Raw genomic sequence first — 144,179 nt, forward strand, 5'->3', positions numbered from 1 at the left:
CATTCCCACAATACAGTTTAAAAACTAAATCCTCCTGTTAATTATCAGGGAGTGCAGGCTCTCCAAGGTTGAATACCTATTTCGGTTTAAAGGTCGACACTTTAAGTGCTCTAAAATCCTCATACTTGCTCAAATTGCCTTGAAATTTGGTGTGCCTCATGGGGATCCAAGGCAAGGTTAGAGTCATAAGCTTAGGGTCATGTTTGCCTGTGCTTTTCAAGATATGTCTGAAAAAATAGCTTTTCCTAAGTGATAAAATTCTGATAAACTGTTTTTCTATTCTTGCATATCCTTAGTGGATCATACCACAGCTTTCCACAATGCTCCAAATGTTCTTAACATTCAACATTTGGCACCCTGAATAGGTAAGTGTCTAAATTCCTGATCCTAAGAGACTATGGAACATATTACGATTCTGAAATCAAGAATGGCTTCCACCTTACTGACCAACTTTAGAATGAGCTGGGTGGTACAAGACGATGTATAATATTAACTTACTCTATACCTAGTAGCAGTTTGCATTTGATCCTCAAAAGGAATTCTGAAAACCAACTGAGTAGATATTATTAGTAATGCAAAAACCTTTGTCAAAAAGACATATTTTATTATTTGGGGTAAACACAGTTAAAATATTTTTAAAAAAGAAAGCAAGTTACACATATGAATTCTTGCTTTGGAGGACAGGGGAACTAATGAACAGTGAGGACACCAAGGAAGGAAGAGCATTTTAGGGGCAGTAGGGAGCCAGACAGGAAGGTCACAAGGCTCTGCCAAGAACTTGAGGCAGCCAAGGAAGAAGGGGGTGAGCAACTCCCATGCTCTTTCTCCCCTCTTATATGTGTTTCAGGAGTTTCAGAGGCCCCTCCACATTTGCATCAGGTCCTCGGGAAACCCTGTTCCTCCGGGAAGAAAGAATGGGTGTCCAAAAGCATGTCCTGTCCACATGCAAGGAACAGAATTTTAAATCTGTGAAACCCAGGACATTCAAAATAAGATACCTACCACCTCTCTGTAGGGGTGGGATGATGGAATGGGCCAGCCCTCACAGATTTACGGTTATTGCTAGAGTATCAATAAGTGAACATTTTTTACTCCAGAGTACACATGCATGTCCAAGATGACTTGGACGAAGGCACAGGGAACAAGGCCACAGAGGTGGGCTAATAAGAAGTCATCAAGATACAACAAAAGGAATCTTATGACCTTATTTCTAAAGGGATATTGGCTTAATGAGACAGGAAAAAGGGCCTGGAAATGATGACTAGGGAGGCTCTATGTTTTCAGGAAAATTACAAAAGACAGACTCATTCACTAGTTTTATACTATGTATTTAAAATTCTTGTAGCCATCCCGTAATAAAAAAAAGCCCAAATGTTGGGCAATGTGTCATATTTGTGATTTCTCTGTTAGTAAGCAGGAATTTCTGATTACATAAAGCATCTGCTTGCTGATGGTGTTGTGAGGAAAATATGGCATGAGTTGATGACCATACGCTTAGTTATTTCCCTGCAACAATTTGTTGAGGGGGCTGTCTCAGCTCAGGGCATGTGGTGTCAGCCTTATCAGGAGAAAGTAAAGTTGAGCTTTAATGCTGTTTAAGCTCAAAAAGTCTTAAATTCATGCATGTCCCTACATATATAAAGATGCATGCTTCATTTGTACTCCACACAATCTGATCCATTTGTTTTTACTGAGAGCTTTGATATTGACAGTTTGAAAGACATATACAGTCCAGTACCACTGGCCCCTTTTCCACTTTAACATGCCTATAAATTTTTGGGGGGGTAATGCTACCAAAAAAACAAATGCAGGCTTGTACAATCTTATATATGTGGATGGGATGTCTATGTATGTGCTACTGTTGTGTATTAATCAGTAAAGTGTTCTGAATAGTAATTCTCTCAATAGTAAATGTGGTTTTAAACATCCCCACACTGCTATTGTAGTCAGGCTGAATTACCTTAGAAGTTCCAGCTGAAAAAGAATACTTGAAGAGAAAATACCCTAATAGGAAATTCCAAGAGGAAACTTGGCTAGCCCCAAAAATAGGTCATTTGAAGTTGTGCTTGTATGAAATTTAGTCTAAGAAACCCCTGACAGTGATATCACTTATTTTAAGTATGACTTTTTCTGTCATTGTTTTAGAGAACAGATTTTTGAAAATCAGTATATAACCTTTTGGATTTGATCTAATTAGATTTTTAATATTTCATTCATATATTTCCCCTGATGTATCACATAAAAATCATGCAAAATACAAGCTTATCAAGCCATAAATTAATTCCTTTTAAGTTTTGTCTTCTTTAAGTTCAGTGACTTAACTCTAACCTTTCATCACTATCATCCACATAAGGCCAAATGATTTCAGAAAGCCAAAAGGTATCATGTGAATCTTACAAAAACTGCTCCACGAAGGAAGGATAAAACTGCATCAACAAGAGGTAGGAAGAGCCTTTTGTAAGGCTGCAATACAAGAAACTTTTTGTTAAATCTCCCGTAAGAATGCCACAGCAGAGCTGCTTGCCCATCTCTTGCCGAAACTTATACACCTCCTGGCACTATATCTGACAGGGTCAGATTCACAAAGGTGCTGGATTAGAGTTTCCTGGGGGTGCTCAGCCAGGACATGAAACATTTTCAGTCAAGATCTAAGCCTTGAGAAGTAAAAGAGGAAATGCAGTTATAGCATATCAAAGTCACCTAAAAAAACCCCAAGCTATTACGTCCCTTCAGAATGCGCCCAGTGTACTCTGAAACATGTGTTGTCCCCTTCCGATCACATTACAAGGAAGTTAGTTGCTGCTTTTTTAGAGTCCTCATTGTAGTTTGACATACATATGCCTGCTACACCATTCAGGCATTTAAGTCCGCAGGTATGTACAGTTCATTATATAGAAAAAGAATGCTTATAGAAGCCATGGAAACAGCACTGCAGAAGCCTGTCTTGCAAACATGAGCACATATCATGCCCCTGTAACAGCAGACAGCTAAAACTGCAGATGTCCAGAGCATATTGCCGAGTGCATGCTGGAGGTCAGAACTGATGCTCCAAGGTTGGTGCAGAGGGAACGAGAAGGGGAAGCAGGTGGCATAAAGACTGTCAATACAAACCCAAGTAAGTGACAGACAGAAGTGTACCTGACACTCCTGGGTGAGCAGCATGCTGCCCATTATGAAGAAAGTCTTAGCTTCTCATAATTATACACACTTAATAAAGAGTTGAATTTACAATGTGAATCAATAGCTGTATTTTCTCCAAGCCCAAACAGATCATGCTAGAATCAGATTGAGCAAGATGGCCCAACAACTGGGGAAAAACTGGAACATTAGGTGTCATCAGAAAAGATCACCAGAGCCATGAAAACTGACAGCCATTGCTCTACCCCAGAATGGGGAGACATAGAGGACTGGTACAGAATTAGGACAGAATCAGGTCAGGAAAATCATCCTACTGCTCCTATTGCTGCCAAAAAAAATGGAGAAGAGAATCTTGCTACTTTTGAAAGGAACAACTGCCTTTTGCATCAGTTTAAGACACCTGGCCTAAGCACTCCAGGAGGCTAGATTTGAAAAGCAAATTAGTTCAAGATATACCAATGTCCAGCCACATTCCTGAGAAGTGTAATGGTTAGTGATTTTACAGATAGTAAAGAGATTTTCCCATAAGAAATAATGTAATAGAAGAGGCATGGATTCAGGCACTTAAAAAATACACACCATTTAAATGCACAGGGTCAGTATGGTGAAACAGAAGATCTTTCCAATTATCCTAGCAACACTGCTCATAAAAGCAAGATCTAAATCGTGGGAAGGCAGAAGAGGCACGCTACTGTGTAGCCACATGGGTGATACTCTATGCATTTCTATCAGCATTGCTGTAATACATAAATATTACTTCAATATGAAGAACACTGGAGACTATTTTATCTCTTATTTTAACATAAAGGAGGTCTCATCAGGCACCACTTCAGTGCAACTGGGTGGCTCCGGGCAGTCTCTGTCAGAAGGGCGAAGGAAGGAAGAATAATGATAATGGGATAATCAATGGTCAACCCCTAACATGACAGCTAGAGAAGTCATGGATACCGACACATTACTGTATAGACACAACAGCTCAAAGCCAAAAGTCTTTGCAAACCACAGAAATCTTTTGCTCTAGGTAACTACCTACAGGTGAAGTTAGTCCCAGTTTTCTCTTTAGAGGTCTTGTGGCTCCATTCTGAGATTTTTAAGGGCCACCCCTCTGAAAGCAATCCTGGGAAACAAGCATATATAAGAGGTTTTTTGCCTTGCTAGAAAGAACATAAGGACCATATGGTTAGAAAGGGACAGGCTTCAGTTTCTTTGTCAGCATGAGGACTGCGTGCACTACAGTACAGAATAAAGCTTCTGAAAACTGTGGGAGAAAATGGTTCGCATAAGCTATTAACTCTAACTTTCTACATGTGCTGGGCAAGTATCCTGTGAAATAGCAGAATCCTCTCTATGGTTACAGGGACTATAAAGCAACCCTCAGCAACTGTTTAGATAGGAACCCATTTTAATTCCTGAAAGCCTGGAATCACTTTATTTAGTCAGCAGTGGGGCAAAAGATGATTTAGAAATAGCTTCCTGGTGTGTCTGGAAATACATCTGTATTTCATCATATAATGGAACAAACATGGCATAGTTCAAATGCAGGAATCTGTTATATAGATGATGTGTTCATTGTAGGTACAAATTAGGAAGCTACTTTGGGAAGATCAGCCTATTCTGAAGGTCACTGTCAGGTCAGATTTATTCCAAAGCAGCTTCTTTTTACAGAACCTGGAACTAACACACTCCTCAGCTTTTGTTCAGCTGAGTTTTTATTTGTATGTTGCTTTTTAATTTCTGAGAAGCCCCAAACTTAGGCATACTCATTGCTGTCTTTACAACATTTAAAATCTTCATGCTGCAGTGTCATACCTGGTGAGAGCTGACACTTGCCACTGCTGTCACTCCGTTTCTGCTGCTGATGTGAGGCTCCTAAGCCTAAGCTGCATGCACTGAGCCCCGTTTCCCCTGCAGCTCTACTCCAGGAACAGGCGACTACACTTTGCATTTCTGAGCAGAGGAGAAGCAGCATAGCTGTCCCCTATCCTTCTCACCCCAGCTGGATCTCACATGGCAATAAAGCAGCATTACAACTGTACAGAAGAACTAATGCTCAGCATGAGAAGGATCTGAAAAGTTTTTCTGTGAAGAAGTGAAAGAGAAAGGAGTGTGCAGTGGTCTAGAAAGGAAGAACTGAGGGGTAAGGTGGGGCTTTTCCAAGAGGGGAGTGCAATGGGAATGGAAAAGCAAGGGAAAAAGCAAAGGGATTAATAGGAAGAACAGGGTGAAAATGCTAGCAGAAAGACAGACAAGGAAGGAAAGGTCTCGCAGCTATACATTTATGTATATACATGCACATCTATTTCATTCTTTGATACTGATTTCCTGTGGGACCTTAGAAGAGGCATGACTTTTTCATGTGCGCGTGTAAAGTGAGATAGAGACACTTCTACCCCACAAGAAAGTGGCAGCAGTTTCAGCTACTTGGAAGGAAATACTGCTGCTTATATAGGCTATATCTATACCAGAACAACTACTAATGTTTTTGTGTTAAAAGCGCGTAGTGAAAGTAATCAATGCAAAAGCTTAAATAGTTTATTGTGGCAAGCCAGGCTGAAGAAAAATACACAAAATCCTCTTTTCTTCTCTGAGCAGTTAGCCAAAAACCTCAAGAGTCTTAAGAGTTTATTCTAGTTAGAAGGCAGAACTGGCAATGGAGCTGTGTATCCCCTCCAAGCAATTCTGTTCATCTGTAAAGAGCAAACAAAACTCCATTTCCCTGAAGACAGCAGGACTCAACAAAAAAGCACTTTTTTTGCTCAAATTCCAAGACCCCTTTCTCAGTCAGTGCCTAAGCCTGTAGCTTTCCTCCCTGGGATTCTACTGTGACCCAAACACTTGGCCTTGTTTTTCTTCTCTCCTGGACTCAGAAATGCAGATGCACGCATTCGGTTAATTCAACTTGTTAATGTGGTAGATGTATCAGTCCCTGGAAATAATCTTAGTGCTATTTGTCCTCACTTCTGTTTACTTCTGACAGACTGAGATATGGTGTGTCAGATTTGGATCAAAACTAAAAAAATTTTGCCCCTTCTGAAGCCTAGATGGTAGGACAATTCCTAAACTGTAGCTGTTTGTTCATGGTATTAGCCTCTCTCTCAAAAATGAGCAAATTATGTAATAAAGTTATATCACATCCAGGATCTTTTTTATTCTTTCATTGTTGTCCTCTGATACTTGAAGCATCTCGTAAAGGCCTAGGTTTCTTGGGGTATTGTGAGTCAATAAAAATTTCAGCTCTTATTCTAAAAGACTGTAAACCTTGCCATTAAAAAGACAAGTTGGAAAACATGAAATCATAGAAATCCAGGAGATAAATAAAAAAACCTGTCAAACATTTACTTAATCACTTCAAGTCAACACTAAAACTTTGCAGAAGTGGATATATATTTTTGAACACTTGAGACTGACAATTCTGCCAATTTAAAAACTGAATTTTCAAGTTACGTAGAATTTACATGACAGATGAGGACTTACAGCTACTTCCCAGCAAAAGGAAATCCATGGATGTAGAAGCAGTGTCCATGACTGTCAGAAAGCTTCAATAATTTTTAACTCTACCTAGTTGAAATGGAAATTTCACCACTTTACCCTAAGTCCATAATATAGGTAATAAGTCTTACAACTTGGTCCTTATAGAAGATCTTAGACTAGAAAGTATAGTCAGATACTTGACTATAGCAAGAAGCTGCAGATACCTTCAGCCTACACTTCTGTCAGGATTAGAATTTGAAAATTCTAACTTTCAAACCTGCAATTGTGGGTGACTACCTATCATGTGAAATACTGAAAAATACTAGAGGGTAAATTGTTTTCAGAAATTAACTTTTCTTTAAAGCAAAAAAAACCCAGAACCCAAACCAACACCACCAAAACCCAAACAAAAATCCCCACAAACATAACCTTTAAAATAGAAGAGGATGCTCTAAGTACTTGCAGGAATTTGGAAATTCTGTAGATTTCTGAATAGGAAAATATTTAAATTTTTATGAGCTCACAAATATCCTGTTAACTTTTTAGGTCAGAGTTAAATGGTTTAAAAAAGGCTCTTATATCTTATCACTAAGTGAAAGATTCTGCCAAGTACTTTCAGTGAAATCAAACCAATGGATCACTCTACAGATGCGTGACTCTCTGCATGTTCAGGGTTTACAACACTATGTAGGGATGGACAGCAGAAAACTGACCTGCAATCTGCTAAAGCCAGCTGGAAAATATAGAAATTTGGATGCAATCTTTAGCTGCCATTAGACACAATAGATCTACCATCACCACAGCAGTTTCCAAGAATGAAAATTCTGCAATCTTGCAGAGCCTCAAAGAAAAACTGAATCAGACTGAAAATATACCTATCCCAGGGAAGATAATCCTGTTGAAAAAACCATGTCCAAGACTCAGATGAGGTTCCTTCTGAATTCATCTGAAGAGCCAAACGCTATAAGGAGAAAAGATATAGACCGTATTTTGTGATGTTTCTGTATAATGACAAAGGTCTTGTTGACAGAATTGCTTGGAAGAATCTCCCGGAAGACCGGGATAAATGTCAAATCAGCAAAAAGTAATTTTGGGAGCCATATTTCTAGGACATGACTGGAGAATAGAGCAGAGACTGGTAAGTACAAAGCAGTCCGTTGAGTCTGGCAATGCAATCTATTAGGAAAACATGACAGAGCATAAGGAGCAAATGTTCCCCATAATGTGCTATAATGCTGAAGACTGCCAAATATACTTTAAGCAACATGGCTTCCAAGAAGACTTCTAAAGTTCTATTTATTATGGGTTTTGCATAAAAGCTTACAAAAACTTCTCAAACAATCACCTTTATATCTGAAGAATTCTAAACATTTGCAGAAAAAAAAAGTATGAAACACACCGACTGGCTTATCACCTTGGCTCAAATAGGTTTGCAAAGACTTTGGTCCAAATATCAGCATGATAGAAATCATATTTTTGGGAAAGGTATCCTATTGACTCTATTGATGAGTCACCGCATAACTAATTTAATCTTTTCTTCCTGTGCTGACCTCCAAACAACACTACACTGAAGTCCAGCTGACCTATTTAAAAATATCATCTTTGAATCAGATTTCCATTTTCACACAATGAGAGAATGACATGGCAAACAGGAAAAAAGTGAGAAAGCAGAAGTGAAAGAAGGAAGAACCAAGTATTCTGTTCTAAGCCTTGTTTCCACAGAACACAATGAGGAGTTTTCCATTGACTTCATTGAGCTAGGACTTCAAGTAAGTGGGGAGAAGGAAGAGAAAATAGAACAGTACTTAGGCTTGTAATATAACTTGTGGTTACACAATGTAAAAAGATTAAAAGGAAACGAGTTAAGTAATTTATCTAGTAGATATAAGACTTTTCAGATCTTTGAAAACCTTCTGCAAGTAGAAGTTGTGCACACGACAGTTACTTTCCCTTTATTTAATAAACTAAGTTTTCATATGACTAGACCAAACAGGACTTTTTAATGTTATACAAACCTTGGCTAAATTCAAATTATTCTAGAAATTCTGTTTTATATGTTACAATTTACTCAGTGGATTTGTTCAGAATTATAGAAAAATGACAAATCATTAATAATGTTATTCCTTAAATGACAATTTTAACAAGGGGTAAAAACCAGAGAGGAAAGCAAAATACTTGAAAGAATTTTCACTTGATTTAAAAAAAAAAATCATTTAAATCAAACTGTATCTAACTGAAAGCTATTTTTGTAGTGGGTTGGAATATTACATCTCTGTCACAAGAGATACACTTCTGTGAATTAAAATCTAAAAATATAAAATACAAATCTATTTTAAACACATTCTTTGTAATCTGGAAGTCATCTGGTATGTCACTACCTTCCTGGGCTACCGACAGCACTGTAGTCTACTTCAAAAACACTAAGCAAATGCACTTTAATACAGGCTTGCTAGTTTGCTGATTTCCTTGGAAGTCAATGGTTTAATTTAAAAAAACCCAACCAAACAAAACACAACCACAACAAAAAACCAAAACCCCACACAGATACAAACATTTTGTGAAAAAATCCGAATTCCTATGAATGCTTGTTATACATCTTGGACAGGCATCTGCAAAACAGATGCAAGTTTTATGAAAATCTAAATACTGACACAGGTGAGTTTGTTTGTTTCCCTTTGGTACCTCACTTCTGCCAAATATCCATTAATTATGTCATCAGACTAATTGTCTGTTGTACCTCACTGAAGCAGAGACCTGAGATTTGTTTGGATTCCATTTAAACCCTAGGAGCAACTTCAATACTGTGATCACACCAGTAAAAGCATGTGCTTGTACTCTACTTTCAACTGCTTCCCCTTTCAAAGCAGTAAAAGTTCTTTAACAGGTTTTGTTTCCCCTCCCTTTTATGATAGTCCATAGTCTCAAGCTCGGTGCAGACAAAAGACTTGCACTTGTAAGTTAGTAGTTTGATGCATAAACTACAAAGCTTTTGCTTTCTTTGCAAAACTGCAAAATCCTCAAATGGCCTCATATGTGAGCATCATGTCACTTGGGACAGTCCATCACATACTGGCTCATAGCACATAAGATACGAGAAAGCAAAAAACTTGAAAGCTTGTTGCATGCTTTAACAGTAACTAGTAAAACAGAAGAATAATGCACTAATTCTTGGACTTTTCAACACTTTGTCTACATTTCTTTTTCATCTGCTTGTGTTTCTTACTCATTCAAATGTCAGCATGAAAATCACACTTATAAACACAGCTCTCTACGCATTTATGGTTTTTACTTTTACATTTTGAACAAGCTTTTTGATATTTTCATTTTACAACCAATTAATGAAAAACCACTCTGAGCTATAAAGAGGAAATAATGTCAGGTTCTGACAGATGTTTTGCATGCGTGCTGCATTTATTGCCATGTTTTCACTGTAAAGCTGGAAAGAGAAGTTCCAAATAATATTTTGTTTAGCCACTGCACCTTAAAAATACATCTTGGGGAACCCTCAAGAAAATCAATGAAAAATCATTCCAGACATTGAAAACAAAGTTCCTTGAAGTTACAGAAGTCTCCCACATTCCTGCCCAAAAGAATAAAAAGTTAGGTTCTTTCCTTATTCTCTTTTACTTCTCTTTTTACAATCTCTTTAAACCTGGAACGTAAAATATCTATTACCCTTTTTCCACTTACTACACTTGGACGTCCTTTGCCTTCTGTTCTCTGGATTTCACTGCACGAATCAGAAGCTGAATGACTATCACTAGAACTGTTCTGCAGAGCCTGAGCCTCTGTCTTTATCACAGTGATTATTGTTTGCAATAGTTTCATAAAACTGTTTTGTCCCCAACTACAGAGTTCAATAGGGAGATTGTTTTTATGCTTTCTCTATTTAGAAATGACCTCTTTGTCTAATCCATAAACCTCCTTCTCCCCTTAAATATTTTTTTAAAAAAAGCTATATTATGCCAGCAGTTTTTCTTTTTCCATCAGGAAAAAAAAATCTCTCCTTGCTATAACAACAAAAATTTAAAAATCAAGTTACCCTTGAACTTTACTGAACAGCCTTGTACAAAACATCCCAAACTAGCTGATGAAAAGAACAGAAATCTTTTAACAATTAGACACTTGCTTCAGTTCTGCCTTTTCTAACTGAAAATTATGACGACTTTTTCATCAGCCTGCCTCACACAGTTGCATTACAGCAACATTCAGCATCAGCAACACAGTGTCATCTAGGGCAGTGTGGCTCTGAGAAGGATAGAGCTCAACTGAAGAAGTTAATTCCTCTGAGGGCTGCAGCATAGTCCCTAGTGAAGCTCATCAGGAATCACAAGCACAGCTGCATTAAGGCTCTCTGCACTAAGCAGCAGGTTGCTCATGACAGCAACTGCTCACTAAAGGAAATGAGCCAAAACACAGGAGCAGGAGGGTTTCCACAGGGCAAGGTAACTTTCTGCCATGGACTGACACCAAGCTTTTGCTCAGTGTTACTAAGACCCTCTGGAGAGGCCGTTCTCAAAACAGATCAAAGGTGATCCGGGCAGTTACCAAGCACACACTCTTATTTAATCAGGAGGCCTGCGTGAGAACACTGATGAAATTAAAGCCTTGCATTAGACAAATACAAAAGCATCACAGTATCAAGGAGTCAAGAAATAGAGAGTAGTGCCCAGAGAGTGTGTTTGGAATTATCTTACTCTTCCTTTTGCCAAAAAATAAGCCTGTAATAGTACAGAAGAACTGGGGACAAGAAATATCTCCCAAGAACTAGAAATGAACCTCACTCCCTTGTGCATTTAGCTATTAAAAAAGAGATTTAAAAGTCACAGTGAAACTCCACTACATTGTCAAGGAATAAAGCACATGAGAGCTAGAGAATGACAAGATCACCGATAGCTTGAGGGAAACTGAGAACTTAAACAGAAAGAAAGTATTGCAAAAATCAAGCAATTCCAATTCATCTAATTGTAGGGAACAAGTACCTTCTGCAGGGCAGTAAAACAGACTGAACTGATTTCTATTTGGATTACAAAATTATGTTAAACTACTGAGCACAATTGCCACGAAACCAGAAACAATGCATATATCCGATAAACAATATACTATGCCTAAAATGTTCAGGTCACTGGATGATGGCATCGATTTTTAAGTTAGGAGCAACTATACAGAGGTGTGGAACAGAGTTTCCTTTTAGTGAAACAGGAGTGGCAACCAGGGTTACAAATATCCAGTGGGTACACCTTTGCCTGACAGTGCATACAGTTGAAAGGTCTAGAAATTTCAGAGATGTGAAGGCTGCGACAGCCCCGTGATCATCTGTTCAAATAATCACAAGCTATAAAACTTCACCCTGTAATTTCTACACCCAACCTAGTTATTGGGGCCAAATCTGTGGCCTATCATAGCTTGGTAGGACAGAAGAGCTGATAGAGATTTACTCTGAAAGAAAGATTACTTTTATAGCCTATAAGCAAGAAAATCATCCCACAAGACACCTGCAAATCTTTCCTCTCTCCCATACTTGGTATTTCACGGTCAGTACGCAAGGCAAACCAAAACCGTTTCTAGACATTTTAAAGTAACCCCAGTTTTGGAAAGCTGAGGTACGGATTTGCTTCCTCTCCCCCAATCCTGTGACTTGACCATTAACTTCATCTCATAACTGTTGGCTGGGAGCTTTTGGCTTTGCATCATCAAGCCTCTTTAAAATAATCTGGCTGTTTTCCATGGAGAAAAATCATCTGTTTATCAATATGCATTGTGTGTAGCCATATGTCTGAACATCTACACTTGGTGACTGGCCATCTTTCCCTCCTGGAAGAGGAAGGAGGGCCTGGGGCCAGGTATGCATTATATGGTTGATGCAATGGACTGTTCCCCACACAGTATGCTTTAAAATCTGTGGTTTCAGAGTTTGTGAAGAAGGCTTAGCAGCACTGCAGAGGTTTTGAGGCCTGGATCTGTGTTGCATTAAAGCTGATAGCGAGGATTCCCTGGAGGCCATCACCTTTTGGTTGTGGTGCTCCTTATACATATGTCCTTACTCTACTGCACAGCACACATGGCCTTTCTATAATGTTAGTACACAGTAGGCTCATCTTCTGTATGGGTAACATTTACCTTGGCTGCATTATTGCTTTTTCACATGCCTTGTGAACAAATTTACAGAGCGCTTCTTTATAGATTTTCTGCCACCTATTAGAATAGGGAATGTAACTCCATTTTCTTTATGCATATTGTCTCTCTCATTTAGATTCAGGTGCCCTTCACTCCTTAAGAGTGGGGTCAGCTCTTTAACAGAGAAAAAGTGCAAGATCGTATTTCTCAATCTGAACGGGATACTATCTATATGGTGATACTGCTGCTGGTTTACACATGGCTCTTGTAGTGTTTATAATGGTTTCATAAGAATGTAAATACAATTCAATATAGCTTTATAAAGCTATGTTGCATACATAGCTAAAGCTACTACTTCCTCCTTACAATGTTTCATGCCCACCTCTTCCAGAAATTTAGCCACATGCTTACCAAAACCTCTCACCAAAATTCCTAGCATGTCAGCTAGTTTCCAGCACCCTTTCCCCAAGCATTAGCTCCATCAGGTGCTGAACTGAGCCACATTGACAGAAAGGATACATTGGAGATTTACTGACTTACTGTGTGTATACACTGGCAGTAGTGTAATAGGGGAGAATGGAAGGTGGGGCTTTTTCCCTGCTCCAGCCCCACAGAGACAGGAAGAGAACTATGTGTATGTGGGTTTCTTTTCCCAGGTAAGAAGTGATAGGACGAGAGGAAATGGCCTCAAGTTGCACCAGGGGAGGTTTAGATTGGATATTAGGAAAAATTTCTTCACTGAAAGGGTTATCAAGTACTGGAACAAGCTGCCCAGGGAAGTGGTGGAGTCACCATCCCTGGAGGTATTTAAAAGACATGCAGACATGGCACTTAGAGACATGGTTAGTGGTGGACTTGGCAGTGTCAGGTTTATGGTTGGACTTGATGATCTTAAGGGTCTTTTCCAACCTAAATGATTCTATTCTATGTGAACAAGAGGATGGACTGGGATAGATTATTAGAGCTTAATGATCCCTTGATTAATTTGTTGTTCACATTTAGTCAGAGGAGGCAGCAGAACAAAGAGCGCCATAAGCAAAGGGAAGGATGTCTCTGGAGATTGTCTAGGGTTTGGTGTTTATGTAAACAAAGTTAGTACATGTTTTCAATGGTTATGCTAAACAGCTGTTTCATTATTTATGTAAAAAGTAGTAGCATATGAAGACTAGGATTCTTGGAAGGAAATATTTTTTCTTTTCCTGAAGACATGCCTCTGGATTCCTGCAAGTGATATTTATATCCTTAAGGGATTTCATCAAATGCCCTCCCATGACAATCTACTTTCCATAAAGCCTCGATCTGATGAACCACTCAACTACAGTAGGTCACTGTAGTGATATAATGACAATGTCAGGGACAGACACTTATACAAGGCAGTAAGGCAGTTTTATCTTATACAAGCAGAAAAATTGTAGTCATCTCAGCTGAATTTCTAGTTATTTCAGTCATAGTGCTTTATTTTGGAGTTGCTTTTATCCTCTTGGTGCAATTTTCCAAGTGGAGCTTGACACAGTTTGCAAACAGTACACTCAGCATGACAAAGTCTGTGTACCATTGGTAGTGCTGCTGGAAAGTTCCCTGCGTAACTACAGAATTCAAAGATGGTCTAAACAACAACTGCTTCCCAAACCTGCCTGCCCCAAATTTCAGTAGCAATCTCTTTCCTACCCAAGCCACTCCACCCACAGGCCACTTCAGAACATAGGCTGCAAGGTGGACAACACAAAGCCTTGAACATCTGCTCTCTATCTCATGCCCCTGTCAAAGGGAGATTCTTGTAATCTACATACTAGTGACGATGCCATGTGAGTCTCTTGTGATTTATGCATAATGCAGTAAAAACTACAATAAGCTCTCCTTTGCTCCCTTTCTGCCAACTTTTTCTCCATTCTTGTCTAATCTTTGGGAACGTTTCTGTCACTTGGACTCTAACTGAGCAGAATCCTCTCTTTTGAGTACTCAATTGCTCAAGTCCCCTTGGACCTCTGTAGCCTCATGCATGCAACAACTCTGCTCTGTTTCAGCACTGCAGAAGGTATGAGAGACCTCAAAGAATTGTCCAGAGCTTCCGGAATTGTGGCCAGAGAGCACAAGAATCACCAGTGCACAACTCCTTACTGCAAAATGAAACTGACCCTGCAAACATGTGATAGTGTCTAAGGAAACATTCAGCTCAGCTGTCTACTACTCAGCAATTCCATGACAAGGTGGCTTCAGAGTTAATAACTACTTTGCCTTTCTATGTGAGCAAAATTTATAAGTAAAAAAAAGTCTGTCAGATGAACAGACCCTCAACACTTACTGCCTCTGGCATAAAATTCTGTAACCCATTCATTAGCCACCTCCAGGTCATTGTTTCTCCAACAAATTTATAACTTCTAATATCTTGAGCCCATCTTCCCCAATGATGCTGAAACACAGACATTATAGAAGTAGGTTAAATGGTATTTTTAGAGGCTATAGGTATCTCAATATAAACAGCTATGGACCACTACTGAAATGTAAATGATACTCACATTAATTAAATCATAAAATACTTCAAACTGATGTATACAAGATGCATAATAATATATGCACTGCTAGGTTACCATGTATAGACTTGAATGAGTACTTGTGTGTATTTTTCTTAAAGGTAGCCAGTAAAAGCCTGTTGGTTTTGGTCAGATGAAATGCTGAATGTGTTCCACTGAGACAGATTTGTTAGGGAACAGGAAACTTTAGCCCGTGCATTCTTACTGTTCACATTGTACACACAGACGAGCCTGAGTCATGAATCCAGACATTGTCTATAAGGTGCTGTACAAACAAAGCAACAGAAAGATGGCTTCTGCTATCACAAAACATTTTTACCTTGTGATCATAAGCTACATTTCAGTGAGTAGCCACTTCCACCTCTCTTTCTACCATGTTTGCTATGGGAAAGATCCAGTCCTAACAAAGGCCTGTGGATGCCACTGCAATATACATCTGTTGTTAGTGCAGAGGAAAGCAATCAGAAAAAATGTGAATTGTAATAAAACTGCCAGACATTCAATAACAAACTACTACATCTTTCAAGTGACAGTGAAGCTCTGGCCCTAAGCAATTTGATTTAACTTCCAAGATTGATATAACTTCAGAATTGGTCCTGCTTTGTGTACTGGTGTTGGACCAGATGACCTCAAGAGGTCCTTTTTGGCCTAAACTCTATGATTTTGTGAAATTATAGTTACCAAAGTAAAATATAAGTAGTCTTGAACTTTGATGCAATATTAATTTACATCTTCAAACTGTCACCTGTACATACAGTACAATTAATTCCATGAACAACCTAAAAGCCTTCATTAGATGCAATGCATCACAAGAATTTATGTATCATCTAAGGAATCAAATCCCTAATAAGGAAATTAATACAGTGGATTACACCATAATGCACAAAAAGAAATCAGGTATTTTGTACAAAAGCTTTCTACAGCTGAAGTCCTTTTATCACCACATGCAACTTGCAGACTCTCCTGTCTAAAGATGGTGGTTTAATAGTGATGCTTGAGACCTGGACCTGTTCTTGCTTCACCTTTTCTTCTAAACTATGGATGCATCTCTACTAGTGTTTCAGTTCAGATCAGGGTTATACTTTCAAAGCAAAGCTCCTGATTGTCTCCCCTTGTCGTGCCTTTGTTTGTGTTACAGAACAGTTGTGGAGTATGAGAACTGACTCCTTTTGGAGTCAATGAAGCTATGTGAACATGAATTTTGGAGTGAATGTGAATATATCTATAAAAGTATTTCCTGGTGAGTTCTAGGATACTGATGCTATTAGGCTGAGTTGCCTTTTTCAACTCTGCACATCAAGCATTACTAAAAACTAACCCTGTGATATACCTAAAGGGTGAGTAAATATGATCCATATATTACTGATTATAGGAAGAGAAGCTGAATGTAATGGCCTACCCAGTTAACAACACAGCAGTGGCAGAGCAACTGATAGAAAGCCAGCAGCATCCTGGCTTCCTGCTCCCCTCCCTTCTTAGGCATCGAGATGGAATTGAAATGTCAGTAAATGAGAACTATTGCAAGCTACTGCTCAGTGGGCCAAAAGTCCTTTTAATGCCCCAGCACGGAGGAACAGTTTATGGCTTTCATACAACCTTTGACGCCCTATTTGCAACTTTGAGAGATGACTGCTGTAATTTGTCCTAATGCCCATCCCCTGGCTTGCTCACGAATTCACAGTTTCACTGCTGTGTCTATATAATACCTTAAATATTGGCAGTATAGTCTCCATTCAGCAGTTAAAGCAAGTATGGAGTGTACTGTAGTAAAACAAACAGCTGTACCCTACACAGAATAGTTCAAACCTCCAAATGAAATACCGAAATGAATCTCTACAGTGCATCTAGCTTTATTGCACAGAGAGATGAGTCCATGAAGACTATATACACAGAAGCATTATTTTTTGATGGAAGTATAGTACTTAGCTTTTAGAAAAGCAGTGCTGACTGGTTTTCCTGTGCTCCACTTGTAAGTACCATGTACCCAGCTGTCCCTTTTACACAGCTTTATGTATCATTCTATGTATTATTTATACTTGGAAAAGGCAGAGCCACACAGGAGTCAGAACTTGTTTACATATCAGTTATGTAGTTAAGCTATTGATGCTATTGTGTCAAAGATTTTTGTTTATTCAGCAGTCTTATCATCCAGACAACAAAAATAAATTAAAAAATAAAAAATGAAGCTTCAATTAAGACACAGTTGTGGTATTTCCCCCAAAATATATGATAGTTCTATGTTGATTTAGTGGCCTGTTACTTTTAAAGTGACTGCTTTTAAAACAGTTGCACATAGTTCCCTTTATTATTACAAAAGCACTGTCAAGTGTAGAAGTATGAAATTAGTGTACTTACATTAAAGAAAATTAAGGCAGAACGCCCATCATCTTAACTTTATGTTCCTTTAATAGACACTCATTCTTCACCTTTTTCCTTTCAAATGTAAGAAAGCTTGAAAGACTTAAACCAGGTTTAGTTTAATAAGAGAAAATAAGAAGCCTGCCACACAGAAAATGACTAAATTATGCTTAGTTTAGGGGTTCCACTTTTCTCTTTTGCCTCAGGCTTTTGGGACATTAAGGCCATGTTATAAATCCTGGTCAGTGCTTTTTTCTAAAGAGTAGAAATGAGAGTTTATTAGCATCACAGTGGTTGCCTCAATAATGACAAAACAGTTGCTCATTACTGCTCATTAGATTCATATTAGATTCATTTGCAATAGCAATACATCTTCTATTCATACTCGATTGCAAAACAACAGATATGATTTGACACCTGCTGTAGTACAGAATTCATTAGAAAGTAATAATACAAATAGGAATTCAATGGATGGACTTAGTCTTCTGTCTCTGATGGGTCTAAAATTTGTCACTTAATGTAGAATTTATATAGGATAAATACCACAGCAGGCAATCAGCTTCTTCAATCGTACGTGCTCCAATAAAATATCACACACAGAAGCAGATATGCAAAGAGCAGACAGACATACAAACAAGCAAGTTAACAGTACCATATGCAGTATATTATGTACGCAGTAATATACATGAACTGTTTCTGTTGATACCCCTAATATATAAATGTAGTTAATAATTTGTAAAATCACAGAAAAACGCAAAAAGTTACATTTTCATCAAAGTACTAAGTCAAGAAGTAAACAGGTCTGATTTTCCCTTGATAACTTCTGGGACAAACCGAGCTCAGGATATTACTGATATACTACTTAAATGCCGTTGTCTTAATTTACTCAGAGAGTGCATAACCATTATCGTACCGCTATACTTTAGAAGCGCCGAACTAATAATGCTGCTTAAATGGGCTGAAATCTCTCCTTTTTCTAGAAAATCCCATGGGAAAAAACAAAATTATCTCAGAACTCAGCAGTTCTTGCCTTTTTTCCTTTGCAAGGGACAAAAGTATACCCAAGTGTTGTGGTTTAACTCCAGCCAGCGACTAAGCACCACACAGCCGCTCGCTCACTCCTCCCCCGGTGGGATGGGGGAGAGAATTGGAAGAGTAAAAGTGAGAAAACTCATGGGTTGAGATAAAGACAGTTTAATAGGTGAAGAAAAAGCTGCACACGCAAGCGAAGCAAGCCAAGGAATTCATTCACTACCTCCCATCGGCAGGCAGGTGTTCAGCCATCTCTAGGAAAGGAGGGCTCCATCACACGTAACAGTTACTTGGGAAGACAAACGCCATCACTCTGAACGTCCCCCCCTTCCTTCTTCTTCCCCCAGCTGTATATGCTGAGCATGACATCATTAGTATGTCATATCCCTTTGGTCAGCTGGGGTCAGCTGTAGCTCCTCCCAACTTCTTGAGCACCCCCAGCCTACTCACTGGCAGGGCAGTACATGGAGCAGAAAAGGCCTTGACTCTGTAAGCACTGCTCAGCAATAACTAAAACATCCCTGTATTATCAACACTGTTTTCAGCACAAATCCAAAACATAGCCCCATACTAGCCACTATGAAGAAAATGAACTCTATCCCAGCCAAAACTAGCACACCAAGTAATAGGTCTTCACATCATGAAGCAGAGAAAGAGAAGGATAGGTTGATTCCAAAAATCTAGCCTTGCATATCCTAAAATAATTCACATTATATTACCTTTGGCCTCACTATTACCTTTCATGGTATTTCTGATGTTATTTCTCAAGGTACAAAACAAAGATTCCCTTTCTGTCCTCTGCCCAGCTCCTAATTCATGTATCAAGTTAATTAATTCCCTACCACTTACTGTTTATGCAAAGGGTTTCCTGTGTGTTCCTACCCCTCAATACACCTAACATCTGAAAAACTATATAATTTTGCTTACTGTACCTCTGGAAAGAAATTTCTTCACAACTTCTTTTCAAATCCATTTCTTACAGGAACCACTTTCCAGCAGAAGAGGTCCTCTTCCAACTCAATTCACAGTCATAATCTAGCTCTGCTTTCCACAGCAGAACTGAGTATGATCATTGCCCTCTGCATGCATCATTTGAGATAACATTCATGATTTAACACTTAAGTAATATACAGGACAGTAAAGATGAATTCTCAATGAAAGACTACCAAATATGTATTCTGAATTTCATAATAAAAGTACTTGATCTGATACAATCTAGCATCAGGCCTGACTTTTCTTCAGACTTCTTAAGTCACATTACCAGCCCATGGTCAGTCTGTGACTCTCCTCTTTTTCCTCCAAACCAGCAGTCTCAAAAAGCATAGCCTCAAATCTCATATTATGAAATTCTGTTCTGTTTCTCTTACACCAGTACTCCAGTGCCTCACAACTTTATATTCATCAGCAAATTGTACACGGACATTTCTTTTTTGTTACTCATGAAATTAGTAATACTGAATTAAACAGGTCCTGAGGTAGATCCTTAGGAAACTAGTAACCTCTTTGTCATTCACTATTTCCCCTTTCAGTTTATTACTCCTTGCCCATTTCTCCACTATTTCACACTTTTTGCACTTATTCACATTCTCCAGCTTAATTAATAATTTCCCATGTGATTCTGCATTAAATGCCTTGAAGTCCAAATGAATTCATTCTATCACATTTCTCTTGTCTCACAAATCAGTTATCTTAGCAAAGACAGATACAAAGTTAGTTTGGCATGATGCAAAGCAATACTGCATTTTATTCCATTTCCCATTTATCATCATGGACTGTTATTACTCTTTCTTTCAAAATTAGTTCTCAAGCTGCAAACTGTTGAAGTCAGGCTACCAGATCTTTAGTTGCTCAAATCACTTTCCTTTCTTAATTGTAAGTATTTTCTGTATGGCAATATGTCATACTAGACACATGTTTTTTCCTTGCTGTCTGTAAACTATAGAATGGAAGTTATCATCTTCCCTCTTGACTTATGTCACCTGACAAAACACTCAAAACATGTATTAAACAGAAAGACCGCTCATAAAACAGCATTTAAGAGGCATACAAGTATTCCTCCTCTATCTAAGTGGGCACTGCTTTCTCAGGACCTCTAGAAACTATACAGTATTATTTAAAGGTTATTTCAATGCATTATCTCTTATCTCCACTCTTTATAGAGCAGGCTTTATAAAAAAGTCATATACAATTACTCTATGAGGGATATTTAAAAACAACAGATCTGCCTTGGTTCAGCCAACCATTAGAACAGCAGTTCTAAGCCTGGATTTTCAAGAGTCACTATAAATGCAAAAAAGAAGGGAAAAAAAGTCACAGAAGCAGGGCAAAGCCTCACTTGAATAAGCTAACTGCTTTTAAAAAAATCAGCTGTTAAGAAAATTACTAGCATGATTATTGGAGAAATCCGAGCCCCAAATACTGAATCCAAAACAGTCAAATTATCCCATCAGTCTCCTTTCACAGCTATGACTCTGCTCATGGAATTGACTGCCTGGCAATGGGTAGTGGAGCACTATCAGGTAAGGACAGCACCTTGCTTTCCTGGGCATGCTGGAAAAGCAACACATTGCTATTTTATTAGATGTATTATACAATCTATTTGCCACTTCACCACTGTTTTTAATTAAAAAAACCCCCCACAAATCCCCAAAACAAAAACCCAAAGCACAACAACAAATTGAAAGCAGTCTGAACAGTCATTAAAATCAACAGCTTCCTGATGTCTCCTGGGAAAGAAGGCATCGGCACCCTGCCTCTCTCATTCTGGATGGGATCTGAGAAATAACAATGCAAATATATTAATATTGCATGGTCAGGGCTATTTTCTATTAATATGCCGTTAATATAACAACCTTTGCACTACATTTAAAGATCATGAAGATCAATATTTATTCTGAGGTCAGGAAAAAAAATCAATCTTGCAGTAAAATGAGTCATATTTAATATATCCTATCATCATAATTAAGTTTATACATAAAAGGTAGCATTGACATGTGAATAATGAATGCTATGACAGATGAGTTTCCCTTCTCAAATAACTTGATGGGGATAATCTCAGAAATAGAAAGACTTAAATGACTATATGCACCTTCTCCCTGAGTGCTTTGCCAAATTCCTCTTTGTTTCTCCAAACCTTTTCACATACACTACTATATAGGAAAAAAAAGTCACTGCTTCCTGTAGACCAAGAACACTGGTGTGCTACTGCTCATATTCCCATAATTTCTTCATTTCCATTTCTAGATATCCTTTGAGAAGTCCTAGTATCTAAGTAATAACCACCATGGAAGCTTAGCAACCTTTCTCCTGCTTTTTGGACCAGCGTATCTTTACTTTTATGCCTAGGATAAAATGTACAAGAATACCAGTGGAGGCAAACTACTTATTTTCTTTGCAAGACTGTATTAACTTTAACTTCATGCAAATTTTGTGTGTTCCATATGTGTTTGGTTTTGGAGGGGAGAAGCCTGAATAAAAAAAAGCTTGAAACAATGACAGGAAGAAGAACATACATTCAAGCTGCCTATATGGGAAACAAGTTCTAATGCATCACATGTCCCATGATAAGGTAGGGCTAATGTTTACCATCAGATAATAGCCATGGCAATAATACATACACAGTAACTCTCACCTGAGAATCTCAGTGCCTTAAAACAAGCCACCCAGACTGCTACAGATGGATAAAATGAAACCGATATGAAATTATTTGTATGAGGTCAGTCAGTAGCAGAGCCAGAATTAGGATACCTGGAATTACTCCCATAAGGAAAATTGTTCCTGATCCCCTTCTCTGCTCTAATCACTAGAGATTCTGCTCTCCCTGCAAATACAATCCATTCCCACAACAACAATGAACTTACATTATCTCTTTGCACATTTCCAAAAGTAAATAAACATAGATAAGAAAACACTTTTTCTTCAGTGCTCATAAATAATTGATTTCTAAAGGCCTGAGCAATAAAACCTCCGAAATGCAAGAGATACGGAACACACTCAAGGTCTGACCGTCTTTTCAGTTATAGTGATAGGAACTGAGAGTAACATCTCATCCCAGCAGCCATTAAAATGATGCGAGACCAGGAACAGACTTGGCAAGAAGAGTCCTGACCCTGACTGGACAGAGAGATTCTGTAGCTCATTCAAAAACCAGGCATCACTTCTTCCCTGTTTCAAGGCTTTCAGTTCAGGAAGTAGAACTGGTTACACGTTTCCACGGTGCTGGTAGCAAGGTGAGTGTTAGAGGGAGACTGGGTAGGCAAGTTCCAGAGGCTAAAGCAGCCCCTCTAGAAGTGTGGGAGTCATTCATTCAGGCTACTTGGCATTAAAGCAAATGTCACTTATTGCCATTATCATCTCTTGTACTTTAATAGAGCTTTTCAAATAATTTGTTTGCAGTATTATATTTAAGATGAAAGTTCCAAGATCTTCATTTTTTTGTATTTTCTTTAAAGAGAGGACTAATTTCTTGCCTGCCTTTTAAAAGTCTCAGCTGTTTTCTTCTGCTCTGTTTAACACGTAAAAGCCTTTAATACTTTGAACTTATTGTGAGATGCAAAATACAAGAACTGTCTACATGGAAAACCTTAATCAGTCAGGAAGTTGGTAAATTATGTCTTCATGCCATCCATATTGAGTGTCCATTACTCCTGGACATAGCACATTAACTGACTCATTAGCTATTTCAAACCATATGGACTTAGGTTTGGGTGGGTTGCTCTAATAATATCCTGAGGTGAGCTTCCTAATTATTGTAATTATGTGATCTCAATCATGGGGCCAGTCACACAAAATAGAGTCAAGAGTCTTTAAAATGGGTGTCAATGCACCTAGACAATGACTGAGTTGAGCAACATGCCCCCTGGATGTTGGAGATCCCTTGATACTGCAAAAAGTAATTACTTTAAAAGTTCTAAGAAACTGGCAGCGAGAACAGTAACAACTGAATAAGCACAGCAAGCGCATGGGACTCTGCACAGATGCATGAACACGAATAGATTTCTCAGTAGAAACTGGGAAGCAGTCTGAAAATTGATGCCTTGTTGTCAATGGTCTTAATACAGAGATGTTACATCTCTAGTGTAAATTTAGCCATGATATTTTAAGCAACAAGGAGATCTGGAGCAGAGGGGGGGAATTAAATGTGGAAGTGCTAAAGTGTCAGTGTTAAATACCACAAAAGTGTCACAATGCAACAGTGAGAGAAGCTACAAGTTGCTCGCCTACTGTAGCAAGTTTAAGGGGCTTTGCGTACGTGATACTGCAAAACTTCATATAATTGACTAAAATCTTTTATACTCAAGCTTAGGTTTGAGCAAGGAGGAGGAAAAAAGGACTGAAATAAAGATTTGGTCCGTTTTCCATTTAATGTACAGTGCTTTAAAGCAAAGACAGAAACAAATACAGCCTCAGGACAGAGATAAAAATAGTTTGCTGTATCATTAAACACTTCAAGAAAGCACTCCCTGAGAATCTCACCACACTTTTTAAATGCAACCCATGATAACACAGCACAGCTTTTTGTCACCTTCTAGAACTTATTCTGGAAAGAGGATTAGGAGTAGGATGTTGCCTCTGAACCACAGATCAAGATAAAACTTCTAAAGTTTATACCTTACAGGCTTGCTTCTAACTTTCAAAGCACCTCTTGGGCGCCTACAAATCCAAAAGGCCAGATATTAAATAACACCAGACACCTAGATACATATCTAGATAGCAGAACCATACATTCAAAACTCACTTGGGTACATAACTTCAATCCACTATGTAAAATGATCTACACTCACCTCCTCACCCCAAAACTAGATCACTGTATTTACCTTGCAGAAGAACCAGCCCAGGATACTAGCGATAATCACAGAATAACCTAAAAAATATAGCACCACCATTTTCTTCTTCAGTAATACAACAGTGACCATACCTGTACCAACTCTGCAGAGAAGCTCAGATTTCCTCACGTATTGTGTATCAGGAAGCATGTACCAAGCAAAACAAATGAATAAAACCCTGAAAATATCAGGAGCACTAAAACAAACATACAGATTCTCTTCCACCACTTCTAATATATAATTCTGAGTAATGAGAAAATGCCCACCTGAGCTGCACGAGGGATAGATTCTTCATGAGAAAGGCCTGTGGCCCTCAGCTGTTTGTAGCAACGTGCCATCAGGAAGTAAAATAACAGTAATTTGGTAGCATTTTCAGTTGTATGCTAGCAGGATTTGTATATTTTTACTCTTATTAGCATACACACCTTTCTCCTATAAGGATTCTTAAATTTGGCAGTAATGGTGGCTATATCACCTTGAAGGGAAATTGCTTCCATCATAATTAGGCTTTTTAAAAAAAAACAAACCTAAACAACAAACAAAAACCCACCCTCGTATCTATAATTATTTTGGCCATTCATCCCCCTTATATCACACCCCCAAACTGCTAATTTGAAGCAACTGTGAAGAGGCAATGGAGGCTTTAACCTGACTAAATGAAGCTCATGTTTCTTGGGAGGGTTGCTAATTGGCTGATGATAAGCAGGAAAAAAACCCCACCCTGTCTCCTGTTCAGCCCAACAGGAGAAGAGGTTTCCTTAGTCCCACCCACTAAACACAGGGATGTGCTATTTATAGGGCAAAAGGGCCTAGTATCAAGTTCTAATCTGATTAGAGCTTTTCTCAGGTAAAGTCTTTGATCTATGTTGATTTTTAAAAAGATGCATATGTTATTTTTTTGTTTTGTACTGTCTAGAAGAGAATTGTATGTAAAATTTGTTAGTGATATTTCCATACTTTTTTTGTGGGCCTGCTAGTTATGGGTATTTATTAATAAAGATCTAGATTTAAGTGACAAACAAACTCATTCTTCAGGAGTAGCCTGGTATGTGCAGGAAACTTCTCTTTGTAGTAAATCTTTTCTTTGTCTGAGTAATATTAGTCTCTATTATGTTCCTATACATTTGTTTTGAGGGTTTTTAACTCTTCTAATGAATGATAAAAGCTTTAAAGTCTTTAACCTTATATGTGTTCTTTCTCAAAAAAAACCCCAACCAAACAAGCCCACAACTATTTTTTGTGACTTGTAGGATATATATCTTAAACCTTTTTTATATATAAACCTTTTTTATACTATCTGATAATGCTAAACTGTACAAGCTGTGAAAGAGCTCCATGATATTAAAGATGGCTAAGACTTCAGATACTCTTCCATTTGGATGGAGTTGAAGCTGTAAACTTGCATTTTTTTTTTTCTTTTAACAGCACAAGGAAACTTTCATTTAAAAACTGAAGACCTTAAACCTCAGCTACCTACGTAGGTATCTGTATTGTATGAGGCAAACAGACATTATATAGCTTGACTTAAGTTTTTGAAAACAGTAACAGTTTGCATATGCTACTTTATTAATTAACAATGAAAGAGACCTTTGCGTATCTATTTCTACTCTTAGTTTTGCTATTAACTTATAATGACTATTTTTAAAACAGCCTTTTCTGATGACTTAGTTATTCCTCAGAACTGCATGAACTTGTGTTTTTTTTGTGATCTTACCCTTGCTCATGAGTAAAAAGCACTAAATAAGCTCAAAATAACTTACACTTCTGAACTGTAAAGTTTTACATTGAGCCCCAACCTTTCATTAAATCAATGTATTCCACTAACTTCCTGATGTTAGAGTATTCTCAATGGTTTTGTGGGAACAAAAGGAAAATCAACTCCAATTCTTGTGTAGTTAAAAATAAAAATAGGAATGTCTAATCAGTTTTTTGTTTAGGATCCTGTATCTTTCTATTCATTCATACTTAATCTGTTTTTTCTCCACACAATTTCTACAAATTTTGAGTCTTTTAATTTATGGGGGTTTCTCCTGGTTCTACAAAAAAAAAAAAGCCTTAAACTATATAACAGTGTAGGTGTCTGCTAGCAATCTAATGCTATCACTGGTATTTGCTAAATGTCTAGAAGACAGATGCAAACCTCACTTGATTTGTTTTACTTTCTTATCCTGATGTTGTACTTTTTTGGGCAGGGAAAGATAGCTCAGAAGCAGTAAGCCCTCTAATACATGCTTTTGTTTCAGTTTAATCATGTGCATACCTCTTTGCAACAGTTGAGCAAAAAAGCTTTCTCCTTAAACAGAGGCTGGTTCTCTGATTCCCAGGCAACTATTTGAAGACAATTTTCTTCTGAAAAGATCCTTTACCCATGGCAGAGTTGTGGCTCTCATACCAAGTGACAGATACCCTGAGAGCATTGCCCCAATGGTCTCTGTGAATAAAGGTGCTAGCTCTCTCCAGTGAGTAGTAACTGTTTCTTTGATGCAGCACTGGGCATCTGTGGTTTGGGGTTTTTTTGAAAAAACAAACAAAACAACCCCAACACCATGCTCCTACAGTCTGTTTTGACAGCTGTTGCAAAGGGGAGAAACCCTATGAAATGCTTTATGGCAACCTTGAATTTGCTTGCTTTATGGCTGATCTTCCTACTGGCAATTGTTTAGCTGGTCCTTCCAGTAATAGTAAAATCACAAAGCCTGCAAGACTGATGAAGCAGAGTTATGTTAAGGCCTACTCTACTGATGGCAATACGTACTTTGCAGTCATAATCTGTGTTACTACTTTTAAGTTCACTTGCAAATTATGTGGTTGCTGAAGATGTTCTGGATTTTGATTATTCTTGAATTTTTTTTTGGTAAAAGGACTTGTAGTCATTGCTTGGAAGACATGGTGCTCCCCAGTGAGCTCTACCTGGGTGTAGTGTGCTGGCTGGGTGTGTAGACCCTATTAATAAAGCAAAGCTTGCACAAGATAGTGGCTTGTGATGAGAGGTATGCCCTGTGAGCTTGGTGAGTAAAAAAAAAAAAACCTCATTGTGTCCTTTATTACCAACTCACAAGCTGATGGTAGTGATGAGGCTGATCCACCCCTGGGTCAGCTGCATCTGTCCTCTGTACCTGCCTGGAGCAATGGCTGACCGGCCTGTGAGGTGGCCATTGCCCCTTTCTGCTGTGCTGTAGGGCTGCTGATGGCTCCCAACACTCCAGGCAGCATAAGCCTCTGTCATCTCACCTGGGCTGAACGCAGGAGGTGCTGCATGCTGGTTTTGGGTAAGTTATCTGTGTTTCTATGTGTGGAGGTGATCCTTGACCTATGCCAGGAAGATCCTGAGGTAAAAATGAAGCGGCCTGACTGACATGGCGCCATGACAGCTCTGTGACTTCATTACAACTCCTGAAGCCCTTGCTGCACCCAGAAAACCCTGTGAGCTAAGACTTTTTTTACCTCAGGAAGGGAACAGTCTGATCAACTACTTCTACATGCACCAAAGCACTTTAAGGGGGGAAAAAAATAAATTTTGCTCACTTGCGAAGTGCAGCTTAAAAAGAGGAAGAGCCGAAGTGAATGGGGCTCAGGCGGGATCAGGTGCGCCATCTAACTTCTCCGGTTCCCCCTGAAGCGAAGTGCCGGCGCCTCAGGAGGGAGCGCTGTCAGAGCGGCCGGCGGGCTGAGGCGAAGCGGGAAACCGCGCGCGCCTGAGGGAGGCGCGCGACAGGCCGGGCCCCGCCTCGCTGAGGGAAGCAGGCCGGCTGAGGGGAGTCCCGCCCCGCCGGCGGCGAGGCAGGGCGGGCGGAGTCCGCGTCCCGGCCGGGGCTCGTACGGCACTTCCCCCTTCCCCACCCCGGTGTTTCCCGCGGGAAGCCGGCGGCCCTCCTCCTCCTGCGGCTGCTGCGGGCGGGCCCTCGCCGCCTAAGCCCGGCCTGTGGGAAGTTCCCGGCAGGGAAGTTTGTTGCCGGCGCCGGGGGGAGGCCGCGGGGGCCCTGCGGAGGTGGGTGTGGGGGGAGCGGGCGGTGGGGCCGAGCGCGGGCCGCTTACTACCCTGTCCCGTCGGCCGTTGGAGGGGAGGCCGCTGTGGGTGAGCTGCCCCGGCCTGCCGCTCAACTGAAAGGCCCGTTGGCCCTGGGGCGGGGGAGAGCCTCCCGGCGCCTGGCCGCCGCCCTGAGGGGGATCGCCGGGGGAGGCCGCGGAGAGCTGGGCTCCTGCCCGGTGCCTGTTGGGCAAAGGACATCGAGGGATATTGTTTCTTCTGACAAAAGTCAACTTTTTCTTTCATTTTTTTCCCCTCTCAAGGTGCGATGCCGCCTAAGGATCGCGGCAGAGGCAAGCTGCCTGTTCCTCTCCCAAGAGACATGATCCTGAAAGACACTGAAGGAAAAGTCTGGAGGCTGGGCAGTCAGATCGGCCAGGGAGGATTTGGCTTGATCTATTTAGGTAAAATACTGGTGGTGATTAGGAGGATGACTTGTAACTTTCTTTGTAACTTCCTGACATAAGACAGAATGGATTTAAAAAGTTACTGTTGTTTACGTGCTGGTGGTCATCTGTGTTGAAGTGTGGTTTTCTGAGGTTTGCAGTGCCCTGTTCGGTGTCCTTGTTGTTCAGAAGTGTTGCTGATGATGCAGCGTGTTCTTCGTGGGCTGTCCGGCCCAGTTTGCTGGCTCCTACTGTACTTTCCTATGGAGCTTGAGTGGGGTAGGCAAGGTGCTGCTGCTGTCAAAGACTACCGAAGAGCACTGCCAGGCAATGCTCTTCAAAGTAATGGCGATGCTTTCGTTAGCTGCTGCTTTGGACTTATGCCAGTCTTATGCTCTGGTGCGCTCTTTGGGTTTCCGGTTATTGGAAATGTTATCTTCTGGCCAAGACTAAATCAGTTTTCATCCAAGAAACATAACAGTAACAATAGTTAGCTGGGTGTCGCCTCTGAATTAAAACCTTTCACCAGAGGTGGAAATGCTGTTCTTTATTTGCTCTAGCCTAGATATGTTTCTGTGTTTTCTTCAGAAGAAGCCTCTGTGTTTCATTCAGTCTGTGTTTTAGAAGGAATGAATGGTTCTGAAAGGCAGTTTGTAAAGCATTCTGGGTCACTGGAGAGGATATAATGTACGTTACTATTGCTGGTCTCTATGAAAGAGCAAATCCTGTTTTCAAGGCAATATTACGAGTTTGGTTTGGTGGGTTTTTTGCATGGCAAACATACAGGCAAACTAGTCCACAGTGACTGTTAGGGGCTCAATTGAGCTTGTATTAAGACAGCGGTAAACAATTATCTAGAAGCAGTTTAGTGCATTGTCCTTGGAGCCAAACATGATCTTTTTAAGAGGTATGTTAACTCTCTGTTTGGAGTATTAAAGTTTAAAACCTGATAAGCAAGCCACTCCTATGCATAAATTGACTTCCTTTTATGCATAAATCAGCTATACCTTCTTTTTATAGGTTTTTCCTTTTTGTGTGTTTCTGCCATGGAAAATACAGTTTTGATTGTTTTCCACTCTTGGTTTTTTTCAGTTGATCTCTTAATGATGTTTCCTTCATATTGAGTGATTTGTCAGAAAATAATCTGTTAATACACTGTTATGCAGCATGAGCTTTCCACTTAGTGTGATTTCCAGATTTTTATAATGAGACAAGTTTTCATTAGAACAGGCATCATATGTCATGCGCCTTCTCAATTCTTTTGTCTTTAGTAACTCCTTTCAAATATGCAGAGCTGTACTAGATTCAGTGTGGTTTCATGGAGGTGAGGGAGTTGTCCATCAGTGTCAAATTGTAGCATCAAGCACCTACTGTAGAGAGAAAAAGTGTGCATTTTCTGTAGAAGGGTTAGCATGTTTGCTCTTTTCGTATTTGCAGACATAAATGTAGCACTTGTGTGCCACTGATCTCTTGGTGACAGATTTACTGTGATCTTTGTTACATCTGTCTGGCTATCTCATGGTGCTTGTCTGCTTTCAGCTGTTCAGGAACGTTTTATATTGCACTGAAGTGTTCTTCCTCTCCCTCTTTTTTCCCTCCTCATGTCCATTATGGTTAATCACAAAGAACTGAATGGCAACTGAAGACTCGTATTTTATTTCCTGGTGTGATAGTCCCATATGTGGTCAGATGTTGCTTCTCAAAAGTGGTTGCCCAGTTGTACTGTTCTTCCAGCTATTAATGTGTGGCTGTAAACTACAGGAGGGTGGACAGTTTTACTTGTGCATCAGGATTTAAGTTGCATCTAGACTTCAGGTTTGAGTGGAGAAACTTTTGGGGGGGGGGAAAAGCCATAAGCTGGCGCTTTGTTCCACTGAATGCCTGCGTAAATGAAGCAAAAAGATTTCAGTAACAACCTAAATGCCACTGCTTCTGCTTTTCCTCAAAGTAAACACAGTCACTGAAAAACCTGGAGAAAACTACGGCTGTGTGTATGTTTGCGAGTAGTTTGGTGTAACAGAAGTGAATGAGTAAATAGCAACAGTTGGTGGGTATGGCCCTACATCTACCCTTTATTTAAGCTGAGGGTTTTTTTTACTTTGTATTAATGTAATATATGTATTCACAGTACTTATTTGTATTATATGTAATATATGTATTCAAAGTACTTCGAATTCATACAGTTCACACATACCTAACTGCTCTGCAGACTGAACCAGTGAGGATGATAGGGGTTTCAACTAACTGCAGTTACAGAGGAGTCAAAGGCTAGTGCACTTTTAGAATATTTACATTCTTTTTACTTTTGAAACATCAGTTGGTTGCATTGGAGAGATGCTGTGCGTAGAGCACATATGAGATATTATCATAAGAAAGTAGACCTTATCATGAGCTAAGAAGTGAAGTTAAGGTGTCTCTGGATATTGCCATTCAAGGATACAGGAAAGGAAGACAGAATCTTGCAGAAGGCTCCCACGAAGAGGAGGGACTGAGGCAACTGGGGATGCAGTGCAGAAAGCAAGGTTGTAGTGGGTGTAGTTTTCCATGTGTAAGACAAAAAATGTTGTGTTCCTGAATCACTCGGAATATAGCTCTGTCATTTGCTGTTGCAGTCAAATCACACTGGACCTTGTGGTATAGCATGTGGGATTCAGTCAGTTTCATGCAGATTTGATTAGTTTTCTGCCTGATCACGGAGACTACTGAGGTTGTTTCATGTATTGTGGTGTTTGTTGCTGTTTGGCTCCTGCTGAACCAAGGTGCAAAGCAGTCAGTGGATTAGTTGAGAATGAGAATACAATCTGAAACCCTTGGTATTACTATTCTGTGGTTTTTTTTGTGACAGCATGGCTGAAGAAATACAGCTGCCACTTATTATAATGGTATTTGTGTTCGTTTAATCTCTTCTTTTGGAAGGGGTAGTGAATGTTACGTGTAGCACTGAACTGAAGGCTTAGTTCCCCTTGTAGCTCATCCTACAATTAAAAGAGGAAATGGGCAAGATTTATCCCCAAGTATTGACACTGACTGAAGCTTTCTTGTTTAGTCCACCTCTTTTATCTCTGATATATGTTTATATTATGTAAAGTATACTATTCAGTAGCTTTTTTTGGGCTTGATCCTACAAAAGAGTTCAGCTGTCTTTGAGAGTCAAGGGGAGTGAAGTAGATGACGAACCTTTGAGAGCAAGATATGGATGCTTGGTGCTGAGAGGCACCTTCTTTCTCTGTGCTGTTCAGACTACTTTTTAGTGCATATACAGCAAGATGTAAGAGGACCACTAAACTTTCAGTGAGAAGCTAACCCAGAAAGAGCTGTAGAGAGGTGGGCAAGACAGGAGAGTGGAGACAGATTCGACTGCCTGCCAGATATGAACAGCACAGCCCTTTTATAAAAGTAAAGGTTAACTTTGCTGGCTATATCTTTTAATAAGTATTTTTACAGTAGCGGTGTAAAGATTTTGATGTGCATTGTTATAGCTTAATTTCCCATTAAGGGTACTCCATACTCCATTAATCTATAATAATGTTCTTGAGAAATTTTACAGTATCTCTGCAAAATATATTTACAAGGGATGCATTCTGTGGAAGGTTCTGTTCACTAAATCAAAGCTGCTGAAAGCCGTTTACTGACCCTGAGCCCTAGGATGCAATAGTCTCTTCAGGTGCAGAGCTTCTAAACTTCTAATTATGTACATGAAAGCTACCACTATCTGCAAGTTCTGTCCTGCCTCACAAACGTTTTCCTTGGTTTTGTAATTATTCTTTCTCTTTCCTGTGTGTGCCATCTTGTCTGTTTCTTTGTTGACTTGTTCCTTCCCTTGGATTCCCTTTGCATTTTTATCTTGACCAGAGCAAATCCAGCAGCAGAAGGCTTACAAATACTCATTCCTCCCGATGCTTCTGAAGAGGGGAGCTTCCTCTGCTCCCGGAAGCAATAGAAGCCATCTAGAGATGTTTTGTTTTACCAACAGCAACATGGATCATAAGCTGGAATTAACTCTACTGTTGTATGTTAAAAGTTTTATTTTTGTTACTGGTGCTGATTTGCTGTCAGGCACCTCAGACAGAACTGTTATCCCTTTGATAAGGGGGAACAGAATAGAGAGCAACCGGGGAAGAATGTGACATATTGGTGGTCTCACGGCTAGTTTGTAGCCCTGTAGAGAACAGTGGCAGTACATTGGAAAATTCAGCAAGGGTTGAGGAGGGTGCTACTGAGAGCCTTACATTCTCTCATTTATCTTCCTGATCACAGTCAGTAATTAACACCAGTCTTCATATAAATCATTCTCTAGTTCTGCTGCAAGCACTCTATTAATGCACGATTTGGACTGAAAATTTAAATGCAGAAAGGTCACACAATGTTTTGTTAAGATTCCACTATCACAGTGAAATCTGCTGTACGCAGCACTATCTACTTGCAGGCTTCTTTCTCATGGAAAGTGATGGTTCTGCAAAGTATTTTTTATATAGATATATATACACACGTTTGTTAGATAGTGTCTTTTACAATAGAACTTATTACATTCTAAATGTGTTTAAATTGTATTATGTGTGTATATTGTAATGGGACTTTGTAAGTGATAGGTGAAAACTAAGTTTTGAAGCCATTTTTCATAGCTGGCTTTGCAGCAGGTGTTTATGTGTTGCTGTTTGACTGCTGGTTTTGTGTGTGTTGTTGCAATATGGGAAGCTCAGGAAAGTACACATTGATAAAGCTATAATTGGTGATAGTTCTGCCCTGTCTGGAGATCTGTCACCAGTATAGCCAGCATGCTATCCTTTTCTTTTTTCTTTTTTTTTCCTCTCATTTTCCAAGAAGAGGCAAAGAATATCTGCTTGAGCAATAAACGGTCATTAAATACGTGAATATCGTCTTTTAATACCAGCAGGCCACGAGCTCTGCTGCTGGTTGAGGTAGGCAAGCGGTGTGGTTGTGGCCTTTTCTGCTTTTAAGCTTGGACCATAGTACACTCTGCTGTTGATGTTCTGGGAATGAGGCTGAGGTGTGAAAGAAAGATTGTTGCTATTTCAGAAAGAGTAATTTTCATGGATAATTTGTATAGCTGTGAGCAGGGGTATACATGTGTCAGGGAAGAAAGAGAAGCATTGATGGAAGCACATTCCGTCATTGTCATACTGTTCATTCCTTGGTTTGCATTAGGAAGTCGGCTTTAGCAATTGGTTCTAGAGAAACGACGTACTTCAACAGTTGCTTAAATTAACTTCACTGAAAATATTTACTGTAGTGCAGCAAATGCATTAAAAATGCAGTAAAAATGATACCGAAAGATATACGTTCAGCATGATTTTTATAAACTCAATGGAAAGAAGACTATTAATAGCAAAACCCTGTAATTAATAGCACTAGCGGTAACTGGTTAGGGATGGATTTTTCTTAACCTTCAAATGTTAAAATGCATTTCAGCAAAGGTCTCATTGTACCTGCAGGTGTGAACCTTAGTGTGAAAATAAATTTGCTGGCAGACGAACACCACTTCAGGAAAGAGTCTTTTTATCTAGTCACTAATATTAAACTGTATAAATATAGATACAGCAAGCAGATTACCTAATTTTTCACCCTGTCTGTAGGCAAACTAAATGACAAATTTAGCTTGATTTTGCTACTGGGTGGTTACTTAGGGCTGACCACACGGTACAGGATCAGCCTGCACCATCTGTTAAGGAGGAAATATTCCTTACCTCAACTAGTTCTTGCTGTTTACTGCTTCCTCTTGAATCTTCCCTCTTTCTTCTTTTTTTGGTCCTCTGTAGGTTAGAAGTCTTAACTTTGAAAGCATAACTCATTTTTACACAGTAGTCTAAAGCCTGTTACAAAGTCTGCAGAGGTCATTACTATTACACTTTAGTGTTCTGCCACATAATGTGGTGTGTTTGTTTTGGTGGTTTTTTTTTTTTTCCTATGTGTATGGACCTGTGATTTGGGAGCTGTTGTCATGCTTAGTCCGCCTTGTGAGAGTTCTGGTCAGGGACTGAGACCCTGACATGCCAAGTAAAACTAGAAAGTCAAGAAAGCAGATTTGATTCCGTGCTGCCCTCCCCCCCTCCCCCCCCCCCCCCAGCAGGGGATGTATTTTTGAGCAGTGTTATATGGTAACAGGAAGAGCTTTGGATGAAAGATAGGGCACCTGTTGCCTTTTGGAGGGCACTCCTTTCAGCCGTCTTTGGCACCTGTACCCTACTGAAACTGGCATAGTATCTTCTGAGTGGGCATCATGTCAGACTAGCAGATGGGCTGGAGCAGAATCTTGCCAGAAAACAGTTTGTGCATCAAGTTTTAAATATTAGAGGCCTGGACTCCCATCTGAGAGTGCTGTAAGAGCAGACCATGCATAGCTTTTCTGCCTGGGGTTAAAGGATGTGTCATACCTATTCCAGCTTAGAGTAATTAACTTTGAAAGTCAAACAGTGGCTTCCATTGCTGTGGAATACAAAACTTTGGCTCTAGTGAATCAAGATTAAGGTTTCATAGAAAGATGAGTAAGAAATGTAGTGAAATTTCCTACCAGTACTGAATGTTCTTAACTTGGAGGCATTTGCAGTTACCTGCAAAACAGTTTAGCAGTTGAGCACGATTTTCTACCAAAACCAGTTTAGTTAGGTCTTGTGGAAGATGGTTTCACAAGCATGGTACAGAGGGCTATGTATATGTAAGTTGTATAATAAAACTCTCCATTCATAAAGCTACCTAGAAGAAGAATCTAGGAAAAAACCTATTCATAAACACTACTCAGAAAAGAGTCTGTCCAGGAAATGATGGTAATTTAAAGTAAAAAGACCTGCAGAGAAGCAGGTCTTCCTTAGGCTGCATTAAAAATGGACTGTAAACACCCTTCAAGCACTGAATGTTTCAGTTCTTGGGAAATATTGCATATTGCAGGGGCGGGAAAGCAATGTGCTTTGTTCGCCTTTAAATATTTGCCTTAGTACCCTCCGTATGTAGGAAATATTTGAAGTTGTGTGTTAACTAGCAGATGCTACTTTTTATTTATTTGTGTACATTTTGTTTTTAGTAACTATATTCCTGCAACTTGGATCGTTTTTTATTGTTAGATGCTCTAAGCAACACTCCCCCCCATTTGTTAGCCATTGAATTTAACAGCTCTTGGCTTGACTTAAATGGGGTCAGAATTTTTCCAGGTTTTTTATAGGTAGCCTGTAACTTTGAAGTGTGGTATTTCTGAGGTTAGTTTTTATTTCTGCAAAAAACTAAGCTGACAGTATCACTCTTCAGGGTTAGTTAACCAATGAAACAAAGCAAAAATAAAATACTAGCAACCTAAGAACTTCTGAAAATAATTTTATTCATGTTTCCCAAACAAATATATCCTCAAAATATCCAGCAGTGGCAAAGACACCAGCTGTGGACGGGAGCAGGGATGTTTTTCCAAACTGCCAAATCAATGTTGTTTTCTTTTCCACTGTGTAAACTTTGTCAACAAAACTGGTTCTGTGAGAGCCATTGAAAATATTTCACTATATTCCAAATGTGAGTGCCACAAATTAACTGCTAAAACTACAACAAGCACGTTTGAACTGGCAAATAGAATTGGCACGTTTCTTTGTCAGACTGCATGCAGTTGTGCTGTGTGGTTGTAGGAAGTCGCAGTTCATCCAGAAACACCCTTTTGTTACTGTGTCTTATTAACATTTAGAAAGCTACGTTAATTAAGGTTGTGGCGCTCAGCAACAAAACGGATGAAATTCACGGTTAAAATGGATGTTAAGACCATAACTGCTGTGCCTGGGTGAAACTAGGGAATTCTGGACATGGGTTAATTTGAGGTAAGTTATTTACTGTGTTGTGTAGGTACAACAGTTGGAAATTATGGCAAAGAATGTGAATCTTACTGCACTTTTATTTGAGTGCATTTTAAATTCGTATGCTTTTCACTAGCATGGTAGCTGTGACTGTGGGATGAAGGGGAGGAAGGGAAAATAGAGCTGTGCCCTTTCCCTTTTGCAAGTGTTTTGTGAGACTTGTCTTGGCATGAGAGAGACAGCCACAGCCCCCTACACAGCTTCATCTTGTGCCAGTGTTCCCAGTTAACTATTATGCAGACAGTGGTTTTGATTGTGTGCATACGTCAACACCCCTCCCCCCAAACGTAAGGAGATTGTGTGTCTCTAGTTGATAAAAGCAACATAAACTGGGAACTCTCACACTTGTTATGCCATTTTAAGATATCCTTTGCAAACATAATCTTGCCATATAGTGCTTCTGGTACTCTATGTGTGTACTTATGCCATCAGAGACCTCCTGCCTATCAGCATTGCTCTCCTGCAGGGTCTCTGCTTACTGTCCTGCAGTCTAGCATTTAACTGATTGTAATATTATAAATAGCCATGTGCTACCACACAGAACGAGGCTAGCACATGGCTAATTACGAGTATACAGTAATTAACTATGAGCTAAACTCGCAGGAGAGTATGTGATGGTGGTCTATGAGGTATGTAATCAGACTGTTTGTTAAACCTTGGGAGCCTTTCCAGTCTGTTAAGTAACTATACATAGTAATGAGACAATTTTTTAAAAACCATTTATGTTTATTTATGGACAAAAAATAGTCTGTCTTATTTCTGAGTTGCGGCTGAAGTATTGTTGCCTGATATATGAATGGTTAATTAAAATGATGTAACAGAAGGTACACATGCAACTTCTGCTTATCTGTATGTATGAGATTGTCTAAGCATTATCTGTGTAAGAAGTTTAGAGTGTTATTCATTGTGAATGTTATGCCTTGTTTCATGTATGTGCAGTAAAAACAATAATACCACTTCTCCTTTTGTAGATTTGAATGTCATGTTACTCATTTTGTGGAACATCTGTTCCTGTATCTTGTTGAGCTTCGTCTGACTCTTCTCCCTTTTCACATTGTAACTATTGCCAGTTAGTTTTGGTTTTATTTTTCTTCAGGATGTTCTTTCAGTGTGACTCTGAAAAGCATCCACACCGGCACAGTGTAAGAACCATGGGGGTTAGGCCCTTTTGCTGGGCTACCTCCCTTTAATTGCTCTTCTTCATTACCCTGACAGCTGTTACTATCTGTTCCAGATTACCATGAATGAGGCCTCTCTTTATAAAATGTCAAAATGCCTACAGGGAAGTTAGATCAGGCTCTTTCAAATATATTTAAATTTGATACTTCTCTATACCTATCAAACCTCTGTTAAGTAACTTGGTATTAAAATACATTTTCTTATACACAGGTTCTTTTCTGATCTGTGTCAGTAAGGGAGCACATCTAATTCTGTTTGGGTAATATGATGTTGTTGAATACAATGACAACACATGGGATGTGTTCCTTTAAACTAATGTCTGCAGCTATTAACACATAGTCTACACGTGGCAGAGAAGGATAAAGACTTAAGCACCTTTACTTTAATTCCCAGTTCAGTACAATAATACGGTAAGAACAAAGTTTACCAAAATTTCCTTCCTGGTTCTATGATAGTTTTAAATTGTATTCTGAATGTGACTGCTACTCGTTTGAGTCTGTGGATAGTTCACACCTTCCAGAGCTACTGTTTTAGGATATGTTCATTTTATCTTGATGTGTTACTAGCACAGAAGCATTCACATGGGGAAGTGTCAAGCAGGAGGCAGTGGGGACCCTGCGGGTGTTTGGGGTGTATATGCTGCCACATTCAATGCAGATGCTGAATAGAATTGAAGGGAGATGGCAGCTGAAGGAGTCTGTTCATTGTAAAAATATTTTTATGCCCTGACCATCAAAAATTGTAAGCTTGGATGGTTTGATTAGATCCAAGTTTACTTGATTTTTATTACGCGGATCAAAGTAGTCTATTTCTGTGTGTGCTGATAGTTGAAGTGTTTCACACCTGGACTGTTGTTGGTATTTGATCATTATAAGAAGTTTGAAAGGGACACTTATTTCCTAGGAACTGTATTCTTTTTAGTTTTTTTTCAGTGATGATTCTAAAAGATGATTTAGTCTCATTAAATTTTAATCCCAGTGTAGCTCCATGTAGCTTCAGTAGTATCAGAGAGAACTGATAGTTCTCTCAGGGTCAGAAGAAAATAGGATTGCATTGTCTGTGCAGAGAGGTTCTGTCTCCTGGGCTGTAATTGGCACATGTGGTCAATTATTGTTTTGAAATCTCTACTTGCACTAAGAGACACAATCCCTCATCTCCCCTTTAGGCAGGTGGTGGCTGTGCTATGCCTAACTTAGGCCAGTGTCTAAATAATGTCAGAATAGAAATCAAGGTTCTAGGGCCAAATTAATTTGTAACAGAGGAAAGCAGACAATCCTGTCTAGAGGAATAATGTAGGTCATAACTTTTAAGTGGTGTCTTTGTCACGACAGTGGATTGACAGCAACCAAATACAGAGGTTATCCAATTGACTGGAATGACTTACACATAGTCTGTTATAATGGAATATCTCATTGTGGTGCAAACGTGCAATGGGGACATCCTGCTTACTCCTTAATTAGCATCGAGGGAGAGAGTTCTGAAAATGTTGGCTAAAATTGCTTCTGTACTTGTTGATTAAAACTTCTGTGTGTGTGTTGTTTTCGTTTTGTTTTTCTTTGAACTCGGCAAAACTCTGACCTTTAAAAGCAGGAATTCAGACAAAATGTTGGGTATCTTTGTCATGTATTTTTTTTGGTCACCTTATGCAATGTTAGCTTGGTCTTTGGCAGTTATATTTTGTTGCATATAGCTTGATCCTCATCTCCTTTCTCATTTTGCAGCTTCTCCTCAAACTCATGTTCCTGTAGAAGATGATGCAGTGCATGTAATTAAAGTGGTAATGTGTAGATCTCACTTCTAAATTGTTAACTTGTATGCAGTTCTTAATTATCTATCCTTATTTTCAGCATTGGGTCTGTATTGCATGCTTGTGGCTTTTGGTTTTTTTCCCTATTTTTTTATATCTTGATATATATGTTCCCTGCTTGGGGATATGTTTGGCATTTCCATGACACACAGTATTTCCTTGACTTGATTCTTTGCTTTCCTTGATTACTGCCCTCAACAGTTTAGGAAGGAAAATCAGACTATGAACTTAAACACACCTGATCTACAATATTTCTGAAAATAGTGTCTTAAATAACTCCTGAAAGAATCTGTGTTATGAAAATGTGTTGCCAAACAACTTTTCTTTTTAGCTACTTATGAAAATGACATTTCAGATGTCATGGTATATGGGAGGTGGGGAAAAAAAGGGGTTTCATCCTCTTTGAATTTCTCATACACTTTTCTTTAGAAACTGTTGTCTTTCTAATGCATTTTGTGATACTAAGTTTGTTTATTTCTCAATAGGAATATCTTGAAAATGGCCCCTTATTTTCTGAACTGAAATTTTACCAGAGGGCTGCAAAACAAGAGCATAGTAAGTAATATCTCAGTTCTGATTGAGATAGATTTAAGGACAAGTTTGGGTTTAACTACATCTAATAAGAACTGTTGCTTTAGAGCTTGATAGCCAACTCATTTCACATACACTGAACTAATCCTAGTTGGTGCTATAATAATTTTAGATTGCAATAGGTTTCTTTTCTTGGATGTCATCCTTGTCCTTTCTGATCAGAAGGGAGAACAGAAGCGTGCCGAATTTATTATGTGCACGCTTCAGAGTGCACAACAATGAATGGACTCTAGAAAGAGGCCAGCCTTAGAACAGAGGTACTACATGGACTAATTGGGGGACCGTATTTCTGCTAGTAACTATTTCCATGTGCAGACCTAAGAGTGTGTGTAATCATCACAGGATTTGGTAGTAATCAAGGCACTTGATTCTGCAGACACTTAAGCATGGATGTGATTTATTCATGGGAACTGTCCTAAAGACTTTAGATGACTTAGATTACTGGTAGACATAAGCACTTTTGATAGCTTGAAGCATTCTGTATTGAATAAAGTAGAGCTTCTAAAGGAATTATTTCTTCAGCTATTGATAATTGCTTATCTGCCTTCTAAGGGAACAAAGTACCACATTGCTAGAACAAAAAACTGCTTCTTGTTTTGCAGAATGTAGAGATCTTCAGAGTAAAGTTATGGTCTGAATTGTTTGCTAGACAAACTGCCAAATACGTCTTATTTGTTTCATTGTTTCATTCAAAGCCTTGGCTTGATAGCTAAAACAAAACCAAAAAAAACCCCCACACTAAACCTGAAATTCTTGAGCTACCTTTAACCCAATGTTATCTTTTTATTATTATTACAGTAAGAAAATGGATGAATCTCAAAAACATAAGATGTTTAGGAATTCCAGTGTTTTGGGGATCAGGCTTGGCTGAGTACAAGGGAAAAAGGTAATAAGATGAATTGTAATTAAGCCTCAGATTGACTGAAGATCCATTTTCAACAAAGTGGAGATAAGTCCTTTCAATCTGACACAAACTTGCAGTCTTGTCTTAAAGGATTCCTCCCTTTTTATGTATTTCCTGGTAGCTATAGATTCATGGTCATGGAGCGACTAGGGGAAGACCTTCAAAGAATCTTTGAAGATTGTGGAAGCAGATTTAAGAAGGAGACTGTTCTGCAACTTGGGGCACGAACGGTATGTACAGAGAGAGAGGAAATTGCTATGTCTCAAACTTGCTGAGTTCAACTAGAAAATTATCTTTCTAACATAGTTCCTTTAGGTAGCTCTTGAGTTTAGAATTAAGCACGTGTAAATGCTATGTATTTTCTTATTTTTAATCTTTTTTTAAAATAAAATGAGTATTAAGTAGAAAATCAAGACCCTCCTGCAGACTGGAAGTTGGTGGGCTCAAACCAAACATTTTTCTAATAGGTTAAAACATAGACCATACACTTCAAAATATGTGTCTAGACTGAGATGTGTAAGCCTATTCTCATATGCTTTAACATGTATTGATTCCCCCCACCCCCCAATGTCTGAAGGGTATTGTATTACATATCCATGTTTGTCAAAGTTCACAATTGCATGCCTGAATGCAAAATTTTCAGTGTGTTTGCTGAACATACTGATTGTACAGGCCAGGATTAGGCTAGTCTGCAAATACCCGTTTTGTTTTCAAATATGTGTAGACTGGCACATACTAATGGAAGATTGTATATGTGCTCCTTTGTTACTATCATTTGTGTTATGAAAGACTGCTATTACTGAACAGAGGTGCACAGCAAATGGAGTAGAAGAGGAACTCTGAGTATAAAGGAAAAGTTTTCGCAGAGAGTGTCTTAGCACTGGAACGTGCTTCCTAGAGGCTGTGAAATGTCCATCCTTGGGGACTTTTAAAACTTGACTATTCAATCTCTTGTACAACCTGATCTAACTTTCATTAGTCCTGCTTGAAGGAGGAGGTTTAGACTGGACACCTCCAAAGTTTCCTTTTGACCTAAATAATAATTTAAAAAGAAAAGTGAAGGGCTTTCGTAGTCGCATAATTGACAAACTTGTAATGCTCTTTGTACTCTCCAAAAGCCAGGATTAGATTGTCCTTTTTATGAGTTGCCAAGTGCAAATGTGTTTTTTAATAACAATTAGCACTATCGTACCTCAGTAAGGAGCTGAAGAAGGATGATGATGCAGAGGGATGGTGACATGAAATGCAGGTCATATAATAACTGGCAAGATCAAATATATTATAAACCTTTAGGGCTGATTGAATATGTTCTTTTTAAGAGCTTGATGTTCTCAACGTTTCCTCCAGTGATTATGAAGTACTAGTTTTAGAAGCTGGTACTCTTAGGTAGTTACACAGGGATACCTCACGGCAAAGTATGGCTTGTTTATGATTTGCCATCAGCTATGTGCCTGGTGGGAACAGACCCTGTGAACAGAGTGGGTAGTCCTTGTGCTCTGACTGAAAACAAATTTGTCAGCTCAGTCTGTGTAGCCCTTGATTTCACTGTGTAAGTGAGAAATATTTGGTGGTAGGGTTAGGGGCAGAGTGGAGAAGATGATGATGTTTTCTTTTCTGTTCTAAATCCTTTCCTAGTTGGATACTTTGGAATATATACATGAAAATGAGTATGTTCATGGAGACATTAAGGCAGCAAATCTACTTTTGGGCTACACCAATCCACACGAGGTAAGCATGTTTACTTATCTACACTGTTACTCTAATGTGTTTATAAATGTTAATAGTTTTATGTATATTCTGCATTGGCGATTTATGTATTGAAAGAAGTTTATGCATGAACATTCACATCCTCTCATGACAAATCTGAGAGTGGCTCTGTGGAGCTTAAGGTCTGAGAAAGAAGCAGGACAAAACTCTGCTTTGTTCCCTTTGTGCTCTGCTGACTGGGGTACTGGTATGGATGGGTAAACTAGTTAAGATGGTAAGGTACAGGACCTAATTGCTGTTCTAGGTTATGCCAGTTTAATTATATTAGTAGAGTTTAAGGATGTGGCCCATTGTATTTTCATTCTTGGGAAGTTCTAACTTTCTAATGTTGTCATGAATTGTGTTTCCGTGCCGCTAACTCTTATGTCCTGCTTGTTGTAGTGGATATAACAGGTAAGTAGGATTAAGGTTGTTGCTCTCTAATGCTCTAAAGCCTAAAGCTAGCCTTGAAATTGAAGTGGTTTGGTGAAATGTTTTGAAACAAATCTTTTGATCCTGTCATATTCCACATGCTCTTATGATGTCTTTTTTTCTTCAGTTAATAAAATCTAAGTATGCTTTTTTGCTTGGAAAAAAATATCATTTAGGAAAAAAGGACATCTCTAACTTCATTTAAATATAATTAGCTGTAAGCAATGCTTCTCGTTTTCTTTCAATTTTTGTTTTTCTGCTGCAGTGATGAAGAAACAGATCTTGCAAAACAGCTCACTGCCATTGGAGGTTGAACTGTTGAACTATATCTGGTTTTGTACAAGTTTCAAGTTAAATGGTTGAGTCAAATTTGACTTTTGAGCTTTCTAAAACACACAGTTTGAAAACTATCATGGCTGTTTAAAACAACCATGTTTTTAGACAGTGGTAGCAGCCAGTACATAATCTCAGTTTATGGTGTTTACCAGCCTGCTGAATCCAAAGAAGGAGGCTATTTAGAGGCAAAACGATCTGCTACCCAAACCCATTAACATAACTCAAGTGACTTTTTTTGTCTTGGCTATTGTGTATTTTTATGACAGCAAGATATGCTGCTGTTTTTCACACTGAAATAATTTTGGAAGTGTCCATTTACAGTAATCATAAAATTTTAAGACATGTAGCTGACTTTGATCAGCTGCTTTTGAATTAGCCAGATTGTGGGGTGATTTTTCTAGTTTGTTTCTCATGTTGTCTGCATGAAGATCGTGCTATACTAGTATTTTGTTTTCATGAGTAGTAAATTCATTGACAGATTAAAAATAAGGTACTTGTGAGTTACTGTACAGAGGTTTTAGGTGGGAATATAACTTAAGCTGTATTTATTAAATAAAAGAAATCAATAAATATTTCAGTTGAAGTAGCTCCTAGCTCAACACGTACCAAGTGTATGTTACTGCTGAGAGGTTTTGTGTAGAATTTTGTTTCAGTAAAATTTCTTTTCCACTGAAATTATTCTATAAAACATTTTAAAAAGTTCACATTCTAATTCAGAAGAGCTAACAGGAGAGAATTTCTAATACTTGTTTGCATTTGTAAGGTATGAATTAAACTTCCATTTCTGTATGCTTAAGAAAACTTAGAGCTGTTCAGATATTATTCAGATAAACTTCCCAGTCATGGGCTCCAGAAATTCTGCAAGTGGCCACAGGTCTGCTGAAGCCATGATAATTATACCATACCAGTCTACAGCCATGTAGACAGTGATGATTATTTCTAAATGTATTTTAAGGTAATGTGTACTATATTTAGCTTACACAGTAGGGCAGACGGCTTAATAGGACTGTTTCTGGTCAAATAAAAAATTATTTTCCAGACACAGCTTGCACAATATCTTGAAACATGTGTGCTCTGTGGCTTGTGGGGCATGAAAAGAAGGAGTAATCTCACCAACACCACAACTAAAACTTTCAAATTAGCAGATCTACATATGCCACTAATTGAATATGCTTCCCCTGGAATTGTTGACTCTGATGTGCTGTCTGCCCCCATGCTTCAATAAATGTTCTTTACCTGGGTTGGGAGCAGTACTAGACAATATTCTCTCACAGATTCAGGTATTCAGAACTGTACATGCGTACTTGCACAGATGATTTTGCGTTTGTCTTGTCCTGGCTATTTGCATGTCCCATTAATTTGCATGTAATTTTGCCATGAACATTGCTTCTTCCTATTCCAAACGTGTCCAGTTCCTATGTAAGACTATGATGTTGCAACAGCCTTTTCTGCAAATCAAGCTGTCTTTATAACATGCTGGTGAGCTGAATATATTATGTATTTACCAGAACAGTATTTTGGGAAGCTCTGTGAGCATTACCAGTGACTAAATATGACAATATGGAATATCCTGTCCTGTATCCTCTAAACTGTTGTCAGAGATGCTGTATTTTAATTTGGCGATCTTGTACTAACCTTAGACGCTTCAGATAAAACCTGGGACACTGTTATGGCTACCAAATGCCTGTGAAGTATTTTGTCCAACCTTTTCTCTCTGCTAAAATGCTGGATAGCTAGATTGCCTTGGTCTTTTTTTAAGACAATGGAACTGGGATGTAAAGTGATCAACTTAATCTCATAAATAGGGAGTGAGAGCATCTAGCCAGTGGCAAACTCAAACTCAGGAATACAAGCTGAGAGACCTGTAGCTCCAGTGGGAGTTGGCATAATAAAGCTATCTGACCTAACAATTTCTGTGGTGAGTTTTTGTTAAGAATTTTATGCTAGTGGGTTCTTGCTCTTTAGGGTCTAGGATTTTAAGAGAAAATAAATTGGAAGTGTTCTTTAATTCTAGAAATCTGTTTTTAAAAGAAACCCATAACTAATCTCCTAAAAATAAAATATATATATTCAAAATGTATTTCCATATTCTGTTTTGGTGAAGAGACATAAGTCTCTGTTCAAAAAAGCATGTGTACCTTTATACTCAACTTTGCATTTTCTTTGTCATTTAGTGGCTGTTCATGTGTACTCTTATGGGCAAATCTGTCACTGACTTCCTGCAGTTCCAAAAAAGATCATTTTTCTGTGTTAGACTTTCTGCTGCTACTCTCTCCTGTAAATTAACCTGGTAAATTTACACCACAGCCAATAAATATCATAGTCCCCTTTTTGAAAGAACGTGTGAAATCCATACTGCTATCCCCTACCTTCTGTGGCAAGGCAGAGAAACAAATAAAGTAAAGGTCCTGTCACTCTGTGACCTCCAAATGATGTTTAGAAATGGTTAGAAGATCAGAATCAACTGACCTCAAAGAGCACCTTGCTGCAGATCTATTCAATAGAAGGGAGTGAGGCCATTCAGTGAGTAACAGGTCAGAAGATCAATTCTCTAGTCAATATGTTTCTGAACATGGACCCAGCACAATGACTGACAGAATAGGAGTGATGTACTGAGGGAAGTACACAGGCCATGAATCTTGGAGAGGCCTGAAAGAAAACTTGAAGTGATCAGACCTATAAATTACGGAACAAGTGAAGCACTGTCTCAGTATTGCGGCGAGTTAAAGATAATTCGGTGCATAGTACTAACTGTTTGTATGATGAAGCAGAATAAGCATTGTTGATACAGACTCTAAAAGAGAAATTCAAATTCATTAAACTAATTTAAATTGTGATACTATTAAAAAAGGACAAGCAGTCACCAGACAGGAGCTTAAAATCAGAGTTTTTAATAAATGAAATAAGGTTTGGAAGAATGCATCTTCAAAACAATTACCTTGTAGTTTTTCTTTTTTTTTTTTTTTTTTTCCCTCCCCATGGAATATATGGGCAGACATGCTGCAGTGTTGCAGACTCAAGTCTGCACCAGAAGTTGCCTATTTGGATTTTTAAGCTGTGAATTTTAATTGCATTTGGACCTCAGTTCTGATTTTGATTTTAAGCATTTCTTAGATAAGATAGTTAGAGAATGAAACTCTCGGACTCAATTATCGTAGATAGCCCTAACTGAAAAGGAAAAGAGAAGAATAAAAAAATGTTTCAAAATGTTAACTTTTAAGACCAGCTTTCAGTGGACTAGCATAGATGATAGAGCTCACGCACCGATCATATGGGAAAAACATGCATGAAAACAATTCCAACTTTAAGCCATTTTTCATTGTGAGATGAATCATTGTGATTCCTGCTCTTTAGTCCTGTATAACAGATTTGCTAGAGAGCAGATGAATTGACAAAAATGAAAATCTTTTCTGTTCTCCTTCACGTGTTTTTAGGAAGGATACAGTATGCAGAGATACCATACAGAAACAGTTGAGTTTTAACTCATGGATGCTGGCTATGCCCCTGATCTGATGTAGCTTCACAATCAGATGGCCTTAATTTTCTTTCATCAGTCCTACTGCTACATTTCGATAGAACTGTTCACACTGGTTTAATTTCTTTTTGTAGTAATGGCCCAAATATCTTGGAGTTTAATCGATTCCAGCATCGGGACTTGCCCCTGACAAGTCACAGAAGATTTCTTCCCCTCTCTCCTTTGTTTAACCTTTCCTCCTTCCTTGGCTTCTGTTTTGTGAAAGATGCTGTTTCTGTCCTAAACACTATACTTCAGACTTCGTCTCCCAAGATGGACTTCAGTCTACCTTTAGCCTTTTTGTAGTGTAGTATCCAACTGAAGTTGACAGTACTATGGCCATTAGCAACCAATCTGCCTCTTATTAGTAGGTATCTACTTAATTATTTACAGCGCATTACATAAGCCTAGTAATGGAACCACTGGAAAGAAAATGTATGAAGAAAATCACTGTATTGTTATCCTTTCAGCAATAAATCTCCTGCTATGTGTACTTCAAGATAAAGAGAATACCATGAGAATCCAAAGTGCCAGGCTTAGGACTTCCCAGATCAGTGCAGTTATATATCATAATGTATACAAGTTGTAAGAATTGTACATGTTTAGCAGATATTTAGCATTTCAGATATAAAGCACTGCGAGGGAGTCATGCACAGAAAGGACAAGAGGACTGCCGAATCTACGGCTGGTTGCTTGTGCACATAAATAATTATTTGTGCCTGTGTTGCTGTTCACTTGAATAAGATGGGCACATTCATGTTTGCATGAAATTAAGTGCGAAGACTTTAGAAATCTGGCTCCTAATCTATAACAAAATCTATTAATAACAGACCGTGCTAAGCACTGCTGAGTCTAGTGCAGACTGGGATGTGGAAAAAAGAGAATCTTGAACAAAAACAAGAATTAAAATAAGTAAGTGTGTGGGAAGGAGTGTACAATGTAACACAGCTAAACCCAGCTGTTCCAGGCTTATGTCACTGTTGCACCTTCATCATCCATGTTACCATTTCTTGTTTCAAGTGTCTTGTTTATCTTACTCTGCATATGTTTTGTTCTCTTTTTGTTCTTATTTGTTTTGTTGTTCCTAAAAAAAGCATGCAGATGAAAAATATTTATGGTGTTGAAACAAATCCTAACACTGACTTAATTTTTCTCAATATTCTTTAATACTCCTTTTCGCCCTCCCTATACCCTTAAAAAACCCACAACAATCTACGAATTCGTTAACTACCCCTGCCCACTGTGTTCTGAGGAAATTTGGAAGGGCATGCTGCGTTACATTATCAAAAAGTGACAACTAGCTATAAAGAACTATATATCTTTTTAATGATGAAAGGGTTATAATGAGAATTGATGAAATGAAATTAATGGTAATTTAAAATAATGTAGTCATTCTGATAACGGTTGTGGCAAGGTTGTAACAGTGCATTGCTGGTTTTGTACAAGCTGAAGGGGATTGATTTTTGTTGGGTGGCCAAGAGGCTTTGCCTTGAGAGGCTACCATCGGTTGCATGTTTGTGGAAAAAATCTGATGGGAAAGTTGTGGAAGTGATAAATGGCTCAGCTTAGAAGTAAGCTGAACAGTGACAGTCATGACCAACTCCTGGAGCAAACTGGTGCAATCATAGATGTTGTTGCAATTGCATGTGAGTGGCTTTAAGAAGTGATTGCTTCTTGGGTTTTGATGGTCTTGCCACCATCAGCCAAAGCAGGATAACCTAAAGCTACTTCTCACTTTTAGAGGGGTTTTTCAGTATAAATTTAAAACTGCTCTGCTGATACTACTACTGAAGGTATTTTAGGCAAATCTGTTGCTTAAAAATGGATTAAGAGTACATAGTTACTGTGATTTATCTGTAGGATAACTGCTAACTTTTTTACATAGTTCAAGTTTGACTAGCAAATATTTGTGGCTACTTTCTAGATGCCCTGTTGTTAAGATAGTTTGAAAGACCACCAAGGCTGGGCTGCCATATGGGAGTGTCTGTCACACAAGCTAGCATTCCCAGCCCAGACAGAACCAGAGAGCTGACAGAGATGCTTTTCTTGTATTGTTTCTTCTAACAGTTAAAATCTCATTTTAATATTGGGTGTAGCCTGAATTTTTAAAGGTTGAAATCTGCTTTGTATTTCATCTTATTTTGTCTGGTCAACTGTACATGTCAGAAATCTATAGTCAAGCAAAATCCAAAATGTACCGCTTAGCCTGGGAAGAATACACCTTCTAGCCTACTCTTTCCTTCCCAGCCCACAAAGGATGCAGAAGACTCGCAAAACTTGATATTAGGGTAGTTTAAATTAGTTCTCTCACGTTGACTGTGGGCTTAATTAGGACAGGTACCAGAGCATCAGGAATACGCTGGAGAACGGATGCAGGAGAAAATCAAATCAGTCAACCCAACAAAGTTTATGCTCTGTCCCAGATTTTCTAAACATGCCTACGGTCTTTAATCTTGTATCACAGTTTGTATAGTCTGTCAGGTGAAAAACATCATCGGTAATCTTAAAAGCCATCACCCTGCAGGAAGTGAGTGCTGCATCCCAGCTTACACGCTCCAAATAAGCACAGATCCTGCAGCAGAAACACTAAAACCAAGAGACCAGCCATCCCAGGATTTGAAGCTGCCTGGAGCACAAACAGGAATCAGTAGTTCAACAGAACGTGCTACAAAATAATGCGTTAAGTTTTCTTGAGGGTTTTTTGTTTGTTTGTTTTTCCTCTACCAGGAGTGACATAATTAAATTACAAGTGAGTGCCAGAAGAGTTTGTTTTAGACTTTTATAGGATAAACTATTTTTTAGCTAAAGAGGAAACAAATCTAAGGTTCGAATAAGAAAAAGTTTTTCTTGATAATATAATATGATTTAGTGGAAATGATCTCTATATGCCTTCAGATGATTTAGCTTTTGCCCTAGAGATCAGTTCTATTGCCAATATAATAGCAGTCTGTAGCATTTTTTTTTTTAAGTGAAAGTACCATACTTGGATATTTATAAAAAAAAGCAATTACCTAATGTGAGAACTGGTCAATGTAAGGGGCAAAGGCCAGGTGGGAGTGTGAAAATGACAGAGTGAGAAAATAACCTATGGGATATTGTGGGGTAGACAGACTGTGATTAAATTCCAGCTGCTTTCAACAAGTTCCTGCTTGTCAGCTGCGCTGCAGTAATTGACCACGTGCATATATTAAGTCCACCCCTGTTGGAAGGTAGAACATATTAATCTGAACTTCATAGAGTGGACTTGTGCCCTTAATCTAAATTATGTGAGTGGCAGAATTCACATGGATGCAGTACTGCATGCGCTATGCCTACAGAGAAATAGAGGCGTAGGAGCCAGATGGCATGTTCGGGTTTGTCTTGACAGGCAGCAGCAGAACAGAAAGTAAAATTCAGCTCTCCTGAGCTGTTCTGTTTTCAGCTTCAAATACCATAAAAGTGAGCAAGACTAAGTTTAAAGTCAGTTAATACTTTCACAGTTAAGTCCCAAGATTATCCAAGTGCATCTCCCAGATACGTCATTCAGAACTGTGGGGCTTCCTCCCTCTGGTTATTTAGGTAGCTATAGTGAAGCATCTTGGAAAAAAAAAAATTACCTGTGCCAGGATGGAAAGGTAAATGTGGCAGAATGCATGAGCTTGCTGCAATAGACACAGTGGGGGCCCAAATTTTTTTCTCTTACACTGATTTAGGTCCATGGATTTGCTTCAGAGTAACTTAGAGTGAAGTCTGGCGCTGTGTCTTTTTAAAATTTATTATAAATTCAGGAGTGATTTACTAAGATTGCTTTCTGGGTTGGAGGGGGCTAGTTTGTTTTGCTTTGTTTTATCTTACACTTTAAATAGTTGTTGCCAGTACGAAGTTACAGACAGTGACATTCAAAAAGATGAGACTACAGTTAGGCTAATGTCCAGCAGCCCTGTGGTCATGGTCCCTGTTAGCACTGGAGCCCTGTGTCCAGTCCAGCTGGGGGAAGCTGCTGCCTCTCGCTTCCTCTGGCTTTTAAGTTGCACTGCTGTTATGAAATTGTACAGTCTCAGCTGATGGAAAATTTGAACAGGGGTGTGTATGTGCCTGTTTAAGTAAGGGGGGAAGGGGTTCCATAAGCAACGTGAGGATACATAAAAGGCATATTGCAGTTTATGATGTCTAGATGCCCACCTGGAGAGGAGAGAGCTTAGGAACAAAATAAAAAGACTGAAATTCTGCTCAACTGGAATAAGATAAGAGTATAGTAGTGGAAGGATTTAAATGGGGAGGGCAGCTGTTATAGCCCCCAGTTGTACATATTTTATCCTGAGGCACCATTTGGTTTAATAAAATTTAGATCTAAGGCTGTCCTTAACCTATCAGTTTCTTAAGACTTAATTATAAAGGTTATACTTTCAAAGGACAAAAGCATTATTCATTTGTCTGTTCATGTCTTCCAGGTTTATCTTGCAGATTATGGACTTTCCTACAGATATTGTCCCAATGGGAACCACAAACAGTATCAGGAAAATCCTAGGAAGGGCCATAATGGGACAATAGAGTTTACCAGCGTAGATGCCCACAAGGGAGTAGGTAGGTTTCTTTTTTTTTATTTCAGAGGAGTGATTACAGAATGAGTAATCAGCCTGTGTGAGCTGATGTATACAATAGAAGTAGTCTGGGGGATTGCTCAGGGTTGATCAGACCCTTGTGTGGTGACCTCTTCTTGTACCTGGGAACGCTTCTCCAGGGCTGGTGGGGGAAGGGGGGCAGTATGATTCAAACTGAAAGGCTGCTGCACGTATGGTACTGGAAGGCGGACCAAGACGCCCTAAGAAGAGCTTGCCATTAAACTTAATTTGTTCATGTTGGGAGTACTGGTTTGTGTTTGCTATACTCTGTAGAGGCAGAGGCAGTACTTGCTAATGTTGCATTGTCAAGGAAAAATGTTTCGAGTCTGCACTGTCCTTTAGGGAGAGCTGTGTCTGAGTGTCACCATCTGTGTTATGAGAGGATATTTCAAGATGACATTCCTTCTGCAAGGAGAAAAACCTTTTTTTGAAGCCATAAAGTGTTAACTTTTTGAAATCTTTTTCCAGTAGCCTTTCATATATCTTACTTATTTAAACTCAATTTGATGGTATTGGAAACACATTTGCAGGTAAATTACATACATAGTCCTTTTATTGGATATTGATTGTACTGCCTTGCATTCCAAGGCAGACTTAATTCAACAATTCCCTAATTAGTTAAAGTCATAACCTATGTCTTGTATTCATTTACCATTAATTAAACCTTAGCTGTTTATTACACTGCAGTCCAAATCCAATAGCAGACCCATAGAGCCATGGAAAAGGGAATGGGAGGTCAATATCGAAAATATATGGTGCAAAGTCCCACTGATGGCTGCATTGTTCACAATCAATATGGTCAATGCAACACAACTTTCTTAGTTGCTATGTCAGCAAGACAAAAAGTCAATTCTAATGTTATGCTAGTGAAAAAAATGGTGATTATTGAAAAACTTTGATTCTTGCTACGAAACAGTGTTTTTTGTTAACTTTTCTTTCCCCTATTCCCCCCACCCCCAGCCCCCCAAGATCTTCTAAAACAAAAGGAATGGTTTTCTGCTGCCAGCTTTACTGGGATCATAGTGTCACAAGTGATAACTGTAGAAATTTGTGCTTGTTAATAGCTGCTGAACTGTTACCTTAAACTAATACTTTCTAACGAGTTTTAGTTGGCACAAACAACTGTATATTATTGCTTTTTCTATTAAAAGGACCATTGACCATGTAATGTAGAGGGTCTTGATAATTTGCCGGCGCTGTTAAAACCTGCAATCGTTTAACTCTGGTCATTAGGAAAAATGAAATAAGACTGTCAAGTATTTGCTGCTAAGGCAATTGCACAATTTCACCTGCTAAAAAATATTTTGTGGTGAAGAGGGCATCTGTTTCAGACTCTTCTAGCCCTCCCAAGCATACAGTGCATTTTCTGGAGATCTGACTCTGGCTGTTTTTCCTGGTAGTGAGAGCGATGTGGCTGTGTACTAGTATTTGATGTGGATGCTGTTTGAAGAACAGGTGGAAGCTGGACTATTTGGGATTTGGCAGTTGGATAGTTGTGGCAGCTAGTTTATCTAGTGGACAGGTGTCTGTTGATGGTTATGTGATTACAGGAGAGATAATTCTTTTTATTTGAAAGAGTAGGGAAATTGCAGAGACTTGAGTGGCAAAAGGTGTGCATATGCAAGTGTGAGTTAAGTTGTTGTCTTTTGCAGTCTGTGGGTTAGATTACCCCCTCAAGTAGCTAAAGCTGTGATGGAATTGGTGAAAAGTGGAGGACTCCAGAAAACAAAATACTCAGCAAGATAGCTTGAGGGAGCTTACCCCCATCTTACACTTGAAAATTTTTTGCTTGTTAATAGCTGCAAACAGAAAATCTGCAGACTTTTCTGATGCTCCTGCCGGAAAAGCCTGCAGAACATGATGTGGTGTCTGGTATGTTGCAGAGAATCCAAACTATTCACATTGAATGCCTCAGCTCTGACCTTGTAACAGCCTGAATCCATTAAGGTCAAATTACCAGAGTTTCCGATTTGCAGCAGGTCTCTCAACATCCCAGAGAAAATATGCATCTGCAGCAACTTCTGTTGGAGATTGCACAGGTCCAGATGGCAGAACACAGTGACTGGTTTCCCTCATCTCCTCTTTTGTTGTGAGGTTTAGAGTTGTGGAGATGTTTCAGGATGCTAAAAGACTTCCAACAGCTGGGGCAAAGGACTTCTTTGCTCAACAGTCTCCTGTACTCCTGACTCGTGATTGAGGCTCAGCGCAGTCTCGTGTACCAAGTGAGGTGGGGTGCTCTTCTGAAAAGTGTTTAAAGACTGCTTCACTGTTGGCAAATGAAAGCTGCATAGACAGCCTTCATTCTGGTGTTACCCAGTTTTTCAGAGTGGAGTATTTTTTTATTTCAATGCTCTTGGAATATAGTTCTAATTTTTAAATGTTATTTTATATAAATGAGATCCTTTCCAGAGGGCATTTCCTGAATGTACATAGCAACATAAATATCTCAAACTTCAAAAACCCTGAATAGTACCAGTTGCTGCATTGAGCTAAACAAATGAGAGCATTTTGACTTGCTCATAAAGTAGCTACCTGAATATATATAGTGCTTTGAGGTACATGCTGAAACTTAAAACAAAATTATGAATTTGTTGCTTTCAAAAGTGCCTCTTGGCAATGCTTGAAGCTGATAACCTCCTTACATAAAGCCAATCAAATGCAACCACTTCCCACTCATTTAAATCAACACTGGTGTTTCCCTAGTTGAATTGAGAGTTTAACCCAGCTGCATGCCCATTTATTCCCCAAGCTCTCCGTGGAGTTCATCAGGTGTAGAGGTTATGCAGTCCGCTGAGATCCAGAAAGTTTCCTACCAGCGGCCACTGCATGGTAACACTTTTGGGTGGTAGAATTAGTCCATATTCTTCTGACAGCCTCTGGTAAGGGCTGAGTCAGATGTGCTGTTTCTGTGGCAGCTGATGGTGAATCGCTGCCTTCAAACAAGTTACTTCAGTGCGTGCCGGTGTACACTGATGGTGCTGATGGCTTTGACTTTGTGCTGGAACTGGAGAGGAATTCCCCCTGAGCTGGGAGAGGCTGGGAGCAGCTGCCCTGCCTCGTGTCTCGGCTCTTCATGCTGGTTTTGTCTTTAGTTTTGCATGGCTCACCTCTGCTTTGCCCAGCGTGTGTGGGCCCCACGGGCTGGCTCTTCTGTGCCGCAGTGCCGCTTGGGGGCTTCCGGACTTGTCACGTGTTTGCAAGTATTCATCACAACCTCAGTTACATCCCCTATCTATGTCTAGAGTTCACTTTGAACCAAGTCAGGGCCCAAGCTGGGCTTTGCCACAGGATCTGACCCACACCATCAGCATTCCTGTATTTGGTGGCTGGATCTCTTTGCAGCCAGCATGTGGGTTTTTAAAATTTAAAACCTTTTTATTTTGATGCAGATTTCATATGGCCCAACTGCATTGTTAGTTTTAGCGTAGTATTTGAGTGTATTCATTGTATTCATTTTTAAAGACCATACTGTATAAACAGTATTACATTTTTGTTTGATTGATAATTAAAGAGAATTATATCTGCATCCTGTGTACATTTAAAAAATTGTTACATAGTTAGTGTTAAAAAGTAATATTTGGATCAATGCTTCCTATGGATTTTTGTAGATTTTCTACTCACTGAGGCATGCAGTCAATACCTAATTTCTCTGGAGATATACTGTGCTTAACATATTGAGTTTTTTTTAAATACTCTAGTCCTGTGCATTGAGTGTGTAAGACCAGTTTTAATTTGCTATCATTGATGAACATAAGAATATGAACTGTCTATGTTGAATTCCCTCCAGCATATATTTGTGTTTGCCATAGATTTCAAGATGACTCTCCTCTTCCTTTTAACAATGTTTCACAGTAGAGGGCCTACCGAAATCCTTGCAGAACTTATATCTACATCTGGAATAGTAAAAGCTGCTTAAGACAGTAGTGGTGACTTTTGACGAGCTTAAGGATAAGTAGAATGTCTAATGACCTTTGCCTCAATTAGGCCCACTGGTTGTCACTTTTTTTGTAGCTGGTGAATACGTTTTGTCTGAGCTGGTTTCATCAAGCGAAAGCGTGTTTGTTTATTTTTATCTCCTGTGTTGGGGAAGGCAGTTGCAGCTATGTTTGATGCCATATTTTAGCCAGTTCTTTGTGCCCCTCACATTGGGTTATTGCAACTTGTGCTCCTTGAGGTCCATGCGAATGCTTGTACACTGTGTTTGTACAGGGCAATGCAGGCATCGGGCTGATTGTAGGGAAAGCTCTGCGGTTCTTGTTCTTATTTTCCCCACTGGTCTGACAGAACTGTTGCTCTTTGATATTAAAAACATAGCTCAATGCTGGTCCATTTTTCCTTTTCTTTTACATGCAGGGGTTGACAAGAATATATGCAGGGTTCATTCTGTGAGGAAGGATGTGCAAGAATATAAACACCTATGCCTGGAAACATACTCCTTCTGAGCCCGCATGGCTTCCAGAGAACAGAGCTCTAAATGGCTCTGGATCAAGAGGTTTATTTGGCATCTGTCCATGTATAGTTAGGATTCGGAGGGAGCCTGCTGGATTTTTTTTGTCGGTCAAATGAATTATTGATTTGCTGCAGTTTGGTATGTGTTTCCCAAAGACTGTATGCAGGACAAACTGTAAATCCTAAAAATAAAAGGAAAATATAAACAGTCTGGCAAAAAAATGGGTGGAACTTTGCAGTGTGAAATAAGTAAAAAGATGTTTTAGTTTCTGAGTGTTAGATTAGAAATGTGTGCCCAGCAGAGGAGGGAGCAGGAGGTCGTTGTAAGCGAAAGAAGTCGGGCTTTAGCAAGGAGAAGATTGAATAGGTTCCTATAACCACCTCTGTAAGCTTATCCTGTCCTGCCAAGAATGTCCAGAAGCAGCAAAAATAATATGATGAGCATATTCATCATAGCACAACTGATGAGTGTGGCTGGGAATTTGCTGTTTAATTTTGGCTCTCGTTCTTTACACCAGGAATTCAAAAAGTTAGTGCATCTCACAGCTGCTTGTCAGCCCCTACTTGTCAGCCCCTTACCTTTGTGATTTTTTTTCTGCCACACAGATGTGAAAGAAGAGTAAAACTTCCTGCCCCCACACGTTCTCCTTACTGCAAGCTTGGAACCTTTTACTTCCGACCAGGTACCTGCACCTCTTGCCACCACCATTTTATCTCCCACTCAGATCTCGTGGTGAAGTTCCCTTGCATCTTCCAACCTTCCCACTACATAAACTTCCCACCAAATCAGGATCCCAGCCCTCTTCCTTTCAGCACATCCCATTCCACCAGTCCTGATGATTATTCACTCTCTGTCCATGTTTAGAGGAGAATCCTGCTGCTGGCTGCACTCTTCTATTATGGATGCAGCAGAGCAAGTGTGAAAACGAGGAGGCTCTGCAGTTAGGTCCTGCTGGTCAGTGGATATGTGTAACTGCTTGTTTGGAGGTTGCTGTGCACATGTCTGCACATTAGGCTGTTGTGGTTTTTCAGGACAGCTCTGCTATTTTGAAGAGGTTTGAGGATCACGGTTTGAGAACTGGCCTGCAGGACCTGCTGGCTCACAGTGTGCTCATGAGCTTGGCCACGGCAGGACAGCGGCAGTAGTGTTGCTGCTTTTGTGGGCCTTGAGGCGAGTTATCCAACTACTGTGCTGGGACTGCATCCCGTGACTGACAGGACAGTGCTGATGTGCGGGCTGGTGGCCAGCTTTGATGCTGCCATTGAGAGGACGTGAGCCCTCAGGACTGTGAGGCCGGTACTGTCAACACAGCACCTCTGTGACCGCCCAAGGCGAGGTCAGTGCTGGGGAGTCACGGTTGTATCCTCCCTGGGAACAACTGCGGGAACTCCTGTCAGCTCTGCAGTATGTTTCGTGCCCATCAGCCGTATGACCAGTTGAGCGGATAGCTGTAGGATCCGAGTTTAGAAGAGAGACCATAGCTGGCACAGGAAGAGTCGCTCGTTGCCATGTCCCAGACTGAGTTCTCTGGAAGAGTCGTAGTCCAGTTGTGGTGACACCATGTTTGCACTGGATTTTTCTTTCCAGCGTTCTGTGGTAGTGGTTATTTTCTGTGAGTACTTCAGCAACGTGCCAAGCTGACGGTGCAGAACTGTACATGAGGGGAGGAGAGATTGTTCCCGGCCTCTGCTGGCAGTTGCCCTGCCTGAGACTGGATAACTCTGTACAGAATGGCTTCCAAGCATTAAAACTGATCATAAATTTAACTATATTTATCTAACCTTTTCCCTGTAGCCACCCACTCTATTCAGTTAGTCACTATCCTGCTGCAGTGAACTCCTCAGACTGACTGGTACCTTGGGGAAGCAGTACTTCATTATTAGCTTTTTTTAGGTCTTTTCTTTTCTCCTACCCCTAATATAGGCACTGATTTTTGACAGGTCTTGTATTTGTCTGGTTTTTTTACCATCTCAACCTTGAGTTAAGAAGTTATATCACTTTTAGTTCATTTATTAAAACATTGTGATGATATATTTTTAACATAATTATGTTTCTCCATGGTCATGTTAACACTCCTTTCCTTTATAGGCTTTTGGATTAATGGCTATGGTATGAGTTATATTTGTTTGTGAATTAACATGAATTTATATGCTGTAACGCCAGTGAGAATTGGAGGTTCCACTGCATGTAGATGCAATATGAGCAACTAAAATGATCCTTTTTATGAAAAGCTTCCAATCTAAAGAAACTCTAATGGTGAAATTATAATGTAACAGAGCTAAGTAAAAATAATAGAAGAACATTTCATCTGTCACTCATTAGCCTCCTAGGTCTTTACAAAAGGCATGAGAAAGTTAGCTTAATAAGGGCCATAGAGGAAAACTCCCATTTTTATGTGGGTTTCAGATGAGTTCTTGGGAGCAGTGTAGTTTTGAGAGCATATTGTGGCCGGTGTGATGTCATTTATGATCTATTTTGAAATAGTAATCTGAATATAAATTAGGGCTCAGATAGCTGCCAAATCCAGTATACAGAGATACAGAATATATTTTCTTCTCAGGGTGAATTGCTTCAGTTATGTTATTCTGAGTTATCGTTGAACCCTGTGCCTGCATGTTGAGCACGTGTTTGTGGTGTATATAAAACTGGTTATGGCCTGACTCTGATTTCATTGACATGGTTGTTAATTCATTAACTTCAGTGGAGTTGTTCCTGATTTATCTTGGCAGGAGTGAGGACAGAATCAGGCCTTAAATCTTCAAATTAAAAAATTAAACTATAAAAATATTGTGAAATAAAATATCGCCAACATGTTCCCGTTAAATAGTATTGCATATGAGACTAAAATAATAATAAAAAAATTCCTGGTTAATAGAAAAGCAGAAATCAAATATCTATTAGAAGAGAAAGAAAAAAAAAACCAAAAAGTTTTTAGTCTACAAAGAGGTAAGAGAATTTGATTTAAATAAGTACTATTTTGAATGTATACTCTTGTAACAGTGACAAGTTATCAAGCAGAATTGTTTTATTTTTGCATGGCTATCACATTTAAAATGAAGCCAGATTGACTTCTCTCAGTTGATGTTTGTCAAGAATTCTTGTAATCTCCAATTGTATTAGCAGATTTATTTTTGCAAGTAAACATATAGTTGAAATTTATGTATTAGTGCTTTATTTGGGGTGAAGAATCTAATTATTCCATTGTTCATAGATAATACTAATTCATTAAAGATTAGTTAGTTGAATACTTTTTTTATAAGGATCTAAATGATTTAGAAAGTTGAGGAAGCTAGCATCTCCAATACCGCGCTGACAAAGGAGCAGAGAGAAAGAATAAGCTAGTAAAGTCAAATAATCAAACATTGACATTTTCATGTGGTTCTATGAAAAACACATGTAAATGTCTTTAGTAACACTTGCAGTGACCTGGGAGATAAAGTGATATGGGAGTTTACCATTTCTCTGTAAAACATTTCCCCTTTTATTTTTTAGTGATATAAGGCTTAGTTACATGTACTTCCCCCCCACCTGACTGCTGTGGCTTTAGGAAGGTATTGGTAAAGTCTTACTTGCACCCATCTCCCTATTTGTGATGGCTTTGCCCTAGTGTTAGTCAGGAAATGGCTGGAAGATCTGCATGTGAGTGAGAAGGTAATTAGTCATGGCCAAACTGTTAACTGTGAAGTAAACTTTACTCTCCGGGGACTGCTTCGTTCGAAAACCAGTTGTCTTAGGTTAGCTTCTGAAATCTAATTGACTTAGCATTATTTACAGATTCATGTCAATTAGTCCCTCAGTGGAAAAAAGTGGTCCATTGCAATTTTGACGATTTTTCTCAAAAGGCCACTTTCTGTAGCCCGTCTTACACAAGCAGGTGTCAGAAAAGCATTGTGTGAAAATTAGAGGATCTGCAATCAAAAATGCTGGTTTATATGGTTATAATCTGGAATTGTAATAATGGAAAAAGGAGTTGTGAACACATGTGTATGAATGGAATTGTTCCACAGTTAACAGGAGATTTATGGCTGAAGAAATCACTACAGAACAGCAAGTGGTAGAGATTGTGTTTTTATTTTAATATGAGAGCCAAGTCTTGCATTAGGACGTTGCTGAATCTAGTACAGAAAATAAACGACACCCAAGGGATAGTGTAGCATTCTGTTAGATTGAAGGGCCTTTAATAATCCCATAGTCTAATAGCAGTTAAGATAGAGAATGTACAAGAACTAATCTTCTGCTTTTACAATAATGTGTGTATGGTAACAAGAAACAGTTATGATGTGTTGGCACCGTAGCTTTTAGCAGATGACTTCTTAAATTAAAAGATAAGTTTGCTGAGTGACTTTCTGGAATTTATTTAATGAAGGCCCATAAAATATGATATCTGTTTACAGCTGGATTAACAGCACTATGCTCAACTACTAGTCTTTATGCTAGACAAAAAGTACTGAACAAATCTGAAGTCATCTTTCCTTCCTGGAAAGTGCAAATTCATTTTGGAAAAGCATAAATTTAACTTCTACATCTGTCTGTCTTTAATCACAATTAACAGTTCCTGGTTTTGCAGGTTTGATGTGGTCTTGACTTGCAAACTATAGGCCGCAAGTCAAATGCGTACAAAGAAATATTGCAGCAATCCTGCTTGTTCAGTTTTTTCAAGTTTGATTTCCTCTGAATAGCAGCAAACAGCAGTAATTCTGTTAGTATTGCACTTTCCCCCCCCCTCTTTCTCTTGGAAAAGTCAATCTACAGATTAACTTCAGTTACCTGTTTTTTTGCATAGAAGATGTTTGGGGATGGGCATAATTTTTGATTGAATTATATCTACCGTATTTGTGTTCTGTAGTTAGTGTATCTGTTCGGGGTGTGCAGAGTGAGATTAAGTTATTCCTGAAATAACTTCCTTTTTGGAAGCGGTAGTGGTAAGTTTACACAGGACTTGCTAACCAGCAAGTGTATTTTAGCCTGTGCTACGACTCTCTAAACAAACAGTTCATGGTACTTGTAAGCAGACAACTTTGGTGTGTAAATGTACACTAGATGGCAGTTTTGTCATATCTTCCAAGTTTAAATAGCTCTGTAGGAGAACAGGAAAGGCCATCAGTGTTTAGTCTGCACTCACAGGGTCCCTGCATGACCAATGTGGACCCCATGGACTTCCTGGAACATGTGTTAGCAATTTAGCAGCAGACATTTATTTCTTTGTTTTACTGCTTGGCTCTTTGAGAAAGTGTTGGTACTCAGTTATGGGCTGTCTGGATCATGTCAGAGGCCATGGGGATCAAGTCCATGTGACAGGCCAGACTGAGGAAGGATGAAGTTGGAGGAGGTGAGGAAACTGACCCTTACTTCAACAGTAACAAGTCACTGCCTGTCTGTGGACTGTGGCCAAATGCTGGGGCGTTTTAGGTCTAATACAGCTGAATAAACAAAACACTTTGCCCATTTGGCTTTTTCATATTTCATCAACACTAGTTCAATCAAAGTCTTTTCTATTTCCTAAGAAGAGGTTCTTATTCTTCATGGTTCATTGTTGTTGTTTTTTTTTCCCCCCCCTTCCCCTCCCCCCCCCCCCCCCCCCCCCCCCATTTTAGCCCCGTCCAGACGAGGTGACCTTGAAATCCTTGGCTACTGCATGCTGCAATGGTTATGTGGGAAGCTACCCTGGGAACAGAACCTGAAGGACCCTGTGGCTGTCCAGACTGCGAAAACAAAGTAAAAATAAAACAACACACGCATGTACACATGTGCACGCGCATACCACCCTAGAACCCTGCAACGTCCTCATCACTTAACAAAACAGGTCTGAAAGACAGCTTTACATGCTGTAGAATAGCACGTTACAAGAAAGCTGACACAATTTTCCTTAATTAAGAGAGATGTTAGAAGCAGTTAAAAATGTGAACTCTATGTGCACGTATACCCTCTTCCACATGTTTATGTATGTACTGCTGTAGAGAGATGATAAATTCAAATGCACAGTACACAGTCATTTTGTCTGCTGTGTATTTTTTTAATACTCTTTTTTTTTCAAAGAAAACATTTGTGAATTAGTGCAGGCCTTATTGCACATACAGAAGGTTGTTGTGTGTTTCCATTAAACTTCATGGGTGCTTTGTAGAGACTATAGTACAAACATCTCTTGGAAGTTTTTCCACATGTGCATTCAATTTATTTAACTTTCTATATGATACTATTTTTCAGATGTTTTTATGTAGGTTTCTAATGTTATATAAGCCTACTGCCATTACAAACAATTAAATACCAAAATACTAAGGAACTTGATTAAAATCTTTCCTTTTTCCCAGCATGACTCATTTAGAGCTTACTAAAGCAACAGAGTGTATTACTGTTTTCTTTCTCTGCTTTCACAGTTGGGACTTGAGAGAGTTAATTGCATGTGGTACAGTGTAGCCTGTAGAAGGCTGTACAGAACAGTAGTTACCCATAAATGTAACATCACAATTGGAGAAGGCAGCAAACTTTTAAGTAGGGCAAGTCACAACAGAGGTACACAATAGGGATAGCTGATCCACAGAAATCAATCTGCAAATTCAGTGTGGCATCGGCTCTCAACAGAGAAAAAGGTTAGCCTGCAGACTGTGGATAATACAGATTGCATCTGTAAATGTTGACATCGTATGTTATGTTTAATATTTCTCCTTTAGAAGTTCTGATCATTACACAACCCCCTGTAAGGTAACACTTATACAATTCAATGTTAAATCAATTTAATCAATCAAGCTGCTTCACTAATTCTTCCCTTGTGGTTAACCCTTGGATTGCTAGCATTTTCAGGATGCCAAGCAAATAGATGCTTCGAGGAAATGCACAGAAAATGATAGAGATTCCATTTATCAGAAATATCCTATTAGTCTAATGAATTACGTTCTTGGTATTAGGTAACTTGCCCAGGTCATCCTCTTTTATTTATCTTAGTTTTCAGTGCCTATACTGTTTGCAAAGGCCAGAAATAGACGTCTGGATATGTGTGCGTATCCAGTTGCTTGTAAGTTAATAAGTACATTAAGCAGCACAGTTGAATCACTTCTGAGCGTGCCAGTCCTTTGCTGCACAGTCTGTGTGATGGTGAGGAAGAAGGGGCTGGGCCTGGAAGGTGGGGTGCAGTTGAAAGGCCGGAGCCAGAGCAGGACCTCCAACTCTGTTGGTCACCAGTTGTCTCATCCCTTCACTACAAGTTCTTAGTTTTTCCTCCCAGTAACGCTGGGGCAGTGAGGCAACTGTGCCAAAGCTTTGGGCATTGGTAAGGGGATACTTAAGAGCTGCTGGTATATTTGAGTTTAGAAATGTTCGTGCCATGCCATAATTGGAGGAGAGGCTCCATTTGAATTGGAATTTAAGCTAGATTACAGGAAAATGTTTATGTTTAAATGTTTCATTTCCCCAAAATTGAAACCCCTGTTTCTGATACCAAACAACAGATTACTGAATTGAAGGTTATTAGCCTATGTACCCCAACTTCATGCATTTGAGAACACATCCTGTTACTTGTTGGTGGAGCTTTATGGTTCCTTTAAACAAACAAACAGAAGGGATCCTTTAACAGTATTAACAGCTAGACTGAACTAACAGATTTCACTTACTCAGGGCAAGGGGGCTTGTGTAGCTGCAGGTTCTTACAGGTGCTGGGAGGTCGTCCTGGTTCATGCCTGCACAAAGATGAGAGCTGGTGTTACTTCATCCGTTTTTAGGGTATGATTGATTCTGAGCTCCAGTGTCCTTTGTTGTTTCTGTTTCTGGATAGATAGAAAGTACATCTGTGGCCTTGCCCTTCAGTTTATGAAGTGCATGGGACTTAAGGTCGCTTAACTTCCCTCTCCCCTTTTGTCCCTGCCATGCCTGCTTGTAATTTTGACAGCCATCACCCAGCTGCCCGTGAGCTACATGGCAGAAAGAACCCGATGCTAAATGACTAGTAGGCAGACCAGAACTGCTTCTTAAATTCCGAAATACAAATATTAATCATTAAGCTGAAATCAGAACAAGCCATTTCAGCTCAACGGATTTTTCTTTTTCTTTCTAGAAAGCTTAAAATATCTGCAAAGAAAAACTTAATGTTAAAGTGCAGTCTTAGCTGTAAGCCTGGTCTTGGTGAAATCAGCAGGCTCCAAAGAGTTAAAAATACAGCTGGTAAGAGGAGATTTTGTTTTAAAAGCAGTACTGTGAATCATTAGCTATCCCGGAGGTCCACTCCCTTTGGAATTGAGACTTGCTGTCTTCCTAAATCCCAAATGAAGAATCACCTGCTCCAAAATCACATTAAATTGTTGCACTCTCATGTTGTTTCAGACTTATGGATGAGCTCCCAGATTCAGTGATGGAATGGGATTCTTCTGGAAGCAGCTGTAGTAAGTGTGCTTGCACTATGTACCGTATAGCTCTTCAGCCTGTTACAAAAAGTACTTAAACGTCTTACTCTATTTGGGGGAAGCAGAAGATAAGTAAAAGTAACACAAATTTAACAAAGTCTTCAATTTAACATCTTAAATGCAATTGCCAAGTTTTGCGCCTTAGGGCAGATGCCTTCACCAGGCCTGAGTCCATGCAGTATTATCGGGCTCTGCCCTTAGGGCAAACGATAGTGTGCAAGCAGAAGTCATCCTTGAATCAACCCCTTGAAATCGAGCCTGCATGAACCACTCTTATATATACCTATCCAACAGAAGAATTCAGCCTGCAATATCTGTATTTAGCTGATAACACAGTAGTTAGGTAATACTCATTGTTAGATTATACGTCACACTCATTAATTCAGGGTGCAGTTTAATGGAACTAATATTTCTGACTTCAGTGGAACTGGATCAGGCCCTCCATGTACAAGCAATAAGCTTGCAATGCTTGTGTTTTAAGCATTTTTAGCTCAAAGGCTTGTTTACTGCAAGGGGAGAAGCTAAATTTCTGGATGCTGTCGAATGCTGGTCACTCTGCAATAAATGATTCTTGATGCTTACTGATACAGGATACTCGGGATACTTAACGCTTTTGTTGCAGGAACTCTTTTTTCTGCTACTTTCCTGCATTATCCTGTAAACAAGTACTAAGTAGATGAAGTAGACGTTGAGGGCTAAATTTTCAACCGTGGTGTGTGGTAGTATAAAAATCTTGATCAGTCTCATCTGTGAGGTATGCTACAGAGTGACATAAGGGATCTTAGCCATATGTAATCCAAGGTGTTAGGAAGGAGTGACTATCTTAGAAACAGAAGTGGCTGTTAGTATAGAAATAGTAAGCAACTGTCTACAAAAGGTTTATTGCTTAGCATTCAGAGTTTGAAAAAGCAAATGAATGGGCGGTTTGTCTTGTCATGTTTCTTCCTTCGCTGAAATACAAAAGTAACCCAGGGAAAACACCAAACTTCCTTCAAAGGTCAGTATCTATTTGTGATTTATTCACTTATTTTCATAGCATTTCTGTATTGGAATTATTGGAATGTATCGTGTATTACATAAAATATATTCATGATGTGTATACATATTTAATAAATCTTTACTTCTGGGATTTTACCAGATGCTAATATCTGGTGTAGTATTCCAGTTTTAGGATACACTTGGGTGTTCAACTGAAAGAAAAGTTTGATCCCCGCCATGTGTTTTTCCTAATAGCATTATTTCTGCCCATTCAGTGGTTTCCCTGTTTCTAGAACCACTCGATAATGATAGCAAAATAATGCTGCTGTTAGACTGTTTTAGGATGTAATCTCAAAACCAATATTTGTCCAAGTATTAGAAGTACAAAAAAAAAGTTGCTTTTTTCCAAAGCATTGAAAGTATAATATCTGTGCAGATTAAAATAGTGTTGTTGAGAGTAGTTAAGATTTAAAGGGGTGTTATGATCGATCAAATATAAAATACTTCTATTTTACACAGAACTATCAATACTTGTCGATTAAGTATTTTGATCAATTTTTATACTTGGATAGCTGTCGGTACTATATGAATTAGCACATGTGCATAACAAGACATAGCACTTAAGGGTTAGCTTGTTTATCCAAGTCTGTCTTTTCCTTTTCTCATCTCAAAAAGACAAGATATTGTCAGTTCTGTGTTTTGAGTGTGTCTTCAGCTGAAATTGTGTCATCTTGTTTGGCAATGTAGGATTGGCATCCATTGTGGCGTTAAATTGTTTCTGAAGTTCTAGGTCTACACCAAGTGAAATTTCCATTAAAATATGCTCCACAGGTGAAATATCCAAGTTTTTGGCATGTGTTTATGGCTTAGCTTATGATGAGAAGCCAAAGTATCAAGTGCTCAAGAAAATCCTGCTGGATGGGCTAGAGTCAAGTGGAACTCGCTATGATGGCCCTCTGGAATTTTCCGCTGCAGCATGCACACGAAATCACTGTGCTGCTAAAGTGTCAAAAGTAAGTAAGACAGTTCTGGGATTATTTCTGATGTCTCCTGCTTGATTGTTGCCTTTTCTTTTGTCGAAGAGGAAATAGTTTAAGATCTCAAAATGAGACTGACACAGCAGTTCTTTTGCCTTAAATACAGCATGTTTGTTAATTCCTGTTTCCCCTGGCTTTGCTAAAAAGTGGGATGTCAACCTTAAGGAGGAAGAACTGTCATGAGTCCTTTTGACCTACAGCCTCTCACTTCAAAGCGGTAGGTCTGTGGAGAATGATTTACTTTCAGGATAATGGGGAAGTCAAGGACTTTGTTCACTAACATCTTGAAGACAAGCCTGAATGCCAGGTTTTTCCTTCGTTCCAGATTAAAAGCAAAGTTACCTTTATTAGTGAAAGCATTTAATTCATTTTCTCGCTTTCAAACTGTTCTTTGTCATTTGCCTTTATACTCCTGCAGCCACTAATGTGGAGGAGGTATTATTCTGGGATTTAACTGTGTTACTGGCATGCAGTGCGATGTGATGCACTAACACAGAATTTTAAAACTGGCAGCGATCGTGTAGTATTTTCCTTTTGTACTTTTAAGTCTGAAACGATACAGTTAAACCCATGTTTTAATAAGTGGAGACTGAGGTAATTAGCAGCCTTACTGGACTTGCTGTGAAATGTCAGTCCCATCATACCTCTGCCTGGAAACTCCCCGTATGCAAAAGCCCTGTTTCTGTCTCCGATGCGTGTGCAATAAGGCAGGGTCAGGGTACCATTCGTTTTTAGTATTTCTGGTGAACTTTGGACCATCACACGTGTACGTGAGCCAAGAATGCAGGATGCAAACTAATGTGACTGATAGGCTGCTAGATGAATGGTGATTCAAGTATCAGTGCACAGATGGTTCTGATTTGCTGAGTTTTGTAGCTGCTGCAACTGAAGACATAAAATATCCTTCTAGTCATAAATTAGCTCTTTGGAAGCAAAACCTTGGCACCAGAGCTTTACAACCTTCAATTAGTAGGGAAAGAAGTATTTGAATGACTGTGGTATTGACATCTGTAGGCCTGCATAGTAATCATTCCTAATAGAAGAGAATATCTGTTTGAGGGGGTTTTGCATGGCTAATTAACCACCAGTGAGAATATGTAATTTTTTCATGATCTCCTGATTGTCACCTTTCTCTCATGATACAATTACATTTTATTGTAGCAAGTGCCTCACAAACCAATTGTCAGCACTATTTACGTATTATGGAAGGCAGAACAAAAGTTCATGTTTAATAAAAAGGCACTGGGTTTTGATCTTGGTAATTACAGATACTTATTTTAGCAATTTTATTGACTTTCCTGGTTTTATCACTTTTTTTTTTCTTTTAACAAACCCAAAAGCTATGTCACTGACAATATTTCTCTTGCTATGATGGTGACCACTTTGTCCTCACTAATATGAGAAGCTTTTTTTGAAGTTTGTACTGTTTTCTGAACTGAATTGAAATATCAGGTAGCTGTTAACTGATCTCCGGCTGATCCTGTGGGATCTCCGGTTCACGAGAGTCTTTGATTTCTTAGAGTCAGATACTGAATAGTAAATCTATTTTCTTCTTATTGCCTGGCCTAAGACTTGACAGTATGCTGGCATAAAAGATGATCCCGACCTTCCAGGCTGTAAAAGCTGCTGTAGCACTTGCTATTTGCAAGTGCACAACCCCACTGAAGAATCCGTGAATGAGGATTGTCAGTTATCGCCACTCTTGTGCCGTAGGACTAAGCAGAATTGGTTTTGATGGCCAAGAACAAGATCAGAGAGTATGTCTGCATATTACTAAATCTTGGCACCTGTCATCACTTTTTCAGAGAAGTTTTTAATGTTGAGTGTCTTGCTTCTTGGAATAGTAAGAATGCTAGCACTGCTCCAGTGATCACCTGTTTTTTTCCTTGAGTGTGATTCTTCAGCCAGTTCTGCTGCTTACACGTGCGAGTTGCCTGTAACAGTCACTGCAAAACAGCTGCAGAAAGGAAATTTCTAGGGTTATTCAAAGGACTTCAGGAGCACTTAAATACAGGTAGAGAGAGCAGATAACTGAACTTTCTCTAAATTTATTGCTATTTTCAGAAAATCCGCTTTTTCAATCTGTGGCTGTTGGCTGTGGAGGATGTTCAAGGCCTGGTGCACTTTGGTGCTACAGTCCTGACAAAGTGTTCGATGACAGGCAGGCACTTCCCACTGCATCTCTTCACGGCACTGTCTGTAGTTATCCTAGGTCTGACTCTTTTCATCTCTGCATTCCCTTTCCACCTCTCCTTTTATTCACCAAACACTTCTCCCATTAAAGAGGCAACCTAAGAATAGTGGGAGCCACTACAAACAAGCCACTGTCTCCTCACTTCTTGCTTATGAGCAGAATCTGACTCCAGATGACCTGTCTGATTCCACCTGTACCAGTTTGGTACACAGGAAAGAGGTGATTTTGGGTTAATTCCCTTCTGAAGACCAGTAAACACCCGTAAGTACCAATAAGGGGATCCTGTAACACTAGCTCCTTGAAGATGGTGTGAAGAGGAATCGCTACAGAACATGAATTTTAAGATGCAGCTCCCTGCACAGTACGTGAATCTAATCTTGAGATGACATAAAAAGCGTAACAGTGGCTACATCCTGGTTCTTTGTTTCAGTTGCACACCAAACATAGGTGATAAAATATTAATTGCGTTAATTCTTAAATTTGTTTACCACAGTTTTTGGCACTGGATAAATATTTTCAGCTTTTTCACCTACAGTGAAAGGACTAACATTAGGGCCAAATGAAATACGGTAAGGCCACCTGACTGCTTGCTAGATTTTGTAGCTTTCACATTAAAAAATAATTACATCGATACCAATCTGTAATTTTTATTAGTGTGGACTATGGTAATTTTTAGGCATAAAATAAATATTTTCACAAGTGCTGTAAGTCCTGTTTTGAAAGTGATGTAGTCATTTAAAGTACGTATACATTGTGAAGACACCAGAGTTTGCTGTCAACAAGATCAGCAGTTCTTGCGTGGTGCAGTATGGTGCCGTGAGGCAGAGAGAACAGCCTGGGCCCCTGCATTCAGGTAACTGTCAGCGTGGCACCACGCCTCACCTATGCAACTCCATTTCTCAGGGCTATCTACAGTGTTATGTCCCCAGGTGGACTGTTTGAAACTAGCTTGAGTTGTTGTTCAGAACAGATACACCTTTACATTTCTAAACATTAATAGTTTTCACAGAGCAGACCTATGGATTATATTCTTAAAAGGTGTTCTGGATTAAACAATCTATGAAGTGCCTACTGGCACTTCCCATGATATTTAGGTTGCACAGTTCCTATCTCCTGTGTGTATTTAATTTGGAGTATAAAAAAGAAGCCCGTTATTTCTTTTTTAGCTGCTATATTCAGATGCAGCTGCTGCGTAGAGGACCATATGCAAACATTACAGTTACAGAGTTATTAGTGTGCCAGAAGTACCAAAGGCATGTGGCATACAGCCTGTGTTTTGGCTACATTTGTCTTCCAAGTTACAGAAGCCAGAAACAGACATCATTCGATACTTAGTGCTTAGAGCAGCACTGGAAAAAACTTCCATTAACTCATGCACCTATCCACCGTGTATTCCCCATTTACGTTTTAGAAGACTGTAAAAGAATATAAGCCTGAACTCTTAAATTAGATTACCCGAGTCAGAAGACTTAGTGATCATCTTACTTCAGCAAGAGTTTAGCATTCGACTCAATCCAGTGATATGAAATGCATTCAGCTCTACTTGTTAATGAAACACACAGTGACTTACTGGCATCATTCCCAATAAAGGTTATTAGCGAATGTTTTGAAATGTAGACCTGAAGTTTATTTTATAGCGTGCTTCCCAAATACAGCATAGCTCTAACTTTGTACTGTTTGAAGATGACATTTATCGATAATAAAAATGCTGAAAACAATTCTTTTGAGAAAGATAAAGGCTTACTCTCATTCTGTGTTCTCAGAACTTGAAGATGGAACGTTTTTCTTTTTGAAATACTGACTTTTTTTCACTATACAAAATTGTTCACTGTACATCAACAGGTTCGCTTACCAAAGCCTATGCCAAAACCAGTTCAGCAGAGGCAAAAAAAGATGGAAGGTGAAGAATACGTCTGTCAAAACAAAGCCTGTACTGGGGTAGCAGGCAAACAACTCCGAGATGAAGAAAAGCCAAGTAAATTAAACAGGATGCTTCACCAAACAGAGCCTCAGCAGGTGAGGATTTGGGTGTCACAGTAGTGCATGGTATCTCCTGGGAGTTTGTCTGCTCTGTTAGCTCGATGTCTACCTTTTGAGGTGGGTGAGGAAAAAAAGTGCTTGGAAAAAAGCCAGGAGCTATGTCTCAAACTCTAGAAGTTGGTATATGCCTACTGGCTTGTATTATTCCAAATGTAAAACTCAGTGTTTCTTGTAAGCCCAGGGAATAAGTGCAAAGAGAGCACTACCCTTACCTGTCTCAAACCTGACAGGTCTAGGTATCGGCGTGGTACCTGTGATAATTTTGAATGTGACTGAATTCTTTTCAGCATACAGAATTACTATCTGTACCTCAACAGGTTCACTTACTGAAGCCTTTGCCGAAACCAGTGCAACAGAAGCAAAACAAGGTGAAAGAGGAAGAATCTAACTGCCTAAGCAGGCCCCGCGCTCGGGTAACACGCCGGCAATTCCAGGCTGAAGAGAAGCCGATTAAATTATACACTGCGATTGAGGAGCCTGACCACCTGCAAAAGGTGAGGTTTTTGGTGTTACCTTAGAACAGTCATGGCACCCTGCGAAAGAAAGATCAGCTTTTCTAAAAATAAGAGTTTAAAAAAGAAACGCACACCACCATGAACAAAGCCTAAACTAAATGTATGCAAACTAGATGTTTGCCACAAACACTAGAAGTTTGTGTATAGTTGCTTGGTCATACTATTCCCAAACTAACACCCCAGTTTTTTTTATAGTTTGATAGTAAAGCACTGCACTTTGAGTACTGCACCAGTGTGTCTGCCCAACAGTTAAAAGTGTTGGGGAAACAACAATCTCCGTTTGTGAACCCTGTTGTTTTCTTGGTAGAAACTTTACTTCAGTAGCTTCCTTTTCTATGTAGTGGAAAACTTCATAGCACTCTTTAATTAAGTTGTTAAGTTCTGACTTTTTAATCTGAGGATTTTAGTAGTTAACTAACTCACCTCAAGTATTATCGGTAATTTACTGCATAAAATGGGTTGAATGAATGTATTCAGTCTTACTCTTCAACTGTACATGAAAAAATTGATGAAAAAAATTATCAAGGTTTTAGTAAAAATAATGCAGAATAAAGTACATCTTAGTAATCACACTCTGCTCCTTTTCTATGGAGTTTCAGTATATTTTAACAAAGAGATTCTACCCTGTTTTTCTTTCATATAGAAAAATAACTTGTTAAATGAGGACAGTTTCTAATAAGCACGAAAATGCAACTTTAAAGATAGCTTTATTATTAATCCAAAATTCTTTGCTTCAAGCAGTCTGCTGATCACTGCCTGGAGACTCTGGTACAAGCTAGGAGAGTGAAGCAGAAAAAGCGCAGCTGTACCTGAGAGCATCAGGCAGAAAAGTGGTGAGCAGAACAATTTTTGGAGATGTTTTGGCTGATAGCAAGGTAGACAGAAAGTCTCTCGAGTCCTGACACAACGATGACTCAAAGTAACAAATACGATTTTGTAATAGGAAGATATTCCAGTGCTACTTCCTAGTCCTCAAATGTAAAAATTAAAAGATACTAGCAAAAAAAGGTAGCAAATCTCTCCCCCAAATCTCCTCCGTCCTTTTATTTTGTGTAAAAGCTACTCTAGTCCTAAGAAAGAAGTAGACACGGAAAGAGAGCCACGTTTAGTTTTCCAACATGACACAAGAAAAAAAAGAGCTGGTGTAACTTCCCCCGTTTACTGGAACAGCAAGCACACAGTATGGATTGTAGATCTTGACACCAGAGAGTAACTTGGGGATTTGTGTTTCCCCCCCTTTTTGTGGGAGGAAGGAAAAAGGACATTTTTACAGAAAAGGGACCAATCACTGGTCTAGTATTTAGATTATATTTGTGTTTTGATTTAGTCTTTCTAAAGGAAAAGCCACTGTTCCAATATGACTAATAATGCTGCACCTATGTAAAATAGCTGTGGTACTCACTGAATACTATGCATAATAGGGGAGAGTTAAAATGGATGTCAGATAACATTTAAGATATTCAAGTGAGAAACTGGAGAAGGAAAAAAAGGCAGGATTGTATTAGTCTCATTTTGCAGACTTCCTCTCAATTCCTTTCATGTAATTTAGGAGATTGGTAAAGGAAAGCTACATAGGAAATTTGAGAGTACTGAGGTTATGAAAATTCAGGAGGATTCTTCAGGCACAAAGCGGCGAAAAAACCCAATGGTTCATGTAGGAACTAGAGTGGCGAGAGGCTGTCAAGCATTCTCCAGAGAGCAATTCCAAACACTTCGGTTAGGCAGCTGCCTGGAGTAGTTAACTGCAGGCACCTCACTCCAACTTAGGCACTTAAGCGGGATGGCCACCCTGTTGCCGCTAACAGACGGTGCAGTTAAAGATCTGAATACAGAAGTTGGAGGGAAAGTTCTCTTTCTCCCTGGTTTATCTTTTGGGGAAGGACATTCAGAAAAATGAACGAATGAGTGGGTCTGCTTAGGAAGATGCTACTGGAAAGCAGTTACAGTTTAGGTATAAATTAAACTGAGAAACAGTTCTATGCTGAAAGGGGAACAACTGAGCGAGAGGAGTAGGACAAGAAGGGTAGGACGCTTGTGAGAGACGGGACAGCTGACAAACTGGGAAAGAGAGAACGAGGAAGACAGAAGTAACATCTAGAAAATAATATGGAAACAACAAAAAGCAGAGAAGAAAAAAACCTATGAGCTGCCTTTATGTTGGACGTAATAGTACCTTTCTATCAGATGGGGCCCATATTTCATTAAAGGAAAAGAGAGAGACATGTCTCTCACTAATTTGAAAGAGGAATAAAACAGGAAGACAGGAAATTTCTATTTGAGAAATACAATTTAGGTTATGAATTTTCACCAAGAAAATCATATTGCTGGGGTTGAAATTAAGTGGGATGTATTGCTAAAAAAATAACATAATGTGAATGGGATCATGGAAAGGAAACCAAAGGTGGAAATTTTTCTAAGGGCAGTGGAAAACACAGTCAAGTCTTGGATATGGGAGAAACAGAATCGTAGTGTTTGTGGGGATTCCTTTCAGAGATGGAGATCAAAAAGGTAAGCTAAGGCTGACACTGCTTCTGGAGACCTAAAAAACCCCACCCACCCCCCTGTCCAACTAGAACAAACCCCACACTACTAGCATGTTTATGCTATCTATGATAAATCAGGAGAAGTTTAGCTTCACTATGAAATGCAGAAACATATACAAATTAAAATGGCAAATCAAACTTCAGAGTAATGTCTAGGGTTTCCAGGCTAGAACTTTATTAGCAGGAACACTGTAAAGAGTTAATATAGTAACATTTTTTGGAAACAAGTTAAAGATATAGAAGAATTTCAGCTGTTGACTACAGTAATAAATATAGAGTATGTCTCTTTAGAAGGTGTGTAATCATACCTAATGTTATACACTTAATATACAACATACTTACAGTGCAAATTCCAGAGTTAAGACTTTGTAAGAATTGTATTGCTTTCTCTAAGATAACTTAAACACCTAGATGGCATCTTTGGCATCTTTATTATTGCTATAAGTGAGATGTCAGTCACAAAACCAAACTTCTTAACATTGAATATTTATTTTCTTTTCTGGCAGAAAGACACTGCAAGAGAATTGCCACCGTTTGACCCCCAAGCAATAGTCTCAGAATCCAAAAAGAAACACGATCAACTCTTCATTACAGATCATCCAGCATCGTTGCAAGAAACTGGTTCTGACAGCACTAGTCCTTCTATATCTATTATATTTAGGCTTGCATTTTCTGATGAAACATACCACTACAGTATAGCTATACTTGTACTTCTGCCACTAATATTACTTTCCTTGTATTTTCTCTGATGTCACTGTTTCAGTGTCTTCAGTGTAACTGCAGCGGTGTTCCCATCACGCAGTTTTTTCTCAGAGTTTCTTCATTGAAGATTTCAGCGTCAGTGGCTTGAAAAAGATTTTTTTTTTTTTTTAAATAGTACTGTTATTACATATCTTTTACAGGCAAGTTCTCTTAAACTTTCCAAATCTGCACTCAATAGTTACGTATACACTAAACTATTTCTACAAGGCTGTTTTGTGTTAGAAATGTTGGGATTCTTTTTTTTTTTTTAAGCTGGACCTTTGCTACAGCAACATTAAAAAAGTATCATGTAATACAACGGGGTGTGATATTTAATTACTCTGACACTAGTAGGTTGATAACTGGTGTGTAGCTGTCTTTATACTGTTTCAGAAAACCTTTAGTTAAATACTGATGCATTAAATGCATGGGAATTTAAAGTTTTCCTCTCTTTATTCCAACATGTAACGAGAAGATAGTAGCCACCTATTCTATCTTACAACTGACTTTGTTACAGTTTTTGCCTTTATCTAAGCTACCACACACTATTTAGTTCAGTCACTCATTTTCATTAGATTTTCCTTACCTTATTACAATACGGACATTCACCAAAGATGACATTAAAACTCTGTCTGCTAGAAGGAAGACCTTGTAGCCACTGCAACACAAGTAAGTGGATTAAAATTCACGTTTGTTTCATATCAAATTTAAGAACTATCTATTACCAGGAGTTTTTCCAAACAGAGTTCATTTGATCAACATCTGACACTGTGCATGTCAAGTTGGAGTCTGTATAACCACAAAGTGAGGCAGGTTCCCTTCCACAGGGAGCTGATTTATGAGTTGTGGGTTAGAAGGCAAGAGGAAGCACAGTGACTGTTGTAGCACTCCTTGAAGGATTTTCCTTCATCTGAAATTTAAGTGGGCAACGCCGATTTTCTAGAATCTGCGAGTTAATGAGCAAAGTTTGTCCCATTAATTACTTTACCTCATACAGGCAAGCCTGGTGAAAAGGTTGTCCGCATCGAGGATCGTCACACACTTGATCTGGAGTAGTGCCGTCGAGTCGATAGGCATAGCAGATTCCACAGTCCTTAGCAAAGTCCTTAAAATACAACATGTTTTAGCTTGCAGTACAACTGAAAGGAAGAAATAGGGCTGGTAACACAGAAAAGGTGTTCATCTCTTTGTCTTTGCTTTTGCATTTTTTGTTACTTAGAATTACTAAATATTTTTGCCTTCAATATACGTGGTTACACCATTATGGCATAAGGAGTGAGATTGGTTGCCAGATGTACAAGACTTTACTAGGTTCTATTTGATCCTCTCACTGAATTACATCTAGTTTGACAAACATTTCCATAACTCTTGGGCCCCATTGTTTCTTTTTTATTAACCACAATGATTTGTCATTAAATTTGGATGTTAGACACAAGACCTCAGTCAGATATTAATTTAAAAATTTCACAAGTGAAAGTGAAGCTAGTAAGGCAGTGTTACAGCATTGTCAAAAATTAATTCCAAGTTTGTTTGAAATGCACCAGTATTTGGATGGCCTCTTGTCCCCTCTAAGCAGCTCTACCTAATTAGAACTTAAGTCATCAACATCCCTAACAGAATGTTTGGATTTTCCACATCTCATTAGCTACTCTGGAACTTCCTCTTTCCCTTTTAATAGTGAAGCCCGTTATTAATCGCCTTACTGCTATGAAGGCCACAGGAAAGTGTGCACCTCTAATCAAAGGTTAACAAGCTCTGACAATTGTTGCTTGAAGTTCAGAAGTCCTTATGACAATATATTAATCCAATTACCTCTCTTCTAAGTCTCTCATTTTTGCTGGCAGTTATAAAGTGACCATTTAAATTTTAGTTATTCGGAAATAACGACCGATGATTAACAAAAAGCAACTTACACTTTTTTCTAACACAGCACGAGATGGAAAATCAATTTCTAAGACGTCTTTCAAGTTTTGTAATAAACTGATTTCTGGATCCCTGCAGGTGGGAGAGAGGGAGAAGAAAGTCAACACTAGGAATGGCAAATACCATTGCAATTGCAAACCTGTATTATTAAGGATGCTTACCATAAGTGCATATTGTTGTTCAGCTTAATTCTCAAAGGGTTAACCACTGCAAACAATGCAGATAAATAATTACATCAGCTTCAGCATCCCCTTTGCTCCCCCACCCAATTTAACCTCTCATATTTCAGCACTGAAGGGGAAGGCATGGGTTGGGTTTTTTTAATTATTTAAGGTGCCTAAGTCAACGACTGCTCTTAGCTTTGGGAATTCATTACTCTAATATTTCAAATATCATACTGTTGAAGATCTGATTGTAGTCACCTTAAAAAAGTTGGTAAAAAGCTGTGGGACACGGAGTATCGGACTTAAATTTCCAAACACTATTAGGACATATGTAGTAAATTTTATTTATTTATTTTTTTTTTTTTAAAGAAAATTATATTAAACCTGATTGGGTAATCATCTGTAGGACACAGGGTTCCCTCTAAACTGTGCTAGGAAAGCACTGCAAAAAAGTGTCACTCCCAGAGCAAAACAGCATGCCATGGATTTAGGCTGTTAAAACCCCAGCATCTACTGTGTAAAACTCTTCTACACACGTATTCAGCTTAATTCCTGGCTCTGCTCAAGTGAAGTTTACCCCAGGAGTCTGACATAGCTTACACTAGTATCTGCTCACCAGAGATCAGGTTCTACACGAGAAACAAACGCTGTACGTCTGCTGCCTTACCGTGATCTGCTCCAAGAAAATAGCACTCCGGGAGCATGCTTGGATGCCGAGGATCTACCTCTACGTTCACTGAGACGTTGTTCCCTACAATGAGAAAGCAAATCAGTCATAGGGAAAGCTTTTCTTTGCAGTCAAGTATTTGAAAATGGAAACGTTAACCTTTTTTTAAAAGCAGTTTTAAATTGGTTAATTCAAGCTGGTTTTCTTTATGATAAATAACAAAAAAGTCGGTAGGTATCCAAATTAATTGTACAACAAATCAGTACATGTTAAATATTTAAATTTCAATGGGCTGTAATTAAAAATAGCAACCGATTAAAAAAAAACCCTGCCAGTCTTGCATGTCTTTTAGACTAGTCTTAACCTTAACACTTAGACTTATTTCTGAATAATCAAACTCAAGCTAGACGACATAATCCATTTGAGATCTTAGTGAAATTTTAAAGGTAGTAGAGACATAATTGTTATTAATTCCTCATTATCTTTTACAGTCAGAGAGAGAAGCATAAAGACAATATTAAGCTGTAAAAGTCAGTCCCCTCTACAGCATACTCCTGGACTGAGCGAACAATGGCATGTTTTTGAAATAGCAAATACTTTTCTTTTACAAGATACCCCTCATGCGGTCTGCTATTCATAAGGGGTAAGAAGCAGCTCAAAAGTGTTCTGGGTCCAGGTTAAAAACCTCACAGCGAATTCTCTTCTAAATAAAAACAGGTGAAACCCAGCATTTCTTGTAATTAAGAGGTACGTTAGGCTTCCCCTCCTTGAAGAAATTGGAATGAATGAAATCAAAGTTTAGTCATAACTGAAGATTGTGACCGACAACAAAGGGCTCAAAGCCCTGTACTGCCCTCCATTGATCTACGTGAGGCGCTTTTTGAGGCTTTTCTTTCCTTTTCATTGGTCTGTGTCAAAGTACAGCAGAACCAAGATAAAGCCACCCTGAGCGCGCACACACAAAAAGAAGAACTGGTGTCCGACCCATGTCATTTTAGCCAGCTGCTGAACTTTTTCGGTCCCTCCCTCCACCCCGCTGAAGGAGCAGCCTCAGCACCCCACTAGCTCCTTTCCTTCTTCGCTCTGCAGGCCATCAGTCTTCCCGCAGGTTTCGGGGACAACTTAGGTCTACTTTGGTCCATTGTACGTTCTCAGATTTTGACAATATGCTATTGATATTTTGGATTTGAGCTGAAAACCAGAACTCTTCTTTCAAAGATAACATTTCCCCCCATATTTCTAACCTCTGACAGCGGCAAGTTTCTCCTTTGCAATTACAAGACTCCTCATCCTATATATATTAAGACCTTAAAATGCCAGACATCAGCATATGAATTAAGGTACTTTTGCAGATGGTTAACACTGTAAGCCTCTAATTTCCTCTCTTCTCTTATTTCTTTGTCCTTCCCACCTGCCTCTTTTAACCCCCTTTTCTCCCTTTTGACTGCGCTCTAATATTCCTTTCACTCTTCCAGGACAGGATCAATCTAAAGTAACAGTCTGTTAAAAAATCTGGAATTTTTGGATGAGATAAGCTGATTTTTTACAAATACTGATTTTTCTAGAGTTATCATGCAAGTCCTCAGTTTTTGACAGTTACATGTTCATAATTTACAAATACACAATATTTTCCTGCAGAAACTTTCATTTTGTGTAACACCATAAAGTTGTAATTCATTTCCTAAACAGATTCAGTATTCTGTGGAAGGTTATTTTTTTTACTACACAAAATAAGAGTTGTGTCTTGCTGGTTTTAAGTGCTACCTTTCATTTTCCTACCTAACTCTTAACAAGCACCATCTGATTAGATAAGCAAAGCAAAACAGCACCCCGAGTTTTACTTCTCAAACCCGCTGCATGCCTTCAAATCTTTTCGTACCTATTGCAATTCTTCTTGTTGTAGCACTCCGTGTGGGATTTTCTGGCTCAAGCACCCATGTCTTCCCATCAATTTCATCCATGGCATCCCAGAATTCTTTCAGCGATTCTAATGCCGCCAGGAACTGATTATAAATGTCTATTAAGGAGTTCTAAGAAAAGAAGACATTTAAACAAATTTCATATAGTTTTCACCTACAGCCATATAGAATATTTAAAAAATAAAGTAATTTAAGAAGTGTTAAAATCTAGTATGTATCCAATTGTATCATGGTAGCATAAAACGTTGAACCTCAGGGTTTTTTGTAATTGAAAGACCACAAATAAAGAATAGCTGTATCTTGAGTACAAATAAGTACTCAAATCCTGGTAGTTCTAACATGTTGTGACACACGTACATCATACCTGGATTTGATAGTGGTTTATACTCCTTTTCAGAAAACTTTTCTGGAAACTGGTAATGACTATTAATTTGCATTGTAACTTGTAACAAACTACTGTAAAATTAAAGTAAAAATCATCATTACCTACTATTAAACTTCTAACGTTCTGGTATTTTTTCTCTACTTCAGCTGAGCAACACGGCAGTGGTACCAAATATAAATACGCAGAAATACCCACATAACTAAAGTAGCTTATTTATTTTCTAAAGACTAAGAAATATAGCCTAACAATGTCATAATTATCTCAAAATTAAGCAGTATAAACAGGTACTTAACATTAGATTTCAAGCCATGTAAGTGCGGTAAGAAAAGGAGAAACCATCTAATAACCAGAGGATTACACTCAAGGGATTTCAATATTTGAGAGTGGATTAGATGGAATCAGAAAAATCTTTCATTATACAGGACAATATACAGAACAGCAGTGCAAAAGAAGTCTTTTTAAAATTATCGGTGAGCATAAAAGAAGTAACTATTTTGACAGGGAAAGACTTCTTCAAGTAGAGAAAACACTCCGCAGTCAAGTTAACACCTTTCCAAATGCAGATGCCCAGAGGGTGCAAAACATGAATTTAGGGAACAGACAGGAGGTGAAGAATGCAGGAGGAGGGGAGAGATGTGTTCTATTCGGAGTAATGCCCCACACGGGTTTTGAGCCTGGCGTCAGACGGAATCAGTGGAGGAACCGGGAAGTGTCAGGAACAGAGGAGTAGGAGAACAAGGAGCCATCAGAACGTGGCTTCGTGGGGAGGGATGAAGCTGCGACAGGGAAAAAGCAAAGGTGTCAAGAAACTAGAGAAAGCCGGCAGTGAAGGGAGATCAAGGGTGGGGGGAAGCGTTTTGGAGACAAACTCTTCCCAGATAACTTGTTTTCTCAAATCGTTTGGTAGTGGGAAACTCAAGAGTAGAAAAAGAGGAATCATTTGGGAGCACCAAAGGGTATTTTGAAATCCTTTACACAGAACACAATCGAACAATTAAATGCATGAGTAAAAAGCAGGAAGGATAGGAGAGAACTGACAAGACTTCTTCAATTCGGATAAAGAGACGGTAAAGTGCGTTTTGAAGAACAAAAAAGATGTAACAAGGGCCAGATTTCAGATCTCTCTTGGCCTGGGAACAAGTTCTTGGGGTCAAAAAGAAAAAGCAAAGCAAATGATCAGTTCTTAAAAGAGGTGTTTTTTTATAAATAACACAAAATATACATGGAATGGTTTCCTTTAACCTTTAGTAATTATGTTCTTCCTTTCTCACCTGGACAACAAGAGGCAAATCATGTGAACATTCTCAGATGAAGAAATATGATTTTTATATGTAATAAGTTTTTATATTTTACACACACGTATTTTAGAAAGAAACGGTGTAGCTTAGAAATAAAATGCTACATTTTTTCCTGCTGTTATTAAATTATATTAAAGTAGGAAAGCACTTAAGCAGAAAAGTGTGAATACTGCCAATCTCAAAATGTAACGCTTATTATCTTTAAAAGCATTTTGTTACTTTTGTAATACCTGAAGTGACATAATAGTGTCAGTCACTTAACCACATCTTAGAGTATAATATCTTCATCTTAAGTACTATTATTTCCAGTATTTTAATAATTTTCACACAGTCCTGAAATGTGATCTTTTGTGCTCTGATGACACTTAAATTAATAGCATAATTTTCTGGTACTTGCAACAGTTGCTTTCCATTTTGATTTTTTACATTTTTCTATATCACATACAGATAAATCCTCTAATAATCATTTTTATCTTTATCTTCCGGGAATTCAAAGGGTTTCACTAGAAAAAAGAAACATCAAGGGATTATAACCCACAGATAAGTTTTAAAATCCAATTAATTTTAATACTAATTGTAATTTTTCAATGATGTTCCTTAAAAAGGTAGTTAAATCTTTTTTTTTAATGCACTGTTCATTTGATCTTATTTGCAAGCTTCATTGATGTTGCCAGCTGTCTCCTGCTATATACATAAATGCATCTATAGCTATTTAAATACATCACATGCTTGTCATGCAAACCATGAAAACGAAAACATTCCTTTTTATTTGATTAACCAACTAATTTTTGGTCATCGCCCAGCACTCTTCTAGAAAAGACTGCTATCGTGCTTTTTTTTTTGTCTACACTACACCAAGATAGTCGTTAATAATGTCAAACAGCACAAACTCTTTGTTTCTTGGTAAGGTTTGTACAAATGCATTAGAATTTATATGAAATACATCAAATATTCCTTGGAAAATAAGACATTCATAACTCAGGATATCATCACTGGCTGCCCTGACTCTAAAAAGCACTAGCAAAACCAAACTGGTTACTCCATCCTCTGTATCTGTTAGGTTTTCAGGCAAAACATCCATTATAAAAACAAAGAACGTTGCGGCACTTTAACCTTTCACAACAACTTAAAACAAAATGAAGATATTTTTAGCGTATAATATAAACCTTACATTTTATTTCTAACTACTGAGGATACCGACATCAGCTGCCCACACGAGTAGTAATGACTAGCTAGCAGAGGTAAGGAAATACTAGCGGTAGAACAGTCACAAAACCTTAGCGCAGTTTTTTTCGCAAGTGGGTATCACGGTCTTCTCTAACTTGATCACAAACAACCCTGATCCCTAGGCTGACCGGGCATTATTAAAGTCAGTGCAGAAGGCACTACTGACGGTGTGGTCCAGGCTGAAACACTGCGTGTGATTCTGACCAGACCATCTCAAGTAAACCAACCATAGCTCGGACAAAGAAGTTTCTAAGATGAGGAATGGAGAGTCCACCATGAGACAAGGTCAAAAAAGTTTTACTGGTTTAGACTAGCAAAACAGCATAAGAGGAGATGTGATGACGAACTACTATTATCTACACTATGGTAGCTGTATGAGATAGCTCGAGCTAGGGCTGGTGGAAGGACCCATCAAATGTGAATTCATACAAAATCAGCAGCTGGAGCTGGCTTCCTCTCCATTCTTTTCCTCTCCCTCCACTGAGGTCCTGAGAAAGCCTTACAGTCCCAGGACACCTCATTACTTTCAAGTGGGAGCTTGGTCAGATTTTGACAGAGATATGCTGCATGATTTAATGATCCTGTTCCCTTCAGCTCTCTGTAATGACCACCACAGCAACTGAGCAGCCCAAAAACATTATTGAGTTTATCATCAAAACACATTTTCAGATTAGATGGCCTCGTTCTGAGTCCTCATATGGAAAAATAAGAGACTGAGAAAATGTTAGTTTGGAATACTCAGCTTGAGATCCCTTCATCTGCCTTTAAGAGGACTTTTTATTAGAGCATCACCTCCCATGACCATAGTCACAGCTTTAAATACTCAACACTTCCCCAGAATTTTCAGATTTCAAGTTGTGAGTGTAGAAAACAAAGAATACAATTAGTGATGACTTGTCAAAAGGCACTGTAAGTGACTCTCAGCACAGAGACAGTTTTCTCTCTCAACAAAGCATGTATTCAGCCTCAAAGTCCTTGTTATTCAAGGCTCTATGAGGCAAAAACCTGATACATACTGATACAAGTTATACCAACACAGTCCTTTGGACTGAACAGCAAGTTAATGTTAATTTGGAGGGCCGTGATTCTGTGATCTTAACTTCTGAAAACAGGTGTTTGTAGCGACTGGGTTAAATTGGTTATTTTACAGCAAAGCAGACATGTAAACATATCAACTTTGATAATTCCCCAGCAGTTTTAGAAAACTTTGACCTAAATGTTACCTTTGTGCTATCAGACTACAGGTATCCTCCATTCATTTCAACAACTGGTAGGAGACAAAGCACGCGCTTCAGTCAGTGAAAATCAGACATTCCGGACCTCTCTGTTTCTGAGGGGAACATACCTTCTGTTCTACCAGGAAAGAGTCTTGTGTAGTTTTGCAATGTTTTTGTTTCCATTTCTATCCTCTGCACTCTCGTCTCCATCTCATCACTGGTAGCTCCTCATGCCGATTCTTTCCTTCTTTTTTTACTTTATTCCAACTCAAACACTTTCCCAAGTTCACCCCTATTGCCCATACACCGTTTCCTTCAATTAAAGGAACAAGAACGAATGGGAAAAAAGTCACTCTACTCTTGGTTCTGATTTCTAGAGCCATAGAGGCTGGGAAGAATAAAAAGTCTTGAGCCTGCGCCTGCCGTAAAATCCATGAAGCCTTTCAGTAGCTTTTAAGAACTGCTATATGCCTATATGGCTATTCTGCCAAATTTCAAACATCTGCTCCAAATCCTGGATGAACTAAATATTAATCAAATGGTAGTAAGCAAGTTCTAATTAAGGTAAATACAGCACAATTTATTAAAATTTATTTTTTAAAAAAGATAAAGATGTGATCTTTATTCTGAGACTGTTTTGCTAAAATTCTTCCTAACACAGAATTTGTTTATCCAAAATTAAAACAACTGCAAAGTCTCCTAATGGAAAAGGTAAAGTAGCCTAAACTATAGGTGCTGTTACCTGCTTGCCCTTTATGAATTCACAGATAGAATACAATTTCATAAAGTGAACAGTTGTTGGATGGAAAAGGGATCACCTGTATCACCTAAATAATTTATGATTCTTTAGATCTGTTTGGAAACTGTTTATTTCTCACAAACAGCAGTTTAACAATTTTCCCCCTCCTTAGCACAAATCAAACTTGAGACACAACACTCTGAAATCTTTATAAAGTGCCTTGTCAACAATCTCCATTTTTTGTATTTACAGATGCATATAAAGCTGGTGCCTGTGAAGCTCCTTTGCTAAGAAAAAGCACAATTATGATGCATTTTATTGTGTTTTCATCAAAATAACTGAAGAATAATCTCATTCATACTACCATACCTTCTGAATCTTGTATTACTGTTTCATTGTTGGCTGGCTGCATGACCTCATTAGTCATTAATTTCCACTCTCATGACCTTCATGTAGCCAACCAGGTGGGCAGTGGTCAGCATAGAAACAATACCCTGATGCGAGGGCAGCAGAATATTGATGCACTGAAAGTGCAGAACCATGCTTACAATGTATGCTAAAATGTGGAGACAGCACATTTATCTGGTTATTTAGAAAAAGAATATAACTGAAATAAGTAGATGTTCTTGCACTTGTCATTGAGAAGCACTCTGCATTTATTTGGCACTTACAACAGTAGCAGCAGCAGCAGCATTGCCCTTGGTGCTGATTTCTTACTACTCTAAAATGTCTCCTCTGAGCCAGAATACACTGGCTGTTGCTGATCATGCTGTGAGACACCTGCACTGGCTACTAGGCTTGTCATGACGCACAAAACCCTACCATCTTCAGCTTGACATTGTGCAAGTTATAATTATTCATCCAAATGAATATGTCAGAGCAGCAGCAGCAGACCTCTCATCAGAGCAAAAGAAAAATACATCAAAACATTATCAACCCAGCAGGAAGACAGGGACCATAAGGAAAATTACCCATTTTTAATATGGATGCCATAAAGCCATGTCTATTATTATACAGAGGGGGGAAAAAAAAAAAAGAAAGAAAAAACCCAACCACCCAACAACCCCTCAAGTTTAAAGTCCATGAGCACTGAAAAGAACCTGAAAAAGGCAACAGCACACACAGGGGGGTGGGGAAAAAAAAATCAATTACCTGAAATCTATTTATATTTTCTTTCATAGGAGTTTATATTCTAATAGTGCAATTGCATAATTTTAGTTAAGCTTTGTCAGTTTTTACATTAAAGATGACCAACAAATATTAAAATTTAAGACCTATCAGTATCAAAACTTCATATTATTTTACTAGAAAATAGGTATAGTGTGTTCTTTTTCCCTTTTAGGAACCAAAATTTTCAACCACTTGAAGACCTGCTAAATTTTGCTACCAGTGGTGTTTCAGCATTATCTAAGCTTAACCCTTATTTTACCACGGCGTGAAGACGGCTCACTACAATGATTTCCATGAATTTTGAAAATAAACACAATTTATACAATTACTACACACATTTTTTTCCAGAAGTGTTAGGTTCATGTCACCCACACAGATAAAGTCAATTTTCAAAAGAGACTGTACAACTAAAGCATTTCTATCAGCACAATGCACAGGTTGCTGGTATTCCGTTCAGTATTACAGCAGGCTATCTGCAGCTAGAATTACTATCTCCTGATTTCAAAACAGGGTCTTCAGTTACATACAAACATCTATGGTTCATGTTTTCAAATAGTCCATAGGTAATTCTAACTGTAAAAAGATTTTAAGATCTCAAGCATTAGAATGTCATATTTTTAACATTAAATTTTTACTTGGTTGTAGTGTCAATATTAATATATTTGCTCCCATCTTTAACTTGTCAAAGAAGGCTGCTTCATATCATGCTTTTCAAGAACGTTTTATTAAAACCTAAGTCCAGCTAGTAGCTTTAAAATTACTAACAGTAAACACAGAGAAAGCAATGACTGTCAAGGATATTTGAAATGTTGTTAATTTGAGGCAACATAAATTGCAAGGCTGTAAAATTAATAAAATACTATTAAAAGTATGTATAAAGTTGGAGGTTGGAAACAGTACTTGAAATCCTGCCTGTAGTATATGGAATCCAGCATAATTTAAGGGAAAACCAGTATCTGTTTAAATTGTTCCAAACCATACCAGAGAATCAAAACCTAAAAATTACATGTGAAACTAAATATATTTTTTTATTTGCAATGGCCCATTCTTGCAGTTATTTCCTCAAGCTCTCATAATAAAGGATCTGAGGTGACACACAGAACCTTGAGCTTTGCAGTCAAAATTATATGCCAGTCTTAAAATCATTCTGATGCAACCTTTCAGCCATGTTCCCTATGTAAATTTAGTACCATAAAGACAGGCTTTATTGATGGGTAGAAACCCTCGCGAGAGTTAGAATTATGAAATGCAATCATTTCTCTAAAAAATCTATTTTCCTGAATTAAATGAAATTAAACATCAACTATTTTCTAGAGATAATCCAAATTAACTTACATCTAAGTGGTCACATTTAAATCCATTTAATCAAGTACACATGCTCCATTAAGGAAAAAAGATACATGGAATAATGCAAGAGAGACTAAAAAAAGACAATGGCTCTTGGTTCTTTACATTAACAATATCAGTTAAACTATGAAATCAGAATTCTATTAAGAACTTTCCTGTTGTTCTTTTGATTGTTATTCTATATAGTTTCATAACATAATAAAACTTTTTAAGTTACAAACTGGGAGACCGCCTTTTTTTTTTTTAATGTCTGTCAACTTTAGAGGGTGCTTCTTTTCTGTAAGACAATTGTTTCTCGTGCATATATTTTCCCAATATCATTCCTAAAGATATTTCAGCCGTATGAACAGTTTAAGAAAAAAACAGCCAGTATGAGTGCAAAGCATACAACATGCAAGGTATATCTATATGGCAAGGAAAATATTTAAAACACTATCATAAGGAATATGGAGTTCAGTATTACTACATTTACATAAGCATGTATAAAAGCAAAATGCACACAGGGAAGAAAGCTGGAGTTAAAAAATACAGTCCAACCCCTCATTACCACCTACGTATTGCATATTATCTCAGTTATTAAAAAAAGATGCATAGTACAGCAGTTTACCTGTGGCATCCAAGAAATAGCAAACTGAACAGGAAAATCCACAAGGCAATCCGGTGGTTCTGTTGGATACTGAGGGAGGGAAAGAAAATACAGTTTTTCTTTTCTTTTTTTTTTTTTTTTAAAGTGATTTAAAGTCAGACTGATACTCAGCTGCCAAATTTGATAACGAAATATGAGCATTTCAAGCATCTTGAGAACTTGGCTCTTAGAAGAAACAGTATGTAAAGCATTTTCAGAAATAGTTATGAATGTTAATTATCATTTAAAGAAGAAATCTACACGTAAACAGTTTTTATAGATCAGGTTTTAGTAAAGGCAGGAGAATCACAGTTTTCTGTGTTCAGTGTTCACAAAGACACATTAAAAAAAAAGGACAAAAACCATCAAATATTAAAAAAAAAATTCTCCTCAATTACCTGTACTGGATAGGAAAGTTTAAAAAAAAAAACCCCACCCTTTCATGAGTCAAGAACTAATTTTCATTTAAACTAGAATATTTGCTCTGATTGGCAACATTTTTTGTTTTGAAACTGAAAGTAATCAGAGTAAGTACATAACTATTTAGAAAGAGATGAATGAACGTACACCCAAAATTAAAACAACTCCCCGCCCCCCACCCCAAATTAAAAGGTATCAATGAGGAAAAGAAAAAAATAGCCGTATTAAGAAAACTGAAGCTATAAAAGTTTGATAACTCCGAAAATAACCACTGACTATTCATTACACTAGTAAATCTATTGCTGTTCAGCATCCAGTATAAAATCTGTGGAAAAACCCTGATATTTGCTGAAAAATAAAGTAGCAAAGGAAAGAAACATCTAATTACAAATAAACCGCGTCCTTTTTAAGAGCACCTACCCAAAATTTTATTCACCTGAGAAGTTGCCTCCTTTAGTCCCATGCAACCTTTCAAATTCTACCAATGATGTACACAGCAGTTTTATAGAAATTGTATTAGTATTGCATCAACTGCCAACACAAGAAAATGTTACAGAGATTCTTATTTGGGGAGACATATGAAAAAAAGTCCCAGCTTCCTCACAGAATTAAAGAGAGTTAAGACAAGGAGGTGAAGTTTAGCTCTGCTGCATCCCATAACCATTCTCCATCCAAAGTAAACCTCTAGACATAGACACTGTCCTTATTTATCAGACATCTGGCAATCAATTTATCAGAATTTTTTAAACGTGTCTTTATTCTATGTAAAATGTAATTCTACTGTAATTAGTTTCAAATTGTTCTCTGTGGCAAAGAGCAAAAAAGAGACATAGCTTCCCTAGAGCATCCATTCTTCATTGCTTTGCTTTTAATAATAATCTAGTAGATTTATGGATTTCACAGAAATTTGTTTAAAATTGCTTTTTAATTTGCCTTCATTTGTGGTTTCTGTTAGGTATCCCCTTTCTGAAGACAGCTCCTAGAACTTGAATGTCTTGTGCTTTACCATTTTATCAAACTGGCGGCAGACAAGTTAAATAACAGTGACAGAGCAAGAGAAGCGAAACAACTAATTTAGACAGGAGACGGTTACAACTTAGAAATGTATATCCACAAAAGCTGTTACCGTTTCTTTTACTGTAGTGTTACTGTTCTTGTGTTAGGCGCATCGTAGTGTTAGTGGTTTTGTATTGTAGGTATTATTTTTCATGAAATACTTCAATGCTTGCATAGAAATAAACTTGTTTTTAATGTATAAAAGTATGCCTAGAACAAACTAAGTCAGAACAATTTTTCTGTAGGATTGGTTTTAGGACTACCTCATTTAAATCCCAGCAGCACTAGCCAATTATGTGTTTACTTTCTTGCTAAGTAAATTCATTTTATGCAGTCTTTTGTAGGGTGCCTTTGAACAAGTGCTTGCAAACAGATTCTACTAACTTTATATTACTTAAAAAAAAAAACCAAACAAAAAACCTACAGCACTTTTCCCCTGCATTTTTAGTAAAATTTTCTTTAAGAGCACAGTATTGTATTGTGCACCAGATAATTGCCAAGAACTACGCAACAATGATTCTGTACGTATGTACATAATGTTTTTAGACCTTGCAGAGTGAAATCCTATATAAAATAAGGTGAGTGATTCCCCAGGAGATAGTATTTTAAAATACTATACCAGAGCATATCAATGACATCATGTTATTACAGTTACATTCAAATGTATATGTCAGAAATCATCCTATTATTCTTTAGAACAATTTAAGCAATTGCTAAACAAAATATTTATGTTGTATTTTTGAGCATGCAGCTAACTTTAGCTAGAAAAAGTATTTTCACAACCCTTGCCAAATCATTCAGCTCATTACCAAAGCATCTTGATTACTACATGGCATGCAAATTCTTGCAGTGGCCTATTTGAATTCTTGCAATCTGAAATGGCAAGCACCCAACCCACTTCTCATGCAATACAAAATGAAATCTGATAAATAAAACCCAATGTATTTGGTTCTATACTTGCAAAGATGCATGTTTTGTTTTCAGAAAACTTCTCCAGTCATTTATTTAAATTGTGAATGGATAAAGATTTCTGGACCAGGCATTTTCAACCAAATAAATCGGAAAACTATTTCACAAAATGTTAACTGAGCGTTAAACAATATATCCTCTTATGAGGTTTAAGCCTAATCATTTACAAAAGTCAAAATTGTGTAGCATGTGATTTGGCTAACGTACCTAACTATATGACCATTCTCAATTCTTCCAGTTTTAAACTGATCACCCCAAGTTTCCTAGACACTTTACAAGTGCAGTTTATAGAGAGCAAGTGTTTTGAAAGGACAGTTCCTAACACAAAGCACATTAAGACAAGGATAATAGGTGGAAGTATTTGACAATGCATTAAGGAAAAGTCCTCAAAACACATCCAAACCATTAAGAATGACAGCAAAGGAATATTTAGGGGATTACCTGAATACACATGATAACTTTACGAAAAAGAATTTACTAAATCACTTATCGAAGACTTTCTTCCTGAAAACATTGTTGGCAGGCTCATAAACTCATTTCACTGTATGGCATCCATGAGGACAAGGCTGAACAAACCTATCTGCCAGAATACAGACAAAAGCCAGCAATATATGCTGGGGAGGAGAGGTTTAGCTCACATACTAACCTTAACCAAAGAAACAGCATAACAAAAATAAGCATACTTTTATTAAAGCAGGTTATCAAAAGAAATCCTTTCAAAAAATACTTCAGCAAAGTCTTTTCAAATATATTAGATATGTATATGAAGGAAAATCAAATCCCCATGTCACCAAAACCACGTTTCACATATAAATTTTCTCTTGAGGCAAGTTTAAATGCCAGACATGGTTTAAAAAGGACAAGCAATTGATCCTTCATCATAACAACCACTTGGAGGAAAAAAAAAAAAAAAAAAAGAAAAAAAGATTGATGATAACTTGTTACAATACACAAATTGGATAATCTAGTCTCTTTATTACACTATAGCCTTAGTTGTTAGACAGAGTCTCAACTTCAGATATTTTATTACTATAAAGAAAATACACAAGTTTTTACAAGAACAGAAAACAGTAATCTCGATTCCCCTTACAGTACTGTGATAAGTTAAGGCTAAACAGAACCAGCCAATGCATAAGCGTAATAGTGTTTGACCAGGGTAGCTGCTTGGTAAAAATGGGTATTGCACTGTATTTTTTTTTTTCCTGCACTTTTATACTTCCAAATAGTTAAAATACTTTACTCCAGTTGCCATAAAATCAAGAAAAAACTTAGGGGCAACCGGCTGCACTTGATTTCTAGTGTCATACTAAGTATGGGATAGCAGCTCCCTTATAAACCATGACAATACAGTCTGGTTACTCTCCTCGCATGTTAAATAGACCATAATTGTACTTCCTGATATATTTTTTCTGTCAACGCGTTTAATAATGGACTGACTAGCAAATTAATTATGCATTCATTACTCTGTGCATGTAGGATAGTTTTACTCTTTTTTTAAAATCCACTTTAGCAACCTCAATTCCCAAACTACTTTTTCCACAGGCTCCTTTTTCCCTTCTAAGGTAAAATTAGCTTGTCTTATGTAAAACTAAAAAACTCCTGGTATTTAAAGGAATATAGGCTGTCTGTGAAGGTGAAATTTAATCTTACAATACCATGCCCACTCCTCATCCCTTCAAGATTATTACTCCAGATGATGGACCAAGGATAGTCCCAAACAACAACATTTAGACGCTTCTGGATCCACTTTTCCCCCCTAGGCTGATTTTCTGAAGACAACAGCTATTACCATACAATTGTCACCATACAGCCTGGATAGTCATAGTTTCTGATAAGAGATTTATGCCTTGAAATGAGAAATTCTATGAAGAAACATTGCAATTTGAGTTCAGTTCTAAGTACCAGGAAGAATTAAAATTTTTCTGCTTCCGCACACGCCATGGATTTGCTTTGCAAGCACTGTGAAAATCAGCCAATTATTTAGACTAAAAAGAAATAATTTTTTTAACATAAGGAACTCACTTCTTTAGTCAGTTTTTCATAAATCTTTATATCTATAGCTTTAACAGTAAGACTTGCTAAAGAAGCAACCCAACATCCTCTAATTCTTGTTATATGCATAGTCTCTGGATGGAGTGATAATGAATGAAAGTCTTCCAGATGGCTTTGTCTGTAATCCAGTAAAATAACTGCAATATCATAAAGTGCTTTTCATGTGATGCAGTTTCATATGAAAAGATTCTTACAAATAACCATAATGCAATATTAATTTTAAATATAGTTAAAGACTGCAAACTCTCTATAAAAAGATTTCTCAAACACCCCCCCCCCCAATTATATTGCAGAACAGACATACTAACAAACAAGCCAACTCTCCAAAATCCTTACAAATGAACAAAAATCCATTTATTTCAAGGAAGTCTTAAAATATTTTCTCCCACATAAATTCACCTTTGCATTTAACTTCAGAGTGATGAGATGCTGTCGACCACAAGAGTCTTCAGCTTTTAGCATGATTGTGGTAAGACCAGAATCCACATATGCGACTCTGAAATGGAAAAGAAAACTCTAACAGCGTTGTAAGAAGTACAGTTTGAAATGTCTGCAATACTCTTATTAGTCTGTTACAAATATTAATCAGAGGAAGTCTATATGCCAACCATTTCTGCTGTTCTAGATTTACTGCTGTTAATACACCAGTCTACTGCTTAATGCAGTCATATATCTTTGGGTTATTTACAATGTGTGTCAAGGCTCACGCTGTGGTCAGTGAGCACTGTGTTTCAGTTTTCCATCACTGGAACCTTTGACACACACAGCATGTTCCTGTCAGCCTCTACTTATGTACACATTAAACTTCCTGTCAAATCTTTGATCCATTTCTGCAGTTTCTTACTGTATGAGACTTTTATGCTCTTGATTTGCTTTTCTCTTCAATGAAGTTCTCTTTTATTATCAATACTATTATTGTGGAAAATTCAGTGGATATTGGTTCATATTCTGAAATTGATTTTCTGCAGAAAATAGTACACAAACAGGTACAAAATGAGTTATTTATGATGATTTGCCTTCGTTTCACGACAGTTTTACACAGTATACATGCACCCAAGCAAGTAGCAAGTACATACTAAATGTAAATAAGTTTTAAAACTTCTGACATAATAACTGACTCTTTGCTTAAGATGTCACTGATTTGTGCTTCCCACAACAATGAAGATGAATACAATTGTAAAATACATTGTTCTCTAGAAATATGTTCTGCTGAGTAGCTTCAACAACTGCCAAAAAGGTTCAGACTTCTCCATATATTTACCAGTGAACTGGGCCTGTGGATATTTCGGCATTTTTACTACGTCATTCTTGTGTAAAGATAAAAAGCAGTCCAAGATGATTATACAACTCACCACCTAGACTGATGGAAAGGCCTATCAGAGTTCAAAGAAAGCATCTGCTTGCTGGCCTAAGTAACATTTTTTTTTTTATTTAAACCACTACGTACTAGCCCCAGTCACTCGAGCCAGCATGCTGGGAAAAACGGTTCTCTTTCAAGTGAAACTGGCAACGGAGTTGTAGAAGCCTGTACAAGAAAAAGTAGACATACACCAAAGGGTGTGCACATTCCTAGGAAGGAAGTGAAAAGAAGAAAAGAAAACAGTCTACATAAAGGACATAGCCTCAATATGAAGGAACTGAAAAATACAGATGGAAAAAGCAGTAGTGGTAGTAAGTAGGGAAAGCGATATATTATTTAATGTTTAATGCTGATTAATTTTAATGCAATATTAAATAGTCCTACAGATTCCTGGGAGTATTTTGACACTCCTTTTCTCCACAACAGTTGAAAGAAATACAAGTCATGATAAAAGTGTAATTCAACTGCAGTCCATTAAACTCTATTTAGAAAGAATTAGAGCATTCTTCCTCTTTGTCGTGGTTTAACCCCAGTCAGAAGCCAAGCACCACGCAGCCGCTCCCTTGCTCCCCGTCTCCCTCCCCCTGCTCCTGGTGGGATGGGGAGGAGAATCGGGAAAGAAGGCAGAACTCGTGGGTTGAGATAAGAACAGTTTAATAACTAAAGTAAAATATAATACTAACAATAGTAATAATGAAATATAATAATACTAACACTACTACTACTAATAGTAATGAAAAGGAATATAACAAAAAAAAGGGGCGACACACACACACACGAAAAAAACCCAGTGATGCACAATGCAATTGCTCACCACCCACTGATCGATGCCAGAGCCGCGATCCGCACCTCCCGGCCAACTCCCCCCAGTTTATATACTGGGCATGACGTTCCAAGGTATGGAATACCCCTTTGGCTAGTTCAGGTCAGCTGCCCCGGCTCTGCTCCCTCCCAGCTTCTTGCACACCTGCTTGCTGGCAGAGCATGGGAAACTGAAAAGTCCTTGGCTTAAGATAAGCGCTACTTAGCAACAACTAAAACATCAGCGTGTTATCAACATCATTCTCACACTAAATCCAAAACACAGCACTGTACCAGCTACTAAGAAGAAATTAACTCTGTCCCAGCCGAAACCAGGACACTCTTATTGGAAAAAAAATCATTACTCCTGCTTCGTTCCAACTTTACCTCAAAATTATATGACAAAGTTTTACAAAGATAAGAAACTACCTATATCCTACCCGCCCATCTACTGTTGCCTGGGGTGGGGAAATCCTAAACCAGCAGCTAAGGCACAGAATGGTTACTGCAATAAAATATATAGCAGTGTCCAAAACAAAGCACAACTGGTGCCTGCATCAATGCACTGTGAGGTTAGATAGCAAAAGAGAACAGAAAAATTAAAGGGATGCTGTCAAAGTGTTTAGGATTTAAAATTACCTGTTCTGACAGTCATCTTGTTTGGACCACTTCATTCTTGAGATGCCAGAAAGGTATGGATTATTTTAGTTTAAAATCAAACATTTTTGCAGTTCCTTACTCTATACAGGGTGGGAGGGAACAAGATTAAAAAATTGGTTTTATTTCTTAGATAGCAGTGGACATACATATCTTAAAATTTATTTCTGAAATCCTTAAGGGTTCAGTATTTTTACAATTAGTTTAACAAACTGACAGCCTCTAAAATAAACACATATACATGTGTGTACCTATTTATAAATTTAAAATATAAATATATGCACACCATTATATTAAAAATATAGTGACAATATGATTACGTTCAATCATATTTGTAAAGAACCTTCGCATTCATTTTTATTGACAGTGTAAAGTAGACAAACTTTAAAAAAAAAAGTAAGCATTTGGAAAAGGTGCTAAGAGCACCAATAATGGCTACCTGTTTAATTACGTATAGAGGAATACATCATAAAATGATTTTCAAGTTCTGTCCGTTATTCAATTTTTAAGATATTTTTAGTTTTAGAATTCATATTTAAAGTATCTTTTAAAACCAGTTTAAAATGTGATTTTCACTGAGCTTGGAGACAACTGAAAAAACCCGTAAAAAAATGTAGATCATCACTGCTATAAAGCACCACTACAATCCGAACCAATCTGGAAATTCTTACGACTTTTATTTAATTTTGACTTCAACAACTAGCCACTAGTAGATGACAACTATTCAAGCTAAGCAACACAACACCTTTTAAGTATTATTCATTACAAAGCAAGTACTCAGAGGTTTTCCAGTAAAACGTTCTCTTCCCTTTCAAACTTTTTCATGAACAGGAACACCGAAGAGTAAAAACCTCCTCAGACAAGGGGCATACAGGGTTGAAGAATGCCCAGAATGAAAATTCATAGCTAGCCTTCCTTCTTCTCAACAGAATGTAAAACAGTAAACTGCCTCCAGGGAATGAAGGAGGATTCAATTTTCCATTTAGGATAGAAAAAAGGAACTCAGTAGCTTTGTGGCTACCTGTTCTGTAACATCACTCTACCATTCTTTGGTTAAGAAGAGATGAAAGGGTCAGTTCTGTAGGACTGGAGAAAGTTGGGCAACACTGTAAAAGTCATATGAACTTCTTCATGTGATTGTATAATCAAATAAGGACTTGTTTACACAGGTGATATTTCAGTTATACAAACCTTTATTCCTCTGTAGGCTCCATCATTTTATCACATAGAAAAAAATTGAATGACCATAAACATGGAAAGCCTCAGTTAAATCTCTGAAGTACTGTAACTCAGCATAACACACAAATGACTGAGAGCACATGACAAGGCAAGATTCCTTTGGAAATGGAGAAAGCAAGAGGAGAAGATACTTTCTATGAAAAAACTTGGCAAGTATGAAGCAGAAATGCATTGAGACTTGAGAGCTCATGACTCACACCATGGACTTACAAGATACTAGCAACCTTTATGAATCCACAGGAGGGTGATAAGAGTCCTACAAATGTTTTATAGTCAATAATTTACCTTCCCAAGACATTGTCATTGAATCAGCTAGCGAGATTATGAGATAGTATTAGAAGAGCCTTTCCTATAGCTTAATACTACTACATGTGTACTCTCTCCCACCTCAGCTCATTAGGTTTGTGCTGGTAATCTTCCATGCTCTTAAAATGAAGGAAGTATCCTCCTTTGAACTCCTCAGCTGTCAGGACAGCACTTAGTGTTGGAAATTTGGTACAATTTTATAACCTGTTGAACTGTGACTTTTGTGTACAAATATTTGAATATGAAAGCATATTCACCCTCCCCCACACCTAAATTAGGTCAAAAAATCAAGTTTTCTGTATCACAGAGAAAGTAATTATATCTAACCACAGCAGCCTGCCCATTTGCAATCTTCATTACTGTTTGTACTTTCAGTGGTTTAGGAAGAAAGAGGTGTAAGATCATTGCAGATAACGTCTTCGATTTGTTTCTGAGAAACTTCACATATTCCTTAGGTGAAAGCCATTAGAACACACTAAATTTGTGCCATACCTGAGAGCTTCTTAACTCACTTCAGAGGTAAAGGAACCATAGCCTATTGCCTTGATTCTCTTTCAAACAAAATATCCTTCAGTTTTTCAGTTGGATTTGGATGCAGTCAGCTTCCAGCATAACCCAAAACTCACTAGGAAAACCTAAATCTAGGGTCCACAACAAGCCAGTTCTTTTCTAAAAAAAATCCTGATAAATAAAGCTGGAGGCTTCTCAAGGTGTGAGCAGTGATTGATCCTTACTGCCAGTACTAAATGCAGGCTTAGTTTTGTGCTGAAAGACCACACCAGGATGTTTTTAACTAACATGCAAATATGCATCACCTGCAACTCAAAATCAGTCTAGGTTAAGAGGCCTTCTTAGTAGTTCATTATACTGTTAAAAGCACACTAAAATTAGAGGTGTAACTTACTAATGTACTTCAAATCACCTCTCTACGTTATTCTCCTTCCAACTCATAGTAAACCAGATATGATCTTCTATGTACAGCCTAGCCCTTTGATTAATGATTGACTGCCCCAACCAAAAAACCCCAATCAAATAGAGACTTTATCTGTAACGTAAGTCAATCAAAAGGTGTATGTTTACTGAATTACATGACCACACTGGACAAAAGCACAGCATAAGTTGTGTGTCTACATGAAGACCATCTTTGCCTAAAAATCAGGTCAAATTCTGCCCTGGAAGCATGCTCTCTGATAAAACACTAATGTGCTTTTTAATAATAAACCACTGGATGTTTTGTATGTATAGCAAGTCAGAAGAAATATCAGTTTTGAGATAAGCTACTAAATTGTATTTTCAAAGTGTATTTTTAGTATATTTAGCTACATACTATATTTATATATCTAATTATAAATATAGTACATTTTATATATTTATATCTTTAAAGTATATTTATTGTATGTCAGTGTCTGTTTTGCTGGCATGGGCTTTTTGAAGGTTGGTGGGTTTTTTTTTTTCATTTTGGGACAGCAGGCATGATTCAAAATTTACTTCCCACATGTTTAGGAAGTTTTAACTAATATTCTCAGACCTGGGTCTGAGAAATTTGACTAGAGTATGTTATTAGCTGGCACAGCTACATACTTAATGGAAACCACTGAAAAACCTTCAGCTGATTTAACAAGGATGTTTTAAATCTTTAAATAAAAGTGGGCCTTCAAAGCAAATTCCTACTTAATGTTAATCACATGTTATTTATTTATATACAAGTCAAATGACAAAACTCAAAACTATTCTTAAACGCAAGGCTTCTTTATTTCATTTAGCAAAATAAACATTTGTTGAAGTTAACTTACCATCCAACACCAAGGTAAAAGTAGATTTGTCGTGTTGAAAACTACAAATGTAGACTTTTTTTTAACTTTCATTTTACTGAAACTAAAAAGTAGCTTCTCATCCAAAACTCAACAGCCTACAAAATCTTTCGTCTTAACCCCTTGAAAGAAGGCACTGTGAGATTAATTGCATAATATTAGTTAAAGACAGCCTTCAAATATATTTCCTTAATGCCTCCCTACACAGAAACAACTACCTTCTTCAACCCCATAGAGGTCTCCTGGAGGTTCTAGGGGAAAGGATAGAAATCGGTCCATTCCAGGCTCTCTGCTGGAGGAGTAAAAGACGCAGTATCAGAGAACTTGCCAGTGGTGGCCCAGCTGATGGCAGATAAAGCCTTTCAAGTAAAAGTCTGCAAAACAGGAAGCTTTGCAGATTTCTGAAAGATTTCCACATGGTCCTTGTGTACTTGATCAAAACTGTGTGTTCCTTCAGGTTTCTATAGGAGGTATGAGAACAACCTTGTTTTCCTCTGTAGGAGGATGAAATTAAATTTGTTCTATGAGCTGATCTGCGAGTATATGGGACTGTGACTAATATAATCTGTTTGCACTCATTCAAGACCCTAATGAGAAGGCACCCAGAGGAAGCTATGTGTACATTTCATTCCTCAACAAAGTCAAATATCCTTTGCTAATGTGACATTCTTTCCCACGGTATTAAACCAACCATTTTAGTTGGGGTGAAAAGATTCATTTCTAGTTCTCCTTCCCCCACAAGACGACCTGAACTGTCACTTCTTGTTCCACAGATACTCAATTTATAGTACAGCACATACGTGAAACTATGTTCTTGGGTGCACTGAGCCTCCATCCTCAGGCGACACAGTTTATACTCTCCTTGTGCAGTAACCAACTTTTTTCCCACTTGGAAATGCCCCCCTGCTCCCTCAAACATGGTCTGCTTGCACAATTTTTGGAGACTAAGGAATGCTTTTCAATAGCCCTCATCACTGTTTGAACCCATCTGGGCAGCAAAAAATATATATAAGTTTCTCTCTGTGGGCGTTGCAAAGAGCTGGCTGTTTTGAAGTTCTGGATTTACAGCTTTCCAAATTCTCCCCTCCACTCACATATCTCTTTTATAGATTTACCTTTCTGTGGATTAACTATGTTATTCCTTTGTCTAAGGAGATCCTTGTGCTGTGGAGAGCATGATAGAACTCTTCTTTAAAAATAATTATTCTAGTTCTAAAAAATGTACGAACTGTTTTTATGAAAGCATGAAGGTACACGATGATCAACCATAGCATATGGGAATAGTCAAAAAAAGCTGTACAAAGTAGGGAAAAGAAGGAAGAAAAAGGAGAACTATAAAAGTTGTGTTAAATATGTTTACTATGCCAATAGTTTCTAGGTCAAAGAAGAACTGATTTCTTAGTAGTAGCATCTCACCTTTCAGCTCAGCTATGTGAGACTGAAAATATACCTTCAGTTGATACAGGTTTGTTGGTTTTTTTTAAATTAAAACCAAAGCAGCAGAGTTTTTAAAGCAAAACCAGTTTCTGAACAGGATAAATTAACAGAACAACTGTTGATATGTTCAACTCACAAATACAAAAGAAGAACAGATATTCTAAAGATAATGTCTGTTAAGAAATAAAATAAACATACTTATTCCAACCCAATATTTCTAGATCTCTGACAAGACAGGAGTAGTATTCTGGCGGCCGTGGTATATGCAGGTCTTGTGTATTCTTTAAAGCAATTTCCTGTTTAAAAGAACATTAAAAACATCATTAAGAGAGATTTCAATATTTTTGCATCTATTTAGTCATGTGGTTTTTGCAATTCATTCAAAAATATTAAGCTTATGTAAAATTAACTGTACACTGCATTTGTTTTGTTATAGCCTGCAGCTAAAGCAGACAAAGAAGCTGTTTGGTAAATTACTTCAGATACTGGTAATGAAAACATCTGCAATTTAAAAAAACCCCACAGATGTTGACAACATAGTCTTCAGATGCAAATATCAAATGTGCCTCTTTTCCAGCTAATAAATTTGAAGTCAAGCATCTTGACTGAAAGAACATTTCAAAAGAAAGTTCTATTAAGCCCACAGCTGTCTCCTGGGCTCCACAGCCAGAAAAGACAACACATATATGAAATCCCCCATATTATTTTTAAGTAGCGATATACAACTTTATATAGCAATTAAAAAAAAAATCAAAAAGTCAATTTCTCAGTTTTAACATCATAGGATCCCAAAGAGTAAGTTTTGGTACAGACATTCATCAAGTATGTCGTAATGCCTCAAGAAGAAATTTTTATCAAAAAGGTAACGCTACGTTACAGAGAAAAACAAAAAAACCATATGTTCCACATTCGTGTTGTGCTACTTGTTCTTTAAAAGTGTACTTAAGTTAAAATTATGCTTGCAGGACAAATAAATAAATGAAATTTATAATAAAATTATTAATAATTTAAAATAAAAGAAATTTAAATAAAAGAAATAATAAATAGAATTAATAATAAGATCAGTATAACAATCATTTCTGCCCAGTTCTCCCACAGTGTTTTCTGTTGTTTTTACTATCGGCACTGAGGATCACTATTTTACTATTTTGAATGAATTATACTTTCATTGCATTCTCATTTTCTGAGTGCTTGTGTATCCAGGCAAATAGATTGGAATAACTATTGTGAAATATTCCAAAATAGCCACATGTAGACATTCTTATTCAGTCCTATCCAAGCGCCTTTGCCTGGTTTAGTGTAATCCAGTTTGGCAGGTATTGAACCAATACTGACGAAAGGCATTCCCGGCATAGAGCAGTAGTGTAATACCAGGAGGGTATTTTTGTTGCTGTTTTGAAGAATACTTACTGTGTTTTATTTCTAAATTACATAGGTTGTATGCAAGTATTCTTTGCCAAGAATGCTCATAGAATAATGTTTTACTAACAGACAAGAAATTGTCAGTTTCATGTTGTTAACTAAAGACTTTGCTACTCTTCAATCCCAGATTAGAAAAACTTTAAAAAAAAAAACAGAACAAAACAAAACAAAACAGCAGTCTCTGAATTATAAAAAAAAGTTTTCTGCATTTATTGGTCAAGTTGTCACACAGGTGAAAGCACCTTCAGAAATCCACTGACTGTGTAATCCTTTGTATGATTATAAGGCGCCTTTACCATCTGGACAATACCAGGAATTCCAAGAAAATCATTGTAAAGAGGATGGCTCTATACTGAGATCCCTTGCTGGGATTTTAATTTTTCTGTAACACTCCTATTTCCAAAGAGTATAGTCACTTAAAATCCTAAAAGGTATTTATACAAATATTACATTAACAGCATACATACAAAATCAGCTCTTCTTAAAAAAAAAAAACAACTGTAAATCCATCTATCAAACAGTAAACTGTAAAAAACTGAAAGTGAAAACCAAAGCTATAAGAACTTCCCATCTCCCACATATATATTCTGTCACTTACCAAAATAGTTTTCAGCTCCACCATAAAACTGACAAGATCTGGACAGCTGTGCAACCTCTGGAGGGAACACAGTATCAGTTCATTTTCTTCAACTCGTAACTTTTAGGGGTAAACAATTTCAGTCTAACTATTTTCCTAGTATTGTCAAACCAACTAACATAAAAAACCTCAACCGTATACCATGTTTAAATACTTCAATTACAGAACAAATCTCCCAGAGTACAGGAAACTTTACTGAAAATTAACCATCACCTTCATCACATCATGTCACATTACACATCCACATAGTTTATGAAGACTTTACACTTTATGTATTTATGAAGACATTTATGAAGACTTTAGTCTTCACCAATGAGAACAGAAGCTTTAGAATCACTCAAAAATGTTTCCATTTGTATTCCATTTACATTCCAAAATGTAACCATTTCCTTTAGGCACTCTCCAGACCCCTCTGCTTTTAGATGCTGTACATGATTAAGGAACCCTGTCTATGTTCAGACGTGGTACACATTTACACTTCCGTTTCCTCAGCTCTGTATCTTTGTAGAACAAGGGTTGTGAATTGGGAGTAACCAAAGGGGTGCACAGTCCACGAGATACAGTGTCTCAACTAGCACATGTGGCAAAGATGCCTTCTTAGAAACAAAATATTCTTCCTGACTGCAGGGTTGTTGTATCCTTCCTCCAAAGTTTCTTCTGGATAGGGACGTTTAACTTAGATTCCTTGACTGTCTACAACACAGAATGAGCTAGATCTATCAATAATTAATGTGAATTCTCTTCTTTGCATTAGGAACAGTTTGTAAAAAATAAATATACAAAAAAGGAAAAAACAAAATCTGTTTCTAATTGAGAGATTAAAGAAAAATTTCCAGTAAAATGTCAGCAGCCATTCATTAAAAATTGTTCTATCTTCAAAAAAATAAAGCTTGAATAAAAATAAATATTTACTAAGTTCTATCCATCTCTCTTTAGATTGACCTGCAAATCCTCAAGCATTTCAAAATAAATCTTGGCTATACAATGCGAGTTCTTTAACACTTTTAGAGTAGGTGAGTATAAGCTTTTCAGAATTATTATAAACATACATTTAACAGAAATGGTTTTAAAAGTTGTATACCTGCTTTAAAATATGCCGATATCCATGCAGTATCTTCTTTAGGTGCCAGCTACACTCTATCCTAGACAAATAGTATTTTGTATAAATTTTAAATTCATAGTACATGATTTTTAGAAGAGATCAGAAAGTCCGCTACACAACAACATAAAAGTTTTTCTTCAAAAACACAAAGGAAGTAAACAATACTTCAAAATTTCTTTGAGCTTCATATTCAAAGTTATTTAAAACTTTCAAATGTCACTATCCCAAAGCCCATTAAAAATTAAGCATTTACCCACGAAAGCCTGTTCTTTGCCGAAAACAACAACATAATTCTTGCAAGCTAATATGACTTCATAAAATATACCAATATTTAAAAACGATATCCTGAAAATGTCAAAGTTACCTATAATGCAGTTTTAAGTATCCAACCTAGAATGTAATAAAGCTATTGAATACCACATCTGTTCACAGTTCAGAGCAGGCTGGCCTAGGCAGAAGTATGGAATACAACGTTAAAGACTAATCCATGTATGTGTGCATACACACAATAAGCACACACCCCTCCATATTACTATGATAAACACTCACAGTAATAAGAACAGAGCTTTTAAAGAAAAGTTGGGTAATGCAAATTAATATGTATTAAGAGGAAAGAGAAAATTAAGTTAAAAAAGCTATGCTAACCATCAAGTGCATAATTGCTTAAATTTACAACTTTGCGCTGAATTTTCTGTTTCCCAAATGGTGACATATAAATAATCTGATTTAAATGAACATTTTTTCCAAGTACCTTGATTTACATATAAATACAACCAATTAATTACAACAGGTTTCAAAGTTAATTAACAACAAAATATTTTGATATAGGCAATGTTTATTGTCAGCGTTTATTAACACTGATGCTGTACAATTTTGTTTCAAGGGTAAGTTGAAACCAGTAAGACTTAATTACCAACACTGATATTGGAAAAAAGAATAATTCATATGCATATCCATCATTGCTTTTATCAAAATAAACTTTTGTTACATACACTTACAAATTGCTTTCATAAAACTATCTTACCTTGCATTTTTCAGTTGAAAATCCATTGGTAACAGTATCCTGACATGGAAGTCTCTACCCTTGAAAATAAACATTTAGTTAATAGGAAGGTCAGCAAAGAAAAACACCAGACACTTGTGGGAAGTATTCCCCATAAGATCAGCTACTAAGAAAGAAAGTTTGTCTTATCTAACTTTCAGGAATATTATTCAGAATTTCTTTATTTAGGAAAAAAAGCAGCATGAGTGACAGGTAGAAATAATGCTGATTTTAATTCTGAAGTTGAAATACTCTTGATCTCTAACTCACAGTATTCAGTAAAAACTCTTCAGTGCATCACGTTTCATAAAGCAAAAATAACACCTTTCAGAAGAAAAATAAACATTATCCAAATCTGGACAAAAACATGAAATACAATTTAATCCAAGTCATGCTGAAGTACATGAAAGTCTGTCTTCAACTCAAGTAAAAGTCAAAACAGACTCTTATCATAAAAGAACTACACTAAAAAGGAACTTGGGCACTGATCCACAACACGTTTCAGCAAGGTTTTAGAAACTGTAAACAAAACCAGTCCCAAGTACCTGAATGTAATTTTTTTTCCTGTTAGCGCAATCCATATGGGGCAGTTCCTAAATGCTACCTACTTGTATTTTCAGTAATTGTCCCTATTTGTGATGCTCCTTCTACTTTCTTATGGGATGGTCAAAATAAAACCGAAACAAAGAAGGTGTGCAAGCAGGTTTAACTCCTCCCTGAAGCAAAGAGGGCAGTTAACTCACCTCAAAACTTTTATTCCAGACTCTGTTCCAGCTCAGCATACCTTGAATAATGTCTGCATATTCTGAGATTTCTTCAGCAGGAAGGTAATAACAAAACCAGATTTCCTCCTGTGATTAGATGACTGATACAGTGGATGCTTTATCTCAATTTCAGAAAGGCTTTGAATACTGTTTCCCATAACATCCTCATAGACAAACTGAAGAAGGATGAACGAGATAAGCTGGCAGTGAGGTAGACTGAAAACTTGCAGAACCACTGGGCTCAGAGGGTTGTGATCAGCAGGACAAAGTCCAGGGGGAGGCCCCTGACTAATGGTGCACACCAGGGGTCAGTCCTAGGGCTGACATCATTTGACCTTCACTAGTGACCTGGATGATGGGACAGGATGCATCCTCACTCAGCAAGTTGGCAGAGGATACAAAACTGAGGGGAGTGGTTGATACACCGTGTGATTGTGCCACCATTCAGAGGGACCTCAACAGGCTGAGGAAATGGGCTCACAGGAAACTCATGAACTTAAAAAAGTGCAAAGTCTTGCACTGGGAGAGGATTCACCCCATGCACCAGCACACGCTGGTGGCTGACCAGCTAGAGAGCAACTCTGCAGAAAAGGACCTGGCGGTCCTTGTGGACATGAAGTTGACCCTGAGCCAACAATGCACCCCTTGCAGCAAAGGTGGCCAACAGCCTCATGTGCTGGATTAGGTAGAGCATTTCCAACAGGTCAAGGGGGGTGATCCTTCCCCTCTGGTCAGCACTGGTGAGGCACACCTGGAGTGCTGGGTCTCCAGTACGAGGCAGACACAGACATACTGGAGTTAGTCCAGTGAAGAGCTATGAAGGTGATTAAGAGCTTGAAACATCTCTCATATGAGGAGAGACTGAGGGAGCTGGGACTAGTTAGCCTGGAAAAAAGAAGGCTCAGGTGCAATCTTGCCAGTGTGTACAAATACCTGATGGAGGAGGACTAAAGAAGGTGTAGCCAGACTCTGAGTGACAAACACTAATAGGATGAGGGGCAATGTGTACAAGTTGAAATACAGGAAATTTCACCTAAATGCAATGAAAAAAACTCTGTAACAGGGAGGGTGATCAAACGCTGGAACAGGCTGACCAAGAGCTTGCGCAGTCTCTGTGCTTGGAGATATTCAAAACCCAACTGGACATGGTCTTGAGCGACCTGCTCCAGCTGACCCTGCTAGAGGGCCTCCAGAGGTTCCTTTCAACCTCAGTGTTTCTGTGATGCTCACAAGCAAAACCAAGATACCTGTTTCAGAGCTGAATATAGCCCATTGGAAGCAACTGGTGTGCCAATCTCCTCCAAAGCTGATGTTTACTGTACGCTTAAATTAAGCGCATTACCTCAGACTTTGCTATGTTATGGCCTTAGCCCTAATCAAAAAATCACATCTGAGAACAGACGTTCACACTCGCATCTTAACCTCCCCATTAACTCCAGGATGCATTCTAAGACACAGAGCATTTCAAAAGTTGCAGCTGTTAGAGTAATGCAAATATGAACACAGGCTTACAAATGTCTTGTGAAAGTTGAATATGAGAGTCACCAAAAATCTTCCTGAATTTTGACTGCAAAACTACATTTTTGAAAATGGAAGTGTGACACAGCCCATGTCTTTTGACTTTTACTTATTTTTATAGGAAGAAAATCCCACACTATTTCTAAATGAAAACACACCTGTTAAAAGCTGTTTCTGTGGTCTGCATGCACGTGCATGTGTGATATTTTAATGAGCCACGGCTGTAGCATCACTGCATAGTGCCTCTGATGGCAAAGTTAGTTTAAGAGCATCCACTCTCAACTTGTCTTAGGTGCTGTTCTTCTCCCTGCGCTGCAATTTACCAAATCCTCAGAAAGATGAAGCTGCTACTTAAGCTGAAACCTCACAAACACAAGTGAAAAGAAAATACCCACAATTTGCTTCAACCTTTACCCTAGGCCAAGAGTGCAGGCACATTGAATCTGCCCCAAGAAAACATTTGCCAGCACAACAAATCCAGCCCACAAGCCATCAGCGAGACCGCGCCGCCAAAAGAAGAGCCATTCCGCGTGCACAAATAGTGCAAACCCGCGGGACAGCGACGCGGGCGCCTCTCCACAGCACCCTTACGGCACACGGCAGGGAACCGGGCGCAGGAAGGCACCGCCAACCGAGGTGCCTCGCTACACTCCCCCGGCATTTCCTGCTTCACAAACCCGGCGGCTCCCGGCTCGGCCGGGAAGCTGCCGGCCCCAGCAAGGGGCGAGGCGGGAAGCGCTCCCACCTCACACAGACCCGGTCACGGGGCTGCCCGCGAGCGCAGGCCTTAGGGGGAGTGGGGCGCGGGGGGGGGGGGGAAGGAGGCTGACGAGGAGTAACGGCCGTCGGCCAAGCGGCGCGCGGGCCCCGGTACCTGCGCGGTGACGAAACCCTCGTAGGCCGTCCCCTCCCGGTTCTGAGGCACCAGCAGCGGGCACTGGCGGAGCAAGGCCCCCGAGCCCGCCATACCGCGTCGCTGCTTCCCGCCCACCCAGCACGGCCGTTCGAATCCGACGCGCCGCCGGGTGAGGCCCCGGCCCCGCCCCCGCCGGCAGCCGGCGCACGCGCCTGAGGGGAAGGGAGGGGCGCGCAGCGCGGCCGTTAGGGCGGGCGCGTGCCGACCGTTAGCTGAGGGGTGGTGCCGGCCGTTGGGGCGGGCGCGTGCCGACCGTTACCTGAGGCGGGCAGTCCTGTGGAGATTCTCGCGGCGAGGAGCAGCTTCTAGAACTCTGAGGAGCACCGCTTCCCGGGGGCCGATCTGCGGACCAGCCCCAGAGTTTCCTCACGCTTTAGCACGTCCTGAGGGCACAAGCGCCCTCGACCGTCGAGCAAGGCTCTTAATACGCAGCCGGCTGTGGCAAGCAGATTGCGGTGCCACCCAACCCAACCCAAGGCAAGGCAAGGCAAGGGGTTACTTCTGGCTCGATTCATATGTTGCTCTTCTGGGAATCATGCAGTGTTTCCTGCCACAACATATTTAGGGTGATAAGCTGGGGTAAAAACCTTCCTCACTTTTCTGGGTGGGCTGCCACTAGGACCTGACAGTCACTGTGTTTGGGAAAGCCTGAGGAAAGAGCCTTAAACAAAATTTTTGGGGTTTATTATGTATGTTTCAGGAGGCCTTAAAACTTTGCGTATCACTAAGGCTAAGCATCACGCAAAACACAGTGAGAGACAGTTTCTGCCTAAATAGACATGTTTGAGAAAGAAAAACCAGTTTTACAAAGGGATAGGTGACTTACCAAAGCCACGTATTGCAGAACTAGTGACTGAATCTTGAGAATCCCTGAGGCTGCTTCCCTTGGGAACAAATGCAAATGCAATCTGATTAGCATGCAATATATTACTGAAGTTTGTGGAAGGTCATGTATTTATAGGCCAGCTGATAAGGCCTCCACTGTTGGATATGGTATGAATGACTGAAGTGGCTAAATCTTGTCAACGTTTCCAGTTATTCATCTCTTGTAATAAGAGGAGGTGATTTCTCCCAACACGTGTTGAGTTGTTCATATCTTTAAACCAGTGCTTCTCACTGTGGAAATGAAAGCGGAAGGCTCAGCAAAATGTAGAAAAGGCAGCATTAGCAGGAGCTTAGCTGTTTCAGGCCAGGGAACTGGAAAGTGGCTTCAAGTGTTTTCTGCAAGTTTTTATGGCAGGCAGAGAACCACTGTCTCTGATTGCTGGCAGCAGCTCAGTATGTGTGGGACAAGAGGAGAATTGAAAGAGAAGCAAAGGAAACAACAAAAACATTTATACCTGCAGCTAGGTCTTGTTCCCTTAGGTTTGGAGACCTGTACATGGGGATTGCATGGAAATAGAGGAGTCAACAGGGGTCAAACCCTTTGCAGTTTTATATTGTTGTAGTGGCTATTAGAAATACAGCTACTATGTGAGGTAATGAACACGAGGCCTTGTTTGCTCATTTGAGCTAGATGTTAAGTCTCTTGTGTTCTGTGTTCTTGTATAGTGCCAAAGTTCCTCTGTCCTGTATCCAAATTCTGCCAATGATTTGCCCAAGCATCCGGCGTACAATGCACTAACAAGAGTCAATACAGGGGTGAAAGAGTCCCAAGATTTGCCATTTAAATTAATCATAATAAGATTGTCAGGAATACGTGCTAATAAAAACATATCCTCAGTGCTGGTTAACATGGCTTTTTACACGTTGCAAGTGTCACTGATGATTTCCAGACTTCCAGCAAATTATCGGTGTACCTGAGAAAGACATGTCCTAGCAGTTCAGTTCTTTGCAAGAATGTTGCTCTAGTCACCCTTTTTTGCTCCAGAGAACTTTGGACCATGCAAGACTTGGTTACCAATTCAAGAAACATTTTCTAAATATATGCACAAATAGGTTTTAAATACCACTGCGTTTAACCTGTATGCCCATATTTTGCTCCCATAAAGCTGTTCATGTGCGTTTCAATACCCAGAATGGCTTACCTTGAGCAGTTAATCCAATGCTTCATAGTAAATCGCATCCTTCATACTATCTATTAATTTCATTTTGATCAAAACATTTCTTCTCTTGAGCTGTTTTCTCTCAATATGCATTACACTAGAAATTACCTTATTTAATTGTGAAGTATCTCTGTACTTTACCAGGTACAGAGATTATTTCTTAATTGCATCAAATGCAAAACTGAAGACGGGTTTTTTTCTTCTTCTTTTGGCCATGTTTATCTTAGTTTCTGACATTAAAAGAAATGTCAAGTCACTTTAGCCAAGTGCTGTTATGGAGTAATGTATCTAAATAAAAATACTGTAATATCAGAACCATAAAATATTTTAGTACTGGGTCCCAGAGAACATTAATCATTATCTTACACTGTGTGTTCTGCACACTTTTAAACTTCGTATAAACATGCAGTTACTTGAAACATGTTACTTTGATCTGGCACACAGACTTCAGCATTTTTAAAACAGGAAAATAACAAAATAAAGGCAAGAAAGAGATTTGACAGGTATACTTCTTAAGGCAAAGGAGTCCTGATCTGATCTTTCAGCCACAGGCCACCTTTACTAATTTAATTACAATCATGGCTTGCCAGAAGAATCATAATGGAGTTTGTTATTAATTATTTGTCCATTCAAATATCACATTCAGCCAGTTAAGTAATCAAAAAAATCATGACTTGAGTGACAAAACAAACAGTATGCAGACCAAACACTTGAAAGCGAGCATTTCTAGGCTAGATTTTGTTAGTAAAATTATCCCATGAACAGTCAGACAGCAAGTACATTCACAGAAGACAGAATTCACATGAAACCACTCAGTAACCTGAAAAAAAATTTCACTGAAATAATGTAGATTTCTTAAAAGCTTGATTTTTTTATTTCTTTAAGGATGTTATGAAAGGCAAGAAAATAACAGTGCATTTTTCTCCAACATTAGTATCTCCAACATAGAACAGTCAATTTAAAAACATGCAAAATTGCTAATACTGTTTTGCTGTCCTTCTTCCTAACTCAGTGTCATTTTATTCATCTCGCCCCTAAAACCATGAGCTTTTCTGTGCGTATCCCCGCCTTTTTCCACAAATCCCCTGAGTGACAGAATCTCATCCTAATCCCACTTCCATTTAGATGTTATAGAAAAGCATTGTAGACCTTAGAGGGAATAAGTAATCATAATGGAAAGATAATAATATGTTTATGAAATCTGGATTTTATCATAGCAAATTGAAAAATTACAATAGTATTTCAAGCTACTGAGGATCAATGTTACTAAAAGCGCAAAGCCATCGATCAAGTGTTTTTAAACTTTCATAGTGTAGATTATTTTTTAATACAGAACATCTCTATTTCAGAGAGCACCTCTCTTCTGAGGTGATTCCTCATCTACCTAGCGATCACAAAAATCTGGTGTGAAAAGCAGTAGTTGTTTCTAAGGAAAAGCCACACTAGAAAAGTATGTAGTATATTTTAGCTGTCTTTTAAGTAGACCTAAAAACACAGAACAACTTCACAGGCCTCTACAAAATGCACCATAGACCACAGTTTAAGAATTCCAGCCATAGCGAATTCTTAAAGGTAAAAGCATATGAAAGGACTCATAATTAAATAAAGCAAAAGAGTACTTTGAATAGTATGCAGTTGTACCTCTTTTTACTAAAGGTAAATTTGCTTGCTTATGCCTAAAAGCTACACCAAAGCTGTACATACTGAAAACCAGTGAAACTTAACTGACATCCTAGACAAAAAAATAATACTTAAATCTTGCCCTCAGCTAATTAAGGAGTTTCCCTCTCTTCAGCTTCAATTTTCCACTGTTTGAAAACACAGCTCAGACACACTAACAGCCATTGGGACTAGATGGAGTTTTCTGTGACTAAACCAGCAGGCCATGGTTGTCATCTGAAAGAGATTTTCTTGTATTACTGCTCCCACTGAATGGCTCACTGTTGTTGTCTTTTCCCTTCACCCTGTTCCTGGCCCTGCAGCCCCTTCTTCTCGCTTACGCCAACTCTGGTTCCTGATCAATCCCCTTGTACACTGGGCCAGTTTGTTCACTGACCAAAAACTAATTGCTTTTTTGATGCATTTTAGGCTGGTCTAGCTTGCTGAAGCTGTGACACAAGCACTAGAGCTGACATGAAGAAAGCATCAGGAGGGCACATCCACAAGCCAAACCACCCTTTTTGGAAACAGCGAGATGTTCGGTCAGACGCTGGAAGAGCAAGCAGGTGAGAACCACCAGGCTTCCCTTTCTACCACAATCCTCCCAGGCCACAGCCTGTTACTGGCACAATTTTCATGTATACTCCTTCCTTTGTTTTACCCAAGAAATTTTTGCTACAAAATACTTCTAGTGATTTGTATAGAGTTGTCTTACACTGTACTTTTATTTCTGGCTATTTTAAAACTATTTTGCGTTATTAACAGTTCACAAACTCAGATGGAGACTCTGGACATCTCTATTATAATACCTCAGTACAAAGCAGTGCAGCTGTTAACAAAAGTGTCTGAAGCAGCAAATGTGTCTGTTCTGATGATTTTGAATGCAATTGTTCTTCTGTATTTAAGAACTTTAATATTAGAAAACATATGCTGGTACGAAAACCAAGAACACTGATTGATCTATTAACAGTATAAAATGATTAAGTAAGCACTGGATATTTTAAAATGTCTTAGGTCTAGAGGGCTCTCAAAGCTCATGTTCATCTTTGTACATATAGGCAAAATCTTGGCACTCTTTTTGGCAGATGACCCAGTGAAATGACTGATGTATGAACATTAATGCATTCACATAAATTAACTTCTGCACATAAAAAACACAGAGGCTTTAAGCCCAATTACATCTTCCTGAATTGTACAAATACTCCCTTTGCAGTCAGTGGCAACTCAAGAAGACAAGGCCAATCCATATGTTATATTGATTCTAGAGGCACAAGAGTATGCAGTTAATCCCTTTCAAACCTTGCAGAGCACAAACTCTTGGAGATCTTCCAAGCAGCCAGATGAAAGTTGCCTTTCAGAACCAGGGAACGTATGTTGTTAGAGATTCCAAAAGATGCTGGGCCAAAATCTGGCCTTGCTTTTACCAGTGTAAAATGAGACTATTTCAGTGGAGATGTGTATATGTATGCCAATATAAAATTGATCATTATCTTGCAGGATAAAGTATAATGCTAACATCCTCCTTCTTGTTAATCCCTAAGAAAATCATAGTGAAGATAACAAACAAATGAAAATATTGTCGTGTTCCAGCTAGAAGTTTTATAACCCCCAAAACATTTGTCAGACGCTTCATGATAGCTTTGAGGGTCTTTTGTGCTGCTAATAGGTTTTACCTGGAGATAATTCAGATACCAGAGTGGTGGTTGACAGTATAGATCTTCCCAGGTAGGTTGAAAACTGTTAAAAGTTGCAAATGCACCCATGGTCTGTGTTTGCGTCTGAATGGGATCTCCTGTACACATGACTTGTAGCATCCACGACAGTTGTTACAGATGTGAAACTTAAAAAAAGTCTTTCGGTAAAGTTAAAGGCTTAGTACCCTTAGATGTCTTCACACTGAATTTTTGTCCATCAGCCAGCCACTGAATCTGAGTATTTTGAACCTATGGTATTTCACTTGGGTGTTGGCACTGCCTTTTTATGGGGTTTTCTAAATACTGTAGGAATACAAAACCATCTCTCAAGCATAGCTCAGAATCCACAGTCTGACTTCCAGGATCCAGTTCAGAATCATCAGATTTCACAGTATAGCTGGATCATGCAAGTAACACTGAGGTTGAAATGAACTAGGTTACTAAATAAATGTTGTATTTGTATGGTGTTAAAGTATATTGTTATGACAGGCTAAGTTCCAACCTTAGTGCCCATTGTAAGTCAACATTGTCTAGCAAAATAAAATAAAATGCCTGTATTATCCAAAATGAGGGAAGTCATTAAGACAGGGCCATATCACCGAGCATCATTTTCCCTACATTTTCAAGGTTTCCTCACCACAGTTTAGAAAACTCACATAACTAAATATGTTCTTTTATAAGTTTTGTGGTGACATAAGCAAGTAAACCAAAAGGATCTAAGTTTATATGGATTTTGAAATGATAAAATTGCTCCGTATTCGCAGATTGTTGGGAAGTGCAAAGTATACTCACAGCAAACACTAGTTTTTAGAACGCTAAGGTCAGAAAGGTGAGTCATTGCTGCCCAGTACATTAAGAATGTCTTTAATTACTTTTAACTCTTGAACCATTTAAAAGAGTTGCCTCAAAACTCACAGAAAAACCAGCCATTATTCATGGATAGCAGTTGATAAATTGGGGCAAATCCATTCTTTGTTTTAGAAAAAAGAAGATGAATACTTACTGTTCTGTCTGAATTTAAAGTTGTATGTGATTGGTGGCTTAAAAATTCATTGTATCTGCATATGCACCTTAGGAAGAAAGCTAGCGTTTGTCTAGATTAGTTTTCAAGCCAGTAGATGCAACTCTAGTGATTTTATGCTAAGCAAAAAGTTTACATTATAGCACTTTATTACATTTAACTTTATAATAGTTTTAAGTAAATGCATAAGAGGAGCACAGACTATAAAAGTAGAGAATACTGTGCAGAAATTAGAAAAAAGAAAAATACATAATGTATGATGTAAAAAGAAACAGATAACGAAAATTAAAAGGATTTTACTAGAGAAAAACAATTTCATTTTATTGTAAAGCTCTAAATGAATAAAATAAAGTCTTTGAATGTGAAGATGATTAAAAAGACAAAATCATTAGCTAAAGATATTTACAAGTTTAGACTTTCATTTTGATTGTAATTTTAATTAGCTGGACACTGGGGGGGATGAAAATGAAAGCCTACATCATCTACTTACTCTTTAAATTGCATTCCACCTTAATTTTCTGCTCTTCAGTTCTTAATTTTCTCTATTTTTGTTCTAAGTAATCCGGTTATCAGAATAAAGTGATTTTCTCTCAGCCAGGTTTAACATTCAGTATTTGAGTCTGTGAACCAAAAGTTCACCCCACTGCTTCAATTTTTATTCTTTCAATAGCAGAAACTCTCCAGGAAACTTTTCCAGTCTTTTGTCTGTACAGCAGGGTGCTTTATGTACACATGACAGTTATGTAGCTAATAACAAAGGATTCTATTTTAAAAATAATTATGTTCCATTTACACAGTTTCCCACGGAATTTACTCATAAAATGCAGGATGCACTGAAAGATTAAATGCCATTTTCCTGTTCATTAAAGCCATTTTTCTAAATGTAACTGAGTTATTTGCCTTTTTGTCTTGAAGGAACCACATGCCCAAGAAGTGGTTAGAGTCAGTTTATTCTTAAACAAAAGAACTAATTGCATTTAGGCTGTGTCTGCAGTGTACAGCTAACTTGCAGATTTGTACCCCAGTGTCAGGCCCTGGACAGATACTCCTTTTTGTGAATAGCTGTACTGAAGATGCTGAGGATGCTGTTGACCTGACTGTTCCTTCTGTGCCAAAAAGTGCTGCTTCAGCTGATCAGTCCAAGTGAGGGAACACAGTAGATCCTCCTGCTTCTAGCAAAGCCATCCAGGTTGATTTAAATATTTGATGAAGGCGATTGAAACAGATTATGTTGCCTTTTCCAGAAGAGCTCTGGAAGCAGAAATGCAGAGCTGAGATGGCTGCTGCAGGTGCATAAGCAAGACAGTCTAGTCACCGTGTGAGCATCCTTGCTATCAAGCCTTATCTGTATGAAGGATTCCTCACACTTTCTGCCTTCCCCTGAACATGACCTGTTGTCAAGTAACATGGGATTCTTCTGTAAGTTGACTTGTAAGACACCTTGTTGGCCCATGAGGGTGAGCTGTGAAAAGGGCGTAAAGGGACTATTAACACATTAGGGCTTTCATCTGCACTGAAAATGGAAGATATTATATAAAAGAGAGCAAGCCTGTATTTCAGCCCTTAACCTAGCCAGGTTAGCTGGTTTGGACTAAAAGTATTGACACTGCAATTGATGTTTTCTCTTAAAGAAGAGTTAATGTTACTCAGTAAGTCCTTGTTCCTTTCCAAATAGTTTCTTTTAGGAACAATTCAGTCCTAAGAGATGTCTCATATACCATTCTTGTATTACATGATTAGTTTTAGCTGGCTAAAAACCAGCAAGCATAGTTTGATCTTGACAAGATCATTTTATCTCATTGTTTAAAAAGCAATTCATTCACAGGCCTTCTTGCCCTGTCTTCCCACTTCAGGAAAGAATGCAGATAGGATTCACTCAGGGCCTTTTTGTAAGACAGTTTCCACTGACTGTATAAACAATCTTCAGCAAAGCCTACAAATACCTTTCTGTGCCTGGGAGTTCTTCTCTTTTTAGTGTCATTTTAGTTCAGATCAGCATTGTGCTTTTGAAGTGAATCTCTGATTGTCCCGATGTTCTGTACTTTAATTCACATCATGATGTGGTATTGAAGCAAATTAACTGAATTCCTTTTGGATTAAACTGAAGTGGAAAATGCTGGAATGCATCTAATGCACTCCAGCTGCAAATGGGCATTCAGTCAATTGAACCCAACTGCAGCTTTTTTTAAATTTAAAAAAAAAAAAAAAAGTGTGACATGGACATCACACCCTCATCACCACCTATTTTGCTTTAAGTTAACTCTCCTCCTGGTCTATAAACACTGCTAATGCAGATGCAAGTTTAAGGATAATCTGCTTCAAATTCAGCACCTTCCTATGTCTAGTTTTACTTATCTCTCTTTTATAGAATTAGATGTTCATCATGTAGTCACCCTCTCCCAACTAATTCTATTAGGTTCAGAACTCTCAAGATACAGTTGTCTGTTCCCTGGGCAGAACAGCCAATTGCAAATGTTATATTTAAAACTAAAGGTCCAATTATGGGACCAATTTATGATCTCGGTTGAGCCAATATAAATCTGATATAGTTCATTGACTTTAACCTGACTGCAGTAGCTTTATTCCAGATTTGCTCATGTGTAATGAAATTGAGTTCAGACAATGGCTCCGATTATTACTTTTTTAAGAATTAACTAGTAATGTAAGTTCCAATACAGAGTCCTTCCACCTTTGAAACAAGGCTTCCTAATTATCACTTGTGGGTCAAAAGCAGATATTCAGTCCAATGGTGCTTTAAGGACCGAAGTGCTTTAAAGATTTTGCTTAAGAAAGCGAGCGGTGGGCATATCGAGACATGAAGACTTCAGCAACACTGCCTGGAAATAAGGACTGGTCACCTGGTATAATGTATACATGCATAAATACAAAAAAGATTTTGTTTATCCAAAGTAACTGATAAGGTTAACTTTCTTTCTGTGTGCATGCTGTAGAAGTATTAAGAATTTTTATGGGTTTCAGTTTACAAGGTTTGGTGGAATTGTCCAAAGGGGAGGTACGCTATGCAGAATCTGCAAAGGGCACATTCCTGCAAACTGATTATTTTCAATATCCAGATTGAGAATAGAGGTATTGCCCTAGAGTGTCAGTGCTTCCATCCTATTCTTTAGGGGCTGTGCACATATGCTGACTTTAGCACTGTCAAGCAATATCTGTATAGCAGGACCCCAACCCTTCCAAAAGCAATTCAAAGCACTTAAAATTAGGCTTTTGCTCTGTATTACTCCCCAGAGAAGCCTGTCTATCTGTAACGACTAATGCAGTTTAGTGATGCAATTCTCTGTAGACAAAACTTAGGGGGTTTTTTTTCAGTACATTCCCTTATTCCTATAGAAACATAGTAGTTTTCTGGGTGTGTTATTAAATATATAGCAGAAATTTAGGTACAGGTTATGTTTTTTTTAAGCACATAGGAAGAAAATACTGTCTCATTTTTGTGCACTCTGCAGATTGTGGTTTAAAAACCCAAGTAGGCACATGTGACTTCCATAGAGCACAAAGCTATTGAATAAGCAAGCATCAGTATTGCACAGTCACTTTTCAAACCAGAACTTAAAGCATGTTTTCAAGTTTTAGGTGAAGACTCCCCATCAGATATTTAGCATCTGCACCTTCTTTCCTCTGTTTCTTCAAGTTATTTATCTTTCTGGAATTTCCTTAACAATGGCAGACACCTTAAAGGTTTTTGTTTGGTTGGGGGTTTTTGTTTTGAGTTTGGGGTTGGGGGTTTTTTTGTTTGTTTTTTAAACTTTATGCAGTTCAGTTATGTTAGATCTTGCCAGTAATTCAATGCCAGTTCTATTTTGTCCTTTTTTTTTTTTTCCTCCTTATTGGCATTTTTCAGAGAGTCCAGGGAGTAGTTTGAATTTCCCCATTTCCCAGTATTTTAAAGACTAGCAGAAATCTGTCAAAGGAAAAATATGGCAGTGGAACTCTCTTTTGGGCTTTCACAGTCAGCCTAGTCCCCTGGTTTCTGTGATAACTATTTGTGAATTGCTAGAGAAGAAAGGAACAGATACTGTCATAGGTAACTTGCTTATGTTAATAGTCCAGTTGAAATAAGTGACTATTCACCCCCCATATTCAAGAAAGAAGAGTCAGTCAGAAAAATATTTAAGTAAACATTTAACATAAATATCTATTTCAGAGCTGTCCAGATCAGGTATGGTTTTAAGTAGGTGCTATCCTCAGGGAAACTTTGATCCAAAATTCCCTGAAATTCATAGATATCCCACTTTACAGTATGGAGTTTTATTTTTGTCAAATTAACAAGAAGTTAAGTAAGTGAATAAATGCTCTACCCAGTTAGTCTGCTGCAAAATAGCTGCAGATAGTTGATTTTCAGAGTCACTGACTAAATTACATTGGAACAGAGGACTAACCGTAGACAGGAAGTGTTAGAGCCAATAAAGCACATGGGGACTGAACACAGGGTTAAAACAGAATTCAGGTGTCTAAACTCAAACTACACTGCATACTATACATTAGATGTATAATAAACAAACATGTTTCAATTAAATCTAAAGGTGAAATTCTTGACACTGACAAAATTTTCTTATCTGGGAATCAGAATCTTGCATAACACAATCTAGCACAGCTCTATTCTGAGTTTATGCTGGCCCTGGGTTTAAGTCTGTATGTTTGAATGCTTGGAATTAGTTTCAGGTGCAGTAATCACAGAAAGAAAACATGTGCAGAGACATAACTTTTTAAAGAAATAACAAAACTGAAACAGGTTTAGAGAATTATCCATCAAATTACATTTTTAAGAGTGGCTATTAAAATGTTGATGAAAGAATATAAAATGATGAGTCAGGGACACTAAAAGACCAAATGCATGGGTTCTACAAGATATTACACTAAGTACTAAGAATTTCACTTTTATAACCCAATGTGATTAAATAGCATACTGCTGAAAATGCAGATGTTATACTATTATAGTAAAAAAAAAAGTGCCTTTTAAAGATGTTTCTAATTAAATCATGAAAGATCACAAAGAAAATAGGGAGGGGCTTTGCTAAGAGTGCAGTCCTATAGAAGGACTAGGATTTGAGATTGATCTTTGAAGTTTCCTTCTTCAAACTACGTGGCCTTGAAGCCATTGAAAGCTTGAAACGTTTTTCTGGTGAAACTGGGAAATGTTATGGTTATGTTGTACTACTCAGTAATATGTGTGAGCTGTTTGTAAGGAAGGATTATTTTTAAGGAAAAGCTGTTTTCAGATTGACCTTGGACTCGTATTTCTAAGGCCGCTAAAGAGAAGGCAACATTCATAGCAGTGAAGATTCCTGCCAGCTATGTAACATTCAAATCTCAGTTAAGCATGTTTTAAAATGGCAGTGATAGTGATAGATAGAAAAAGTAAAGTAATTCACCTATTTTTCAAAACAAAGGCGTTAGTATAAAATACAGCTTCAGCAAGGACAGCAGGATTTATGAAAACAATCATTTGTATATGGGATTTTTTTATTTTTAAATAACCCTGATTTCTAGGCATTAAACAAGAGACTGTTTCTAAACTAAAAGAAGTGTGAGCATTCTGTTATGTTTTGTAGGGTTAGAAGCACTTGTAAATAAATATTAAAATAGTCCATAACACAGCTGAGATTGTGGACCTTGCTTAATCTCAAAATATTCCAGTACTTGTGGAGTAGTGTCTTCTGTATTCCAAAGGCTTTTTTTCTGCCATTCAACCTACTGTCATTATGTATTGTTTGAAGGAAGTACTTAACCATAAGAAGTTATGGATGAATATGTTCAAGTATGGGAAGAAGCCCATGAATGTATGCCAGACCCCCTTGTTCTGGATATTCCATTCATACGCTTAAATCCATTTTTACAGGGTCAAGTCTGGCTCTTTGTCACTATTTTCTTCTATGTAACCAAATTCTTCCAGGCTGAACAAGAAGTGTGTTTCTGTTCAGTCTAATGTTCTTTCTCCTTTATAGAAATTAAGCATTCTGATTTGGGAGCTGATCTTCTTCACTTCCCAGCAGGTCAGTAGTAATTACTTGATTCCGTGCTGTCCACACCCTTCAAAATCTGCGACAAGATGCTCCTAAAAATCAGGTGCTGATGGAATTGTGGAACATTCATTCTTGCAAACCTCTTCTGAAAAGAGTTGAAGGAACAAATTCTTTATAGAGTTAGACTTGCCAGGCTCCTTGGCTGATATCCCAAACTAAAACCTCTCTTGAATTTTGAAGTCTAGATGTGACCTCTTCACCCACTCTTCTGGGGAACTACTTTAGGTTGATTGTTTTATTCATGTCTTTCTTATCTCTAAAGTTCTCCTAACTTTTTTTGTTGTTTTAGTACAGTGACCATACTATTAACCCAGTCAGTAGTGTCTGAATTAACTCCAAATGATTGAGCCATCTGGTGAAATTCAGTTTGTATTCTGTCTCTGAGAGTTAATTGGGTTTTATGTGGCACATCTACTTCAGAAAGCACATTGGGGCCTATAGCAATGTGATATAGTATAGATTTAATGCATCCTAATCCATTAAAAACTTCATCAGATTCATTAACTGTAGTTTGTACATCCATTTCAGTAGACAAATTTGCTCGATCATATGCATTTGCAGTTGGCTGTTATATCTAAGCGTGTTTCCTCTTCCACTGCTTATAACTTTAGCCAGTGACATCTCCTCAGTAGAAAGAGCAGTTTGGCTTCATCTCCTTAACATTTTAATTGCTCACTAATGAATCATATTTACTACTTTAGTATTTGAGCATTGGGTGGCTGTTAGTTTTTCTGCATATGTTTACCACTATTACATTTCACACAACTTGCAAAACTACTGCATGTTGCCTTTATTTCTAGTGTCACAAAGTATTACTGAAAGGGTCTGCTTTTGAATGTTTGTATAGAAACAGAATAATTAACCCAGTTTCTTTGTGACCATCTAAACTTTGCTTTCTGAGTGTATGCCCAGGCATGTAATTTGGTTTTGCAAATATAAATTTTTGCTGGACATAAAACAGTTTTGCAAAACGGATGCTCTCATGGTATACCTAGTATCCAGCCAAAGCTGTGAATTTTAGAGATGTGACTGTAGATACCATGACTATTTTTCAGAAGGCCTAGCTGCTGAGAGCAGCTTAAGTCGATGAAATTGTGGCTGTCAGCAGAGCCTTGGAAGCACAAATTCTGTGTTCTCTATACTAATAGTAAAATAGAAGAAAATTTTTTTTCCTTAAAGCAATGACTTTAGTGATAATCTTATGATTCATCAGAGGCTGATTCCTTATTTACGATCATTTAGAGATTGCAAGTATTATGCAGTCTTTCCTCCTGTCTCTTCATCCTGATGTGATTACTTTTCTTTGGAATTTTTTTTTTTAAATATTCAGGCTTGAACTTTGTCTTTATTGAGAGAAATGGATTTTTTTAGTCAGATACATTTCACTTATTTTTCCAAAACTTGCTATTTCATTTAGAAATATTTTTGTTATCAATGTGAATGTTCACTGTTTTTGTAACATCCAAATTACTTGATACAATAATCCTGTAAAATGATAACTATTTATAGCAAGATATTCACCCTCCAAAAAATTACATGGAAACTGAAATTTATCAGATTTTAAAAAATATTTTACAAGAATATTTAATTTATACTTAGCTAACCTGTATTTATTGAAAATGTTATTGTAATACTTCTTTTTTCTAGAGTTACTGTTTTTCATTAAGAGAAAAATATCAGCGATCATTCTTGCAAACCTTCTCTAGATTTTTTGATGAAGAGGGAATGACATTTTTATAGGAAAATAAACAAATCTGAAAAGGGTATAATCTTCCTCACAATACTTATAAGCTTCAATTAAAAAACCCCTGAATTAAATTGTTTTGGTCCAGTCTTTCAAATGTTCCATGAGTAGGCTATTCACATCTAAAACATTCCGCACTATCATGTGCATGTTCACAATATCGCTTAGTGGTCTTTCCATGCTACTAGTTTAAAAAGGAAATGTTTCTGTACCAATAACTTTTTGTGGTAGATCAATGTTTATTTGACATTTTTTTTTCTTAATTGTTCAGCAATTTCCAGCTATTTCTGGTTGCAAAGAAATATACAATAGGTCTTGAAACCCTCTGGGCCTATGACATGCAACAGTGTACATGATTTCTCTCCCTTCTGTCTTATTTTTTTACAGTTCTTCTTCCAGGAAAATTTGGGAGTGCTTCAACTGCTTCTGGGGTTGCAAAATTCCTTCCAGCATGAGGAACAGTGGTAAGTTCATTTGCTCTGCTTTTGTCAAGATCCCATTTATTTCTGAGACTATATATTTAGAACAAGTGGTGGTTAAAAATTCTCCCCAAAACTAATTTCCTGCTCCCATTCAAAAGCATAGATCAAGGTCATGACAGGCTATGCTCCCCTCACACCTCTGCATATACCAACTCTAATGGATCCTCAACAAAATTGTGGAGTTGATACACCTAAAGAAGGCATTTCTTCCCCGACACTATGAGTTTTCCCCTTTTTAAAGACAAACCAAAACAGAAATCCCAACCATTTAAACAGAAATTCAGTGGAAAAATTAAATGTGTTCAACACATGGCATCCTATAACACCTGATATTTTAAATCTATGGTAAATGTCAGGAACATTTTTACTGTCCTCCCTACATTACCTCACTTGGATCGTTTGTCTTTCAAAGGACTAGTAAACCTTAATTTGCTTTAGCAGCTTTGAATGGATTTTTATTGTTTCTTGCCACAGCCTTTCAACTCTAGTAATTTGAAAACTAAATATGAACTGCAAAACTCAATCAATCCTGTAGTATTCTTTTAATATCAATTTTTATATAATTAGCCCCCAAACCGTGTTCCGTTACTGACAATTATTCTCATGCACTTTGAGGGACAACACTAATTTCACACTTAGCAGCATTTTAAAAGGAAGGTGATTCAAACACTATATAAAAAAGTTCCTCTCTCAAGAGCTATACGGCATTGTTGCAGATTTTATGAGAAAAATAGGATTCCACTGTGGTACAATACCGGAATTCAGATTTTACAAAAACACACATGTATATGTGGTTCTGTTCGGCAGGTAGTTTGTGTTAGTATTCTTATAATGCTAACTATTATAAGAATACTATTATAATACATATAGTATATAATATATATACTATAGTACTATAAATACTATTATAAGCTTGACTGTGTTCTTTTTAAACCAATAAAATTATGGAAAAATCCACAGAAATTGATGCACCAGATTAAGACTAATGATTAAAGTGATATAATCAGGATCTCTTACATCCAGATTCCTTTCTCTTAAGTTGTCTTACAGATATTAGAAGCATCCCTCTTAGAACTGTTACAAGGTGCCTTCCCTCAGTTTATAAAATCATATGTTTTTTCATCTTCGGCCCATTCTTCCTCCCTGTCCCATAAGAACACAGGTGGAAAGGATTGGTGATGTCATTATGGTACTACGGTAATGATATACAGCTTCTGTTCCAGTGAGGTCATTGGAACTATCAGTCACTTTGTAGGGACAAATGATTTTTGTTATATCTATTTTGTTGCCGGACTCTCTGATGGATCTTGTGACAATTGGAAATTCTGTTTATTTATGTGCATATTTTTAAAAAGTTGTCAGTAGAGCCCAGAGCATTGACTGGGTACTCTTATTATAGAGTAGTAAATATCCAAATAAAGAAATAAATCAAATGACACCTTCCTCAAATGAGAGTTACAAAATGGAGCTAACAGATATTGATAAGTAGCAGTCTTCAGAAGATCTTCTAAATTATCTAGTATGTGCTATGAAGTTTAAAAAGAGGAGACAAGGAAACAGAAGAGCAATTGTCAAAACAGCATGCAGACACTTAACAACAAAAATAACAACCTTTTGTTGACAAATGACAGCCAATCTTAGCTCTAGTGTATATCTCAATGATATGAAGGAAAGTTATACGATAAATAAAATTGTATGCATTGCAACTTCCCAAACACACTGAATGGCTGAAGAATAAAGACCAGTAACTACATTCCTGCAAAGGATAGATACAAGGTTATTTTAGTCTAAATGTAAATTTCAGATAGAGTCCTGCAAACACCATGAAGTGTAGTGGTTTTGTTGTTAAGATTTCATTCTTTATAGTAGGCTCTAATTTCAAGTGAAATGCTGATTTAAACCTCTATAATTATGATTTTAAGATGAATCAAAGCCAGCCCACAGTATTCAGTGTGATAACCAGTTGCAGTGTTTTGCAGTATCTTGTATTGGGTTGGTTCATATTTTTTCCGGAAAGCTGAGCTGTATCTTCTTTCCCCTTTATGGCATACCAGTGCCATTATAAGTCACCAGGAAAAAAGTAAAAAACTTTATATAACTGTAAGAATCAACTACAGATCATGCCAGTGACTACTTGGGTAACATGAGTGACGGAATGAGAATGTAATAATAAAAGGAAGCCCCAAATCATGCTCAGTAGGCAGCACTGGAAAAAAGAAGACCTAACTTGGGGGAAAAAGGTGACCAAAATGCAATGGAGTCCCTTGAGAACATAAGTAAATTATGACTCATAGGCTAAGTAGGATCTGTCTTTGGGAAAAAACTGGAGCTGTGCATGTACAAACCCCATCTTTGAAAGGTATATTAAAACGTAGACTAATCCAAAGCCCACTGAAGGCAATAAATTTTTTTTCTGCTGACTCGGGAGGCTTTGAGTAATGGTCCTGCAGGTGACAGAAGCAGCCTCAGAAGCTTTTGCAGACTAAGGAAAGGTATGATTTCTACAGTATTCCACCGTTCGTATCGGTACAGTATTGAAAACAATCTCAATGCTGTTAGTAACGCTTAACAATCTGCAACTTCACAGCAGTAGTTATCCTCTCTAAAGTGAATAATGTCTGTGAGAATTAGGGGCAAAAATATTATAACTGGCACTGTAATGACTCTGACAAGAGCTTTTACAGTTTATTAGGTAAGTAATATGCATTTTAAAATTAGGTTGCTCTAATCTAGCTAATTGCAGTGTTTTTTAGCATTGTAGATCCAAACTATTATGTGAATAATGTCTTTTAAAAGAAGTTAGCTAAACATTTTACGTATTTACACAAGAGATCTCTAAGGATATTTTTTACTGGATCATGTAGCCTCAACACACATTTTAAAGTTGAAAAACTGAAATAGCAAAAGATAAAATTCAGGGAATATAAAAGGTCTGGTTAAAACAGTCAGGGCACAGAATCTCATAGTGAAGACTGAAGTTGTATTGTGAGCTCACCTGCTTTTGTTTACCTATTGCAGTGTTCTTGGTATATATCAAAACAATATGTACAGCAATACCTAGGCACAACATAGTGAGTTAATAATGGAGCTTCAGTCTTAACTGTGAATTCCCTTGCATTAGTTGGTATATTGCCGATATAGATAGGGTTTTGTGGCTTAATACGTAGCAGCACATAGAATGTCAGCTGGAAATCCATTTCGTAGTTGTGGAACAATATACAGAATACAATAAACCCATTCCCACCTTCCCATTCCTTTCTTACAGTAGGAAGCCAACATTTAGAAACCCATAGCAAACAAACACCTGCTAAGCATAAATCACAGGCACGAACACAGCACTGGACAAGTTCAGAGAGAGACGATGGGCGAAAAATACATGAAAAACCTTAATAGTCATTAGGAAAACCTAACATTTATTTCACAAACTGACAGCTGGCCAGTGAATCGACTTCACAACAACCATAAAGAGGGAACTGGTTATTATGCTAGTAAAACTTAAACAGTAGAGCTTTTTAATAAGCTGCACTCTGTTAGGAGTACACTGAGGGAGCCCAAGCAGGAAAAAGCAATAATCACATCTAGCAATAACAAGAGGATCAACTAATATCCATCATAATTTCTCCCTGTTTTGCTTCTCCCTATTAGTATGACATATAGTAGAAGTAGAAGCAGCCTAACAAGATACTGAGCAAAACAGGTGCAGAAACAAAAGCATCTTCCATTTAGAAAGTCAGCATTTTTCTTTGAAAAAAACTCTTTGTACTATGCAGGTTGGAGCCTAGGTTGCCCATTGTTTATACCCATTGTGTGATGTGTGCACTATTTTATCTCTTCCTGCAGAGTTTGGTTGTGACACATATAACACATGTGCCCATAAAGTTACCCAGAAATGCACTGAAAAGGTTCAATATATGTCATGGCAAGCGTATTTCTTTGTTAATTCCATAAAGACAGCCTGGAGAAGCCAAGTCTCCTACAATTTTTGTGTCCGCAGTGGGGAGAAAACAGCACATTGCATGCTATCATTATCACAGAATTATAGTGTACTATATAATACTTTTACTCTTGCCAGAGAATGATAGTGGAAATGGCATTGCCCCATTACTAATGCTTAATGTATGACCAATCAGAAGCTGAAAATCATATGACCAGTGGCAGCTTATGCCATCCCATCAGTTCGTAAATTGGATGCAGTTTGTCAGATGGACACAATATCCCTCCACTGTAGGTGGTCTCTGTTTCATTAGGTTTCAGATTGATGGTAGTGAACAATAATCCAAAAGTGTGCAATAGGTACATCAACCTCATTTTTCATTAACAGTGCTTCCCAAACGTATTGGAAGCAGGTACAAAACATAGATTTTGTTTGGCTTACTTTGATCCATGCAGAGACTATTGGGTATCTGACTTCGCTGCTGGAGGCTTATGGTTTCGGTTAGCAAAACCTGGTACAGCAACTGGATAAGGTGTTTTTGAGATAATCTAGTCATTTAGGTATGATGCAGAAATAGTGGGTGGCAAAGCTGCTGATTTTTTTTTTTTATGAAGTAACGAGCAACGAACATTCTGTTTACATACACGGCATTGGAGTTATCAGAGCATCTTTCTAAATTATGTGGTAGATACAAGAGTGGTAGTGATTTTTTTTTTTCTGTATTTCCCAAGATATTAACAGAAATGTTGGTGCATTTTTGCTGCTTCTAAAAGAAACGAAAAGACTGAAAGTCTTTCCCAGGCTCACTGAAATGACATACAAAACAGCTACTGGTGTATCTTACACATTTTTGCCTTATAGGGATATGTTTTACTTCACAGTGAAATAAATTAAAGTAGTATACTATGTTGCTCAAATACTGGCTAATTGAAAAGGCATTTTTAAAGCAGGGGACTTTGGATCCCTGCAAATAATATAATATTTATAAAGATGGCAGGAAACTGGTATTAGACACTTCAGCAGATGAGTAAGAACCGCTATCATCAGAACTGATAGGGTACCATATGCTTTCACTATCTTTGATACAGTTTTCTTTCTAATTTGTATATTGAAAAAAGTGTGCACATACATTATTAGCAAGTTAAACATACTTACTTTTAAAAATAAAATCAAAGCTCTAAGTAAAATATTATGAAGCAAATCAACATCAATTTTCTCTTATTTAAATTAGTTTTTAATGTTAAGATGAATGAATCTTATTATGTAGAAGTATATATACTGTTAATCATGTAACATCAAGCTATACATGTAGTTAAGACAGGCAATATGGCTTACTCTTTTTTACTTATCTCAATTTTACAAGTTGTTTCCATCCACAATATTTCATTGTCTCATTCTGAGAAATGTACGTCTAGGTCCTGAAGATTTAAAGAAACCTCTCCATTTGAACAGCACGAACACGAGCACTGTTCTGTATGGGGCTGAGGGAGGGGGATGTCTGTGTGTGCATGTATTTGGCATGAATTTATATGGAATATATTGACGCAGGGTCTCACATCATGCCGTTTTTTCAACAGCATCTCTTATCATTGTTTAAGAATATCTTTTCACTTTTATGCTTTTCTGTACTTATCTAACATAACTGGGCAACTTTTCTTCTGAAGTTCTAAAACATATGTCCATTTCCCTGGTTTTTCAGCCTTGAGCATATCTCTTTAATAGATCACTTTCAAGATGATGATACATTGATATTCTCCTTTAATTAGTGTCATGAAAGAGAAAAAGCCCTTCAAATGTCAATGGCTTGCAAAAGTTGTTGGAGCATCTTCTTAAAGCAAATCTGAAGGACTGGCCCTCACTGTTTTTCTTTTCTTCCTTTCACATGATCCTATTACAGGAGTTTTTTTGTAAACTGGTGTTATAAACGATTATTTTTAGTTAAGAGAAGCACCAGGAAAGATTAAAAAATGGATATAAAGACATTTTGGTTCTTGATCTTCTTTCTTCTCATCTCAACCTTTAGAAAGTCTTGCTGGAAGAACACAAGGAACAGCAGGAAGGTTTCTAACAGATCTTTGAGACCTCCTTGCAGTCAGATCCCAGGGGAGCTAGAACAGTATACCTCTGTGGTTCAAAAACTCTTTGGGCCAGAAAAAGGGGCCTTTATCTGCTGACATTTCAAACATATTCAATCAAATATTGATCTAGAAAATCAGCCACTTTTTCTCTAGCACAGAAATTAAATTAGTGCTACCTACTGAAGATCTACAAATGGTTCTCCTGAAGATAATGATAGTACCCTAGGCTATTCCTAGGATCAAAAGTTTTTATGGACACCAAACTGATTTAATATTTTCTGTAATGCATGGAGAAAAAAGGGTGAAAGATCTGCTTGCCAATAGTAATGTGCTGGAGATTATCTCATGTGGCGAGTCCTTGCATCAAGGAGCCAGGTAGGTTTTTCAAATCCATCTCATCTTTGGAATAAAAGAAACAGAATGTAGCCCATTTCACCTTACACAAAGATTTTCATCACCAGAAACATCTGATACCTCTTATTTAAGTTGGCTCTGGTAGCACATGCTCCTCTAACTCATAAACATTTCCTGTCTCTGTTGTGTTCTGTTTTCAAGATGTCCCTTATGTTGCTTTGGAAGAAGTGAGAAGTCTCTTCTTCATAATCTAAACACTAACATATCATAAAACATGTCTAATGTGCAATAATGGGATAAAGATTCCTTCAAAAATATTTTAAATACCGTTGTCAAAACATTTTCACCATTTGTATTATGAAAAAAGGTAGTCTTTACAAAAGAGCATAAGGGTTTAATAATTTAATTAGTACTCTATCCTATGAATTTACTGGAAAAAATAATGAGGCATTAGTTTTTATTAAAGTGTTTCTCTCATTCTCACCCATAAAATCATGTCTTGGGGATTTAACTACACTGAGACAAGGAACTGAATTGTTACTGGCTGAAATCAGTAAAGGGTGGATTTTTGACTTCTCTCACTTCTTCACAAGAGAGGTGCATAGATTTGATGATGTTTTGAAATTCTGGCAGTTTATATTCATTACCGGACCTGTATAATTGGACTAAATTTATGCACAAAGAAGAGGCACTAGGTATAAATTTTGTAAATGTATCGAAGCATCTCAGAAGTTTTGAAGGACTGACTTCAAAAGGAGTTAGTTAAGTGGTTTGGAAATTCCAAGCTTCACCGAAGACTGAACTACTGTCACCTGTTGTTTGGTTTGGCTGGTTTTGGATTCTGTTTGGCTTGTTAATTAGTTCCTGTGTTTAGACTGTCTATTAGTAGTTATAGCTAACATTAAATCATTTTAAATAATAATAATTAAATACTCTGTATACATTTACACAGAATTGTTTAGGTTGGAAGGAACCTCTTGGATCATCTAGTCCAGCCCCCTGGCTCAAGCAGAGTCAGCTGGAGCTGGTTGCCCAGGACTGTTTCCAGTCAAGTTTCAAGTATCTGCACAAATGGACTCCACAACCTCTCTGGGCAGCCTGTTCTAGTGTTTGACCATCCTCACAGTAAAAAAGTTTTCTTGTGTTCAAACTGAATTTTAGATTTTTAATTTGTGTCCTGTCAGTGGGCACCACTGAGAAGAGTCTGGCTCCTTATTCTTCATTCCCTCTGATCCGGTATTTATGCACATTGATAAGATCCCCCATCAGCCTTCTCTTCTCCAGGCTGCAGTCCCAGTTCTCTGAGGCTCTCCTCATATGAAGAGATGATCTTAAGTCATCAGATCACCAAAAAAATTCAGCTGACATATCTTGAAACTGTTTGCACAATGCAATATAAATTTCCAAGGAATTTAGAACCAAAAAAATTGACGTGTGCCACCCTTTCACTAGAATTTTTCTAACAGTGATCTTGTATACAACAGATAATCCAGCAAAGAGGTAGGGACTCCTTCTTATAAAAGGACTCCTTTGTGTAAAAATATTTCTATTCTGCATATTGAGCTCTCAGGTGTTCAAAAAGCTCCGAAAATCTAATGCATAGAGAAAAATTCTGTAACATGGGTTACGTGCAGATTACATAATTACCAGACAGATATGTTAATCCTGTGTATAATATATTGTAACCCATGTTCCTGGGAAAATAATAATATAGATTCCTTTTAAAGGAATTAAAGAGCATCAAGATGTGGAGTTTATTATTAATATAACTTAGAGGATTAGTTTCCAATTTTAGGGAAGCATCAGTGAAACTTCTATAGCTTCCAGTTGCCTCCCTCTACTAAATCCTTAGCAAACTCAATAAACTTTCCCAAGATATCTTAGGGAGGTCAGCAAGTAATTCCCTCTGTGCTCTGTTGTTAATTCCCTTTTCCACCTTCCAAAATATCGTTGGGCTTCAGAAAAGTCCTCTTGTTTCAGACAGTGGAAGGCTCCAATGTTGCTATTAATTTCACTTTCATCATCAGGCAGAGGACACCAGCAGAGCAGAGTTTCATCTTTCAGGGGGAAGACAGGTAGCCCTGACATACCTGCCTACACTCTGGTTACTTTCAGAGTAGTAGTATGGCCCATTCTTTGGCCTTCATGGAACTGATAACTTGCTCTCAAGGGACAGAGAACTGAGGAAATCTGCTAGTTAGAAATACAGAGAATTTTTATGTTTGAACTAACAACTGCAAATCCTTCTTTGCAGGAACAAGAAACTTAGCCTCTCAGTACCGGTAATGATTTTGCTTGCCAGACTATCCTAGGGAGCAATTACATGTCAGGTAGGGAAACAGGTTGCTTGTTTGCTTCTGAAAATGAAACCTTGCAGGGCTAAAAGAGGCTCCAAGTGTGCTGAGTGTCCTCTCAAACATAATGACAAATATGGGGAGCCACACGTTCTGAAGGAATTCAATTAACCCCTTCAGACAAATATTCTAAAGATGCATGTTGAAATGTGCAAAGTGCTTTGAACAATACACCGTAGAATTAGCATAATATAAATACTACTTTTAAATGAACCTGATCTGGTAAACAAAAATTGTTTTTTCTGATTTTCTGTATACAACAGGACAGTCACATACCAATTTATCTATTAGGACTCATTGAATATGTCATAAAATTGTGGATAAAGGTAAACTGCTTAATCATTTAAGTCTAGCCTTTCAAACTCTCACAAATTTTAAAGAAATTAAGTAGTCACAAAGCTGGAGACAAAAATAGAAATTCCATGCTCAGCGAAGTTCCCATAGCTTTCAGTCAAAAAAGATTCCACTTAGTTTTTGTTATGGATCAATCCAACTAGGAGATATAAAAAGGAGGAAGAAATGAATTCTCAGTTTTCACCATAGTAGAATTTGACATCCAAGTGCATGCTATTCTGCAGCAGGAGTGGCATAGTTTAATATATTTTTTAATGAACTGGAAAAAGGGATGATCATTGAGGTGATAAAATTCGCAGGTGACACAAAATTATTCAGGTTAATCAAGTCCAGAGAGGGTAATAAGAAACTTCAGAAGAAAATAAACAAGTTAGGTGAATGATCAACCTGATGGCAGATTAAATTCAGTGTTGATATATGCAAATTAATGTACTTTACAAGGATTTTTTTTATCTATTTTTATACCTTAGTGAGTTCTAAATTAATTCTATCAAAGGAAAAGGACCTAGATAGCATTGTCAAGAGTGCAATAAAGTCCTCCACTTGGCATGCAGCTATAGTAGAAAGTTTTGGTACAGGAGGGAAGAATAATATGAAAAACTCTTTAATGTCATTAAATCAGTTGTCCTCTGCATTTCAAATACCCTGTACAATCCTGGTCACCAACTGCAAACAGAAGTTTTGCAAAATTAGAAGCAGCTCAGTTCTATCTGGCAAGAATGACAGAGGATAAGGATAAAAGACTGAAACAATTGGCATCACCAGCTTCACAGAAGGGCTACATGATAGATATGATAAAAAGCTACAAAATAATGTCTTGATAAGGATGGTTAGGATCTTGTCATGTATGATAAAAACACTCGGTGAAATTTAAAGCAGAAGCTCCACTTCTCACACGATGTGGAGCTTGTTGCTATGGGATGTTAGTTTGGCAAAAGTCAAAGAGGGATTGGACATTTATATGAACATAGAGGTCTTAAACTCTGGAGTTAACTTTTTCAGTTTGCTTTTTGCTTTGCTTTGCAAAGGTATTTCTGCAGGAATTGCTTCTACCTATTATATATAGACTGCTTAATCATAATTTTCCTCGAGGTATTTCTTTAGGATGATAATTCCCCATGAATAACATCTGTAGTAAGATAAACAAGAGAAAAATTGAGAGATAGAGTGATAAAGAGGGTAAGAACTGTTATGTAAATAGAACCTAAATGCAGGTAATGTACTTTTAGTATGGGTCAGCTGTGCTTTAATTGTGAGCTAAATTAGTTGAATTAGTAGACTGCAAACAGGTGATGCAGATTGCTAAAGAGCTGTCCTTGAGTTAATTTGGTGGCATTCTAGTACTTTTGAAAAATGCTCATAGTATTTCTTTAAGGAGAGTTTTCACTACTTTGTTTAAGGTTGATTGCTATTGAAATTGAATCCACAGAAGCAATTAACAGTAAGCAGTGCTTTACTGTAACCAGTGAAGAAGCCATACACTGTACAGTGTGGTGAACATGAGGTTTAATAAATAGAAATTCCAAGGGATTTTCACAGGTTTAGTAGAGTGGTGACATATGTTATCATCTTGCTCACCACAGACTGGAATATGATTTTACACTGTCATGTCACATCGGCCCATGATAACCAGAAGTCATTTATTTCCTAAGGAAATAGTAACTAGATATGACAACCTGTGTTGCCTCATGGTGAGGTTATGGTAGTATTTACTGATAATGTGAAGTACAACTTGTGTTATCTATTGTATTTTTCAGTAGAAATTCAGAACATTTCTAAGGTAAAAAGAACAGTCCAGCTTTTTTATGTCTTTTCTTTTTGGTTGGTAATATGATAAGAACTTCCATCACTTGCATAAAGCTTACATTAAAAATTATATAGAAATTCTCAAATTAAGAATTATTATATCTTCAGAGTACAATAAATAGACTGCTTTGTAATTATAAAATTCCTCATTATTTAGCTCCATTTTTTGCAGAGGTAGGGAGAGAGGTGTGTCTGTCTGTCTCTCTCTCTCTCTCTCTCCTGGGTCTCTTCTGCTTTTATTTTTCTAGGTAGGATATATTAGTTGTATTTTAATGCTGCAGAATCTACAATGAGACCTCATGCATAAACTAAGAATGCATAGTTACCATTTTGTTTTTATTTTCCTCAGAAAACATAAATAATTAAACTTGACTTCAAATAAAAAGATGAAGTTAGCCTTCCTACTGTACTACAATCCTTTTTCCTTTATGGTTTGCCTAGCAGAATGGTAATCCTGTACTCTTGCTAAGATACGATGCTAGAAATTATCACATAAGAGTTCTCTTCAGTCCTTTTGCAAGATGGATGCAGTGGATGTATACAACACAATTTAAAAGACTTTTCATCAGGCTTCATTCTTGATTTCTACTGTAAATTCCACAAGCTACAGTAGTTTAATGCAGAAGCGTAGATGTCCATAAAAAGCTAGAGGGAATGGTGTATGTTATAATGCTGTTATAAAACTGTCTGTGATATTAACTCACACTGTATATTAAATACACAAAACTGTTACAATAACTTGAAGGTTGAGACAAACTCATGAAAACAAATAAATTCTTTAGGACAGTAGGCAAAAGGTTGTTCTTTGCAAAAAGATTTAAATACAGTTGTACAGCAGTCCAAATTAACCCCCCCAAAATAAAAAGCAGTCTCCCACTAGTCATGTAGTCTATGCACAAAAATCCATGCCCAAACCAGATTCTCCAGGGAGGTTCTTCACCTTCATGTAAGTTTAGACACCCAATGTGTATTGGGGGGAACGCAATCTCCGTATATATGAAGAGAGTAAAAGGACTCTCCACAGAGCAGTTCAGAGCAGAAGCCTAATTCAGGTGCTCTCAGGCACTCTCTGGAGGAGCTTTTCTTTCTGCATGGATTATACAGGAAGCTTTTGGAGACTAACCTCCTCACTAGGACAACGTTCTCAGTTTACTGTCAAATATCAGGAGGAATGAATACTTCCCTGTTGCCTGCCACATTCATACCATTGGCCCTCCCAGTGTCGCAAATTATGTAAAAACAAAATTGTGAAAACTGCATATAAAAATGGAATAAGACACAAATTCATGCTCACACTCTGCTCATAGTTACATTATTGTAAATCCAGAATAATAAGTGATACCCTTAAAGATAATTTAGCTTAGTTTATGAAAAAATTATCCTGCATTATGTGAAGTGAAAGTAGGATCTTCTGTTATCGTAAGTAAGAACTGCTCTGAGTGTCGTGGCTCAAGACAAATAGAGTGGTTGTCCTGTAAACCTGACGGGGTTTGCAACCCTTGCAAATGTTTTGGTTTTTAAAGCAGAAACAACCTTGTTATTGGGTTTTTGTTATGTACCATAAAGAACCTAAGAAGGAAAGAAATCCAGTTGTTTTGTTTTGGTTTTTTTTTTCAGTTAACTCTGAAAGATAGATAAATGTTGCTTTTAGTTATATTAATACAATACATGGAAAACACCACCATCCACTAAATGATGTATTTGGGTTCCAGTATTACAGGGCTTCTAGCAATTTAAGATTTTTTTTAATTTCCACATTTGTCTGAGATGCTTGAGCAACAATGATGAAAGTGAGCACTGGAAATTCTGAAAACTAAACTAAATAAAGATATTTGTCTCGCAAGCATTAGACATCTACATTAGTGAGGTACCCACTGCACACAAAGCTCCCTTTTAGGTCAACAGAGAACAATAGTCACTGAACTATTTTAGAGTCTACTTCAAGGTGAAACAAACTGAGCCCTAGGCTCCTTTGACTAGCTCTGAACTAACTATACCAAGAGAGTCTAGGTGATGTCAGGGCTGTTCTTAGCCAGATGAAGCCCACCCTCAAGTCTGCAAAACCAGTCTCAAAAGAAATAAATGAACAGCTGGAAAATGCGGCCCTTCCAAACTTTCTCAGTCTCCAGAAGGTACTATAGATTTATGCCAGCTTAAGCAATATAAATTCTCATCTGCATTGTGGTTCTGCTCAATGCCATTAGGAAAAAATAAGATTATTAGCTGTGCTGTGCCAGTTGGTAATTTCACTCACAGTAGATAGGAATGCAATATTAAAGTATGTGTGAAACCTCACTGTTTTAACAGTGGTTTTTCAGGCACACAGTATGGGTCTTTAATGTGCAGCAGTGACACAGACGTAGTTCAGGATAGGACAGAGCACTCAATTTACTAAATTATACATCTTTTTTTCTCAGTTTATAGCATTACCACCTGAGTGTAAGACTATTTTACATGGCAGGGTCCCTAATTTCTGGCCTAGCATAGTGCCTGGCTTTTAAAATGCCTCCTAAACTCACTCAACATCTCATGGGGTTTTTTTGTCTCTTGAAACATCAATAGAGTGAAAGTACAGATGTGCTTAGGCACAATTGCATGGAATTAAAGGTGGCTGCCATTTTAGGTAGTCCCAAGGTCATGAATAGCAAAATATGAAAATTTCAGCTCTTTACCATTGGTCAAAACCTTAATATGTTCCATGACCCTACACTAGATTCAACCTATAAAATGAGAGAAGCTTAATAAATCTCTCTGTACTAAGTATTACATATTATGACAAGGAAAACTTAGATCAAGCTTCTCCTTTGAAGTTTTAATGGACACTCCAATTTCATGACAGCAACTCACCTATGCTTGTAATAAGTTCGTAAAGCCTGGAGCAGCTCCAGTCATCTTGGACTATAGCTTTGGATGACAATGAACTCGGGCAACTGCAAGCTTCAAAGGGCTTATTCAAATATTCTAGGTCTGGTCTTACCAGGCATTGCAGGCAAACCTTTAAATACATTTCTCTGTATCAAAGAGTATTTCTAGCTTGAGCTGTTCATAATAATTTTGTCCTGTAATAAAATTGCAAAGCCTTCCAGTCTGAAAAGGATTAATCAGATATGCCCCTTTGCTCCACCCTTGTGCAAGCCAGAAGAGAAAAAAAAAGAAAAAAAAAAAAAAAAGAGAACACAGCAGGGTAAAGAGAAAAGAAAACTGTCTCTTTGATCTGTATGTTTCTCACTGCTTTGTGTAACTACATCAGGTCCCAACTGGGAAGTCCACCAGACCAGAGGTAAAAAGAATATAGCCATGGAGCATGACAGCAACAAATAGGCAAAGAGTTGCTGTAAGCAACATGTTCCCTTCTGTGCGCTTACTGTGTCTGTTGGTGGATAAGGTTTCGACTCATCCTGCATGTTCTGTGACAAGGGAGAAAGCATTTGGCTGCCAGATGCTAGCAGTGAGACAGAGCTGACATTTCTGACTGATGCAGAAGGGCATCAGGACAATGTGTAGAAAGAGAATGTTTACCTGCTTTTTTTAGAGGGAAACACAAAGGGATTTAATGCATTTGCAGCTCTAATATACCCCAATAAAATTCCAAATAATGCTGAATGAGGGGAGAGAGATGTAAACATGTTCTCAGGCAAAGACTGGATGAAATGGATGTTTTCTTCTGTGGAGAAAATTCTTCTAATTTAAAAAAAAAAAAAGTGAGTTTCCTCACTGACTTCAGTAAGGCTTTGCATAGGAGTAAGACATCTCCGCCATAAGAAGATGCATAGTTGGGACCTTAGTTGTCTGCAACCTTGGGACTAGGTATCTAAACACACTCATCTAGTGCCATTTCAGAGGCCTGAGGATATCCTAGGGCCAAAAAAATTTCTCTTACTACCTGGATTGTAAAGTGGATGTTATCCAATGTTCATGTTTGGGGCAGGTTGAACTGGAAAAAATAATGGAGGAGAGACAAGAAATAATATTAATTAAAATAATTTGTAGTCTTAACAATTTAAAGTATAATAAATGATACTGGAAAGAGTTTCTAAAAAGCAGCTCTCTATATAAATGCACTGCCACTTTGAGGTGAGGGCAAATAAGAAAACACTGCAGTGAATGCATAGAGACTGAGCCCATTTGTTATTATGACACGAATCTTGCAAAGCTTTATGTATATATTTAAATTCCTGCATTGCAACTCTCTTGATTTCAGTGGGACTGCCAACCATGTGTACAGACAATCATTTGTATAAATCTGTCTGATAATGAGCACCTAAAGGATCAGAACTGAATTCATTCTCTCTTTGCATAGGAAGGATGAAGCAGAAATAATGCTATGTTTGTCTAGGCATTGTGTGCTGTAACCACAGTGTTACGTACCCTGTAGACATGAGTCTCTAGTGATTAAAATTGCTTTAAAAGGCAGGGAAAGTCATTAAACTTCTGTAAGATTAAAAGAGGAGAACATGGCCCTGTACATTTTAAAAAATCAATTATGTAATAAGGGTGTAGTTTACCAACAGAAAACATGAGGCAATCATTTTTGAAAGGCTGTTCTTCCTGTGAAAACACAGGAACCTGCCCCGGTCCAGGCACAGGTCTCCTTCTTATCCCGTGAGTCAAAGATAACTTTGATTTCCTCAATGAGCCTTCTTTCTGGGTGAATGTGGCACCACATTATCTTGGCTTATATTTTTCATTCCCAGTTTAACAGTTATAAACACCTTTCAACATCAAATAAGAGCAGCAGGGTAATCCAGATAAAAGAAAATTCTTCAACCCTAACAGCATGACTCAGATTTATATGCCTGTTTCAAATTTCTGTTCCTCATTCCAAGACTTGCAACATTTCACAAGTACCATATAATGTGCTACTTGATTGGCCTTTCCAAGGATACAATGTGCTGCAACACATTGTTCGGGAGTTTTATAGGTATGCATCCCTACCACTTCTGGTATTCATTGAAAAAATATATCATGGGCTTCTCTTTCTGTGCTCTACAATCTTGACATTTCTTAATATAAGGTTGTCTTCCAAGATGTCAAACTGATTTTGAATTATTTTACAGTGTTCTCAGTTAAAACAGTGTCATGTAAATCAATCACATCCTCAGTTCTCTGTCAGGGACCTGCAATCTTAAAGTACAGCCTTCAAATGGAATCAGTACTGTTACTAGATTTCATTGTAGGAGAGCAATGATCAGTCTGGGATTTACTTGTTACTGTCCCAGGTAAAACTTTTGGTAATAAATTATTACCAAGGGTATGAACATTTGAAGTGTGTTTTCACTTGTTTAACCTTGATCCAAACTTTGCCAGTTATCACTGTTAACCAAGCAAATATCACTTATTATTATTGTCCCGATGCAGCTTTCAAATTGGAGGAGGGCCAAGTGAGATGGTCAAAGCTTAAATGCAGCTTACAAGCCAACAGGCAGAGGCCCCCTGTGAGGTTTCTTGCAGCTTTTTCTCACAACTTAGCTGTCTTCCCAGAATCGGATGCAGGTTACACAGCTGCACCATATCAAAGCTGACTTTGGACATGGGGGAAAGAGGTTGTAGAGACTGTTGGTACACACAGGCCCTTGACATACTGTACAGGTAAACAAAAAAGGCCGAAGAGAAAGTATTATTAATCTCATTTTACAGTAGAGTGGACACTGAATCCTAGAGTTGAAGGTCTTGATTTAGAAAAATAGCTCTAGCTCATCTTTTAAGCCTATGCTTAAATCTGTTTGAAGTCAGTACCTAAAACTGCTGTGAATAGGGATGGTATCACACTTTTTTACAGCCAAGGTATAAGTAATTCACCTGAGGTCACAGAATTCATATGTGGCAGAGGTGAGCGTTAATTCCATGTCTTCTGAAGTACTGGGCAGTGCTTCACTAAAGAATCATCGATCTTTTTTCTTCCCTCCACGGAACAAATTTTTGTTATTTTCTTTATTATCTTATTCACTGCAACTGCTGACCTGGAATTTCACCTACCGTATTACTGTAACCATGATATTCCCAGTTAGTGATTGATCCTGTGAGATCTCATTCACATTACATTCCTTGAGTCCTGCTTTCCCAGGCTTCAGCTTTATGTTTTACGTGGGGTAAAGTAGGTGTGAATCACCACCACTGATTATTTTCTTACTGCTACAAAGTTTCTTTAAAGATTTTATAGAGACCCATGGTTTATAAATGATTTCATATGTCCCAGAGTATTAATGTTTATAGCTGGTAGTTAGAACATCATTTATTAAACATCTTTTGAAACATCATCCATATGTGTTCCCACATGTTAAAGCATACCTACAATAATTTAGTTTTAAAGTAATTTCTATTAATCATGTAACATTAGTAAAATATTTATAAATGTACCTTAATTTAAAATGTCACCATTTTATTCTCAGAAGTCAATAACCGGTGACAAATTACTGGTGAAGAATGATGTTGCATTAGAATAATCTACAATTTTGGAGACTTCAAAGCTTCAATGCATAGTTCTTTCTCCTTATATCGTCAATATATGCAATTTTGCTACTTTTCCCCCTTTCAGACTCATAATGTATTTCCTGTTGTCTCTTTCAATGCCCTCAAATCCTGAGGGGGACAATCTTGTAATTACATGCATTAACTCTATTATATTGTGGACTTCTGTGATTCTGCACCCACAGAATGAGTAGCTGCTGCGTTCTTAAATGCCAGCTACTCTTTAACTGTAAAGGCACCTACTATTTTATTGGAACTATTCTTGCTTTATTACTGTAAACAACTTTGATCATAATGATGCCATTTGAAAGAGCTGATCAAGCTGAGAAAAATGACACCACAGTCATAAAGTCACACTAAATTTTGCTATTAACATTTTATAGTGCATATAAGGAAAGCGTTCCAAGTTGCAACTACAGACAAAAGAGAAAATTAATTTTACATAGAAATGTAGATTTAAGCATTAGCAATATACTGGTACAATCATTTGCACCATATTCTTAAGCACAACAGATGACCCTCTTTGTAGATTAGAAAGCATGCTGGTTGTCGTATCTTAGATGAATCTGTGCTTGCTCTGTGGCAAACATGAAAATATACTACGGCCCTTATCCCTGAAACAAAGATAGAATTATTGTGTTAGGAAGAAAATATTGAAATGTCATATAAAACAATTTGAAATGTTATCAGAAAGAAAACACAGTTCACAGTGGAGCTCTTGATAGAAAAGAAAGCCTTAGCTGAAGGCTAAATCGCTTTTTCCAGCAAAACTGATCATCTGACCCCTACGATAAGTTTGCTTTTTGAGATATATGCAAAGCATGGAGTTTGGTGACAACTGCTGAAGTAGTATCCTCCTTTGGACAGAGTTAAAAAATAGAGTAGACTGGTATCTGTACTGGCAAATTTCACTATAAGTGATTTAGTTTGGGCTATAAGGTAAAACAAAGTGATTTTGGTACAATGTATGTTGTAAATTCACCAAGGAACTGCAAGTGACAGATCCAAACAGTGAAGTAACTACTAGCTCTGCTGTAATACAGAGGAAACTGTTTGTAACAGGGTGAAATGAAAATAAATGGTAGTTGGTAAGAAAGATGTGCAACTGTATGTGAATTAATGAAGTTAGACATGCAGGGCTGGAACCTGGCCTTCATTAGGGTAATTTTCCTTTTCTCTAATAGCACAAACATGTCCTCAAGCAGCAATAAGTGGGAAGTCTTTGGATGAGGATATCTTGGTGTTACTTCAGTAGAAGAAATGGCAGGGGGAAAGCAACATTACAGAAGTACTCCTAATTCTTTGTGATTTCCAGCTGCAAGAACCACCCCTTTTTGATCTTAAGTTGCCCAAAGTTATGCCAGTGATTGCAGTTCTCAGTTCCATGCAAGGGGAGCTCTTGTCAGCCCTCCTTTCTTACTGTAGCAGTCTGAATTGGAATAAGGGGGGGCAAGTATCTGGCAGTAGGAAGGTGAAGTAGAGGAGATCCAGTTGCAGCAACTGTTGGATCTCCCTTTTTAAAGGGCAGAGAGGGCTGGGAAAGAAAAAGGAACTTCCAGAGATCAATAGACAATTCCAAAGGAGTCCAGGTTCACATAGCAGTGTGGGTAGACATCATGGTCCAGAGACAAAAAAAGAATGAAGCTATCTCTAAGCTGCAAGCATTTTCTGTTCCCTTCCATTTGGGGAAAGTAGGGCTGCTAGGAATGGTGGAGCAGAGGGGCTCTGTTAGTTCAGAGCAACATCAAATTACAGTATCTAGCCCTCTACTGTCTGAGCAACGCCAGCTATTGGGGGTCACAGCACTGTGACAATACTCAGTAGCTCTTCTGTTTGTTTTTTGGTTTTTTGTTTATGTGGCTATGGTAAAAGGACTGCACTTGATCTCGTAGAGCAGCTCTTCAACACTGCTGCTGGAGGGACATCTCTTTGCAGGTTACACTGGGAGTACAATACCTTCACATGGGAGTGGAATAAAATCACCTTACTACAACCTCTAACATGGGCTACTTGCCTTACTGACTTCTGAGTACTGTATACTTATTTATAACTGTAAGCTTTCAAATTAAAGGGCTAGACTTATGCCTGTGTGCCTTTATAAGTACACTGCCTTGACTTACCCAAGCCCAAGAACTAACAGAAAGTGCATTTGACAAAGCTCACAATTAGCTTTTGGAAGCAACGCACATTTAAGAATATTTGAATGGTCTCACCTGAAGGAAGGTTAAAACAAAGAGCATTCAGGTTCTGATCAGCATCATGCTTCTTTACAAGCCTACAGCAGGGGTGTTAGATCCTTCCTGGGAGGTACAGCCCTGTCCTCTGGAATGGAGCAGAGCTGCTTTGCCTTGAGGGGTGAAAGTGGGAAGTGAGTATCCTTACAATGAAAAGCATTGTGCTTGCTAAGCTAATGGGAGTCACACCTTTTTAAGGAGTGCAGCAGGCTTGTCTCTAAGGCCAATGCATGAGATGCAGAGTCCTTGCTGAAACTATTACCTCTTCCTTCCTCCTTTAGAATATACTTCCCTCAAAGGCTATTTCAATATCAGCCCTTTACAATTCTTTTTGCATAAGACCAGGAGCAACTTGTTCCAAAAGATCAAGTAGGCAGATTGCAATGCCACTTTATATTGCGCTTCACTCTAACGAGATGCTGGCTAGGTACTTAATTGTTGCTTCTTGCTGTTTTACACAATGTATTAGGTCATCCGGTCTTTTAAAATTTCTGCTTTTTTTTTCACCAGTCTTCCACTTCTGTTTCTCTTTTAATTTTTTTTCAGGGCAATAGCATTATTTTTCCTTTAAGTCCTACTTTTTGGATAATTTTATTTTTAGATACTTTGTCTAATTTTATGGACTTTTGCATAATAATGTGGAAAGTTCTGTGAAGGTCCACTGTTTTGAGAAGACATTTTTGTTTTATTGCTAAGGGCTAGTAAAGGAAAAGTGACATTTTAAACAAATACCTGGTAAATTAATAAGCTTCATAAATTACAAAATCTCTGAACACCAGCTGCTGAAATACAATAACTCTCTGACCTGAACGTATTAAGTGAGTAAGTCTGCTGTACATAGTTTACACCAGTGCTATACATTAAAAATAGCTTATGTAAAAACAATGCAAGATGTCTTTGGTAGAAGCAGGACTTCTGTCCACTAAGATTCACCCCAGCAACACTGGCTCCTCTCCTATTTTGTGACTTTCATTTTTCTTAGTATGTAATTTTCTAGAATTGTGCAATTATCAGTAATTTAGAAATTTGGTTCCTCTTGGTTATGATATAGGTGAATGGCTACTATGGTGTCTGTCATCCTGTATCTCATGCCATATATATGTAATATAAGTGTACATATGTATATTCTGTTATACTGTATGCTCTATCTTTCTGAAGAATTCCATTTACTTCATATAAATAGCTTTGCCTATTTACTAAATCACAAATCAGCAGCTCTGTGTAGATCCCCAAATGCTTGAAGAAGTCTGTTTTCTAACAATCATAAAGTCGGTTTAAATAAATCTGCTATTGTCTTCCTGTAAAACTAGAATACTTTAATCACCAGGAAATCCAGAAACCTCTATAACTGACATCTAGTTCTGTTACCATAAAATGGTCATAAGTTTAAGGTTGGATACCTGTATCTTTCTACTGCTAAATGCAAATGTTGGTATCTGTAGCTTTGGGATTCTCCTCTTCCTCATAGCATAAGCTTTCTTTGTCTACTCAAGCAAGCAAAATAGCTGACCAACAAGACTGTGAAGAGTTTACTCTTTGCATGGAGGAAGAAGAATTATTTCTTTGAAGACTGACTAATGGCACACCAAAGAGAACATAAATAAGAGAGACGAGGAAGAGAAACAGCAATTTTTGAAACATCAGATATCTTACATATAGAATAAGGAAAATAAAGCATGGGGGAGAGGAAAAGAAATCTTTTTTTTTCTTAATTGGCATCTAGGGGACCTGAAGTCTTGAAGCAGGGAGCTTTGCAGTGCCCCACTCCTCTGACATTCAAGTTTGATAAATGGCAGCTTGATTATTCAACATCCCAAATGTCTCCATTTTTTATAAAGAGGAAAGATACACATAAGTACATATCCTGGTGTAAGAAGCATGAGTGTTTCTAAAACAAACCAAACCAAACTAAACCCTAAGTAGTTCTCTATAAAGCTATGGTAAGAAATGCAGTGATGCATGTGGAGAGACCACCTGATTTCTTACTGACACTTTTATTTCTGTAACAGGTTTTTGTTTATTCTTCAGGGCAGAAATAATGAAGAAAATATGTTGTAGCAATGAGTCTTTATGTGACTACTTTTTAACAAAAGTCTTGTAGAGTGCATTTTCAGGTCCCTTATATGCGATTCTCTTTCTATATCTATTCTAATACATTTAATTGTACATTTTCATTTGATACGAAAACTGTTGGGAAAGAATCTAAAAAACACCACCAGACAATGGCCCTGATTCTCAGCTGTCACAAGAGAGGTCTCAGGGCTGCATGAGTGGTGATCAGGAGGCAGAGTGTCTTTCAAGAAAAATCTTAGTCAATGCCAACAAAATCAGTAGCTTAGGCTGGGGCAAGTATGCATTAAAGAAGGGCCTGAACTTATGTGAGGACTCATCTGAAGGATGAACTCCTGAGTGGAAGTGTTAAAAACACTGTTCTGAAACTACACTGAAAAGACATTCACTTAGTGCATCCTTGCTGTAAAAGCAGTCTCAATACCAGCATCATTTGTGCCCCATAACAGGCAGGGACCTAAGACTTTTACCACAGAAACCCCTTTGAGGACCATATTGGCTAATGCTTCAGCAATTTCAACAAAGGACATTCAACAGTGGTTATGAAGCCTTTTTCCAAGAAACATACAGGAAATGTTTACTTATTTCATATTGGCTGTATTGATCTCTGCAATATTTTGCTCATATGAATACTGAAAGTCCTCCAAAAGTTCAGGGCTTTTAGGAGCCAGGAAACACAGCCGTAAATGTGAAATCTACACTCAGAAAAGGCACTGACTGGCATCCCTAGAGGCTGATGACCTCCATTTATCTGTAAATTGATAGAGCACAGGCAGCAGCTATGTTCACTTCTGCAGAGCCTCAAGCATGAGCCAGAGGAACCTCACATGGGGCTGACAGCATTGTTCATTCTCTGTGCCCAGTCAATCCGTAGCTATCTGAGACTTGCCAACAAGGATGCTAACCAGTATCACTCAGAAT

General features: G+C 38.0%; 2 protein-coding genes across 7 annotated transcripts; one reads left to right on the forward strand and one right to left on the reverse strand.

The window, feature by feature from the left end:
• The first annotated feature begins 25,908 nt into the window (after window positions 1-25,908).
• On the forward strand, window positions 25,909-75,046 carry VRK2 (VRK serine/threonine kinase 2). Of its 4 annotated transcripts, none has more exons than XM_050893364.1 (17): window positions 25,909-25,949; window positions 27,334-27,462; window positions 27,652-27,741; window positions 28,763-28,903; window positions 39,630-39,685; window positions 40,201-40,270; window positions 41,105-41,192; window positions 41,332-41,440; window positions 42,846-42,938; window positions 51,669-51,801; window positions 61,884-62,004; window positions 64,600-64,658; window positions 66,489-66,670; window positions 70,731-70,904; window positions 71,246-71,422; window positions 72,182-72,276; window positions 74,493-74,555. In XM_050893364.1, the coding sequence occupies exons 2-16, from the start codon at window positions 27,456-27,458 to the stop codon at window positions 72,254-72,256; spliced, it is 1,575 nt and encodes a 524-aa protein (XP_050749321.1). In that variant the 5' UTR covers window positions 25,909-25,949; window positions 27,334-27,455; the 3' UTR covers window positions 72,257-72,276; window positions 74,493-74,555. The 4 variants fall into 4 exon arrangements, with proteins under 4 accessions (XP_050749321.1, XP_050749322.1, XP_050749319.1 ...); XM_050893365.1 differs by having other exon boundaries at window positions 72,185-72,276; XM_050893362.1 differs by lacking the exon at window positions 72,182-72,276 and having other exon boundaries at window positions 74,493-75,046.
• Window positions 74,770-106,968, reverse strand: FANCL (FA complementation group L). Of its 3 annotated transcripts, XM_050893367.1 has the most exons (16): window positions 106,876-106,968; window positions 103,702-103,760; window positions 102,657-102,717; window positions 101,537-101,593; window positions 99,715-99,812; window positions 92,305-92,401; window positions 87,384-87,459; window positions 80,888-80,935; window positions 80,068-80,072; window positions 79,361-79,511; window positions 77,482-77,565; window positions 76,812-76,857; window positions 76,641-76,722; window positions 75,716-75,832; window positions 75,314-75,385; window positions 74,770-74,831 (listed from the first exon to the last, which is right to left on the reverse strand). In XM_050893367.1, exons 1-16 carry the CDS (start codon window positions 106,966-106,968, stop codon window positions 74,796-74,798), a joined length of 1,182 nt encoding a protein of 393 aa, XP_050749324.1. In that variant the 3' UTR covers window positions 74,770-74,795. The 3 variants fall into 3 exon arrangements, with proteins under 3 accessions (XP_050749324.1, XP_050749325.1, XP_050749323.1); XM_050893368.1 differs by lacking the exons at window positions 80,068-80,072; window positions 80,888-80,935 and adding an exon at window positions 84,255-84,262; XM_050893366.1 differs by lacking the exons at window positions 80,068-80,072; window positions 80,888-80,935 and having other exon boundaries at window positions 87,391-87,459.
• Window positions 106,969-144,179: the final 37,211 nt, after the last annotated feature.

Source organism: Gymnogyps californianus, chromosome 3, assembly GCF_018139145.2.
Source record: "Gymnogyps californianus isolate 813 chromosome 3, ASM1813914v2, whole genome shotgun sequence".
NCBI lineage: Eukaryota > Metazoa > Chordata > Aves > Accipitriformes > Cathartidae > Gymnogyps > Gymnogyps californianus.

What these genes read in the sequence shown, in the direction of transcription:
- VRK2 (XM_050893362.1), top strand. An exon ending in GGCTGCAAAACAAGAGCATA is followed by an intron (nt 40,271 to 41,104) that starts GTAAGTAATATC and finishes TTATTATTACAG; the next exon opens with TAAGAAAATGGATGAATCTC. An exon ending in GCTACACCAATCCACACGAG is followed by an intron (nt 42,939 to 51,668) that starts GTAAGCATGTTT and finishes CATGTCTTCCAG; the next exon opens with GTTTATCTTGCAGATTATGG.
- FANCL (XM_050893367.1), bottom strand. Translation starts at nt 106,968, where the DNA reads ATGGCGGGCTCGGGGGCCTTGCTCCGCCAGTGCCCGCTGCTGGTGCCT. An exon ending in GAAATATTGGGTTGGAATAA is followed by an intron (nt 92,402 to 99,714) that starts GTATGTTTATTT and finishes TTTCCATTTCAG; the next exon opens with AGTCGCATATGTGGATTCTG. An exon ending in ACCAGGCTTGCCTGTATGAG is followed by an intron (nt 75,386 to 75,715) that starts GTAAAGTAATTA and finishes CTTGTGTTGCAG; the next exon opens with TGGCTACAAGGTCTTCCTTC.